The sequence below is a fragment of the Talpa europaea genome (assembly GCF_964194135.1).
Source record: "Talpa europaea genome assembly, chromosome: 9".
In the NCBI taxonomy this organism is placed as follows: domain Eukaryota; kingdom Metazoa; phylum Chordata; class Mammalia; order Eulipotyphla; family Talpidae; genus Talpa; species Talpa europaea.
In genome coordinates, this window is record NC_140076.1 from 42,718,109 (window position 1) to 42,862,287 (window position 144,179).

Below are 144,179 nucleotides of genomic sequence, written 5' to 3' on the forward strand. Positions count from 1 at the left end.
CAAGTTTGAAAACTGCTGTCTTAGAGTGAAGGCTCAAAAGGTGGTTGAAGTTGTCATTAGTCTGTACACCTAAAATTCTGATAGCCAGTATGCTGCTATTTTCCATCACAGTTATGTTCACATTCATTGTAAGACACCTGCTGCTGTTTGGCTTGCTTGGGGTGCAGGGGGGACGGCCCTCTGCAATTTCATCTATGAAATAGTAATTTCTTAGTACAGTAATTTTATTTTATACATTAGAACAGTCTTTTAAAGGCAATTAAAAAAGATATCACATCATTTGCATGCATACAAAAAGGGAAAATATAAATAAAATAAATTCATCAAGGAATTTTTTAAGCTTCTTAAAATTCAAGGACAGATTCTTGAATCTTTTCTTCATTCAGAGTCCTTTGTCCATATTTTACCACACAACATCATTCTTTGTTTCATCAAGAATTGGTGATGCAACATTTATTTATTATTTATTTTCAATAATTTATTTATTTATGCATACAAGAGCTGGGGTACAGGCCAGAGGTGTGGGGGGTGAGAGGACTCACCAGAAACAAAGTGGGGAACAGAACAGGCAGATTGACTGAAGTACACTGCTGAGCGGACCAGGGGGCAAGTCAGGAGAGGTCTGCTACACCATGTGTGTTTCTCCCTGGCCCGCCGGGGATCAAACTCTTGCTGCAGTGGCTGCAGTTAGTTTCATAGGTTATGTCTTAACCCCTTGCGCCACCAGGGAGGCCCTGATGCAACATTTAAAAGACAGCACTGATATAATTCAGAGGTGTGTTAGCACACACATCTTCAAGTGTGTGTTACCAACCACTCTTACCACCAATGTACTAATCACCATTCACATTTCATTAAGCCCCTTCCTCCCTTGTTCCCCACATTTCCCCTCCCCTTCTGCTAGCCTCATTTCTGCAGTCAGATGTCTAAGGTGTGTTTTGATTTAATTTTGCCTTTGTTTTGTTTCTTTATATTCCACGTGTGAATGAAAGCATCTGCTGTATTTCTTTCTCCTTCTGATTTATTTCTGCTCAACGTAATCCCATCCAGTTCCATCCATGTTGTCCCAAAAGGCAAAATTTCATTTTATTTTTTTATAGCTGAGTAGTATCCCATTGTGTATATATACCACTTCTTCTTTATCCACTCATTTATTGTTGGACATTTGCATTGTTTCAATAACTTGGCCATTGTAAATAGTCCTGATGCAACATTTGTTAAGAGAGTATTCCACTATCATGTCTGGGTTTTTCTCTCAGCTTCTGATAGTGATTATGCAACCTTGGATGTGTAGGTACAGACAATCAACTATCCCAGGACTGCTACCTGGCTGAAGGTGAGTGTAAGATGCATCGCTGTTTGAGACATTTTTAAATGTTAAAAACAAAGTAAAAGAATATGACTTAGATTCAAAGAAATATGGTGGTAATCTTGGAATATATCTGTATATTCATTTCCTCATTTAGATTTAGGGATACATCCTCTAGCTTGTTATTTATACAATTATCCAGGTTGTTCTTTATATAGCCATCCTTATCCATTCTTTTTATAACAATCTAGTTTCCTTAGTTTATGCCTTAGTTTTACTTGGATTCATATATCTTTTGCTCCAGTATCTTCTTACCGTAAATGGTAATTAAAATCACATTGTTAGTCTTATGAGTGGTAGCTGACCCTGTGGAAATAATGAATGTATTAGTCAGTGTTCTTTAGAGAAACAGAACCATTATCTGTAAATGAAAAGGAGGGCGATAGTGGGGATAGATAGATATTTATTTAAGGAATTTCTTCATGTGATTGGGGAGGCCGGAAAGTCCCAAATCTGAAGGGCAGGTTACAAGCTAGAGATATTGCAGCTTGAGTCTGAAGATAGTTTAAGGCAGTATTTCCTATTTTTTTGAAGGAATCTCAATCTGTTTTTTTCCTTAAGGTCTTCAACTGATTGGGTGAGGCCCATCCATCACTAGAGGTTCCACTGTGGAGAATGCAGATACTCGCCATGTGATAATACATCTTTATAATAACTCTTTACTGTGTGAAAAGGGAAGGTAGACAGCAAGAGGAGGACGATTAAAAATAAATTTACATGACTTAAGTATTGTATCTGTGGATATCATATTACTGTGTTAGCTTTAGGCACTGGTTCTGCTCTGCATTCCATTATTGTTTGTTTGAATGAAGGACAAAAATAGTTCTTTCCCTCTGCATTACTATAAAAGGGACTGTGGGCCCACATAGATACTGAATTTTTAAAGGTCTGCACAGACTTATGGGAAAGATCTTTTTTTTTTTTCAAAATGAGCTACACTTACTGAAATATAGTTAAATTTGATCGGTTTTCTTAATAGTTAGCCTATTTGATAAAGGCTATTAGTATTTTAATTTTTCCCATAGTTTGATCTTATAAATTCACATTGTTGCCAAATTTAATGCTCTAGAAACAAAATAGGCTTACTGTTCTTTCCTCCCTTAAGATGTTATGATTATATACTCAGCTGAACTCATGAAGGCATGCATGCAAGAACATTATGGGGATAGGCCTATGCATTTTTTTTCCATATGGATTGTCTAAGCTTGACTGTATGATTATCAACATGGCTTAATTTTACCAGGATTTAGTTTACTTTAGAGTTATTAAATTAAAAACTGCAACAAACTTATCTGACTTTTTGTATTTTAAATTCAAAAACCAAGATAGCTGTATCCCTGTGACATGGTAGCTCAGCACTTTAGGTCCGATGTTACTAGTTCAGTGTTTGAGATTTGAGAATATATAAATTAAAAGACATTTTTTTTAAAGCTGCTGCCTATAAGCCAATTGTCTCATGAAGGAAACTTGCTAGGAAACCTATTATTTCTCTTGAGTGATAACATTTCATGCAAGGATATTTTGAAGTAATTTTCTGTATTTAAACACAAAATTAAAAAAGGGACTGTTTGTATTGGTTAGGAACCCAGTTTAAGCAAAAAAATCAACCAGACAAACAAACGAAAAAAACAAACCAAAAACCCGGGGATTTTGTTTATTGCTGAAAAGTTCCAGAATCTGTTATCTCTTTCTCTTCCTGCCTCCCTCATGTTGACTTCATCCTCAGGGTCTGTTTAGGGTATGATGAAGATCAGCAGTGGTAGGTATGTCCTTCCAGAATCAAATCGTGCTTGAAAGAGAACATGTCTTCTTTAAGAGTCTGAAAACAAGCCCTGAGCCTGAGTATCTCTGACCTTATTTGGATACTGTGTTGGTCTCTGAGCCAATCCCATGGTCTAGCAATGAGATTCCACAATTGTTTTAGAGCCAGTTGCTTGCCCAGCTTTGGAGCTGGATTCTGTGTTAACCTCATCCAAAGCACATGGAATGAGAACAGGGGGAGTAACGCTTCACCAGAGGAAATGGAGATTACTGTTTACAGAAAATGGGTGAAAGGTAGGCTGTGGCAAAAACAATGTCCAAAGTTATTGTGCTGAGTGACTTTGCTTTTAGGCAGCTTTTCTTTTTTTAGAAAATAAAGCAGTAATTTCTATTGCAGTAGCATGTCCACTAGAAGGTACATTTAACTGCTGGTAACAGAAGCATACAATAACAGTGGCTTAACAAAACGAAATTTACTTTCTCTGGAGGTAGACAGTTCAAGACTAATGTAGTGTTTCTGTGACAAAACCACTGTTACTTTGAATTGTTGCAGCTCCTGCAGAATTCTGGATTGGAAAGAAGAACAACAAATAAATGAGTGTCCACCCATTGGCTACGTTTCTTTAAGATGTTTTACTGGAAAGTACTGCTCATCAACTTTAACTGCTGTTTCTACCTTATTGGTTAGAACCTGGTTACATGATCATATACACCTATAAGGAAGTTTAGGAAATGTAGTTAATTAGAAAGACACAATGCCATCCCTAATAATGACCAATAGGTGTTTTGTTAGTAAGGAAGAACTAGTGAGTGGCTTTTAGGTGGGTAGCTGGCAGTCTTTTGATGTGTGTTAAATCATTTTACTGATATGGATGACATAGGCTTATTTAATAATCTAATGAATTTTATACATTTAAGATTCAAAACTCATTTTAGAAATAGGTGGAAATATAAGTCAGAAAACTCATGTGTATCATAAAAATTTATTTTGTTTATCTCTTGGAGGTCTGCCTATATAATGATGCCCCCTTTACCAATATAAGGAACATAAGAGGAGTACCAGGTATTCAGTGGAAGTTCAAGTGTTAGCTTTTAGACATTTAAAACTATAAATGCATCAAGTGACATTTGGGTGATGCCATTTGCTGGCTAAGCAGCTGCATATTTTATTTTGATATATATTGTGTATTTTCTGGCTGAACAGTAGTGAACTGGATATTTCTCACTTTCCTCACTTACTCTGTTTCACCTGTGATCAAGGTTACTGAGCGCCAGGGAGAATTGAGTCTAAAGATCCATCAGTTCCAACTCCATAGCTCAGTACAAGAAAGCTATTTATCTAGTCAAGCATAGGTTAGGTTGAAGTCCCCTGTTTTAGATGGGTACATTTCTTTGCGGGGCCAAGAGAATGAGAGAAAGTAAATGGACTTACAAAAGTGACTATTCAATGCAGAAGTTAGCTAATAGCATCACATGCTATTCCTAGGGGTCAAGCAACACGTTTTGTTTTTTTTTTTTTTTTTGAGCATGACTTCAGGTTTAATTATAGAAATTAAAATTATTGTGAGGAAGCTGCTATTCTTTTTTTTTTAAATATTAAATTTTATTTTTATATTCCCCCATACAATTGCAAACGCCCCATTCTGACCCCAATCCTTCCCCTCCCGCCCCCCACCCCCCAAAAAGTGTCTCTGGTTCATAGTTTTTTTGTTGATTTTGATTTTCACTTTCTTATATTCATTTTCCTGGTCCCTTATTTAAATTTTCTAGATTCCTGCTATGAGTGAGACCATCCGGTATTTTTCTTTTTCTTTTTGGCTTATTTCGCTGAGCATGATCCCTTCCAGCGCCATCCATGTAACAACAGCAACATGTTTTTAAAGGCTTCTGGAGGGCCACCCTGGTGGCGCAAATGGTGGTCAGCACTATGAAGCTATCAGCAGCCACTAAAGCATGAGTTCAATCCCAGGCAGGGAGCTAACCCACATGGCGCAGCAGACCTCTCCTGTCTGGCCCACTGCTCCCCTCAGCAGTGTACTTCAGTCAGTCTGCCTGTTCTGTTCCCTACTCTGTCTCTGGTGAATCCTCCCACCCCCCGTACCTCTGGCCTACACCCTAGTTCTTGTATGCATGAATAAATAAATCTTAAAATTTATTTTAAAGGATCTGGAGAATTATATAGAACTACAAAATATGCATTTGAGGAGAAATGTACCCAAAGAGGCTTTTGGCTGTACTTAATGGCTACATTATGAAATCACCTTATCTTTTGTCATTTTAATAATGAAGTTATAGCTGTTACTTTGAATTTTATTGAGATCAACAGTCATTGAGTGAGCATTTAGCCTATTTCATGATCCTATGTACTGGAAATGTACCAATAAGGGAAAGAAACTTTCAAGGTATCCTGTGTTATCATTGCCTACTTGCCACTCCCTACTTTTTCATTTCAAATTCTAAAGAGGATATTTCATAAAGCTTAGGAAACATTTTGCATGGGTGCTGTAATTTAAACATTCACAAATTCTTAAGCAGATTATGGCAATTTGAAAAATAAATAAGCTGTGCATTATTGGGAGCTCCTGTTGATTAAGGTCAATATTGTTACTAGAATGAATAAATTGTTCTGTTTTTTTCTTACATGACCTCACGTAAGATACTTGGCTTTCAATCAAGTTTTTAGAAGTGGTTGATCACATGGTATTTTCAGGTCTAGAACACACCACAAATCTAGCTTTGGGGAATATACTCATTTGGAGAAAGGCAAACAAATGCTCCTATGTTTAGGGAGTCATTTCTCTAAAAACCCTTTTAAATTGTACACACAATGAGTGGTGCCAATGTATCCTTGTTCTGATGATTGTTTGTGTGATGTCATTTGTTTATCCATCAAGCAGCTGGGCACTTTGAAAATCTATTGTCCTTTCTTGGCAGAGAACATAGAAACAGGAGCAGTTATGTTTTAGAGGGTCCTATCTATGTTTAGATAAAAGATTTTTATTTATAAAATTGAGGTTTTTCCTTATTGCCAATCACTAATTCCATTGTCTTATTTCGGTTTTTTTCCACATGTATCCTTTTCTACAAATAAGAAACTGAAATCATCTTTCCCCTCAAAGCGGCTCTTCTTTTTTGTAGAGCTTCTTTGGGTAAATGGTGCCATCTTCTTCCCAGTTCTCCTAGGCCAGAAATCTACAAGTAATTGAGATTACTTTTCCCTTTTTGACCACCAAGTTCTGTTTGCTCCCGTAATAGCAATATTCTTTCTCCATCTCTCTGGTTTCTGTTATGAAGATTGTACCATCTTCTCCTGGACCTTTGGAATTTCCTCTTAAGACTCTCTGCCTCCTTACCTGTGCCTCTCCCTTCCAGTCCACAAAATAACCAGCAATGTAATCTATCAAAAAGAGATTTTACATTATGCTCAGTGAAATAAGTCAGAAGGAGAAGGACAGATACCAGGTAATTTCATTTATATGTGAGATATAAGGAAATAAAACAAGCCAATAAATAAACCAAATAAAACTAAACCAAACAAACCCTAGAAATCTAACTATAAAATTGAAGCTACCAAGGGGGGAAATGGATTTGGGAGCAAAAACGAGGAGGGGGCCCTGTGGAGTATGGTGGGAGATTATGGGCACTCTGATGGTGGGTGTGGTATGGTAACACATGTCTGAAGAGGTGTGAACCTGTATCACTGAATCATATATAGTGTTGTAAATCAATGTTACCTCAAAAAAAAAAAAAGATTTGGATTATATTCTTTTTCAAGTCCTTCAGTGACTTAGCATTACTTGTGAGTCAGAGTTAGACATAAATTTCCAACATTGTGACTTAGAACTCAATAGTTCCCAGAAGATATATAATGGTTCAAACAAAGGTTTTGTGGTTATATCATTTCTACATATTATTTCAGATGGCTAAGGAATGATAAATATACATCAGTCTTTATATTAAGGATTATATCTCTGGTGTGTGTAAGATTACAGGTACACACATGCTTTCGAACAGAGCTTGATATTGCATCTTCCCCCTTTTGCTCAGCAGGTATCAATCTTGGAATTTATCTTTCCTGGGTAGTTCTTTACACTTTTATTTCCCAATAGTATTTCCTAAGTGATATATTTGCATTAATCCCTAAGTTTGGAGTTTGTTATTGCAACAATATATAGCCTGCCCTAACTAATAAGGATTCTTTTTTGGGGATTTTAAACCTGAGAAGTCATACAATATGATAGCAAGTATAGATGTGGGATGGGGTATGCAAGTTGTTCAAAATTAGGATGCTGTGAGCCAAGAGCCAAAAAGGGGTGATCAAGAATGTGGGAAAGTCTAACAGCAATCCTGAGGATGCAGGGTGGAAGGAGAGGTTGGTATCTTTCTGTCCCTTCACCTTCCAAAGAAAAGTTGTCAGAGAAGTAATAAAACTAACTTTATGAAACTAGTTAACAGACATTGTGAAACATGTTTGTTCTGCTTATCAATGTGAAAATAGTAATCTAAAAATCTATTTAGAATACATACAAATAAATACGTAAGAAAACCAGGATTTAGGAAAAAGAACTATGTTGACAAGCTAAAGATTGTTTGGTACCACAGAAAGTATTGTTTCACCATTCCATAAGTTTACATCCACACATGTAAGCATAATGCACAATAATTTTATGAATGTCACATTTCCAATGAGGATGACCTGGATACAGTATTTAAAAATTGTATTCCCTTTCCTTCCTTTTTCCCTCCCACTCTGATCTAACCAGTTCTGTTTCACACACCCCTCCCCCATAGGCCTTAGCATTTTCTAAACATTTAATGTTCACTATTATTGTTTGTTATTCCTTCACTAGAATGCAGGCTCCACAAAGATGATTTTGATCTAGTTTGTTCACTGAAAACATGCTGTTGACTTACAGTACATTTGTAAAGTGGATATGGGGAGATACCTAGATACAGCTAGCTACCTAGGTGTTCCAAGAATAGAAATGAAATCTGATGCAATTTGGTGATTTCACCACCTTATTTATTTATTTATTTATTTAAAGATTTATTTATTTATGTATACAAGAGCTGGGCTACAGGCCAGAGGTGTTGGGGGGACAGTGAGAGGATTCACCAGAGACTGAGTGGGGAACAGAACAGGCAACTGACTGAAATACACTGCTGAGGGGAGCAGTGGGCCAGACAGGAGAGGTCTGCTTTGCTATGTGGGTTGCTCCCTGGCCTGCTGGGGATTGAACTCATGCTACAGAGGCTGCGATTGCTTTACAGTGCTGTGCTTAACCCCTTGCACCACCAGGGAGGCCCAGATTTCACCACCTTTTAAACTATTCCCTAGCTTTAAAAGTAGCTCTAAACAAACAGAATTAAACTTTCTTTCTTTCTTTTTTTTTTTTTTTAAAGATTTATTTTTATTCATTTATACAAGCACTGGGTACAGTCAGAAGCGCGGGAGGGTGAGAGAATTCACCAGAGCCAGAGCGGGGAACAGAACAGGCAACTGACTGAAATACACTGCTGAGGGGAGCAGTGGGCCAGACAGGAGAGGTCTGCTTTGCTATGTGGGTTGCTCCCTGGCCTGCTGGGGATTGAACTCATGCTACAGAGGCTGCGATTGCTTTACAGTGCTGTGCTTAACCCCTTGCACCACCAGGGAGGCCCAGATTTCACCACCTTTTAAACTATTCCCTAGCTTTAAAAGTAGCTCTAAACAAACAGAATTAAACTTTCTTTCTTTCTTTTTTTTTTTTTTTAAAGATTTATTTTTATTCATTTATACAAGCACTGGGTACAGTCAGAAGCGCGGGAGGGTGAGAGAATTCACCAGAGCCAGAGCGGGGAGCAGAGCAGGCAGACTGAAGTACACTGCTGAGGGGAGCAGTGTACACTGCTGAGTGCGTGCCATGTGGGACCCTCCTCCGGTGGCCGAGGAGCAGCCGGGGATTGAACCGGTGCTGCAGAGGCTGCGGGCAGCTTTGCAACCCAGCGCTCAACCGCTGCGCCACCGGGGAGGCCCACTTTCTTTCTTTTTTTAAAGGATTTATTTATTTATGCATACATGTGGGTCATCTCCCGGTCTTGGGATTGAACTCGCGCTGCAGTAGCTGCAGATTGCTTCATCGTGCTCACACTTAACAGCTTGCATCATCAGGGAGGCCCTGGCTTTAAGTATTTTGAATGTAACTGAAACATCCCTTCTGCTTTGGGAAAGTAGGTGACCATGCTCCCCTGAGTGGATATGGTCCTTCTCTCTTCTCATATCTCTTGTTTAGAATAAAGTGAAATAATTAGAATTGGGATGGTAGGATCAAGTCCTCAAGTTTGTTAAAGCACTTTTATTGTTATTCACCAAAGCATAAATGGAATTAGGTAAAACACACACACACACACATTGAGAGAAGAGAGAAATAAGTCTGAGGCCTTTTAATTCCTGTGTGAATTGGGGAAGAGATAAAAGGAAGTCGTTGTTTTGAACTGTATGCTAATCAAAGTCATTTGACTCATTATTTAAGTCAGAATTAACAAGTCTGTTTTCACACCCTGTAACAATGACTGACTTATTGTTAGCATACATTGAGAACACTGTTCTTAAACTTTTGTTGACTTTGTCACCTACTTTTAATGTAATAATTACTCTGGTACAATGAGAAAGTCTTTTTGTTTACTCCAGTAATCAGCTGTTGGACAAAGACCTGTAAACACAAATTGTTGCCTTCCTGGGGTATCAGAGAGTTTCCAGAAAGAAATCATATCAAGCTTCAGACTATTCCTTTTCTTTTATTCTGAGAAATGATCTAGTCTGTTTCTAGCCTAGAATAAGGGGCTGAGATCAGTTTATGGATGTTTACTGTTTATTCACTGTTTAGTTTGAAGTATTGTGAATTCTCAGACTACACCCATGTGTTACAGTACAGTAGAGTTGCAAAATTTATTTTACATCTATGTAGCATATTAGATTGATGATTGAAAATAGTGGATAAACTATAATCCACATAGAATTGGGTTCAAAGCTAAAGCTTTCTGTTTATAAGCTGTGTTACCTTTGATTTATTTCACTTTTTTAACCTTTGTTTCCGCATCTGGAAAATTGGGGAGGTATGTCAAAGTTCCAGATTTGTAAATGAGATGTGAAAGATTTTAAAATTCTGAATATAGTGAATATCCAGAGTTAGTCTGTAATAAAAAATAGTTTCCTAGTTTTTTTTTTTTTTTATAAATTTTATTGTTATATTCCCCATACAATTGCAGCCCCCCATTCTGACCCCAATCCCTCCCCTCCCGCCCCCGCCCCCCTAAAAGTGTCTCTGGTTCATAGTTTTTTGTTGATTTTGATTTTCACTTTCTTATAGTTATTCATTTTCCTGGTCCCTTATTTAAGTTTTCTAGATTCCTGCTATGAGTGAGACCATCCGGTATTTTTCTTTTTCGTTTTGGCTTATTTCGCTGAGCATGATCCCTTCCAGCGCCATCCATGTTGCAGCAAATTGCATGTGTTTATCTTTTTTGAATGCTGAGTAATATTCCATGGTATATATGTACCACATCTTCTTGATCCAGTCATCTATTTTTGGGCATTTGGGTTGTTTCCAAAGCTTAGCTATTGTAAACAGTGCTGCTATAAACATAGGGGTGCAGGTGTTCTTTGGAATTGATGTTTCTGTGTCCTTTGGGTAAATACCTAGGAGTGGAATTGCTGGATCATATGGAAGCTCTATGTTTAGTAGGTCCAGAAATCTCCACACAGCTTTCCACAGTGGTTGGACCAGTTTGCACTCCCACCAACAGTGCAGAAGAGTTCCTTTTTCTCCACACCCTCGCCAACATTTGTTGTTGCTAGTTTTTTTAATATGTGCCATTCTCACTGGTGTAAGATGGTATCTCATGGTAGTTTTGATTTGCATTTCCCTGATGACAAGTGATGTTGAACATTTTTTCATATGCCTGTTGGCCATTTGCATTTCCTCTTCAGAGAAGTTTCTTTTAAGCTCTTCTGCCCATTTTTTGACTGGATTATTTTCTTTGTTGTTGTTGAGTCTCATCAGCTCTTTGCAGATTTTTGTGATCAGTCCTTTATCATTAGTGTTGGGTGCAAAAATGTTCTCCCAGTTGGTGGGGTTTCTCTTTGTTTTTGTTATTGTCTCTTTTGCTGTGCAAAAGCTCTTTAATTTGATGTAGTCCCAGCTGTTTATCTTTGCCTTCACTATCACTGCTTTGGGTGATGTGTCTGTAAAGATGTCTTTGATGTGCAAATCACGTAGTGTTTCGCCTATATTTCCTTCTATATATTTTATGGTTTCAGGTCTTATGTCTAGTTCTTTAATCCATTTTGAGTTGATTTTTGTGTATGGTGTGAGGTGGTGGTCAAGCTTCATTCTTTTGCATGTAGCGACCCAGTTTTCCCAGCACCATTTATTGAACAAACTTTCTTTGCTCCAATGCATATTCTTTGCTCCTTTGTCAAAGATTAGTTGACCATAAATCTGTGGGTTTATTTCTGGATTTTCTATTCGATTCCATTGGTCTGTATGTCTGTTCTTGTTCCAATACCATGCAGTTTTGATTATTATGGCTTTGTAGTATAGTTTGAAGTCTGGGAGTCTGATGCCTCCATTCCCTTCTTTTTTTTTCAGGAGAGCTTTGGCTATTCGGGGTTTTTTGTGATTCCATATGAATTTCATCAATAATTGTTCTATTTCTTTGAAGAAAGACATTGAAATTTTGATTGGAATAGCATTGAATCTGTATATTGCTTTTGGAAGGATGGCCATTTTAATAATGTTTATTCTTCCAATCCATGAGCAGGGGATGTCTCTCCATTTCTTTGTGTCTTCTTCTATTTCTTTTAACAGTGTTTTATAGTTTTCTTTGTATAGGTCCTTTACCTCTTTTGTTAGATTTATTCCCAAATATTTGATTTTTTTTGTTTCAATAACAAAAGGGATGGTCTTTTTGATTTCTTCTTCTTCAGATTTATTGTTTGTGTATAGGAAGGCTACTGACTTTTGCGTGTTGATTTTGTATCCTGCCACTTTACTGAACTGATTGATGAGTTGAATTAGCTTTTCTGTGGAGTTTTTGGGGTTCTCTATGTATAATATCATATCGTCTGCAAATAGTGATAGTTTGACTTCTTCTTTTCCTATTTGGATTCCTTGGATGTCTTTCTCTTGTCTTATTGCCCTGGCTAGGACTTCCAGTATTATATTGAAAAGCAATGGTGAGAGTGGACATCCTTGTCTTGTTCCAGATCTTAATGGAATTGCTTTCAGCTTTTCACCATTGAGAATGATACTGGCTGTTGGCTTGTCATAGATGGCCTTTATGATGTTGAGGTATGTTCCTTGTATCCCAAGAATTTCAAGGGCTTTTATCATGAATGGGTGTTGCACTTTGTCGAAAGCTTTCTCAGCATCTATTGATATTATCATATGGTTTTTATATTTCTTTTTGTTGATGTGTTGGATAACGTTGATTGATTTTCGGATGTTAAACCATCCTTGTGCCCCTGGAATGAATCCAACTTGGTCGTGGTGAATTATCTTATGGATACATTGTTGGATTCTGATAGCTAAAATTTTATTGAGGATTTTTGCATCAGTGTTCATTAGGGAGATTGGCCTGTAGTTTTCCTTTTTTGTGTTGTCCTTGTTCGGTTTTGGTATTAGTGTAATGTTGGCTTCATAAAACATGTTTGGTATTGTCCCTTCCTTCTCAATTTTTTGGAAGAGTTTGTGAAGGATAGGCACTAATTCGTCTCTGAATGTTTGGTAGAATTCATTTGTAAATCCATCAGGTCCTGGGCTTTTGTTTTTGGGGAGGTTTTTGATTACCATTTCAATTTCGCTAATTGTAATTGGTCTGTTTAGGTGTTCTATTTCTTCTTTATCTAGCTTTGGGTGATTGTAGAGTTGTAGGAATTTGTCCATCTCCTCTAGATTGTTAAACTTGTTTCCATATAACTGTTCATAGTAGTTACTGATTATTCTTTTGATTTCTGCTGTGTCCGTTGTGATTTCTCCTCTTTCATTGATGATCCTGTTTATTTGTGCTTTCTCCCTTTTTTCCTTTGTGAGCCTGGCTAGGGGTTTGTCTATTTTATTGATTTTTTCAAAGAACCAGCTCTTGGTTTCATTGATCTTTTGGATTGTTTTTTTAGTTTCAATTTCATTTATTTCTGCTTTGGTTTTTATTATTTCTTTTCTTCTACTGGTTTTGGGGTTTTTTTGTTGTTCTTTTTCTAGATCTTTGAGCTTCGAGATTAGGTTGTTTCTTTGCGTTCTTTCTTGTTTCTTGATGTGAGCTTCTATTGCTATATATTTTCCTCTTATTACTGCTTTTGCTGCATCCCATACATTTAGGATATTGGTGTCCTCCTTGTCGTTCAATTCAAAAAACTTTTTAATTTCTTCTTTGATCTCCTCAGTAGTCCAATTGTCTTCCAGTAGTGTGGTTTTTAATCTCCATGAGGTAGGAAAGTTCCTTGCCTTCTTTTTATGGTTTATTTCTAGTTTGATGCCTTCATGGTCAGAAAAGAAGGTTGATATGATTTCAATCTTGGTGTATCTGTTGATGTTTGTCTTGTGCCCCAGTATGTGATCGATATTGGAGAATGATCCGTGTGCGCTTGAGAAAAATGTGTACTCCGTTTTTTTGGGGTTTAGTGTTCTATAGATGTCTGTTAAGCCCAATTGCTCTAGGTCTTTATTTAGAGCTTTGGTTTCTTTACTTATTTTTTGTCTTGTTGATCTATCCATTGTTGATAGTGGTGTGTTGAAGTCTCCCACTACGTATGTGTTTTCTCTGATGTCTGTTTTCAGAGAGGACAACAGTTGTCTGATATATTTTGGTGCTCCTTCGTTTGGTGAGTATATGTTAATGAGTGTTATTTCTTCTTGAAGTATTGTCCCCTTGATCATAATGTAGTGACCATTGGGGTCTCTTTTTATCTTTTTGAGTTTGAAATCTGTTTTATCTGATATAAGTATAGCTGTTCCTGCTTTCTTTTTTGGTCCATTTGCTTGTAGGATTGTTTTCCATCCTTTAACTTTGAGCCTATTTTTATCTTTTGTAGCTAAATGTGTTTCCTGGAGACAGCAAAAGGTTGGGTTTTGTTTCTTAATCCAGGCTGCAACTCTGTGTCTTTTTATTGAAGAGTTTAGTCCATTTACATTTAGAGTTAATATTGATATGTTAACATCTGTATTTGCCATTGTGTTTGTCTTTCCTTTGATTTTATTTATTTATTCTTTTAATAACTTTTTTTTTTTTTTTGGCCTTCTTTCATTGTTATTCGTCGCTCTGAGGTTCTGGCTTTAGGACTCCTTGTAGTATTTTTTGGAGTGGGGGTTTAGTTGCAATGAAATTCCGGAGTTTCTGTTTGTCTGGGAAGGTCCATATTCTTTCTTCAAAGAGGAAGGAGAGCTTTGCGGGATAGAGTATTCTTGGTTGGCATCTGTTTTCTTGGAGTCTGTTGACTATGTCCCTCTACTCTCTCCTTGCCCGTAGTGTTTCTTCGGAGAAGTCTGATGTCAGCCTGATTGGTTTTCCTTTGAATGTTATCTGTTTCTTCCCTCTTGCCAGCTTCATTATTTTTTCCTTGTCCTGGATTCTTGGGAGCTTTACTATTATGTGTCTTGCTGTATTTTTCCTTTCGTCGTGGAAGTTTGGTGTTCTTCTTGCTTCTTGTATATCAATTTTCAGCTCCTTCTTCACATTTGGGAAGTTCTCTTCAATTATCTCTTTGAATATTTTCTCTGTTCCTACATCTCTCTCCTCTCCTTCTGGTATTCCTATAACTCTTATATTTCCTTTCCTCATGGAGTCAGATAGTTCCCGAAGTCTTTCTTCGTTCTTTTTCCTTCGTACTTCTCTTTCCTTTTCTGTTTTGGTTCTTTTTATTTCTGTGTCTTCAAGATTACTTATTCGTTCTTCCATTTCATCTATTCTGCTTTCATTGCTTTTCCCAGAATTCTTTAGTTCTTCCATTAATTCTTTGATCTCCTGCATTTCTTTTACTTCCCTCTTTAGGGACTCAATTTCTTTCTTCTGACCATTGTTTTCCCTCTCTAGGGACTCAATTGCATTCTTCTGATCGTTGATTATTTTTCCCTTATCATTGTTTTCCTTTATGACTTCTGTCAGTTTTTTAATCACGGCAATTTTAAATTCTCTTTCTGGAAGGCTCAGAAATTCTTCCAAGTTATTGTCGTTGCAATCTGGGGGCTGGCTTTCTTTTTGTGGTGTGCTTTTTCTCTGGAGAGTTGCTAGGTTGCGTGTGGTTCTTCTCCTCCCTACTGTCTGTTTTCTAATTTGCCGTATGCGTTGGGACACTGTGTTGTTGGGACTGGCCGGCATCTTGGGTGGGCTTCTCTGTTCCCCTCTGGTTCTTCCAGGAGTCATCTGTCAGTTTCAAGCAGCCTTTACTGGAGAAAGGTCCCTGTTCTAAAATGCCGATGTGGGGACACACTCCCCTGTGCGCCTGGTCTGCCCCGGCGGTGGGTTCCTGCTCCCCTCTGGGCTTGGACTGCAGGCCAGAGGGGGTCTGGCGTGGGCGAACTTCCCCCGCTCACCTCTGGCTCCTGAGGAAGCCTTCTGCAGGTAGTCTTTACTGAAGAAATGTCCCTGTTCTAAAATGGTGATGTGGGACACACTCCCTGCACTTCTGGTCTCAGGCACACTCTTCTGCGCGCCTGGTCTTCCCCGGCTGTGGGTGCTCGCTCTCCCTGTGGGCTCAGACTACTTGTTCGGAAGGGGCCCGGTGTGGGCTAACTCCCCAGCTGGCCACTAGCTCCTTCAGTAGCCTGTGCTGGGGTCAAGTCGCTAGGTGGCGCCAGAGATCTCTCCTAGAGCCCTTGGGGAGCTGATTTTCCACCCCGTGGGACAGGGAGCAGAGCGGGGATGGTAGGGTACACCTCAACGGCTTTGGGGTGCTGTGTCTGCCTTGTGCCCCACCGTCGTGGGGAACCCACGCCCCTAATTTCGTGCCCCGGGTCTCAGTTCCAAAGCCCTCAGTTCCAGGATGCGGGCTGTAGCCCAGATCAGTGGCGCGGGAATGGCGCCTTTTGAATCCCGCTCCCCTGCCTGGGCGCCTTGTTCCTGCTCACTCAGGGAGGGCCTCCGCCGTCTCCCCGCAAGCCTAGGTCGCAGGCGCGGGGACCTGGGCAGCTGCAATCCGAGCGCCGCTTTCGCGCAAGCTTACCGGGCGGCCGGGGCTGTGTGCTGGTGCTGGTCTCCTCCTGGGGGGCGGGGCTCTCTTTAATGGCGCCTGGAGCTCACCTCCGCGGCGGATCCTGCAGGGTTCGCCTCAGCTCCCGTTCACGGGGTGTGGTGGCTGAAATAGTTCCTTTCCACTCACAGTCCCACTTGCTGCGTCCGTTTTTCTTGTTGGGCGTTTTGGTTTGTTGTTTTCCTCCTCTCTGCCGGTCGGAGAGTGCCGCCTCTGTGGGCGGGGGAGGGGAGCAGGGTTCTGTGCTTCCCTCCCTTCTGGTCCTCTTTTATGGCAACTTTCTTCTTTGGGCAGTTTGCTGGAGTCGTCCGTTTATCTTCCGTGTCCCAGTTCTCACTGGGACCTGCCGCTTTTCCTCCCTATTAACTTTTTTTAATGGGAGATCTTACTCGCAGCGTCTCCTCGCCGCCATGTTGCTCCGCCCCCTCCAGTTCCCTAGTTTTGATACTGAATTATTTTAGAAAATTATTCCAGTAAAAATGATACTTAAGAGTGGTGAACAGAACAGGTAGATCTGCTGAAATACACTGCTGAGGGGAACAGCGGGCGAGTCAGGAGAGGTCTGCTGCGCCATGTGGGTTGCTCACTGGCCCGCCGGGGGATTGAACTTGTGCTGCAGTGGCTGCAGAGAGCTTCATAGGTTGCATCTTAACCCCTTCTGCCACCAGGGAGGCCCAGGTTAAGTTTGATCCCTGAGTAGTATTCCAGTGTGTGTGTGTGTGTGTGTGCGTGTGTGTGTGTGTGTTTGTGTGTATGTATGTATGTATGTACACCACTTCTTCCTGACCCACATATCTGTTCTGGGGTACTTATGTTGTTTCCGTAGGTTAGTTATAGTAAACACTTTGTAAAGATAGATAAAATTTTTTGTCCCTTTGAGCTTCATTTGCTTATATGTAACATGGGAATAAAAGCTTTTACCTCATAGTTTTGTTGAAAGATTAAGTGGTATAAGAGGCCTACGATAGTGTTCACTAAATGCTAGTGAATATTGTTATTGTTATTATTTGTGTGTGGAAATTATTGATTGTATGTAAGTAGGTATGGTGCTTAAATGAGACCTCTTCCTTTAGACTCTGCACATTTTAGGACAGAGAACTATCACTTAGTGGTTGCATTAAGTTTAATAAAGTACCAACTATTTGTTGATTGAATATATGGTAGCTTTCCCTTTTATTTGACTCTTAAAAATATCAGTGGCTTATAGCAAAAACATTTCAGGGAATTTGTTTTCTAAATGCCTTTATTTTAAAATCCCTCCAGGTAACTTTTCATCCCATAACTCCGGTGTCTTGAAATCTGATGATTCCACCAAGATAATGTGATAGGAACACTCAGTGATTTGTGACAATATCCTCCTTAGACTAATGCTGGCCTTCCAGATTAGCTGAGAGCTTGGTACAGTAACACACACTGCTTGTTAACCTGCACAGGCAATAATGCCATCTCTGCCACAAGAGAGAGGTAAGCAGATTGACTTTCATGTTACAAAATATGGTTGTGTTATATATTATCATTGCTAGTTTTTTATTTTTTAAGAATTAAATAATAACTGGGGTTTCTTAAAGAATCAGGACTTAAAATTTTCCTTGTTGGGTGTGGGTGGGTTAGGGGGCTTTTGTATCCTCTGCTATGGAATTCTTGTTTCAATGATGTTTCGTTGGTTTGCATTTCTTTTAAAGTTATTCAGGGACCCTCTTCTCTGGATCTGGATTCAGAATTGTCTTACCAAAGCACTATGAAAAGGAAAGTAAGAAAGAAGAAAAAGAAAGGTACCATTACAGCAAATGTTGCCGGCACAAAGTTTGAAATTGGTAGGTCTCCTTAGAATCGTGACATTTTCATAATTGTTAGGAAAATTAGTTTGATGTTGAAAACAGAGAGGCAGAGAGCTAATTCCCTTTTATGTAATGGATTTTTGAATGCCTTCTATAGAATTTTCTTTTTTAGGAGGCATTTAACATGTTCATAATCAAATAGTACATCAGTGTAAATTAAAGACTTTAGTTATTAATGAGATAGAATTAATTATATATAATTTTGATTAACACTTGATTTTAAAATTGAGTATAAAATAATAATATTAAACACCAATGGTTGTAACTCTAATGTTTAAATATAATTGTACTTAGGAAAATTTACCAGTGTATTTCTCACTGGAGGCTAAAGTTATGCTTCATCTATAATATTCATTATCTTGGATGTAATTTTTAAAACAGAATCACATGTTAAAGGTAAAATGAAAATTGCAATATTTGAGATTTTTATTAAACAATGAGTAAAAACATTTCGGAATAGAGTAAAAACACTTTGGGATAGAGTAAAAATATTTCTTTTTTATGCTTTAAAAATTCTTCGATAACTAGCTGTTGCTTTTTTTTTTTCAAATGGAACTCTTTTTTTTTTTATGTGTAAGCAATATCTTTAGTATAGAGGCTAGCTAAGAAAAATTAATTGCTTTAAATTAAGCATCTTTGTCCAGCATTGCAAAACTTATCACAAATACCACAAGTATTCAAATATTTTTCCTCCGTTTTCAATAGTCTTATTAAAAAGTTGAAGAAAATCTTGTCAACCTCAACATTGTTAGTTATTCGTACCCTTATTAATCATTGGGTATCTCATTTCTATGTACAGTATTCACCTAATTCCCTCAGCAATCACTGGAATATTTCATGAGAACTGAGGCCCCCTTATACTCTATGCTAGCTAGTGTTCCTCAGGGTAAGTGACTTAAACTAGTTAGTATGGAAGGCGAGAAAATAGGATTGATTCAGGGTTTATTAGCAGCATATTTTCTAGAGCAAAAAAACAAGGTGAATTATGAGTGCTATTAATTTACCCCTGTACTTTTAAGGTTCTGGAGGGATTCATAGATAACCTTAATCTGAAGGAAAATGTTTAAGTGCAATTCCCTCTCACGTTCTCAGGACATTTTCTGAGGGCTGAAGTTGCATTAGCTGTGTTCATACTGATAGCATACTTATTTTCTGAGTTTAGCAAAATTCATGGCTGCAGCAGACTTGGTGCATGTAATGAAAACTGTTGGGAGAATATACAGAACTAAGTATAGGGGAAGGAAAGAGAAAGGGCCAGGAGAAAGTGCTACTGTGATTTTCTGTTATTTAACTGGTTAAATGTAACAACTTGCTTCTTGCAATTTAGTTACTGCCCCTTTAATAGTCTGAGTCATAAAATGAAAAGATTATTATGTTGGAGTAAGGACAACTGCCTCTTAGCTCTGTCATTGCCTGTTCTCTCCGTAGAATACTTTGCTACTAGTTTTAATATTAATCCTTTAATAACCGTTGACCTAATATTTTCAAATACATTACCTCATTTAATCTTCCAAATTACCCTGTGAAATAGTCTGTATTATTCCCTTGTTCCCTTTCCCCTTGCCTTTCCTCACACTAACATTGAATTTGGACTGGCTTATAGCTATATGAAAAGAAATAATGAAAAATACAGTAAGATACAGCATTGGTCTTGTGACTATGGTAAGATAATAGAATACATTTCATGAGATAGCTTTTGTAGTCAGAGATGGCCATGGAGTTGACTCAAAGCAAATATTGAAATATAATGAACTGTAGAATACGTAACTCCTGGTAGATAAAATCATTCTGGTTAGTCAAAGGAAATACAATCTTTTCTATTCCTGAGTCTTGAGCGAAATTTTTCTTATTGCTCATGGAGACATGTTCTGGAATAGTGAAATATAACCTCACAATATTCCTGTACTTAGTACATTATGAAATTTCACATTATTATTTCATGTTTCTTATGGAATAGTTGAAGAAACTAAAGTTCTGTGAAGATAACACCTCACTTAAGGTCTCACATGGCCAAAGTGGAACTTGAATCCGAGTCATTCAGTGGTCCAAAGTTCAGTGTTCTTTACTGTATCATGGTGTCCAAATAAAATATGGTTTGAATTTTTATTTATTTATTTTAAGATTTATTTTTATTTATTTATGCATTCAAGAACTGCGGTGTAGCGCAGAGGTGTGGGGGGGTTAGAGGATTCACCCGAGACAGAGTGGGGAGCAGAACAGGCAGACTGACTGAAATACACTGCTGAGGGGAGCAGCAGGTGAGTCAGGAGAGGTCTGCTGTGCCATGTGTGTTAGCTCCCTGGCCCAGGGGTCAAACTCATGTTGCAGTGGCTGGTGATAGCTTGATAGTGCTGAAACTTAACCCCTTGAGCCATCAGGGAGGCCTCCAGTTTGAAATTTTAAATGAGAAACATTGAGTTATTGTCTGTATCTGAAATTCAGTGAACTGTTTAATAGATTGTTATTTTTAAAACTGATATCCCCGAAAGCTCTATGGGTCAAGGTTAAACATGTAGGACTAATTTGTGAGGACTGTATTTTTGGTAATTTTCATCAAATTGAAACAAGAAAGGATACATAAGTATGCAAAGGGAAATGTGAGAACTATAGTTGGTTTGATCATCTCTATTTTACCACAGGGAAGTTTGATTTGATAGGAATTCAATATGGAGGCAATTATTTCACCTCTTCTTTATAAAGAGAGCTCCTAAAAGACTGACAATTAAAAGCACAGACTTCGGCTTTAGCTGTCAGCACTCTATTTGGAACTGCTATCATAAAGGGATTTCTTTTCTTTGTAATGGAAGATGGTAAACATATTCCAACTGATTTTTAAAATTTCAGCCCAAACAGAAAACTGATTAGCTTAGCTGCAAAGAAAACGAGAGTTTAATACCCAACATTGCATTTTTCTTTGGAGTTCAACTTTGTTCAACTTTGTTCAACTTTGATTAATTGTGATATCCAAATCAGAGAGGAACATATAGCTAGTTTGTAAAAAGCAAACTTTCCTCTGAGCATAATTCTTTTTCAATGTGATAAGAAGGTTGGGAGCAGACAGAGAGGCCAGTATCCAGTCTCTGCTTGTTTCATTATTTTATATCCCGAGTCAAAATAGCTGACTTGGTTTTAACTACTAAAAATATTTTGAACTAAGCAGACGGAAAGTATAGGATAGGTCTGATGATCGAGGACTATTTTTATCTTTCCTCTTTTGTACCTAGCTCAAGGTCATGAAGAGCCATAAAAGTACATTTTTCTGAGTAGAGGTGTTGTCTCAGCTATGTGAATCTTTTCAGTGTGCCATGAATAATTACTAAACTCTTTAGCAGTGTTGTGTACCTGTTAAATCTCAGAGGATTAAAACTAGTGATTTTGGGTGCAACCAGAATGCTGTTCTCAGTTACTATTATTGAGTCTCATTTATCCCTAGATAATATTTTTTTCCTGTTGGCAATTAGTCAGTCCCCCTGCCTCGTATTTTGGGATTCATGGAGATATCTTTTTATTTAGTTTTGTTGCAGATATTATCCATGGCTTTTTGGTTTTACTATCTTATTTTCTCTGTATTTATACCGGGTTTTGAGGAATTAAAAAAAAAAACTAACATCTCTACCACCTTCCAAGAATTACACTGTTCATTAAGTTTTCATTGCAGTTATCATATTCATTTTATAAGATACTAAAATAGTTTTCAGTCAACTTTTATGTTATTTTCATTTAATAAAATGTACCTATTTTATAGTTTAGTGAGTTCTGAAAAATGAATACACCTGTGTAACCACCTATGATACCATCAAGGAGAACATTTCTGACAGTCCAGAAAGTTCCCTTGTGCCCTTCCTAGTCGATCCTCCCCTCCAATGGCTCTAGGCAACCATTCATCTGCTGTTATTATAGATTTGCCTTTTCTGGACTATCATCATATGAAAGGACTCAAACAGTATGTACTTTCTGGTGTGTCTGAATTCTTTTACTTAATGCTTTTAAGGTTCACTCATATGTTGCCTATATCAGTAGTTTTTCATTTTTAATAATGAGTATACTCCTTTGTATGGATATGCCACCATTTATTTAATTATTCTTTTATTGGTGGTCAGTTTGTTTATTTTGAATGTTTGGCTATTATTAACTAAACTGCTATGCTACTGGTGGATACATGCGTTCTTTTCTGTTGAATGTTTACCTAGGACTGAAAATGCTGAGTCATAGAGTTGATGCATGTTTAGAAAAACTGTTTCACATAGTTTTCCAATGTGCTTGTGTGCATTGCAATTAGAAATTATCAGAGCTCAGATTGCTTCACATTCTTGTCAAAAGTAGATATTTTCAATATAAAAAAATAACCTTTTGTTGAGAGACAATTGTATTTTACTAATTTCGGAGGGAGTAAGCTGCTTATTTTCTTTGGAAAGTCACTTATGGGAATTTTTTGAGACCAAGGTAAAGAATATTCCTGCAGAAACTGTGTTTGTTTCTGCTAGACCTTTATGGGCTGTAGTAATCTTGGGACCATGTTAACTAAATCAAGTTTTTTCAATGCTAGTTTGTATACATTTAAGTTGAAGTTTGTGAAATGATCAACCGATGTTCAATTTTCCAGCAACTTGATTCTCCCCTGTACTCTATTCAGAGTCAAGACAAGCTTCCCTTCAGTCCTCTGGACTTGGGTAGGGTTTTCTAATTTTCCCTGATTTATGTTAGTAGCCCTTCAGAATCTAATTAAAGGTACTGAAAGAGAGTATTTATTTATTTATTTTTAAAGATTTATTTATGCATACAAGAACTGGGGTATAGGCCAGGGGTGAGGGTGGGTGGGTGAGAGGATTCACCAGAGACAGAGTGGAGAACAGAACAGGCAGTTCTACTGAAATACACTGTGGAGGGGAGCAGGAGGCGAGGCAGGAGAGTCTGCTGTGCCATGTGGGTAGCTCCCTGTTTGGGGCTCAAACTCATGCTGCAGTGGCTGCACATAGTTTCATAGGTTGCATCTTAACTGCTTGCGGTACCAGGGAGGCCCTGGAAATATCCTTTTGTATTCATATTTGATTGGTGCTATGACTAGGTTTTAAGTTCTTTTTAAAATTAATTTACCTCAAGATTTTAAAGTGCTGTTCTAGCATCCAGTTTTGTTAATGAGAAATCTGATGTTTTGAGGTTCCTTTAAAAAGAACATTTATTTTGTATTTAACAAAACTTACACTGTTTATATATATAAACAGTGGTGTTCACTGTTTCCAGACCCCTTTGTAATTATATTGGCCCCATGTGGACTAATTCTTGTCAATAGACTATGAGGGAAGATAATATGCATCAGCTTCAGTATGAGCTATTCAGGAGGCTCTGGCAACCACATGTTAAAATGCTTCACAACATGGAGGGAATCTAGATCACTGAGTTCCATATGAAGAGGCCTGGAGAGTTCCTTTCCACGTTCTACATGACTGAAACACAAACTTTTTTTTGCGTTTAAGCCACTGAAATTTAATCCTGTTTATAATCTTTTTTTTTTTAATAGAGGCATGTTTTATTTATTTGTTTGTTTGTTTGTTTGTTTATACATGCACTGGGTACAGTGAGAAGCGCGGGAGGGTGAGAGAATTCACCAGAGCCAGAGTGGGGAGCAGAGCAGGCAGAAGGACCGAAGTACACTGCTGAGGGGAGCAGCGGGTGGCAGGAGATGTCTGCGCGCCATGTGGGACCCTCCTCCAGTGGCCGGGGAGCAGCCGGAATGGAACCGGCGCCGCAGAGGCCGCGGGCAGCTTCGCAACCCAGCGCTCAACTGCTGCGCCACCGGGGAGGCCCCCTGTTTATAATCTTATAAGCACCATAACTCCCATTTAGAGGAAAGAGGCAAAAAAAAAAAATGTGTGGTAGCTTTTTTCAGGCTAAGTAGCACACCTAGGCTTTGAATACAGACATCCTGCGTCTTTAACCACTATGCTGGACTGGTTCTCACAAGAAGCATCATATTAAAGTATAAAATTCAAGGAATTCATTGCCATATATCTTATGCTACAGAGATTTTGGAAATTAAAGAAGGGTAGGGTAGGGGAGTGAGTCGGGGGCTCAGGCAGCCCTAGATAGCAACTCCAAGTATTAATCCTTTTTTCCTAACTCCATGGGATAAACTGGTCATTCCCAATGTGATAAAACCAAGGGAACTTGGACTTGGATCCATGGAGTTCAATTTTATTTTAATTAACTAATTAATTAATTTATATTTATTTAAGATTTATTTATTCATACAAGCACTGGGGTACAGTCAGAGGCACAGGAGGGTGTGAGAATTCACCAGAGACAGAGCGGGGTGCAGAACAGGCAGACTGACTAAAGACACTGTTGAGGGGAGCATGGGTGAGGAAGGAGAGGTCTGCCATGCCATATGGGTTTCTCCCTGGCCAGCTGGTAATCGAATCTGAGCTGCAGAGGCTGCGGACAGCTTCACAGTGTGGCCCACAACCTGCTGCGCCACCTGGGAGGCCCTACTTATTTTTTTTAAAGATTTATTTATGAATACAAGAACTGGGGTACAGGACAGAGATGTGGGGGGGTGAGAGGATTCACCAGAGATAGAGAGGGGAACAGAACGGTAAACTGACTGAAATACACTGCTAAGGGGAGCAGCAGGCGAGCCAGGAGAGGTCTGGTGCTGCAGAGGCTGCAGATTACTTCACAGTATGGTGCTCAACCCCTTGCGCCACCAGGGAGGCCCCTTGGAGTTCAATTTTAAACTCCAACTTTTCAAATTATCCTTCTTTGAAAAAATTCCAGCCCGTTTTAGTTGGAAGACACTCACACTCAGAAGTCAGGAAGCCTGAATTTTGCTTCCAGGTTCTACTGGCAAAAGGTTGTATGACTTAAGTAATTGCTTATGGTTTCTTAGGACCACAGTTGCTGCATCTGAAATTTAGGGGTCATGATTTCCATCTCATAGGTTGTGTGGACAGTTCAGATTAAACAGTGCATGTAATGATGCTTTGGGGAGCTGTAAAATGCTTTGCAAAGGTAAATTACTACTTTTATTAAACAATCACAATTAAAGAGCCAGGAGGACCCTCCAAGATCATAACCTCTATGACAGGAAAACTGAGGTCTCAGTGACTAGCCCAGGAGTATTAGGCATTATTGGAGCTAGAGATGTTACATAATTGTTGTTGTTGTTGTTGATAATAATAACAAAAACATTTAAGTGCAAGAAACAGGAATGAGGATCCCAGGTCTTTAGCTATGCAGGCATCACTTTTCTTATGAGTCTGATTTGAAAGTTTCCATTTCCTTTCGTAGTGTGTCCTGGATTGCAGGTCTGGGGCCAAAGCAACAGAGAGAACAGACAGTAGAGGGTAGTGGCTGAGAGACTTTGAGCCAGACATACCTAAGTTCAGATCTGATCCTGGGGCTGTTGATGGGTCTCCTTTTCTCATTTTGTTAGTGCCACTGGAGGTGCTCTCCACATTCTTGACCTTAACTCTGACCCTTAGATCTTCAGACATCTCATCCACCTTTTCTCTTAGGGTGAACAGGAATATGATTTTTGTTTCTTATGGGTCACCTGCATTTTCTTTCCAGAAGCACTTATAATTTTCTCTATTTCTGATAGTGAAAAATTATACAGTGTTTAGATAGATCATTGTTGTAACAAAAAATAAGGTTATGCTATGACTGATGGATATTTTGCAAATGAAATGCTGTGAGATAAAATTTACGTATATCAAAAATGTTTCCACAATGAATATATTTCAGAAGTAATTTAATTTTGGTGTAACTTAATCATTTATTTGCAGTTCGTTTAGTAATAGATGAAATGGGATTTATGAAAGCTCCAGATGAGGATGAAACAAGTAATCTTATATGGTGTGATTCTGCAGTTCAGCAGGAGAAAATCTCAGAGCTGCAAAATTACCAGGTGGGAAATTAACTATGGTCAATTATTGGTCATTAGAAAAATTATATATATTGCATTAGTTTTCTTTAATAAGATTCTAAATATGTTGACATATTAAATTTCAGTTCTAACGTTTATGTTTTGTTGCTATCTGCTTATTCTGACTCTGTGTGAAACCCAAATCCTTTCAAAATTAACTTTTAAGCTCTTTACATCTTTAAGGAAGAACTTTGCACTGTACTTAAAAGATATGTGATATGTATTTGAAAGCTTAGAGAGATCAGGATGTAGAAATACCTTGTCAGCTCTGTATAATCTGACTTTGTTCTTTTATTTTAGAATGAATTACAAAGATATTAAAAAATAGACAACAAACTGAAAAACCAAGGATTTTAGACAATTGACATTTTGTATAGTTCATCTGTTAGTGTAGAAGTAATGTAAAATTGACTGTATGGAACAAGTAAGTCAGTTTTCACCAGTATTTCTACATTGCCTATGTGCACAAATGTAGTATGCCTAGAATGCCAAAATAATTTGGACATTGAATTATCAGTAATTCAACATAGAAAATTATGACTTTAATATTGATGTAATATCATTTTCTTATTTCTTTAAAATTTTGTAATTCTATTCTGATTACCATAAATTTTTTTAATTCTACAAATTCATTGTAGGTCATTTAATTTGAAATATTTGCATTAATAATTGTCACTTTATTAAAACATGTAACTCAAAGGACAAGTGTAACTATTGTGGTATAAATTAATATGTTCATTAAATTAATGAGAATTTTCATGTTTACCTTTTTATTTTCCAGAGAATCAACCATTTTCCAGGAATGGGGGAGATCTGTAGGAAGGATTTCTTAGCAAGAAATATGACCAAGTAATCTTCATTTTCTTATAAAATAGAAGGCTTGTTTGAATATTTTGAGTATTATAGTGCTATCTTTCACAAGGATATATTGACATATTGATTTAAAATGCTATTTTAATGAAAGAAGTAGCATTTTAGAACTGCATGGGTTTTAAATGTTCCCTGGTTCTGTTCTTACACTTTGCAGAGACAATAACTGAGGGTTGGAGAAATGAATTATCTTCAACAAAGTTAAATAAATTGTTAATAGCAGGACAGGAGCATAATCCTCCAAAATTCAGGAGATTCTTCTAGACAGTCTAGATTATAGTGATCACTGCACCTTGCTATCTCTCTAGCAACATATTTTTTCTTCTTTTAAATGTCAAAGATTATCTGTACATGGCATTCAGTATATATGTTTTTTTTATTTTTGGTTACCTTGAACTAATTTTTTGCATTATATGCTGTGTATGTTTGTGTTCTCACTGGTTATTGAGTATCTACTTGTGCCAGGTATTGCAGCAGATATGTGTGTGCAGACAGACAGATGTATACATGCCCATCCAGGGGTGTACATGCACAATTTATTTATGTCTGAGACCAAAATTTAGAGTAGAATCTTTTTTTATGGGAAGAAATGTTAACAGCTAAACTCAGGTGTTAAGCCAAACGAATTATATGCAGTTTATGTTTGTGTTGATTCGCTTTTTTTAGTTTAAGAAAATTGAGTGATAAATTGAGAAAGATTTCTCAGAACATCTATAGGGGAAGGTTATTAATCTTGTCTGTGTAATTAAAGAAATACTTGTATGCATCCGTGTGAAAGTTTATGATTAGATAGCCATTCATTCAACAAATATTTTTTTCAAGTCTCCTGTATGCCCTAGAGACTGCTAATTTTGAACAGGACAAATAAGGCCTAGTCCCTGCCTAGAACTTATATTTTACTAAGAGAGGAAGACTGGTAGGCACAATATAATTTGATGGTGCCACATGGAAGGCAGTGTGTTGTGGTGACAAATACAGTGGGAAAGAATTTTTGGAGTACAGGAAACATTTCAGGAGAAGTTAAAATACAAGATGGATATTACAAAGTTTGTAGGAGTTGATTCTGAGAAGGAGACTAGGTATTGTAGGCAAGACAACAGTGGTAGAAATATATGGAGACTAACCAACATATGTTTGGGGAACTTTAAGCAGTTTATATAGGCTATTGGGAGACCCAATCTGAGATGATGCTGGAGAGAAATGTGAAGAATAGTACATGTAGATCATGTTATTATATTTTATTTAATAATTTAATTATTATTCTTAATCTTTTTTCTCAATAAACCTTTCTGTTTATCCTGAAAGAAATGAGTTATTTAATGGATTTAAACAGAGAAATATATGTTTTAGATAATCTTTTTTTTTTTTTTTTTAATAGAGGCATTTTTATTTATTTATTTATTTGTTTTGTTTATACATGCACTGGGTACAGTCAGAAGCGTGGGAGGGTGAAAGAATTCACCAGCGCCAGAGCGGGGTGCAGAGCAGGCAGAAGGACCGAAGTACACTGCTGAGGGGAGCAGCGGGCGGCAGGAGAGGTCTGCGCGCCATGTGGGACCCTTGCCCGGCAGCCGGGGATCGAACCGGCGCTGCAGAGGCTGCGGGCAGCTTCGCAACCCAGCGCTCAACCGCTGAGCCACCGGGGAGGTCCTGTTTTAGATAATCTTGGTGGCACTGAAGGTAATGGATTCAATAAAAGTAAGATTGGAGGGAGAAAACCCTGGAGGAGATAATTGTGAACATCTAGGTAAGGAGTAATAAGCATCTAATACAGCAAAAAAGAGATAGTGGAACCAGGAAAAGAACATAAATCTGAATGATATGAAGGACATAGAATTGGAAACTGTTGTGATATTAGAATTAAAGGGTAGAAAATTCTTTAAGATGATTCCTAGATTTATGACTTAAGATATTGTGTATGTGACATGATTTGTCATCAGAGGGATTCTTGGAGAACAGTGGGCTTCAGAGGAAAGGGAATTATCTTGTTAAGTTTTAGGCATGTGTTTCATTTAAGCCAGTTATTTTCATATAACACACATTTATTAAATATTTATTATATCTCAGGTATTATACTGGTTTCTGGGCACTTGAGTCATCAAAAGCAGATCTATGACTTCTAAAACTTTGATTTGCAACTTTGATAAGTGCTGTGAAGCAGAGGTACATAGTTCTGAATCAATGTGTATGTTAGTAGGACATCTGACTTAGGGAAGTATTAGTTTCTCTAAGGAAGTAACCTGAAAGCTAAAATATGAATGATAAGTTAGACATTTTCTTCTGAAGTTGGTAGACAGGGAGACTAGCATGGGCCAACGTCATGTGGCAGGAGCAAGAATGAATAGTCAAAATACTAAAATAAGACCAGTTGTAACTGGAGCTTAAAAAGATTGATGGCATATCAGGGAGTGATTAACTGAAGGGTGTTGTTCCTGAGTATGATGTTTATCCTAAATGCCATAGAAGAGAAGGGGTTGAAGTTGGTAATATGATCAGCTTTGCGTTTTCAAAAGATCATGTGGTGCTTGATAACAGAAGTCTTTATGGTTGGGAGATATGAGGTGGTTTAATGTAGACCATTTACAGGTTATTGCAAATAGACAACTTCTCATTCTATATATCCTTGAAATTTTCCGTAAGGAAAAAAATAATCTATTAGATGAAAGTTATGATCTAGTAATATAAAAATAATTAAGTAAATTCCATGTTTAATAGCGTTCAATAAATCCATGATAGGAAGAGGAAATATCCCACCAAATTCTTAAGTAAAATTACATGTATATTTTGAAGCTATACATTTTTTTAAATTCAATTTTATTATTTTTTAAAATTTTTTTTAATTGAGGCAACATTCATTTACAATACTGTGTATGATTTAGAGGTATAGGATCATTCCCTTCAGGTATATGTTACCACATCACACCCATATTTTAACATCAAATGGAATATGTAAATGGAATAAAGTATAAAAATAAAGTATAAAGCATAATATACTTTATAAAGTATATCTCTAATATATCTGTGCTAGGATTTTTTCCCCCTGAATACCTATCATATTCAGGAGTGCTATCATTCATAAATACTTGAATAGTTTTAAGCTATATTGTTCTGTTTAGAGGTCTATTTTTTTTTAAAGATTTATTTATTTATTTGTTTGTTTATACATACAAACACTGGGTACAGTCAGAAGCGCAGGAGGGTGAGAGCCAGAGCAGGGAGCAGAGCAGGCAGAAGGACCGAAGTACACTGCTGAGGGGAGCAGCAGGTGGCAGGAGAGGTCTGCCCACCATGCGGGACCCTCCTCTGGTGGCCGGGGAGCAGCCGGGGATCTAACCGGCGTCGCAGAGGCTGCGGGCAGCTTTGCAACCCAGTGCTTAACCGCTGCGCCACCTGGGAGGCCCTAGAGGTCTATTTTGATCTAATTTTATATCATTGTTAAAAGTATACACAGAGGTATTGGAAACAAAAGGGCTGTTTCACCTACTTTAGAAGTGTGTGTGTGTGTGTGTGTGTGTATGTGTTTCAAATCAATCAATGTTAGTCTATTTTATGTTGAGATTATTTAGTATGTTTTGATTATTTAGCATGAATTTGACAGAGTTGGTAGTTATTTCCGTCTCATTGTGGAAACTGGCTTTTTACAGTGTTCTATTGAAAATAGACTTGAAGTATGATAACTGTACTGAAACTTCAGTTATGAGACAAAATTACTTACTCCACAACTTAGTGTTGGAATGTAGGCCCTATCTCTTTACATACTATACCGTTATTTGCTTTAGTTTTTCCTAATCTCATTTGAGGACAATATCTGCTCATCTTTGAAAGATTTGTATATATTTATGAGACTTTTGGAGAAACAATCAGATTTTCTTTGATAGGTAGCATTTGAAAATACATTTTCTATTATATTTTTATTGGTAATCAGTTATACACAACATTTGGAGTTAGTCAAAGTAAACATCTTTACTTAGTATTATCTCTAAGTCATGTGTCAGATAGACATTCTGATTTGTAGCAAATATGAAAATACCAGAGCATACTTTGTAACAATGAAACTGCATGCATAGGCAACATAGTTCATATAAGCAAAACTTCTACTGACCCAGAGGCATCACAAGATTTTCTCAGAAAAGAGGTTACATTCCAAGAGACTCTGGAGTAAAAGTGTTAATGGCAGTTTCTCAGAGAAATCAGGTAGGCGCTCAGAGAGGTGAGAGAGATTTGTTGTACCAGTGGGCTCAGTGGTGTAGCTCCCAAAAAGTCTGAGCCCTAATTGCAGGAATGGTAAGATTTTATACAGTTTGTATGAGGAAGCTTGTTACCCCATCCATCATAGAATTTCTTTATTGTTCGGGAAGGGGGTCAGAGACAGCCATAGCTACTACTGTGGGCATGCACTACACTGCAGGAACTTTCTGCTCCAACGAGCAGCAGACTCCAACCAGCAGGCTGAGCAACTTCCTGCTTCATAAGGTCATCAAAATCTTGTCCCTATGGGTGACTCAGATGACTCAAAATCATCTTTAAAGAAGCAATATAAATGACATCTGCTTGTGAACCATTTACTGCTGCCCATCAGCATCATTGAGGTTGTTAATGACTCCACGTGTTATGTTACCTCATAAGCCTTTACTGTACTTACCACATTGTATTTAATTATTAGCCTATTTGTAAATGCCTTAACTCAGACACCATGTTAATTTATCTTAATGTCCCCAGTGCCTACTACATTTGAGTACGCACTCAAATAAATGTTTAATTTACTAATATATGAAGTAGTACGGAAGTCAGAAATTGTCAATTTTTTAAAACTGATGTATCTGCAATATTTAGCATAGTGCCTAGTACATAGTAGATGCTTAAAAGACTTTTGTTGACTGACTCAATAATTGTAGCAAGTGTCAGTAGCACATACAGAGAAAATTTACATAAGTTTGAATAGAAATTACTTTTCATATTATCTATGCTTTATAGAATGATCAAGTCCCGGCCTCTGGATTATACCTTTGTTCCCCGAACATGGATCTTCCCTGCTGAATACACACAATTCCAGAACTATGTGAAAGAACTGAAGAAAAAACGAAAGCAGAAAACTTTTATAGTAAAACCAGCTAATGGTGCAATGGGTCATGGGTAGGTATTTTTCAAGAGGGTATATAAATCTTTTTTTTTTTTAATATGAGGAAAGAATAAATGAGTATTTTCTCATTATTGAATACTAATATAAAAGTTGATAAAATTGGTTTCTGTTGCTTTCTTGAACTAATTATTTGAAACTAGCCTCTCACAGGCATCAATAATTAAACTAATAATCCAATGAACATGTTGTGAGACTATTAGGAGACAACAAAATAGAAATAAGCTTTCTTATTTTTTCTTAAACAAAAAGTTTGAACTCAACACTTTTAGAGTGTGCTTGGAGAGTAAAATCAATTAATTGGTAGACCCAAATTGACTTGGAGAAAGAAATGGGATGGGAGATAATACTCTTTTCATGGCTAGAAATCTTAAAGCAAAATACTCCTTTGCTTTAAAAATGTGTTTTTTCTTCATGTAACCATGGTAATTGGATTGAAAATGAGTAGAACACTTTTTAGAATAAATTGTGGAGAAGTAGACATGTTAACTGAGAATAATTATACAAATTAATTCTGTTTCCTTTTACTTTCTTATGTTAGTTTTCTGCAGTATACTTTTTCAAAGAAAATATAGCTGAGGCAGCTTTTAACAAAAATATGAGTCATTTTAACATGTTGTTTTAAAATACTGTGTGGATAAAGATATTTGGAAATGTAGCTACCAGGTGAATTATTGTTCAGATTTCCATTTAATTTGTAATTACATTTTAATCAAACATTTTTATTGGTGATTTAGCAATTTAAATTACATGTACAAGTAATTACATGTACAAGTTCATTCATTAGATGTTAGTTATCAAAAGAAAAGTTTTTTTGGATACAATTTTTTTCAATGTTAATTTTGAAAATTAGTGTAAAGTTATTTATATTTATGTATTTATATTTAATGTCAAAACATAAAGATCTGATAGACAGTAGTACAAAAAGTAGCTGAAAAAGCATAATGTGCTACTGAGCCGCCAAGGTTTATCCCATGATGTGCAGTAGCACATAGATAAAGGCTGCCTCCCCATCTATGGAGTCTATTTCCATGCTGCTCTTTTTTGTAGTTGGTACTTTGCATTTGTGAAAGACAAATTATATTTGTCTTATAATAAGATGGTAGTATGGCTATTCCATAGCTGCACAAATTCTGTTTTGATTACTATTTTCATGGAATATGTCACCCATCTGTTTACGTCTATGTGATTCTTTGAATATAAAATGAATCTCATATAGTTGGACCATGTTTTTTTAAATACATTTGCCAAATCCTGTTCTTTAACTTAGAGACTTAACTCATTTGTACTTAATGCTTTTTGCTTTTCATTTTCAATGTTTTACGTAATTTTAATTCCACAATTCCTCCATTTTCTGCCCTTTTGTGTGTTGAATAATTTTTTAATGTATTTAATTTCTTTTTTGTTTATTTTTGATTTTTTTAAATGGTTACCATGGGAATACAATTAGCATTTCAATTTATAGCAATCTAGTTTGCATTATTTATCAACTTAATAACAAAAAACTGCCTGCTCCTATATAATTCTTCGTCCTTGTATATTGTAATTATTGCAGATTTCATCTATATACATGTTGTGATCATCAACATAGATTTATAATTTTTGTTTTATGCAATTGTATTTTAAATAATACAGGAAAAATGAGGAGTACTAACCTAGATGACACTAATAGTGATTATATATTTATGAAGTCACCTTTACAGTTATTTATTTGTGTTATTTGAAAAGGCCTAGTGTCCTCTTATTTCAGTTTGAAGAATTATTTTTAGTATTTCTTCTAGACCAGCTATATTAGGAAGAAGCTCAGTTTGTGTATATCTGTGAATTTCTTCTTTAATTTTTAATAGTTTTGCCAGGTATAGAATTCATTGTTAATGGCTTTTTTTTTTTTTTTTTTTTTGGTCAGCCTTTTGAATATATCCTTTCACTACCTTTTGGCCTCTATTGTTTCTGTTGAGAAACCAGCTGTTTATCTTATTGAGGACCCCTTGGGCTTGATTAGTAGATTCAGTGTTGTTACTTTCAGAATTCTCTCTTTGTTTTGCTTTTGATAGTTCGACTACAATATGTCTCAATGGGGATCACTTTGAATTTATTCTACGCAGCTTTCATAACTTTTCTTGGAATGTAGACTAATGTTTTTCACCAAACTGGAAAATTTCTAGCCATTGATTCTTGAAATATTTATTCTGTTCCTTTTAGTCTCTCCTTTCCTTTTGGGACTCCCATTATGTATATACTGATATTCTTGATGGTATCCCACAGAACTCTTAAACTCAGTTTACTTTTCTTTCTTTCTCTCAGATTAGTTCATTGCACTTGATCTATCTTCTTATTTGCTGATTCTTTTTCTACATTCCTAAATCTTCCATTTAGATATGGTTTCCATTAGCTCTCTGAACAAATTAAAAATAGTTGATTTAAAAGGTCTATTCCTTAGACCCAATGTCTGGGTTTCCTCAGGGACAGTTTCTATTGATAATTTTCTGTGTATGGGTTATACTTTTTCTTTGCATAACATACAAGTTTTTGTTGAAAAACTGGACATTATAATATTTTGTCTCTGGAAACCAGATATTCCCCCTTCTATAGTTTTTGTTGCTGCTTCTTGTTGTCATTGTTTGTTGACCTTTCTGAAATCATTTTGTAAATTCTATATTGTTTATTGTGTGTGGCCATAGCATTTCTTGTTCTGTTAGCTCAGTAGTCAGCTGATACTTGGACAGAAATTTTCTTAAACTCTTGGAACAATAACAAAATTTCCTGTGCCTTACAGGAGATTTTATGTGTGCTTTAGCAGTCACAACATCTGTGTGTGTGTATGTGTGTGCTTTGGCAGGCAGGCAGGCAGGCAGGTTACAGTTCTGCCTTAATCTTCGTTTCTTGCATTTGCAGAACCTGATTGTTATCCAGCAGTAAGAACTTAGGGCCTTCTCAGATTTTTCCTTAGCATAGGCTTAGCCCTGGGCATGAGTTTAGCTCACAAATATATCAGAGCTCTTCAAAGCTCTTATTCCTCAAAGAGTCTCACTCCTCACTTTTTCTTTCCAGTCCTTTTAGTTATTATATTGGTTTCCTTGTTATTTTTTTGCCCTGGGCAGCAGTGACTAACCATTTGCATGTTTTAAAAAAATTGCCACCTAAGTAGCCACATAAGCACTGCGATAGTTTCTGTTTTTGCAAGATAAAAGTTATGTCCTTTCAGGTCTTTCAGGGAGCCACTAATCAGGTCAGAAAAAGCAACTGCAAGAATAAGGCCCATTCTGCTCTTTCCAGAACTGCTATGTTTACCTGCTGTTGTTCCAGACCACTGCTGAGCTGGGGGGCTTGGGGACAGGACCAGAGTATATTAAAATGCCACAAAGCTCTTTTATACTGAATCAGCTGAGGACTTTTATTTGTTTGCTTTGATTTTCTGATTAAGTACTGGTGGTTGCGAGCTTTTGGTTGGTTCCCAAAGTTCCAAAATAGTTGATTCTATCAATTTCATTTTGCTAATCATTGCTTTTATGGAGGGACACACTTTTGGAGTTCCTTACTCCTTCTTTTTTCCTCTTGAGTTTTATCTGTAACTGTAAATCTTGCTTCCATATCAAATTATTCTTTAATTCTTTCCTTTAAACTTAGGATTTCTTTGATAAGAAATGGTGACAAACTTCCATCTCAGGATCATTTGATTGTTCAAGAATATATTGAAAAGCCTTTCCTAATGGAAGGTTACAAATTTGATTTACGAATTTATATATTGGTAACATCGTGTGATCCACTAAAAATATTTCTCTACCATGATGGACTTGTGCGAATGGGAACTGAGAAGTATATTCCACCTAATGAGTCCAATTTGGTAAGTGACACCAGACAGAATCTATGATTTTATTAATTTGTTCAAAACCTACTTTTTAAAGCACCCATTATTTATATAAAGATTATATCACAGTCCCTCCTTTCAGGTTTTTATACAAGACTTGTATAAACAAGATTGCTTCTAGATAACTTTGTGAAAATTAGAAAGAAAAAAATGGTATCTGCTTTGGGAATGGTAATCAAGACATCACCTCTGGTGCTGTAAACACAAGACTGGATTTCAGAGCACACAACATGTACATGCAGTGTCCCTCTATGGAAGTGGATGTCAGAGTATATTTGTATGCGGTGGTTATGTATAGAAATGACCTATATAGAAATATAAGTCACAGATAACATGCCACTAAAAAGTTACCGGTCAAGTGCTGTGGAGTTGAGTGCAGGGATAGTTGTGTTTAGATCCTCGTGGAGGAGTCAGTATTTGAATATCTTCTTGCTATTTGTATTTCTCAGGTAAAGCTTAAACATCTAAAATGTGGGAGAAAGTATATGAAACAGGAAAAGCCAGTTAGAGGAAGTAGAGTTATTAATTTTTTCTGGAACAAAAGAGGAGTAGTAGTATAAAGATGTGAAATAAATACATAATTGACAGTTCCAGTGTATATTTTAAGTCTATCACATGGAGCTTTTTGTAGATATTTTTTCATTAAGATTTCCTTTGTATAATTGTGACATATTATGTCACATAATCAAGTGATTATGAAAGCCAAAACTGTAATTTTTAGTTCATGAAAGTGAAACTATTGTGAAAGTCATCAAGTATAATTTATAGTTTACGAAAGACAAACTAATTTATCATCCATACTTGAAATTTTAGTTAACCTTTAACCCTATTTTTGGATCTATTAATCATAGTGAAAATTATTTCCCATTTTGTCGAAATCCTACCTATATGTGCATAATTAACCTCATTAAAAGTTATATTTTCAGAATTAAATAATGACTAATCATAAATTTGCTATCTTCAATAACTGAAAATATTATAAACCTGGCAAAGGAAGAGTAAGGGAACTGTGAAAAGTTTTTGCAGGAAAGGAAGATAAAAGAAAGAATCATTTGGTGTGGATCTATTCAATCACCAAGTAATGTTTGAACTCTACTGCGTTCTAGGCATTGTGCTGGTTTTGGAAAAAACAGTGACCCAAGACAGATACAGTACTTGACCTGACAGAAGCAACAGTCTAGTGGGGAGGCAGAAAATAAAATAAGCAATTATAATACTCTATGGTAAGTGTGATGGAAACTGAGGGTGCTATGGCAGTGCATAGCAGGGGAATCTATCCCACTTGGAGATAAAGGTTAGAGAGAGGGAGTTTGTAAGGTGAAATCTGAATAATGAGGAGTTAGCCAGGTTGGGGATGGTGTGGATTGGGGTAGGGTGGAGCTTCAGACAGAAGAAGAGCCTGGAGGTATGAGGAGCAAGCTCTGTGTGGAACTGGCAGACAAGTTCAGCGCAGACTAGAAATGGGTGGGTGTTCAGAGGTGAGGATGGAGAATTTGAGAAGCCATGTCTTTCAGGGTTTTATAAATCAAGTCTAAAATTTAACCCAAGAAGGAGGGAAACATTGAAAAGTTTTAAATAAAGGAAAGAAGAAATGAGTTCTGTGTATTAAATAAGTCACCTTTTCTGTAGTGTGGACAATGTGAGATGGGAGTGACTATGGATGGGAACCACTGAGTAAGGGAGGCCAGTGGCTGTATTATATAGTCTGAGCACATGTGAGAGGAAGGATAACTTAATCTGATGTAATGGCATTAGGGCTGGACTAAGAGTAAGAAGATATATTTAAGATATGCTTAAGATAATCATGGATAACAATATCATCACAAACCAACAAGTTGGATTTGTAGAGTAAGAGCTAGGGAGAGAGATTAAATATAAAAGTCAAATTTTTTGGCACAGGCCTTTGAATGGATGGGGTGTTATTCACTATGATGGGGAATGCAGGAGCTATTAAAGGTTTTGCAGACAGCTGATGTGTTTGGTTTGACATGTCTGTGTGGCCTCTGAATCTGATACCATTGACATTTGGATATGCAGTATAGGTTGAATTCAGAGCTCTGAGCTACAGGCATAATTTGGGACTTGTCAGCTCATAGGTTATAATTAAAATAATTGGAGTGGGCAAGAAACTTATTTAGGTGAAAAAGTAATTTGATCTAGTATCTTAAGTTATGTGTATGTAATTTGCTTCAGTACATTTAAGCAATCACTTAGGCAATCACAAGGAGAGATTGGGAGTTTGGAAAGTGGTCTCTAGGTTTCACTTTGCCAACTGCTCTTGAATTACATAATCTCTTAAATTTTTTTCCTGTATAAGTATCAATGTTCCTCAAATCTCTAAAATTTCATGATCAAATTCCTAGAAAAATATATGAAAAAAAGTGAAACACAAAGTTTTATCTAAACTGAGACCACAATTATGTAAAAGGTAAGTTTAAGAAAACAAGGCTGGAATAAATAAACCAAAATGCTATAATTGGTTGTTTTGGATTACAGACTCTTGTGTTTTTTTTTCCTTCCTCCTGTTTCCAATTTTTTAAATAGCGAACAAGTATTTTGCAATTAACTCATTTTTACCTATAATAATTAAATGCTAATAAGCTTTAAGGAGAGCAAAAGAGAATTTTAGATATCAAAATGTTATAGACATTTTTTTTTTGCTACATATATTGGTTGACCAATTCTTCAAAAGTCTTGCAAATACTTTATATTGAGCCTATTTGCTGAAAATAGGGTGGAGAATGGATATATCCTTTTTATCCTTTGCAGGTTGCTTTATGTTTCATATCTGCCTTCACTTTTCCTTATGGCAAGCAGCCAACTGGCAGTGATCTGTTTAGAAGGGAATTTTTGTCAAGGTAGATGTGAAACTGTGGAATTTCCAATCCTACTTACAAAGTTAATTTTTTTTTTAAAGACAAAGTTCCATTTATTTACTTCTTCACTACCATAGCTAGTGTTTTTATTTCTATTATTATTTTAAGAAATTCTTGCCAGATGGAGAGTTCCTCAAATAATTATTTTCTAGTTTTTTTTTAACATTAAAAAGACTTGTATTTGGGAATCTAGAGGATGTTATACTTTGATTAATTTCTTTCTTCTTTAAATCAAGCAGTTAAAATTAGACAAGCATAAATTTCATGCACTTTCTTTTAAATATCACCTCATTTAAAGCTTTTTCTAAGTCTCATGAAGGTAGGGAGTATGTCTGTCTTGTTCGTATTTGTATCCCCAGTTCCCAGCGCAGAATTCTGCTGATAGTTGATACTCCTTAAATATTTAATGAGTAAAAAAATGAATTCTTGATTAGTGGTGGGCTCATGGATTATTAAAAAGCAAGTAACTAAAATGATCAATTCTATTACTTCAGAGATTTCAGTACTGTGAGACCTAAGTAACTGCAGTGAAAGTAAAATAGCATGTAAAGATACTTTGTTATTAGCAAAATAATAACCATGCACATAAAATATATGTTCATCGTGATGCATCAATGTAATTTCTAATAGAAAGATTCTGATGGTAGGCTATAGACCAGATGATTGTTTTTGCTAGATTGATATGGAGCCATAATTGACAACTATAAGAAGTTTTAAATTTCGGATTCTTCTTCAAGTTTATTTGGGGGAAGCAGTATCAACAAACATAAGAAAATAAAGAGACTTATGACCTAATAGGCCCAACGTGGAGCACTGAACCCGTGAGCCATTTGGACATCTGCACAGCGTGCCATGATGCGTCTGTCTGCTGACTCTCAAGCACTCTCTGTCTTGTATGGGAGTTTGTGTGGCTTCCCAGTCCATGTTGGAGAGGGCAAAGGTTATGTTTGGTAGTCCTGCCTCTTGATTTATGTTTCTTACTTGAGCTTTCACTTTTTATTTTTCTATGAAAAGACATGGAATGCTATCTCAGAAAATTCCTTTGCCAAAACAAACTGGGATGAAAAATGTAGATAATCAGAAACACTAAAAAACAATCAAACTAACAAAAATAAACTTAGAGCATTTTTCTTATTTAGAAATATGTAGTTTTAGATTTTCATTTATTTGCTTTCATTATTTTAGTCTTTTTTATGGTAAGTGTATTTTGAATAATAAATAATTCTGTAGATAACTGCATTCTCAGTCTTTTTAAGGGAAATGTACATTCTATTTTATTTGGAATCTAAATAATTTTGAAATTGCCGGTCTGTTATTTTAAACTTGAATATTGTCTTTTGTCTTTGGGTGCTTTCTTTTCTGTGAAACCTCATAGTTCAATAGTCATAGGTGGTAACAACTTTGGATCTCACTTGTTACAGACCCAGTTATACATGCATCTAACAAACTACTCTGTGAACAAGCACAACGAGCATTTTGAAAGGGATGAAACTGAAAACAAAGGCAGCAAACGTTCCATCAAATGGTTTACAGAATTTCTGCAAGCAAATGAGCATGATGTTGCTAAGTTTTGGAGTGATATTTCAGTAAGATTTTACTTTTCCACAATTATAATTGTCTTTCCGGAGATTAATTCAAAGGGTTGTCAAATATTTTAAACAGTTTACTTTAGATTGGGTAGGTTAGTAGTGTTTTCATGAAGGACATGGAACTTGTGATGGATTCATTCTGCTTGAAGTGGGATTCTAACTGCTTAGAAGTGGAGAGGGGTAATTCTAGGCGAAAGCTTATGTCAAGTCATAGTGGCATGAGAACAGTAATAAGTAGTCCAAGTTGACACATATGTTTTTTTTTTTGTGAAAAACTCATGAGGATTTAGAATTAAAAAAATATATTGAAGGGCCTCCCTGGTGACCTAGAGGTTAAGTTTCAGCGCTATCACTTCTATGGCCTGAATTCAATCCCAGCCAGGGAGCTAACCCACATGGTGCAGCAGACCTCTCCTGTCTTGCCTGCTGCTCCCCTCAGCAGTGTATTTCAGTAAATCTGCCAGTTCTGCACCCCACTCTATCTCTGGTGAATCTTCTCATGACCCGAACCTTTGGCCTCCACTCCAGTTCATCTATGCATAAATAAATAAATATTTAAAAAAGAATTGCATACTTATAAAGGTAGCTATTTAAGGTAAACCCAAGGATAATATAAAAAGAGAATAAGTAGGTGGAGTAGGCAATCTTGCAGTAAGTTTTTATCTTATTCTCATAGTTTGGAAATTTCATGAAATTGACTTAAGATTATTTTTCAGTGACCTCTGTTTTGGAGGTAATTTTCTAAATTGCTATTGTCCATTATGAAAACTAACATTCAGTACCTACTTACTATGCAGCAAAGGTGTGTGCTTATCAGGAATGAATAGGAAATTAATAGAAAATCTGGGCATGAAGATTAAAAAGAATCACTTATGAAATGCTTTCTGTATACTTTAGGTAAAAATCTTCAAATCCTATTGCAAACCAATCGATGTGTTGAAATTTCTCAAATATATTAGTGGAATTTGATTTCTCGTTCCTTATATCACTCCTAATTTTCACATATACCTGTGATCTTGCCTTTAAATGCTTCAAAGTGTGTTGTTTTTCTGTAGAAAAAACCCAAATTTGTAACTCAGGGTCTATTAATAATCACTTTTCCCCCCATATGTCTTGTTCACACACACATTTATTTGCCAAGATTTTACCTTTTCTCCTCCTACTCTTCAGTGCTTTCACTGTGAATTTGTTTTTTTGAAAATAATCTTGAGAACAATCCCTCAGAGCATCTATGATATTTATCCCCATTGTGATCTGGTTTGGATTCCTAGTAACAGCTCCATTTCTGTCTTTTTTTTTTTTTTTTGCTCTCTCCCATGTAATGAATATTGTTCCCATCAGGTAGAAAATGTTTTGTGCTTGATATTACATGGAAATGGAGTTTTGGAGAAATGATGGAATAACTATAACTATAGTAGTCATAAAGTTGCTAACAGTTATTGAAGATTTACTGTGTTCTAGGCACTGTGCTAAGAGTTTTACATAAAGCCTATTTTATTAATATATCGTAGGAAAACATTAAAGAGCAGATGCATGCCAAAAAAATAAATCTTTTGCAGCAGGTATTATTACTTTTGCCAGCTTAAGTTTGGGGGAAAATGTGACATGTAAGATGTAACCAGCACAACTGAGGTTGACATATCACTGAAGTAGCAAAGGCAGGAGTAAATCCAGAAAGTGTGATTTTAGAGCCAAGTTCTTAACTCTTCTGCTATGTTGCCTATACCTGTAGATGGGGTTAAAAAGACAATATATTTTAAGTGAAACCCAGTGAGACTTCTTTTCCAAAGCCTACAGATTATACTTGGGTAAACCAATTTAAAAAATTAGCATGTGTAATTTACCCTAGTAGTATTATGTGATGTATCGAATATTTACTAGCTGGTTCTTTAATTGACAGTACTCTCATCTCAGACAAACATACAAAATCATTACTGAGCAAGGAAACTCTCTTAGATCTTGACTCCTAACGCTTTCAGTCTTGGTCTGAGTAGAGGTTCTGAATGTTGTTTGTGAAATAGTTAACCTTCCTTGGCATTTTTTCTCCCTGCCTCCACTAGCCACTTCATGGTTTCTGAGAAGAGTCTATGATCCTATCCTTATAGAACAATTAGAAACCATGTTTATCAACTTCAACTTTACTTATCTGTTCACAAATGTTTTTGAGCAGCTACTAAATGCCAGTTGCTGTTTACAGGAATTAGGAGAGGGGTTGCATATAAAATAGACAAGGAGCATCCACCAAAGAAAGATCGGCTGGCTCTATGCTATGAGCATGATGCGGTGAGAATGGAGGCTGGGATGTAACCAGATGTGGGACTATTAAGAGAAGTGTGTCCAGGAGAGGGCCAGTTAGTACAGGGCCCAGAGAAAGAGAGTGTGGTTAGAGTGTATTGGGCAGAGGAAGTGCTGGATGAAATGAAGTTAGAGCAGCCGTGGGTCTGGCTGCCTTAGAGCTTTATGATCTTGGTCAGGACACCAGTTTGTAAGTCTAGGCCTTATTTCCAATATGTAAATGAGATACACACAGATAATGCATCTTCACATTTTTTAAAATAACTCATAATTCTCCTAGGAACTGGTGGTAAAGACTCTGATTGTAGCGGAACCTCATGTCCTGCACGCGTATCGAATGTGTAGACCTGGTCAGCCTCCAGGAAGTGAAAGTGTGTGCTTTGAAGTCCTGGGATTTGATATTTTGTTGGATAGAAAACTAAAGCCATGGCTTCTGGAGGTAAGATATTTCTTTAGGAAGAAAGAGAAGTTATCATTGGGCTTGTGTATTAAAACAGATGTTTTTTAAATGTGTGCTTCGCATGTTGTCTCATTGAGCTGAAAGAGGCTTGGATAGAGCATGTGGAAGGAAGAGAATAAATAGTCAGGGATCAAATCAGTCCTAAGAATGGATCAATGCATTTGATATTCTTTATTTTAATTATTTTTTTAAAAAAATTACATCATTGTTCATTTTTAAACAATGTTTGTTTCCTTCACCAATGCACCCGTGCACCATCACCTCAATCCCGTGCCCCTCCCTCCCTCCCTTTGATCTCTCTCCCACCTCCTTCCCTGCAGTATGTCTCTGATTTATAATTGTCCATTTTGCTTTGTTGTGTTTTGTACTGTTATTATTTTTTTACACTGATGTCTTATTTGGTTCCCCTATATTCCTGCTGTAAGTGAAACCATCCAATATTGTTCTTTTTCCTTCTGGCTTATTTCACTGAGCATAATTCCTTCTAGTTCCATCCACATTGCTGCAAATGTCATGAGTTTATCTTTTTTGATTGCTGAATAATATTCCATTGTGTATATATACCACATCTTCTTGATCCCCTGCTCATGGATTGGAAGAATTAACATTATTAAAATGACCCTCCTGGGGTCCTCCCTGGTGGCGCAAGGGGTTAAAATGCAACCTAAGAAGCTGTCTGCAGCCTCTGCCGCAAGAGTTCGATCCCTGGCTAGCCAGGGAGCAACCCACATGGTGCAGCAGACCTCTCCTGTCTCGCCCGCTGCTCCCAGCAGTGTGTTTCAGTCAGTCTGCCTGTTCTGTTCCCCACTCTGTCTCTGGTGAATCTTCTCACCCCCCATACCTTTAGCCTGTACCCCAGCTCTTGTATACATAAATAAATAAATCTTTAAAAAAAAGAAAAAAGAATCAAAAAAATTAAAATGGCCATCCTACCAAAAGCAATATACAGATTCAATGCTATTCCAATGAAAATCTCAGTGATTCTTCAAAGAAATAGAACAAATACTGATGAAAATCATATGGAACCACAAAAAGCCACGAATAGCCAAAGCCCTACTGATGAAAACAAAGGAGAGAAGAGGTATCACACTTCCAAACTTCAAGCTATACTACAAAGCCATAATAATTAAAAGAGTTTGGTATTGGAACAGAAACACGCATTTGATATTATTATCCCAATTAACTCTTGAATGTTTTTCTAGGCTAGGAGTTTTAACTGTATGTGTGGATCTCTTTTGCTAATTTGCCACTTACTTTCTCCACTACTTTCTCAGCTTAAGAATTCTGGATAGTCTTTCCTGTGCTTGGGTTTTAGGACCACAGCTTCCCTGTCTTCAGTGTGTCTCGCCTCCAAAATGTCCAAAAAGAGATTCCAATTGGGTTATTAGTCAGTAATACCTAACCCAGTGGCATGAATTCTCAGGTAGGACCACCTCATGTCCCCAGGGCTTCTGCTGCATAAATGTGTTTCCTGGGTTCTGTGAACCCCTCTAGAAAAGGAATTGAATCTCAGGATGGTGTCCTCTGGTTTACAACCAGCTGCTCGAAGCACACTTAATGTGTTTGGGAGTGGCACCTGAAGTCTCAGAAGAAAGTAGTGAGCATCTTCAGTCTGTAGCTGGTTGGTCAGAAGCCCAGGGGATCACCTGAGCTTGTGGTCAGCATATGAAGTAGAGGGCATTCTTGGGAAAGAGCCTTTAAGGTAGGAAGGACCACTGAGCAGGTTTTATATGATCCAGCAGACTGACCGGGTAAAGGAGGAATCGGAGTCTTCAGTGGTTTTGCAGGGTTTTTTGTTTTTTTTTTTTTTTTGGTGAGCACCTGGGTTTCCCAGGACTTTATTTGTGCAGAGCCAAGATGGAGAGGGCCTTGCAGGCCTTGCATCTAAAAGAAGGTGTTGGGCCTCTTGGTGGTGAAGCGTGGTTTGTGCTGGCCACGCAGAACCCGGTGGGGCAGTGGGAACTTGATCTTCGAGTTGTGGAACTGCTTGACTGCTGGCCGGCGGCATTTTCTTGCAGCTATCTCCTCCACCTTCATGATCTGGATGGAGTGGGCCTGGGCACGGTGTCGGGCACCCATATCTCGGTAGCACTGGGTGACCGCACCCGCGGTGATCAGGTCTAGGTACTCTCGGTACATATTGTGGGTGCCACTGCGGGAGTCATAGCGAAGCCAGATGCCAAAGTTCTTCACTCGCAGAGGGGATTTCTCGAACATCTGCCCACAGTAGACAATTTCTCCTGAAGACTTCTTCATCTTCTTCAACTGAGACACGAAGTACCAAAAGCACGACTTAGTGACAACGTGATTAGGCGCAAAGATCCTCATTCGGTAGAGGGGTGGTGTGTGGCATTTGGGGGTGGGCAGGCAGCGCCCCACCACCTTGTACTCTCGCAGTGTTCCCGAGGCCTTCATGGCGTCCTCGCCATGCTTGCCGCCACACATGGTTTTGCAGGTTTTTATGGGAATTACCAGGTATACGGCAGGCAGGGGTGCTGGGGGCTGGGAGGCTGGCAATACTCCCAGCCCCCAGCAAATCCTCACTCTGTCTGGGCTCTCTGGCGCTCTCTCTACTTCTCTCTCTCGGCTTCTGCTGCTTCTTTCTCGGCTTCTCTTTCGGCTTCTACTGGCGTCCCTGTGATGCCACCCTTAAAAAGCCCAGTCTTAGCCCAGGTGAATCCCATCTACCTATGCCCACACCCTACTCCAGGTGCCCGCCATCAGGCATGCATTCAGGATCACAGGGTTCCCTCATCTATCCTGATGGCGGGAGGGCAGAAAAGCCTGATACCTTTTACCTTACCCTACAGTGCCCTTCCTTAGTATGTAGAATCTGATGCTCTTTCTGCATAGATAGTGTCAGAACTGAGTTTAATTCTCAGACACCTTGCTATGAATTCTTGCTGGTGAAGGGGACGCCTCCACACAGGCTCATTGAGCTTGGTCTAGGAAGCCAGTGCAGGCCTTTTCATGTGACAGTTTCTTCTTTAGATTTACTATTTTATCTGCAATCAGTCTTTTCTGTTTTTAGCTCTGTAGGGTAAGGAAAAATGTCAGGCTTTTCTGCCCTCCCGCCATCGGGATAGATGATGGATCCTTGAGATCCTGAATGCATGCCTGATGGCGGGCACCTGGAATAGGGTGTGGGCAGATGTAGATAGGATTCACCTGGGCTGAGACTGCTTTTTAAGGGCGGTGTCACAGGAACGCCAGTAGAAGCCAAAAGAGAAGCCGAGAAGCAGAGAGAATACCAGAGAGCCCAGACAGAGTGAGGACTTGCTGGGGGCTGGGAGGACTGCCAGCCTCCCAGCCCCCAGCACCCCTGCCTGCTGTGTACCTGGTAAATCCCAATAAAAAGCCTGCAAAAAACCACTGAGGACTCTGACTCCTTCACCTGGTCTGCATGGGATCAGAAAACCTGCACTGTGGTCCTTCCTGCCCTTACAGTTGGCGTAATTGTACAATTGGCGTAAGTCAGCAGGATGATCCATGCAGACGGGTATTGGAGCCCTCCGAAGACCTGGAGGGACTAAGAGTAACAGACTGTGTTTGACTGTGATGACGCTGGAGGCGCCATGGTGCCTTAGAAGGTGGACACCGTCCGGGAACTGAGGGACCAGACCTCAGCTGGAGGAGGAGATGCCCGAGAGGACCAGCCAATGACTCCTGAGGCAGCAGAATCATCGGTGAAAAGAGGACTATGATTCGGAGCTTGTCAGTGCTGATGCAGGGAGAGGCCTGATGGACTAATGGAGTTGGCAGAGGAACTTGCAGGTTCATATGTTTTTGGGACCCTGGGGGTGGAACAGTTTCATTTGTAAACCCCAGGAGATGGGAATCTGGGGGTGGCCAGTAGGCCTTGATGGCCAGAAGCAGCCTGTGTATGCCCAGCAGCCAGGCAGAGGAGAAAAGCCAACTGAGAAGGCAAAATCTGGTGCTAAAGCTAAGTTTGGGAAGCCCTGAGTGGCTGTTAAGCAGCCTGAGTATGCTGAAGACCTGTGAGTCTCGTAAAATCACCTGTGGGTGATGCCCTGCTCGTTGTCGAGTGAGGGTGAGTTGCTGAGGAACCTGTCCTTGGGGGACCGGTGGGGAACGTGGCTTGAGGTGGAGCCCAAGCCGAATGTAGAGTTTGGATCCCCGACCCATGTGCTTGTGCAGTGGGTTGGCCTGAGTGCAGGGGTCTGTGAGTCGCATTGATGGCTATGAAGGCTGAATGTTGGAGCGACTGCAGACAGAAACCCTGAGGGTTGGCAATTACCCCCAACGGAATAGAATCGCCAATCCCAGAGCCAGTGCATCCTGGGGGTGGATGCTGTGTGTGGCTTGTAGCTGAGACTACAGCCAGAGAAGGCCAGGAAGCCTGACAGCTGGTGTGTTACAGTAGATACCGTGAGTGATACCCCTCCCTCGTATGAGCAGTGCCTTTGGCAGCAGATTTGGTGGCTCATCTGCTGGTACCAATAATTGTCTTTTGCACTAGGTTGGTGCCCTGCCTGGACTTATTTGTGTTCTGTTGTATTTTGTTATCTTGTGATGTATTTGCTTTTGTGGGCCATGGATGCATTGCTTATCTTTGCTAAGAAAATTGTATATATATGTAGATTATATGGCAGAAAACCCTGAGGGGGTGGACTACAGGGTAAGGAAAAATGTCAGGCTTTTCTGCCCTCCCGCCATCGGGATAGATGATGGATCCTTGTGGTCCTGAATGCATGCCTGAGGCGGGCACCTGGGGTAGGGTGTGGGCAGATGTAGATAGGATTCACCTGGGCTAAGACTGTGCTTTTTAAGGGCGGCGTCACGGGGACGCCAGTAGAAGCCGAAAGAGAAGCCCAGAAGCAGCAGAATGAACAGAAGAGAGAGAAGCAGAGAGACCACCAGAGAGCCCAGATAGAGTGAGGACTTGCTGGGGCTTGGGAGGCCTGCCAGCCTCCCGGCCCCTAGCACCCCTGCCTGCTGTGTACTTGGTAAATCCCAATAAAAAGCCTGGAAAAAACCACTGAGGACTCTGACTCCTCCTTTACCCTGTCTGCTGGATATCAGAAAACCTGCACTGTGCCCATTCCTGCCCTTACAAGCTCCTACTACTTGTTTTTTATCCTTGATGGCATGGGGAAGAGGTGAAGGCATATGCATGAGGTGGAAATGAAAGGATAGCAGGGAATAATGATTTTATAGATAGATATCTTAGTGTAAAGTATTTTTCTGACAAACTAGCTTGGTAAATCAGAGTTGGCTGAATGGTTGAGTTCTGTGTGTGTTTTTTCAAAGGTACGAAATACCCTTTCTTTATACTTCATTCTTTTCATCATTTTTATATCATTCAGAGCCCTTAATAAACTATTGTTTGCATTAGTATATTTTCATTTCCTATTCATTCTTTCATTTTCATATCCATCAAAACCATTGAAAAGCCTCCACAATAACTAACAGCCGTGGATAATGAACATTTATTATATTGAAACGGTTAAAAGAATCTCTTAGATTTTGCTTCTTTATGTTTCTTCCAGCTGAGACCTAGTGGTTCTAATCTACTTATTAAAAACATTTTGGCGCCATCAAGTGGAATAAGATAGAAATTGCTTCTGAGAATGTGATAGTTTTGAGTGAATTGTATTAATTGATAGTAATGATTGTACAGGCAAGATTGCAGAAATTTTCAAGCATAGAAAACATTTTTGGAAAAACATGGAAATTTGGTGGAGCATGGATATAACTGATAATGCTTTTAAGTGTCCTTGAATTAATTTCAGGAAGTCATTGTGCCAGGTGATGAAAATACAAAAATAAGACTGAATATTTGTTCTTGTCTAGTGGGGTTTCCAATATATGTCTGTAGCGTAAAGTCCCAAATGCATGCCTGATGGCGGGCACCTGGAGTAGGGTGTGGGCATATGTAGATGGGATTCACTTGGGCTAAGACTGGGCTTATACGGGCAGCGTCACGGAGACGCCAGCAGAAGCAGAGAACAAACAGAAAAGCAGAACCATGAGAGCAGCAGAGACCACCAGAGAACGCTGGAGAGCCCAGATAGAGTGAAGACAGGCTCCCGGCCCCCCAGCACCTCTGCCTGCTGTACCTGGTAAATCCCAATAAAAGCCTGCAAAAGCCACCGAGGACTCCAGGACTTTCTCCTCCTTTAACCCCTTCTACTCAGATCATAGAGAACCTGCTCTGGCCCTTCCTGCCTTTGCAATGTCTTATGATAATTATTATTAGGGACCAGGAAACTACCACAGACAACAGAATCATTACTCTTTCTGTGTACATGTGTGTATTTGAGAATTAAAAAAAAATCTTGCAGAAAGAGGAACAGTAAAGCTGTAACAGGTGGGATGGGGTTTGAGGGTAAGATATTGCAGTTAGGGGGCGGGGAAGGTACTGGGCAGAGGAAACAGACTAGGAGCTCAGAATCTAGTAAGGATACTTTGCTATGTGCATGAATTGATTGTGCTTGCTTTCATAATAAAACTATGATTTGGACAGTTACTAAATAGCATCTATTAATTCCAGTTGCTTTGTAGTTCTCATTTTTGCTTGCATTTACAAGTTGCTGAAATTTAAGACCGGCATCTGCTGGGTTTGTCTGTTTTAGAATTGGGGTAAGAGATAAGAACCAAAGAAGTCATCAGCACTACAGAGTATGTAGTTTTGGCTGGATAGAACTCTAATTTTCAGAGTTTCTTTTGTCAGCCATTTGTGGTTCTTCTAGTTTATATTTTTTAACATTTCTCAGAAAACTTACAAAAAATTCTGAGTTTTTACCTAAATTGAAAAACATTTTTACCTTTTCATGTATCAGTTTACCTTGTATGGGTAAATTTTTTCATAGACCAATTTCTTTCATAGACCAATTTCTTATAAAAAGAGAGACAGGTCTGAGATTGTGTTGCATCAAAATCTCATGCCCTCTTCGATTAGGGGTATATCCAGCAGAATTCCAAATTGCACATTTGGAACGGAACACTTAAAGTCTCTAAAGGTAGATAACATTTCAGTGAACCACCTAATCAGTTCTTGAGTGGTTTATTTTATAATTTTGCTACATGTAGTAGCAGAATTAGCATGAATTGTATCATAAAAATTTTAGCTATATTTGAATCAGTGTGGAATGGTTGAAACTTTTTTCCCACAAACTGTTTCGCATTACCCTTTCTTTGCACTTATAAGAGGAAATGCTTAGAGCTTTGAAGTAGCAGATTAATAAACTCCCTTTTTCAAATTTACCTGGAATAATTCAATGTTCTTGCACTTGCCAAGCTATTGCCTTCCCCTAAGACAACATCACAAGGATGGGCATATATCCATCACCTTTTAAACCAGAAATCAGCAAACAAAATACAGTATAGTAGTTCTCAATAAAAGGGGTTCCTTGCATCCATCAAAATGTTGGCATGAAAGATTTTCATAATACAATGTTAGAAAAACTTGGTTTAGAAAATAGTATGGTTCATATAGCAGGTACTCAATACAAAATGATTACGTATGCATAGGAAATTTCTGAAATACCCTTTATCAAGTTGTTAACAATATACTAGCAAGTGGGACTGATTATAGGTGATCTTTTTGCTTGTTTAGCTTCTATTCACTGTTTTTTCTGCAGTAATTTTGTGCCATGTTTCTAGTAAGATTTGTATTTCTGAATCATTTAAGTATGATGTGGTTTCTTTCAGCTGTCAGTTGTAAAGGACATGCTATCAGTTGTCTCTTGTGGTGATAGATTTGCACAAAACAGTACACTTTATGACTAGTAGCAGGCCTATTTTTTGAGATAATGTACAGGTTTAATTGGTGGACATGAAGCTAAGCTTGCAATTTTGAGTTTAATAGTGTTCTAACCTACTGAATTAACAATTTTCTTAAACAGCTGCTATTCCAGTTACATTGTCATAACAATAACATCAACCAAGGACAAAACCAAAAATTCCAGCTCTTGAAGTAGTAGCATATTGTATAATGAATTTCATGGTATATTCAGTTAACTTTTATTTTCAATGTTAATGGAATACAGAAAGTGATATTGGAAAATAGAACAACCATAAGTGTCTTATGTTATTCCCGTGAGTCCTATCCAGTTAAGGATTTTTATAGAAATTAGTCTGCAACTACACTTAGTGGTGTCTTTTGAGTAATATAAGTAATGTAGTCAGTGCCTTTGGAAATGAAAGTTGATGAATTATTGTTTGAGCCAGGTGGAAAGAAACTATTTTTTTTAGACCGTGATAGGCTAATTAATCCAGAAGATATAAAGTAACGAGAAAAAGGCACTGATGGTTTCCATATGCTAAATACATACATATAATTATTACTAGATTGGTAACAATATTTTTTTTTGTCATCTTATTATTACTGTTCTTTCACTTTTACCTAAACTTAGAAAATGCAGCACCTGGGATGAAGCTGTAGAGAGCAGAAAGAGGGCAAATAAATGTGCTCACTAAAGATTCTGAGCAAAGGCAGCGTGGCGGGCAGAGGGGAGGTGGCACTAACACTCAGTTCCTTGACTTTGGGTGATAGAAGTGGAGGTATGGCAGTGGTAATCTGGGCCATCTCCCATGTAAATATCCACTGGTTGGGGATTCTGTGCCAGATTACCAAAAGTGTACTGAATATTTATTGACCTTCTGACATTTAACTACTCTCATTATTTTATCTGTACATTTTAGATCAATCGAGCACCAAGCTTTGGAACTGATCAGAAAATAGACTATGATGTAAAAAGGGGAGTACTGCTAAATGCACTGAAGCTACTAAACATCAGGTAAAGTTTTTCCTCCATCTTCTGGAACTTTCTCTCCCTACTTGACATATCTCTCATTTGTACATGGGATTTTCTTGTCATGTTTTGTATTTTGTATTTTGAATGTCTTCATTTTATTCATTAAACCCATTTGGTTGTTAGCATTTGTAAAAAATATTTTTTCTATGTTCTTGCACACTGCTTTTTCCTTCTTTCCATGTAATACTCTGAACTTGCAGTAAGTGTGGTTAAATTATAGTGTGGCATACTTATTTATTGTAGAGTATGAGACTGAAGTGAAGAGTACCTTAGGAAATGCTCTAGATGATCTTTCTAGCCTTACAAGAAGAAACAAAAGCAAAGAGGTCCTTTTGGAAGTAAAAAAACAAAACCAAGTACTCAGACATAGATTTTCTACCTTTCTGTCCAGAGATCTCCTATCTTATAAGCTGAGTAAATAGAAAAGAAGAAGCATTTATAGGTGAGGATTAACTTTCCCACTGGAAATCAAAGATTAGAATTTGTTCTTTTTTGTATCATTAATAGTATTCCATTGTATGTACATGTACATTCTCTTTACCCGTTTATTTATGTTGCTTCTATGTCTTGGCTATTGTGAGTAATATTGTGGTCAACTTGGGAGTGCAGATATCTCATTGAGATTAAATCTTTTTTTTTTTTTTTTAATAAAGGATGGGAGAGTCTTATTTCAGCTCCCTATGAGCATATACTCTGAAGTGGGACTGCTGGGTCAATGGACTATTTTTAGCCTTAAAAAAAGGAAATCCTGCCATTTGTGACAACATGGCTGAAACTGGAGAACATTATGCTAAATGAAATAAGCCAGACACAGAAGAACAAATACTATATAATATCTCTTATATGAGGAATCTGAAGTAGTCAAACTCATTGAAGAAGAATGGTGATTGCTAGGGCTAGAGAAAGGGGTAATAGGGAGATAATATCAAAGAATACAAAGTTTCACTAACGCAAGATGAGTAAATCCTAGAGCTCTATTGTACTTCATAGTGCTTATGGTAACAAATCTGTATTATATACTTAAAAATTTGCTGAGGGGTAGATCTTATGTTGTGTTTTTATTATAAATAATAATAAAGAGTGAGAAAAATTTTGGAGGTTACAAATATGTTTGTGACATGCTGTGGAGGGTTTCATGGACATTTGCTTATCTCCCAGATCATTAAATTATACACATTAATATATTTATATCTTTGAATGCCAGTTATAGATCTCTTCATAAATGGTTTAAAAAATAAACACATGGCAATAGCAATAATAACAGTAACAATAAAAAGAAAGCATTGACACAGTGGGAAGTAAAGTTTGAAAGAAAGTTTGGTTGGTGTGGGTGGTAGACTACTTGCAGGTTACATGATCATAGATAGCGAATTTTTGAAATGTTTATTGTTTTAGAAAGCTTTTGGGTTACTCCAAAAGAAATTTATTAAAAGTTTTAACTGAACTACTTAATGCAGGTAGTGAGTTGTCTGCCATTATAAGTGTTCAGATAACGCTTAGGGTGTTGGATTGAAAAAGACCTTTGGTGTTGGATTGAAGCACAAGGATTTTATGATTTGTTTATTCTGATTGTCATTTTAAGACCGAGAAGAGTTGTGGGGTGCTTCTTAATGACTTGTTCTGATGTTTGCAAGCATTTAGCAGATGCCTGGTTGCAAAGTGGCTTTATATTGAAGGCATCATTTTTTAAAAAAAGGAGGTGGACATATATACTTGTTCAGAAATGTTCTCCAGTTCCCTTATTTTGCTTGACCAAAGAATGTTTTGATTAAATTCTACTGATACATTAATTATCCTAAAATAAATGAATAGAAACGGAAGAGATATCTAGAACTAGAATATAGTGAGAATTAAATAAAAGTTGGAATGATAGAAAAGGGTGGATAAGAACATCATTCAAATGTGACTAATTGTAGAAAGATAGGGAAGTGTTTTAAACAAAGCACAGCATGTTCATAGAACTAATGAGTTCATGTTACAGGAGTCTAGAGTGTGCAAGGCAAATGGTTAGAGAAATTCCTTGGATGGAATGACAGCGATGGTTAGGAAAGGATTCCATGAAGTGGTAAACAAGACTCAAGTCAGTGTATGGATACAGCTGTATGAATAATTGCTGATTAAAATGCTAAGTAATAGAGATTGTTTTCACTTTGGTTAAATTTTATTTTGGTCTGGGAGAGATGTACTAAACATTATTGGTGCTTGTTTATGCCATATTTATAGAAATCTAAACTGATTTCAGAATGGCAGAATTCCTACAGGGTGGAATTTGGCAGCTTTCCTCTAGAGAAAAATTCTTACGGTGATTTCCTGTGTTTTTGTCTTTGCTTCTATTTTTCTTCTTTTCATTTCTATTCCCCTTCCTCTCTCTTCTTTCCTTTTATATGAGATGCTATATGGAAATGGTCATTCTAGACAAAGTGAAATATAAAAAAATAAAAATTAAGAACTACCTAGGCATGGCACACCCCTTTTTCCTTAAACAGGAAATTCAGCCAAATTTAATATTCATCTTTGGAAAAATGTTACTCTCAAAAAAGTAATCACTAAAAATCACAATCTTTTAATATCGAATTAATCATAAAGTGCATTTATTTCTCCTCCAAAATAATTCAGCTTTTTTCCCTTTAATTCCTGTTTTCTTGGGTTCCACCCTCATGTTTCAAACTTTCTGATGGAAGAAGCATTCCATTTGTTTTAGCCCTTTAGGACTGTCTTAACAAAATACCACATATAATAGCTTATAAATAAAAGAAATTTATTCCTTACAGTTCTGGAGGCTGGAGGTCAGAGGTTAGGTACCAACTGGTAGAAGGAGAGTGCTTATCTGGGTCACAGACTTCTTTATCTTCACCCCTTGGAAGGGTTAGGGAGCTCTCTGGAGCCTTTTTTAGTAAGCACCAATCCCTTTCAAGAGAGTTCTGCCCTCATGATCTAATCACTATCCCTTGGCTCCACTTACCAATTCCATCACCATTTGGGGCTATGATTTCAGTATATGAATTTGGGGGGGGGCATGCTCAATACACTGTACCATCTTGACTGCCTAATTCTTCTTATTCTAAACCACTGTACATATTGCCAAGGAAATACACATATGATTCTGCCTTCTTTGAAATTTCGCCTCTTTCTTCATTGACTAAAGTTGAATTTGAGACTTAATAACCTAATATTAAAGCCCTTTTGACCAGCGGAATTCCCCGCATTCACCCACAGCTCCAACAAAACTGAATGACTTGCAGTTATCTGCCTGTGTTTGTTTCTTTTTTAAAAAATTATTCCTTCTAACCTATTTGTCACTCAGATCTCAATATTATCAGGAAAGAGATCAGTTTCCTAGTACTCCTATAAGTTCAAGTTGTGAGGGAAAAGAATATTTTTTATTTATTTTATTTTTTAAAGATTTATTTATGCATACAAGGACCGGAGTACAAGCCAGAGGTGTGGAGGGTGAGAGGATTCACCAGAGATAGAGTGGGGAACAGAACGGGCAGACCGACTGAAATACACTGCTGAGGGGAGCAGTGGGCAAGACAGGAGAGGTCTGCACCATGTGGATAGCTCCCTGGCCGGGGATCAAACTTGTGCTGCAGTGCTGCGGACAGCTTCATAGGTTGCGTCTTAACCCCTTGCGCCACCAGGGAGGCCAAGAACAATTTTTATTGTGAAGGGTCTTAGCCCCATCATCTCAATGCAATTGCCTGATGAACAGATGGGATCACACGTTACCTTAAGCATTTTTTTTTACCTCTCCACACTAGAAGTTGATCAAATGGCCTTATTGTACCTGTTCCTTTGGTTTGCACCTTCATCTTGATCTTACCAGGCTAATGACAATGGAAGGCATAGGAACTTAAGCTCACGCATACAAATCCTATCTTTTCCCAAGGCTGAGTGAAGAATAATCTTTGCTTTTCCTTTCCCCACCACCCATGCATTTGCCCTGCTCTTGCTAGATCCTTAAGGGAGGTATATATAACTGTGAAGCTCGAGGGAGTGTGAAGGAAAGACCTCAGGCTTCTCTTAATGTACCAGCTACATGAAGAGAGATAAGAGGCTTATAGGAAGGCACTCTCACAGTAGGTCTCTCCTATAAAATCAGACAGTTGTCACTAAATTTTCATGATTTTGCTAAAGTAAGAAAGACTGAAAATGCTTTCAAATGATGATTGTTAGGCTGGGATTTCAGTAACACTGATAATCTTAAAGAGTGGCTAGTATAAGTGGAATGCTTAAATATCAATGGAACTGGTTTAGGAAGGCAAAAAGGAGCTAATATTTGTTAAGAGTCTATTAGTGTTACCATAAGTTAATCTTTGTAAGAAGTCTAGGAGGAGGAGATGCTATTAACATTTAGCAATTAATTGACCTAAAATTGTAGAATTAGTAAATTATGTTGGAAAATGAAACTAGGCATGTCTTACTCTGAAAATTTATAGTTTCTGTTATATCTTTTTACCTTCAGAACATCTACATACTATGTGGAGACCTATATTTGATGAATGATTAAATGAATATTATATGTATGAATATATAAATTTAATAAACATTTATTCCTATCCCCACTGTGTCTCCTCTTCTGCTACTTCTCTCCACAGGTATAGGATCTGAGGTATTTGAATTCTAGAATGTAGCCTATGTTTTATGTTTTAGGACTAGTGATAAAAGGAAAAACTTGGCCAAACAAAAAGCTGAGGCCCAAAGGAGGCTTTATGGTCAACATTCAATAAAAAGGCTCTTACCAGGTTCCTCAGATTGGGAACAGCAGAGACACCAGTTGGAGAGGCGGAAAGAAGAGCTGGTATGAAAATTTAAAAAACATATCCACAATTTGAATTGCATAATTTATTTGTCAGGTTTTACTTGTGAAGTTTTTTCATTTTTAGAAAGAAAGACTGGCTCAAGTACGAAAGCAGGTCTCGAAAGAAGAACATGAAAATCGGCATATGGGGAATTATAGGTAATTTTCCATATTTTTAATAGATTGGAGAAATGAAGTGTCAACACAATTCTACATGTTTTTGAATTTTGTGGGCTTATTTTGGCTACTGTTTAATTTATTATGAGAAACTGCTTTTTGTTTACTCTTTCCAGATAGAAAACATAGACAGGAAGTTGATGATTCAGACTTATCCCAGCTGCTGGGGTGATGGAAGTCTTTTAAACTAGACATTATCCTGTGACTTTATTTGATTACAATTTGGTATTTTGAGAAAGTCATGTTTCAGATTTCTTAATATTCATTTTGCAGTTCAAAGTGGTTGCTGTGCTTTGTTTTAAACTCAAATGTATCAGGAGTCAGACAATTAATGAAAATGTGTGAAGGAGCTAGATATGAGATGATAGGGAGGGGTGTAGACTGTGCCAAACCAGAACTCTTCCACAGTATCACTTTTGATAGGATGAAAGGGGGTTCCCCAAAGCTCTTTGTGTTCTTGAAAAGACTACATCTCCTCCCAAATTTTGACCTTAACTCAACAGAATTAGGAAGATTTGAGGCCAGAGAGCTTCCTGCCCTCCTGGTAAGATATTTTCTCCTGGCCTTAACAATACCAAAGTAGTGATGAGGACTATTCCTCTCATTGTACTTCTACCCAATTCTTTTCTAGACAGGCAAATTCTAGCCCCTAAAAGAGATCATCAGGATTACTTACTTTATTCTTGTATACCTCAATAATCACAGTAAGTCCAAAAATTCCCAGTTATCTCCCATCACCTGAGCTCTCTCCCATAAAGCTCAATATTTCTCTAATATGCCCAATTGTAATTTTCCAGCCACCTCCCTCCAACCAAACCCTTATAGCATATACTTTCTGCAACTGCATTGTTTAATGAAATTCTATAGATAAACTTTACTTTTGTATGTGTAACAGATAAAAATTCATGAATTTATCATGGCTATACTTTAGCTTTATTTCTAGATTTCTAGCACTTAGTAAAATGTCTGACACAGAGAAAGTAAAGATTATTTATGTAATTGACCTTAACTCTTGTGCTATGATAGCTTCTTTTACACAAGCTGTTTTTCTGATTTTATTGTAGACGTATTTATCCTCCTGATGATAAAACACTACTTGAAAAGTATGAAAATTTGTTGGCTGTTGCTTTTCAGACCTTCCTTTCAGGAAGAGCAGCCTCATTCCAGCGAGAGCTAAATAATCCTTTGAAGAAGATGAAGGTAAATAAATCAGTATTTTTAAGGAGAAAGGAGTGATGCTAACAGTATGTTTTTAAAAACAACCTACCCAGTATCCCACATAAAAAAGCATTTTACTTTTAAAATGTACTTTCCTTCCATTTTAACAGTTGATAGCATTTCATAGTCAACTAAGTGATTCATAAATAAGTTGTTGTTTAACAGGGCAAAATATGCAGTAGGGAATGTCATTATCTTGTAATAAACATATTATAGAGATGTATATATATGTAACTGAACAAAAAGTCATTGAATTAATCTAGTGATAGCCTCATTATTAGCAGTGTAACAAACATACAGCATTTTCTTCTGCATAGACCTGGCATATTAGAGATAATTAAAGTACATGTGTGCACACATACACACATGTGATAATCTGTTTACCTTACTAAAAGGGCTATCAGTTATCTATTAATAATAATCTATAAAAATCATCCAATAATATATTATTATAGCATGATGGACCACTTAATTCTATTACCCACTAATCTGCCATCTTAACTGGGCTGAATTGTGCTGTTGTTCTGCTGGCCTTGCTTGAAATAAATCATACAGTTGTGTATATCTGAAAGCTTAACTGGAGCTGGAAATATAAGATAACTTTGTTACATTTCTGTTATCTTTGTTGTGATAGTCGGAACATTTGGAGAGCTGGATAGGTATGTCTTTCTCTCTGCATGGTCTTAGCAGGGTATTCACACCTCTTAATTTGGTAACTTGGATTTCCAAATGGAGGATTTCAGGAGGACAAGGCCATTATGCGAGTATAATCAAGCTTCTGCTTGAATCATGCTTGTTAATATCCTGCAGGACAGACAAGTTTATCTGACCTGTTAAAACTGTTGGTACTTATATTTCTGGGTTGCTACCTACAATGATAACTCCCAGTATCTTGTATTCCATGCTATGAGTGATTGAAAAAATACTAATAAGATCTATTATAGATCAACTTTGCTATGGTCTTTTCACTCAAATTCCACAGTCTGTATATTTCTTGTTACATTGTTTCTATATGAAACTGGTATAATGAAAGAAACAAAAGTTTTCTGTCTGAAGTTATAATGTTATATTGCAGTAATCAACATAGAAATGAACAAAATTGTGGTTTGGAAAATTAGAGTTAACTTTTGGAAATTTTAAATTGTCCAATAGGCTAATTTATTGAAGTATTGTACTCTAAGCTTTTAGTAGCATACTACAACACAGAGATACATTTGCTTATAATAATTAATACATAATAGATTTCAGTAATATATTATTTCTTTTGCTGATTTTAGGAAAAGTTTCTTCAAGAGATTTTGTTGTGATTTTTTATTTATTTGATCTGAGCTATCATTAAGTAATTTCAGGAATACTTGTACCCTGCTTTATGGCGATTGAACTTGGAAAAATTCAAGAGTCTGTTAGTGATCACAATTTTTATTAAATATTTTTATAAGGAGGAGGATATTTTGGATCTTCTGGAACAATGTGAAATTGACGATGAGAAGTTGATGGGAAAAACTTCCAAGTCTCGAGGACCTAAGGTGCAGTACCTCAAATTTCCTTAGTAGCAAAGTAGATGCTACTAATAAGCACAGCTGTTTTCCCTTTATATTTTGCCTAAGAATGACTGATACAACTTTCAAGGACTATATATCAAGAACTATATCTATCCAGTGTAGATGGAGTTGGGAAGATAATGTTACTTACACTCGGGCTTTGTTCATTTCCCTCATTATTGATACTTCCCCTAATTCAAGTGAAAACCCTGAGGATCAGGGGCCAAGAAGAACCTGGAACCTACTAAACTTATTTTATACTCAGTGTTAAGTTTTCTGCATATCTCTAGATACATATTTATTGGAGATATATGTAGCACTCTAGGAAGTGAGTCAGGACTCCAGAGGCCCTGTTTTTGGTATTCCAATGATATTGAAATTCTCTTACATAAAATAGGTTGTTTCTAGGACTAAATAGAATACTGTCATGCAGGCAAAAATGGACAGGTGTTTGCTTTACCTTCATCTGCTCTGTGACATCTATTGTTTTGATATATATTAGAGTCTTTGCTAGTAGGGTAGGAAGGAATTGACTTTGTAGTGTTGTGGAAACTTTTCATTCCGTTCTTTCTACTTTATAGTTCAGCAATAATAAGCTTTTTGTTATGTCCTTACACACATCATATTGTCATGTTTTTGGGCTTTTCCTATGTCTTAGGAATGCCTGAGTTAAAAACAATCATTCATTTGTTGTTTGATTGATCGGAATTCCCTTCTAATCCAGTTGAACCATTACTGCCTTTGTGAAATCTTCCCTCACTCTGCCAGTGAGACTCAGATCTTCCTTCCTCTTCTCCTGCTATACCACAAAGAACAGTTCTAAAGAGCTGTTGTGACAAATAATTGATGGCGTGTTTTCCTTAATTGGGCTCATAAATTCCTTCAGACTTAGAAACATATTTTTCTTCTTTTTATTTCTAGCACCTAACATATACGGCACCTGGCACTTAGTAGGTTCTCATAACCCATTAGTTAGATTTTTGAATGTGTCCAAAGGATGTCACTGGCTAGTGGAAGACAAATGGGTGAACACAAAATCAAGGATTATTATAGGTAGTTCTGTAATAAAGGGTGTAGAAAGTACTGCAGTAGCATAGAGAAGAAAATAATTGCTAGACTATATGATGTCTTATATAAAAGAAGCGCCATATGCACTGGGTCTCGAATGAGTAGTATCTGAACATTTAAGTGGGCTGGAAGGTTATGTGGGGTAGGAGGATCATTAAAGGCAAAGCCATGGAGGTGTGACACTGTGTAATTGTTGGAAAAACAATGAAGAATTTGGTATGACTCAAGTGGAAAGTTCTTGGAGAATAAAATGGTGCAAGAAGAACTGGTGAAAGATACATATCTAGTGGAGACTAGAGAGCTGGGATGTCAGCCATTTTTCTGAATTATGTGTTTTTTGTTGAAGAACTGTGGAAGCTGTTGACAATTCCTTTGGAACAAATAAGAGTATCTGTAAAAGTAAACAATTCCATGAGTGGAAACATTGGGAAGATCTATGCTTGGTATATTAATTGTTTCAATTCAGTAAAAGCAGATGTGAGTCAACCTAAGGGCAAATGCAGAGACCCTAACATAGCCCTTTGCTTGCTTATATCTTCCTTTACTTCATCAAATTAGGATTATTCAAATAAAAATCTAATTTCCCGAAGAACAGAATTCATGTTGAAAATCTTTTCACTTCCCTTATTGATTAGTTACTATAGTTATTAAAAATGCCAGCAATATTTCACAGTGCTTAAAAGCTGCATAATCAGTCTAAAGTAAAAGCATTTTATTCTTCATTCTACACAGTTGGCTTTTGAGTAAGCCAAACTTCAAAGTAACCTTTCCTGATAGCACATGGCAAACATTGATTTCTACTATCTTTATTGGCAGAAGAATGATTGAAGTTAATTAAGGTTAAATGAAACTTGTATGAGAAGAAATAAAAACTTTTTACATATTTGAGAATCTAATAATATTAACTGGCTTCACAAATAAAAAATATTAGCATTGTTCTTTTTTCTTCAGTTTGTTATTATTTACATGGGTATTTTATAATTTCTTATACCACTTACATATTTTTAAAATGACCCAATTTACATTAAAATTGGACATAAAACATAGTAAGATTTGTATCATAATTCAGTGGCAGTTTTGCAATTCCATTTTATAGTTAATGTACTGTTTAGTGTTTATACAGCTGTGATTTTTTTTTTAAAGATTTATTTATTTATGCATACAAGAACTGAGGTACAGGCCAGAGGTGTGGGGGGTGAGAGGATTCACCAGAGACACAATGGGGGGCAGATTGACTGGAATACACTGCTGCAGGGAGTAGCAGGCGAGTCAGGAGAGGTCTGCTGCACCATGTGGGTAGCTCCCTGGCCAGCCAGGGGATTGAACTTGTGCTGCAGTGGCTGCAGATAGCTTCATAGGTTGCGTCTTAACCCCTTGCGCCACCAGGGAGGCCCCAGCTATGATTTTTTATTATTTGAACATTGTCTTGGTCAAACAGTTCCAATGCATATATGACATATAGGTTCAGTTATCCATTTCTTGTTGTGATTTTTATAGGATTAAATATATTATCATGTAGTCAAGTTTCTTAAAGTTTAAAATGATTTATCTACATGAAGTAGGGTACTACTAGTCAGCCTGATTGTGTTACCACCTTCTGGGTATGCTAGACTTCAGAAGAGACAGCCTCTCTGTATAATTCATAACTGTCAAAATGTTTGATGATTGTGTTACTGGTAAATGTTTTTATGCATATCACTTTGAACATTGTTAGTGCTCAGTAACTATTAGATCTCAAAAGAAGAACATACTTTTAAACTCAGTGTGGCACCTCAGTGTACTACTTCCCTGCTTTGGTTATTTTTTAATCCTTTGCAAAGGCAGTACATTTAAGATCATGTTTTGGCTTAATATGTATTCCAGGCACTTCATAAAATGCTATTTCTCTTTATCTTTCATCCTACACTGTTACACAAGAGGATACACCTTATTTCAGTGAAATCTTATGGTAACCAAGGATTTTATTATGGTGTATGCTAACATCAAAACATTTTGTTTGATTTAACAGAGAAAAAGAAACTAGTATACAACTGCAGGGACTTTTCCCAGCAGGAATGAGAGGCATATGGTGTGTGTAATAAATAGTATCTTAGAATGACTAAGTTACAAAACTGTCTTGTTCTTGGCTGTGCAAGAACAAGTGAAGCCCTCCCACTTTCCCGTCTTTGTTCATTTAGTGGCATCATTAGAAGCAGATTGATTGGAATGTTTGGAGATAAGTGATTCTAATAGAGATATTGGAACACAATAGCTTGGCATTTTGAATCCTTACTGATTTACCCTCTACTTGGTGTACCTGTCCTCTAAAAACCTCATGCCATACTGATTTTTATACTATAGCACTAAAAAGAAAATGTTTTATAGGCAATGAAAAGTAGTGTTGTTCCAGTATGGCCAGAAGGTATATGTCAGAATTAGGAATTCTCTGAGAAAAGGCATGAGTTGTTTACAGGAAATTTGAAAATGGACAATTAACTAAAATGTTTTATTGTAAAAATGTACACAGTGAATTAGGCAAAGAATACCTTGCTTCTTTTTTTTTTTTTTAAAGATTTTTATTTATTTATTTGTTTGTTTGTTTTTTGTTTATACATGCACTGGGTACAGTCAGAAGTGCGGGAGGGTGAGAGAATTCACCAGAGCCAGAGCGGGGAGCAGAGCAGGCAGAAGGACCGAAGTACACTGCTGAGGGGAGCAGCGGGCGGCTGGAGAGGTCTGCGCGCCATGTGGGACCCTCCTCCGGTGGCCGGGGAGCAGCCGGGGATCGAACCGGCGCTGCAGAGGCTGCGGGCAGCTTCGCAACCCAGCACTCAACCACTGCGCCACTGGGGAGGCCCAATACCTTGCTTCTTAATGTGTATTATTATATTGTAAATATTGTTTTAAGATGTGGCCTTCCTTTATTGATAGTGGTTTATCTTATAGTGGTTTATCTGGTTACTTATTCTTTTTATCCCTTTTCTTCTCCTTATCTTTTCTCACTTTCATAAGGACATACAGTGCGCTTACAGGCATCTTTGAGTGACTGTTAATATGAATGAGAAAATGAAGGGACATCTTTGAGACTTGATGAGTGATGAGTAAACTGTAGAATGAAGAAAAACTGATTGTATTTCTGATTTTTATATTTTTATTGTAAAAGTTTTTCCTTTTGTTATTCTTTGTAGATATTTGTTCCTTTATGCCAATCATGAAGAAGCAACATTTTCTGCATCATGACTGAGCTATAGCATTTAAGGAAGACTATTTTGCAGGAACAGAAAAATTAGTGAATGTCATTGTAGACTAATAGCAGAACTGTAGCAATAGTACTTTGGGAGAGTTTTAGCTTTCAGTGAAAATCAGCAAGCATATATAGGAAATTGAATATTCTAACTGATATGTTAATAAGTCTTTAAAAAATTCTAACAAAATAACATTTCTTTCTACTTTAGCCTCTGTCTTCTATGCCTGAGAGTACTGAGGTAATGAGGAGGAAGTACTACAGCAGTGAGAGCAGTTACGACAGTCACAGCAGTTCTTCAGAATCAGATGAAAAAGAAGACTGCCAACATAAGAAGAGAGAAAAACAAGTTACATATAATCATAAACAGCCTAACCCCTACAAATTAATTCAACAATCCAGTAAGTTATTTTCTTCTAATTCGGTTGTTACGTGAAGGATTATGAAACTGAAATTACTGATCTCAATAAAAGACCTTGGGCTAAATGAACCCTTGTGTGTGAGCAGACCTGAATTCAACCCCTCCTTCCCTAACTCTACCAGGGCACATCCCACAGTCCCTTTCAGGACCTGCATATGGGAAACAAAAGTGAGGAATTAAGGATATCTGAGATCCATTCTTCCGTATTCACAGCTGTTGCTAAGTGCTAGATTTTTGCATGAATTTTATGGAATGTGTCACATGACTGACCTGTCCATTGCATTCTAATTTAAAACAATATACTCTTCTATTCCTGCTTTCCCTACCTCCCTTTTTACTCATTTAAAAAACAAAAAAACATTTGGACAATGAACTAAAATGTTTTATTATAAAAATGTCCACAGTGAATTAGACAGGCAAAGGATACCTTGCTTCTTAATGTGTATTATCTGAGTAGATAGACTTTCACACAATTGTGTGAGCCACACAATTGGGAAATAGTTCGCCATTTGTGAGCCATGCAGTTGTGAAATACTTCACCACCTGTTCCCCCCCCATCCCCCCGCCCCATTTTCATCATGAATAAGCACTGAAGTCAGGGGTTTTGGTGAACAGGAGGTATTTAGGAGAGTTACCAGCCGACTTTTCTGTATCCTTCCTTTCCTGCTTTCTTTTTTTCCTTATCACAGTTTTTCTGTTTTCCATTCATTCCTTCTTAGATTCCTGTGTTTCTTAAAGATGCCTTAGGTACTTTCAGTGGGTCTCTGTCTAACTGTGACTGTCTCTTTTGAAAGCTGACCTGGTCCCGCCTAGGTTTTATCAGTTTTTGACCCCTGTCCTGTTGCTTAGTGTTTGCCTCTAGTAGCAGCAGGTATTGTCAGAGCATAAGAGTAGGGTTGAGAAAAAAAAAAATGCTAAGATTCCTATGGCTCTAAGATTGTTCTCTGCTCTTAGACCACTAGATTAGTAAATTGAGATCAGATAGTATAATAAAAATGTGATACAGATTTAAAGTATGTTTTTAAGTGTGAATCCTGATTTTATAAGTAGGCTAACTCAATGACATGTCTTTTTTTTTTTTTATTAGTTACACAGTTTTTGTAGTCATTGGGAATTAGAACAAGGGTTTCACTTTGTTTTATATTCTCTCTTTAATCTTGCAGTAAGGAATATCATAACCACAATTCCCCTTGAGTTTTGTTGATAAAATATTGCTTGATGACTGGGGATAAAATCAAAATTATATGTAACATTTTCTGTTGTAGAGAATTTACTTAGGCGAGTCAAGCCTGTTATAGCTTTAATGAATATATTTTGGTTTGATATAAGATAGCCATATACAAAATTATATAAAATATATTTTTTAAATACTTTGCTTGGCAGATTATAACCATTTTTTACTAATCTACCCAAATATCATGGGCATGTCTAGCCTATTGAGTTATTTTCTCTGAATTTCCAGTGTATGTTGGAAAAAAATGGAAATCTGCAGAGAGTTAAAAGAAATTTTTCTTGGGCTTGTGTGATCAGGTTATGTATGTCTAAACCTTCACCTTAAACCCTCATAGAACAGGGATGAGGTATAGGTTTTTTCCCATGCTTTTGGGTATTTTCCTCAGTAGAAGTGTGGCCAGGGGTATGTTCCCCGCTCTAGAAACACTGTTCTTTAAAAAAAAAAAAAAAGTGTGATTTTTTTTTAGGTTCAAAAGGAAGTTGATATTTGGAACAAATGGAAGTGTTTTTTTAATAAAAACATCTTTTATAGCTTGAGTGAGTATCCTTTTTTTTTTGTATTCTCCAGAACCTAAATGAGGGCTCTTATCATCTATTCAAAATATACTTTAGAAATACATCCCTAAATATAAGGTTTATGTCCATTACCTTTATAAAGGTTTAAATTTTTTTCAACAGCTAATGAAGAGAAATATTTGGGTATTCAACCTGCCTTCATGTGAGTTTTATTAAATTATTTAATTAATGGAGATTGATATATTCCCCAAACAGAGAGAATATAGAACAGAGGGTAGATAGAATATGACTAAAACTGTATACATTTTGTTAACACTGTATGGTATTTATTTCCCTGTGTTAAGTATCAACATTTACCTGGAATAGTTGGTTCTCTTTTTAAAAAATTTTTTCAGTATCCTTTGGGGAAGAAATTCTATGGTTTTCCTTAGTTGTTTGGTCTTATAGCATCCCTTTAGATCCTGCCTTTTCTTTTTTTAACTTACTATTACTCTTATATATTTAATTATATATCTAAAATCCATTACTATAATCTTTATGTTCTTTTATTTATTTTTTCTTATGGACCCTAAATTCTGTAACTTATCCATTTTTCCTGACTATTCTCTAGATGCCTTTCCATCCCTCTGTATGAATCGATGTAAAATATTCTATCTCTTACCTATACACAAGATTCTAGTAAATGACTGGTCTAATCCAGGAATAGTGGATGGCATCATCAAGTAGGGAGTTCAGGATTTATACTTGAACTTGGTCACTTTCTTGTCATGTGACCTTGAGAGAGTTCTTTCTCTGAACTTCCAGGTGATGGATGGAGAGCCTACATTAGAGGATTAGAGGGTTTCTGTGAAGATTAAGATAAAATGAGCACCTAGCATGATGCCTGTCTTATGGAAGGTGCTTCATAAATGTTAGTTTTCTTTTCTTAAGATTCCTTTGTGTCATGTTTTGAGAATATTGCATTAAGTATTAATCACATGATAGTCATTACAAGATATGACATGGCTTCAGTACCAAGTTTAACTATTTAAACTGAAGAATTACTCCAAACTCATATTCTTATGATAATGCCTATGCTTTGACATTTATTGTTAAATACAACTGTTAGTTTATATAGACCCAAATAGAGTGGAAACTTCTTCTAATACTATATCTCTTCTCCATCATCATTAGGCGCCATAAAGCGTTCAGTCAGCTGTCCTCGGTCCATCACTGCTCAATCAACTCTCAGTGGGGACAGTCGCCCCTTTTCTGCTCAACAAATGATAGCAGCACCCCGGGCAACTTCAGGGTCTCGATCACATTCATTAAACCGTGCTTCCTCCTATCAGAAGTATCTGCCTCCCACGAATGACACCAGTTCTGACTCTCAACAAGTAAGTCATCTGTTACACTATTTGGCTATTTCAGGGTACACTCTAGTAAGGATTTAGGTGGCATAGGGGTCAGCTGGGTGGAAGAGAGATTGACCCTCAAATCCTTTCTATAATTCAACTTGTGGTCTTCTGAGTGGAGTTATAACTTAGTATAGCCTCTAAAAAGGCAGACACCACTATATTACAGATAAAGAATGGACACTGCAAAGAGCATTTTATTTTCTATTTCTGATGGAGTGGGCAAAGTTTACTTAAAATCACCTGAGTAAATATATTGTTTTGCAGTATATTATGTGGTACATCTGTAAATTTGGAGAAATTTGTTACATGAACTTTTCCTTCATGTGACTATTGATGAATAAGTTAGAAATTGATTTTTTTTTAAAGATTTATTTATTTATTTATTTATGCAAGCACTGGGTACAGTCAGAAGCATGGGAGAGTGAGAAAATTCACCAGAGCCGGAGCAGGGAGCAGAACAGGCAGACTGACGAAGTACACTGCTGAGGGGAGCAGCGGGCTGCAGGAGGGGTCTCTGCGCCATGTGGGACTCTCCGGTTGCCAGGGATCGAACCGGCACTGCAGAGGCTGTGGGCAGCTTCGCAACTCAGCGCTCAACCGCTGCGCCACTGGGGAGGCCCTAGAAATTGATTTTTAACAAATTCTTTTTAGAACACTTAAATATGATTGTTTATGATGTTTCTGTTTTTTCTTTTAATTGAGGTAACATTTGGTTTACAACATTATTTATGACTAGGAAGTTTAGGTTCACACCTTTTCAGATGTATGTTACACCACACCCACCGCTAAGGCAAATTATTATTTGCTTTAATTTATTTTAAGATTTATTTATTTATGCATAGAAGAGCTGGGGTATAGGCCAGAGGTGTGGGGGCTGAGAGGATTCACCAGAGACAGAGTGGGAACTGAACAGGCAGATTGACCAAAATACACTGCTGAGGGGAGCAGCGGTCGAGTCAGGAGAGGTCTGCTGCACCATGTGGGTTGCTCCCTGGCCAGTGTGGGGGCCGGGGATCGAACTTATGCTGCAAGGCTGTGAACAGCTTTATAGGTTGCGTCTTCACCCCTTGTGCCACCAGGGAGGCCCACTAAGGCAAATTAATACGTGATATTCCCTCCTTAGCATGAATCCCAGAGAGTGGATCTTAAGGAAGTCTGTGAATTTTGCGATTAGTCTACTTGTAGTTGTTCAAATACAAAGCTCAAAGTACCTTCAAACAGACAAGGGATTTATTTAACTAATTGATTTAATATGAATGTTTCCAAAGGGTAGAGCCTAGAAAATATTAGTGAATGAATTTTTCTTGGTAACAATGAATGATATACTTCAGTAAAAAAAAAATAGAAACCTCAAAAATGTTAATATCTTTTTCCTGTTCAATTCCATTATAAAACAAAGTCTAAAGACTTATAAATCATAATTAATATAAAATTTTTAAACAAACAATTGCCTAAAATATATGTAGCAAAAGAAACTGACCAGGAAGTCAGTTTTAAATAATCATATTTTTATTTTAGCACTTTGAGCTAAATAAAATACAACTTTGTGTAGGTGTGAAAGACACTGTTAGGAAATCAGCCATTTAATCCCAAGAATTTAATCCTGAAGATAAGTGTAAAAAATTATTTTCTTCCTTTTTCATTGTTCTTTTTTTTCCCCAATTAAATCTGCCTCATTTTTACCTAGAAATATCTTTCAGATTATAGTGGCACAATGAAATAAGACCCCCTCCAAATATCTGTATTCTTTCAAATTTAAGAGTGAGTCCTTGCAGCAACTGAGAACAAAAGAACAAGAAGCCGCTATGACAAGTCAGACCTTATTTGTTCTCAAGGACATGAGGATCCGGTTTCCAGGAAAATCCGAGCTAGAATCAGAACTCCTGATGGAAGAAGTGAGTATTTGATTTATATAAAATTCCAGGAGCTCATGCTCTTTATTCTTTAGGAAATATTAAAATTTATTGACTGATGCCATTTTTCTCGATAACATGGTAAACTTAACTGATACTCTTTTCAACCCGTTTTAGGCAATATAGGGGTTATTTAAATTAATATGATTCTTGAGCAATGAGATCACGTTCCTAATCAGCAATACAAATTTCTAGTGTATGGTCCTATTTTATGGCTACCACTGTTTCATCAGTGAGAATAATCTGTGTTACATAATTATTATTCCTAGTGAATATAGAAATAAAAATGCATCTATACAGATTAAGAAAGAAGGTGCATGGAATGAAATGTAATGAAAAAAGTAGAGCTCTGGGTATAAAATATTAAGAATATTTGAATGTGACACCTTGATTGATTTGGGTCAGATTTTTTGAAATGACTTTTGTTGTGTTTGTTTTTCTTGTTAAACACTCATTTGCACCATCCAGTGGAACTTTCTAAAATGTAGAGTTCTAAAATTCGTGTTAAAGTCAATTACTTCTAATTTAGAAAGAAGGTCTAATTATGAAAATATTTTTGGCAAAAGAACATTTCTTCATTCAAAATTCTATTTCTTCATTCAGCTACCCTTTTCAAATTGTCATTTTTAGATGATCCTTCATAATAAACTTTGTTTTTTGGTCTCCCACTTTTTTTTTTTTTTTTTTTTAATTTCCAGAGGAGAAGGCACCATCTGGTGGCCAATTGTAGAATAAAACCCACAGCCATGAATGGCCTTTTTCAGTTTTCAACATTCTTTAGACCAGTCAAAAGCAGCTGTGTAGGAAAAAAAAAATCAGACAATAATAAATTTTTTTTTCATTAAAAAAATCAATAGTTTCAGTTTATATTTTGTAATTGACACAGGTATAATCAAATATTGTGCATAGTGTTGTTATATAAATATATATATATTTTAAAGTGAAAACTATATTGTTTGTAAATTTGTTGCTTCAGGAGAAAAGGAAGAAAAATATACATGTTTAAAGCATGCTACATATTTTTTATTTACATGTTCACTTAATCAATCAAGTTCTAAGTAAAGCTAATAACTTCGTACTAGACATTTTATACCACCTTGTAAAATTAGGTAGAAAAAAGTTAATCAGAAAATAGAACCAATATTTGTGGTTAATGTGATTGTTTTCTGAAGAACATACACAAACTAATGAAATTAGCAAAACATAATCATCTTTGACATTAAATTGTTTAACTTTATATTCACTCCATACAGTAAATATTTGTTTGCTTTAGTATATACGACCACAGCATATATACGTATTCATTTTTAAAGATTTGTTTTATTTATTTTTGCATATAAAAACTGGGATGTAGGCCAGAGGTTCAGGGGGTGAGAGGATTCACCAGAGACAGAGTGGGGAGCAGAACAGGCAGATCTGAAATATACTGCTGAGGGAGCAGCAGGTGAGACAGGAGAGGTCCGCTGCGCCATGTGGGTTAGTTAGTTTCCTTGCCGGGGATCGAACCAATGCCCCAGTGGCTGGATAGCTTGATAGCTCTGAGACTTTAAGCCCTGCGCCACCAGGGAGGCCCTAGAACATACATTTTTTATTCAATATTCTGTTATCTGGTAATTGCAACTCACAATTAAAATGGAAAAATGGCTTGGACTTCTTCTCAAACTTAATAATATACCTGAAGACATTTGAATTTTCTTTATTGGTGATTGTTTGCTTGGTAAAACAAGGAGCAAATGCTTTGAATCTTGATTGGTTCTTTACCTTAAGTTAGGAAATCTTTGTGTGTGTCTTTTTTATGAAAGTATACAACATTTATGCAAGAAATATTTTAATGCTTTCATTTCACAAATGAATTAAATTGATTTCAATTCATTTGTTTATTTTTTATTTGTTACCTTTGAGGAAATATTTTTGAGGAAAATTCTCAGTTTCTTAATTTTTCTACCCCAAAACAGATGATTGATAACTGGAAGTTTCATAAAACAAAGGTAGCTTCATACTGGCTTATAAAATTGGACTCTGTAAAACAACGAAAAGTGAGTAATGTCTCCAAACAGGTTTGCCCTTTTCCAAATTCATGGTCAGGTTATGTTTGTTCACTTGTTCAACAAATTTCATTTGTTTACTTATGTCTTCAACAGATATTTTATTCTGTACCTACTATATGTGCATAATACACATATTTACTTGTACAACAGATATTTTTTTATGTACGTACTATGTGTCAGGTGCTATTCTAGGTTCTGAAGATAAAAAACATGAATTAAATCCCCATATTTTCATAGACATTATATTTTAAAAAATGCATTTTATAAGCTATATCATTTATATATTAAATTATATACAGCATTTTTATAACATTTATGTGTATTAAATTATTAAATTTTATATAACATAAATTATCTTAAGATTTATCTACTTTACAAAACAGTGAATCAAGATGAAAAACCCAGAAAGTAACATTTGTGCAGAAACCTAAATGAAGTATAATACTGTGCATGTATCTGCAGTGTGTCAAAGGGGAGTGCAGCTACAAAGACTCTGAGACAGTCTTGATGTGCCTCTAGGCATAGAAAGCACCATTTCATTTCCTTATTTATAGATCAATTATTTTGTGCTGGTCAATAGTGAGTGACATGGTGGTGAGAGATGAGCTTGGACGAGATAGGCCGTGCTCAGATCACAACTTTATAGGATGTGGAAAGACTGGGCTTTATTTTAACATGGGAAGCCCCTGGAATCTTGAGCATGAGAGTTACATAGATTGGTTTATTTTATTTTTATTCACTTCATTCATTCATTCATTCATTTTTGACTTCCTCCTACATGGACTCATTTATAACTTACAAGAATCATGAGAACTGCTTGTGCAGAATAGAACTGGTGGAAAGAGGATGTGGCAGAATAGAAGTAGACACTAGCCAGAAGGCTTTTAAAGTAATTGAGGCAAGACTATGGTTCCTTAGCTAGGGTGGCAGTTAAAATGCATCCAACAACCCAATAGAAGAGAGGAGTAACACAGGAAAGAGAGGTGATAGAAAATCCTAGAGTCACAAACTGGGAAGGAACATTTATTCTAATAAGAGGAGGAAAGGCAGAGTCTATGGCAGCGTGCTGGCAAGATAAGGTTTTCTTCTGATGGGGAGGGTCTTTGGACATTTGAGGAAGGAGTAAAATGTATTGACATCTGTCTTGGAGAGTGGGAGGAGGATGTGACCAGAAGCCTGAGCATGAACATCACACATTCATTTTTTTTTGTAGATATACTATTTTAATAGTGTTAGTAAAATTGTATTCCTTCAGTAGTGTAAGCTATCATTTTCTCTTTCTAGTATTTACTGCTAATAAATTAAAACTTGACACTGATCAAACAATGACTTTTATTTTTTTAAATTTTTTTATAGCTTTCATCTGCTTTTTCTTTTTCTTATTTTTTAATTTTATGTATTTTTAACATAATTTTTCTTTTTATTATTTTATGTATTTTTTACATCATTTTTCATTTTTTGCACAATATATGCATTTTCATCTTGGTTATAGTCCCCATACAATTCCCACCCCCCTTATTTTGACCCTACACCTTTTCCCTCCCCCCCCATAGTGTGTCTCTGGTTTATAGCTGCTTGTTGATTTTGATTTTTACTTTATTATAATTAGTCTTTTTCCTGGTCCCTTATTTAGGTTTTCTAAATTCCCGCTATGAGTGAGACCATCTGGTATTTTTCTTTTTCTTTCTAGCTTATTTTGCTGAGCGTGATCCCTTCCAGCTCCATCCATGTTGCTGCAAATTGCATGAGTTTATCTTTTTTGATTGCTGAGTAATATTCCAGTGTGTATATGTACCACATCTTCTTGATCCAGTTATCTATTTTTGGGCATTTGGGTTGTTTCCATAGAGTTTAGCTATTGTAAATAGTGCTGCTATAAACATAGGGGTGCAGGTGCCCTTTGGAATTGATGTTTCTGTGTCCTTTGGGTAAATACCTAGGAGTGGAATTGCTGGATCATATAGAAGCTCCATCTTTAGCAAGTTGAGGAATCTCCACACAGCTTTCCATAGTGATTGGACCAGTTTGCACTCCCACCAGCAGTGCAGGAGAGTTCCTTTTTCTCCACATCCTTATCAACATTTGTTGTTGCTAGTTTTTTTAATATGTGACATTCTTACCAGTGTAAGATGGTATCTCATTATAGTCTTGATTTGCATTTCCCTGATTACAAGTGATGTTGAATATTTTTTCATGTGCCTATTGGCCATTTGCATTTCCTCTTTGGAGAAGTTTCTTTTTAGCTCGTCTGCCCATTTTTTTTTTAAAGATTTATTTATTTATTTTACAAGCACTGGGTACAATCAGAAGTGTGGGAGGGTGAGAGAATTCACCGGAGCCAGAGCGGGGAGCAGAGCAGGCAGACTGATGAAGTACACTGCTGAGGGGAGCAGCGGGCGGCAGGAGAGGTCTGCACGCCTTGTGGACCCTCGCCTGGCGGCCGGGGATCAAACCGGTGCTGCAGAGGCTGCGGGCAGCTTCGCAACCCAGCGCTCAACCGCTGCGCCACCGGGGAGGCCCTGCCCATTTTTTTGACTGGATTATTTAATCTGTTTTTGTTGAGTCTTATCAGCTCTTTGTAGATTTTTGTGATAAGTCCTTTACATTAGTGTTGAGTGCAAAATTTTTTTCCAAATCTGTGGGGTGTCTCTGTTATGATTAATGTCTCTTTTGCTGTGCAGAAGCTCTTTAATTTGATGTAGTCCCAGCTGTTTATCTTTGCCTTCACTATAACTGCTTTGGGTGATATGTCTTTAAAGATGATACTGAGGTGTATATCATGTAGTGTTTCGCCTCTATTTCCTTCTATATATTTTATGGTTTCAGGTTTTATGTCTACTTCTTTAATCCATTTTGAGTTGGTTTTTGTGCATGGTGTGAGGTAGTAGTCAAGCTTCATTCTTTTGCATGTAGCAACCTAGTTTTCCCAGCACCATTTATTGAACAAACTTTCTTTGCTCCATTACATATTCTTTGTCCTTTTGTCACAGATTAGTTGACTATAAATCTGTGGGTTTATTTCTGGATATTCTGTTCGGTTCCATTGGCCCATGTGTCTGTTCTTGTTCCAGTACCATGCAGTTTTGATCATTATGGCTTTGTAGTATAGTTAGAAGTCTGAGCATGTGATACCGCCATTCCCTTCTTTTTTTTTTCCAGAAGAGCTTTGGCTCTTTGGGATTTTTGGTGGGTCCATATGCATTTCATCAATATTTGTTCTATTTCTTGAGGAATGTAAAACAATGACTTTTATTGTATTTTTCTTTAATTTTTATTTATTTATACAAGCACTGGGTACAGTCAGAAGTGTGGGAGGGTGAGAGGATTCACCAGAGCCAGAGCGGAGAGCAGAACAGGGAGACTGATGATGTACACTGCTGAGTGGAGCAGCGGGTGGCAGGAGAGGTCTGTGCACCATGTAGGACCCTCGCCCGGCGGCCGGGGATCGAAACAGCACTGCAGAGGCTGCGGGCAGCTTTGCAACTCAGTGCTCAACTGGTGCGCCACTGGGGAGGCCCCAGCAATGACTTTTAAATTACATACCTTCATCTGAGTAAACTGAACTCACTATTAGACATTAAGTCATTCAACAAACAATTACTTGGTGTTCTTCCATGTGCAAAATACTGAGCTGTTGTTGAGGAGGGTATACAGCAAAACTGGTAACAGAGGTAGATTGCAAAACATACTGTAAGCTGTGAATACATGCTCACCAAGTCACTGATGGTGGTCTTGATTTAAGGACCTTTTATTGGAGTGAGAATTCTGAAGCTCCCCAATTTCATGTACTTTTTGTAACCTCGATTATAGAGGAGACTGAATGAGCTGCTAATGAAAACAAAATATTCTAGATACAGATGGAATATTTGTAAGATATACATGATAAATGTAATGTTTCAGATGGGTGGAGTAAAGATACCCCCCCCCCCCAAAAAATATGATACTGAAATGATAGACTATTTAAGAAATTAAGTTGGGACCTTATCTCTCACCACATACAAAAGTAAATTCTAGAAAGATTACAGTTTTATATGCAGAACAGGAAAATATTACAAGCTTAAAAGAAAATATAGATGGCTATGTTTGTAATTATAGATTGTGGAATCAAAAGAGACCTAAAACCCAAGAAGTCTTAATGGGTAAGACTCACAGAATAGATTACTTAAAAAATAGGAAAACAGGCATAGATCAAGTTAAAAGGCAGAAGCAGTGAGAATGGGGGCAGAGGATATAAGAGGAAGGGAGACATTTCCAGTACGTAAAACACCAGTAACACCAGTAAACCAGCACCTCCTATAAATCCATCAGCAAAAGATAAATTGTGCTATAAATATTAGTAAATAAACTTGCAAAGTGTATTCAAAGACTATGAAAAGATGATTATGGATCTTCAAATAGCCCATTAACTTTGTAAATAGATATTTGACTTCTCTAATGAGGAAGATAAAGCAAGTAAAAACCATCACATTGGCAAAAATTAATAAGACTAATAATATCAATTGGTGGAAATAATAATGGATGAAAGGGCTTTTATTGTATTATTAGCAGACATTGGTGCAACTATTTGGAAAGGTGATTAGCAGTGTCTCTTTAAACTGTTAAGTGTTTATAACTGTTAAGTGTTTATAACCCTAAGATAGAATGCTGTCACTTCCAGCATCCTATCTTACAGAATAGTATGAATGTGTAAAAGATTGGTGTGCATGTGTATTCACTGCAGTGGCATTTGTGAAAGCAAAACATTTGATGAAATTTCAATAATGTTCATCAATAGATTGTTATATTAATTACAGTACATCCTTATTATTCAGTTGCATTATTCTGGAATCATAGATCTTACTCTGAGATGTAGCATAAGATTATGCCTCATGGCATATAAAACATACATTAGTAAAATTAGCCAAACTTTACTAATCATGAATGAGGGATACAAACAATAAGCTGTCACCAAATACATTGTGGTTGGGAGAGCATGGGCCCATTCAACACACACAGGCATTCTGGGTTGAGAGTGATAAGTGCCAGCTACGTGTGGCTCACACTGGCACAGAAGGAGCCTTCTAGATTTGGGTGACTTCTTTCATTTTACTCTCCTTTAATCACCCATGTAGTCTTCATGACTAACTTTCATCCTCTAGCCAGATGAAATAGAAATGCCAGGTTTATTTACTGTAAGTGTTGCCCCATAATGCTTTCTGCCATGATGGAAATGTTCCCTATCTGTGATGTCCTATACGGCACTGGAAATGCAGTTACTGTGATTGAGGAACCAAACTTTTAATTTAAATTTAAATCTAAGTATGTCTAGTGACTACTGCATTTGACATTGTGGAACTAGACAGACCAGGGGTAGCCTTCTAATTGCTTCTTTGTATTGTAGATAAGAACTTTCTTGGTTATCTTCCGGCTGAAAAATTCCATCAGAGGGTTTTCAAGAATGTCCAGTAAGGTCATCAACACTCATTGCTTTGGAAATCTCCAGGAACTCCTTCTGCCAACAAACTTTTTCCTTCCACATCCCATCCTATAAAGATATCAAGATAGTAAATTGAACATATAAGTTATACAATGATATGTATACAAGTTTTGTGTGTATACTGTTTTAAAAATATTTAGCATTAAAAAAACCTCTAAAACTAGTTACCAAGTAATAAAATTCATTTGTGCAAGGTAAACTTACTGTGCCAGAGAAAGGAAATTGATGAAATTTGGTGTCATTTTTCCTTTTGTTGTGTATTTCTATGTAGTTTTCAAGTTAAAATAATCTTTTTGAAAAATAGAATGACAGGGAGACATTGGAGTGTCTGTGAGGCCTCTCCTAATTTCTTTAGAACCAGATACTATCTTCTCTTATTCTGAATCCTAATGACACTATGTACTCAATTGTACTTACGATCTGCCTTGAGAGGTTTATATATTACATTATTTTTTTCCACCTCTCTAAAAGCTAGGTAGAGCATCATATTTTGTAGTCATCTATGGGAAGTTTTCTATCAACATTTGTTAAGTGATTCAAAATAGACTCTTTTATGAACTGTTAATAGCAAGCTAGCTTCTCTCTGTATCCTTTCTGTACTAGTGGTAAGTACATTTATTTGAACAGCAACAATAAATTATGACAATGCTGTTTGCGTTTTATCTGTGGTATGAGAAGTTCTGAAGTTTGTGATTTGGAAGAACCAATTTATTTCATGATTGAAGGTTGTTACACTCAATTTGGTTTAAAAATTTCGAATAAAAATGCTTCCTTAAAAAGAGATGCTTATAAATTTACTAGCAAGTATTCAGGCCAGTTTATCTACTCTAAGAATATTTATAGTGAGATGTCTTTGTATAAGCCTTTCCTCTAGTTCTCAGATGTGCAAGCACATCTTTGAGTTTATTATACACTATTATGTTAAGGGAATGGTTGCACTAATGTGAGGGGGCGTGATTTTTACTACAACTTATCCAGGTACCCTTCCTTTGATTATCCTCCCTGTGTTGTTTCTTCTGTTGTGGCATAAATCAAGGTATTGTACTCATAAACAGTAAGGTGTCCAGATTAATACAATATTTTCAAAACTCCCATAGTTTGTACTACCTAAGCAGTTACAGTCATTCTTTCATAAGGTAATTTAATACACAATTCTGCTTTGGGCAAAAGAATTCATAGCTTGAATTTTGAAAACAATAAGGGCTGCTCCTAAATTTAGAGCAGTGGTCTTGAAGTGACCTATTTTAACCCTTTGCACTCCGAACCATTTTACGATATTTTGATTTAATTTCTTGTGCCATTTCAAGATCAAACTTCAGGGAAACATGCATGTCTCAAAAAGTTGCGTTGAAATAACCTCAATTCCCCGTAATCACTAATAAATTGCAATGTCCCCTGAGAGGGGACATCCGAGTGATATGCTAGAATTCCGATGTCCCCTGAGAGGGGACAGCGGAGTGCATAGGGTTAATGGGGGGCCTGAAAGGTGATGGAGGAATGGTAGGCCTACAACATGATAAGCAGGGGAACCCCAGGATTTGCATATGTACAACTTAATTTATAGCAATTTTTCTTGCTTCTTGTTGACCATTTCTTTTTCTTTCATCAACCATTTTATTCTTTAAGCTTTCCTACCCAGGCTCTGATTTATTAGCTATACAGCACGAGGTGGGTGCTCCTAGGTAAAAAGCAAAGGGTAGCTCTCAGCAGCATTTTCTTCTGTGATGACATACAGCCCTTTACTACACAGGTAATTTAAGAGATTTGTCCATGAGTAATTACTTGAACAATAAGGAATTTTTTTTTTGGTAAAACTTTCCAGTTTTGTAAACTTATCCCTACCAAACAATGGATTCTTTAACCCATATTCACATAAAAAAGCATGACGAATATGCGCATCGTGAATACAAATTATCCTGCCAGCCAGCAATGGAGGTAATGAGCTCTAACATAAACAAAGGTTTTTTAATTGGGATTTTAAAAAACATCAGTTCACTTAATCAATAGCATTAGATTTAGTTAAGTGAAATACTTAAAATTCACCCCAGATGGGGGTACATTTTTTTTTTTATCTTTCTTACCTTGTTTATTCCAGATGAAATCAAAGGTAAAGGGGGATTAGAAAAGGACTGACTGAAATAATATTTTCTTGACAAAAAGAGAGCTAGTGTAATAAATTGAAAAGTGCATTGTGATATGTAAAAAAAAAATTGTATGTTTCAGCTAAATGAAAGTGGCAAAAATAGATAGTGGAAAGAGGTGCTGAACTTGCGACCATGTGAACCCAGATTCAGTCGTGCCTCTAGGAGTGATACCTTCTCAGAAGTTCTCTGAGATTTGTAATGGTTGGAGGGTTCTTGTGAGGAGGTGAGACATCATACAGGAAGGGGTTCTAGCCTGAGAAGGTTTAAAATACTAATTTTCTTTGTTTCCTATTAACAGTCCTCATACTAGGCTGTTTCTCTGATGCATTTTATTTTACTAAGAATTCTTCATACGTAGACTTATGTGGGATATGTAGAAATGAGGTAGAAAATGTCTGTTGGAGTGTTACATACTGACCATTGTACTGTTGCCTTATTAAGCTAGAAAGTGTGCAAGACAGCAAAAGAAACCTAGCTTGTAGATCAGCTGTGGAATGTTGAATTAGATAATATAGAAATTTCTCTGTTTTTAGAAGGCCAGTGATTTGACCAATTTATGACTAGATGTGGATTAATCAGATCTGTTCTTTTAGCTGTAATGATAGACAATAATCATTAGATGGCTTTGTCAGTTCAGTTCTCTGGGAAGAAGATATAAGACAGAATTAGAAGTGAAAGAGATTTATAAAAACAAATACCCCAAAGTTAAAGGGGAGCAGGAAGAGCCTTCAGATTGCAGTGCAGGTCTGAAATCTGTGAATAGAAAGGAGGAAGTTTGGGGAAGAAGAACCTTGGACTTTAGTGAAACTGAGAAAATCTTAGGCTGATGGGGAGCTTAGAAAAAGATTGCCTTGCAGAGGGGTTGCACTGAGTGGAAATAGCCCCTTTCTGGTGTCTCTTGACCTGGAGCTGTCTAGGGAGAACATGAGCCTGGCTTGACTGTTGCAGCCAACCTTGAATTGGGGGGCAGGGAGGAGTGTGCTGTCAGCTAGCAGCGCTCTTGGAAGCAGGTTGATTCAATAGCATGTCTCCATGCCACAAAAGCTGTGTGTGATGTGATTTAACTTGACAAACATCTTTTGGTTGCCAATTTTTTACAGCAACTATGCTAGGCACAATTGGAGATTTTGAAGTTGTGTGTCCTTAATTTACTTGCTCATTCAAATAGGCATTCAATAGATGTGGATTGAGGGACTACCACATCCAAAGCACTGTTCTAGGTGTGAAATGCACAATACTCTCGCTTAAGTCTCTTACTTCTATTGTAGACCATGGTTGAATTACATATCTCATTTTTTTTTTTTCTGCTCCAGCATCCAAGTTATTTGCTGGTTGCTCATTAGAATGTTGTAAAACTCTGATTAGAATGCCATACAAACAAATTCTTTCATATGTTTTCCCTTTTAGTGTTCCTGGAAATAAAAGGAAATTATTTGCCTTATTTCAAATTTTTCTTAATCAGTATAAAATTTAAAGGTCAAGGATGTGGGAATTAGATACTGAACAGAATTCTCACTAGGTGAAAATGGAAACAGTTAATCTTATTAAATGCCATGTGTGATAACTCCACACTTAGATAATTTAGCTTTGTGCCAAGAATGCAGTTGCTTTATATAGTTTGTAAAGAATATATGTGAAGTCTGAAAATATGGCAGTGTTGGTGGTTTGTGAAGCTTTGCTAAAAAGTTTATTCTGATGTGATATCCAGGCATAAACTAAGATTTGGGGATAAAGAGGGATAAGTAGTGATATTAAGAATGTACTCTATTTGCATTTATTATAGGATTTAAGAGATCCTTGTTTATCAAGTATTTCTTCTCTAAGCAAAAACTTTTTAAAAACACTGAGAACAGTTGCTTCTGCATGCATTTTGATGATACTGTTTTCCATCTTTTTTTCATTTGGACTAACATAGGTGCTGTACAGAGCTGTTCATTCTGCATCAGCAAAGATGCCTTTACCCTATAGCCATGGCTGCATGCATCATTAGTGCAGCATGTAGTGATTTTAATGTTATTTCTAAGCCTCCCTCACCTCTTGCCATTATTTTAATTTAGGGCCAACTGTTCAGCCATATGGAGCAGTTTGTCATTCAACATCTGTATGTTCTTACAAAATATGAATTTGTCTGTGTGCTTTATGCCTTCAAATGTGCTATATTTCATATGGAAAAGACAAATCTTTTCATTTTATTAATGTTTTCATTGACTGAGTCTCCCATTTATTTTTTCCCTTGGAGACCTTAATGTTGGATCAGGGTGCTTTTAAAAGTCACAATGTCAGGAAATGGCGACCAATATTCTACAGGGGAGCCCACTTGAGTTCACAGATAAACACAAAGGGCACCTTGCTGACCATTTGTTTTTGTGTTTCACAAATTATTCATTTTCTACCCACTTACTTCTAAGCCCAAAGCACCCAGAAATCCAAAATAGCATTACAGATAGAACTGGTGCTGTTACCTCTTCCCAGTCTGATTTCTTGCCTGCCTGCTCTCTGTCTTCTTAAAATTCTTCAGTCGGTCGTTTGCTAAAGGTGAAGTCATGTCTCTCCACCTTTATAGCCTGTGTAGCAAACCCGACTCTGCCCTGTGGACCTGAGGGAAGAGATGCCTGTGTAGCTGTTTGTACACAGTGACCCCATCCATCTCCCCAAGTTTTACTTGACTAGAGGCAAATCTGAATCTAAGAAGAGATAATTGGATTCTCTTCTAAGGTTTGCTATTAGTGCTGGTCAGATCAAATTGGGTGTTGAGACAGTGTTTCGTGGTGCATAAGGTGTAGGTCTAGCTATATAGCTGTAATTTATTAGCTGTGTAATCTTGGGTTAGTTACTTATCTGCTCTATGACTGAGTTTTCTGATCATAAAATGAAGTTCAAAATGTTTTCAAAACCAAAAAAAATCCATAATTAGGAATTTTTCCTAGTCAGGGAAATGTAACCTACCTGAATTCATGTGGTGACAGTGACCTGCTGGGAACTCGTGTTGTTTTTGTCTGTTGCTTTGAATGTTCACATGCTTTCCTGCCAAAATAGTAAAGGCTATGATTATGGAATCTAGCCTCAAGATTTTTGGAAAAGGATTGTGGGTCACCTGTATGTACTTTGTGTATTTGTTTTGAGGGTTAAATAAATTTTACTACCTGTGAAAGAGCTTTGAACAGTAGTGCCTAGTAAGCCCTCAGTAATTCTACCTTTGATATGTGCCTTTTCTGCATAGCTTCCTTTTTTTGTTTTTGTTTTTGTTTTTTTTTTTTAGCAAGGAACAGTGTCACTCAGGTAAGCACCTACTAGGAGCTAGTTCTGTTTTGAGCCTTGGTGACATGATAAATTTACCACCAAGATGCACATGATTCCTCCCTTTATGTAGGTAACAACAGTCTCTAGTAATTGGACAGAAAATTAAATAAAGTGAGACAAATATTATTAGGGGGACAAATGGATCTTAGGGAAGCTCATGCAATAGTTTGGTGACAGGTAAGGAAGGGTCTCCCTGAAGATCTTAAAGATAGAGTATGTAAGTCCACCAGGTGAACAGATACAGTTTCAGGCAGAGAGGAAGGAACTTAGTGGAAGGCTCAAAGGAGAGATGAGGGATTTGGATTCTTGCTCACTTGGTTTGTCCTCCTCCTGCCCTCCAAATTACAGGTCCCCCTAACCATTCCTCTCCTCAGGACTAGAGTCGGCTTCCCTGGGGAAGCTCCTTTAAAATTGAAGGCAAGTAGTATCACAGAAGAATATATTTTCCCAGTGGGATGCTCTGGAAAAAAGTAGCAAGTTTTTGGGTTGTCCAGACCATGCCATCTTTCCAATCTGGTATATTGCTCCTCTTGTAGAGATGCTTGATGGGGCTCAAGAGGTCTGAAGATTTATCCATTTCCCTGTTGGAGGGACGTTAGGAATGGAACAAAAACATTCCTCACCTCTAACTCACTGGCTGCTTGCTGAAATTTGCTGCTTTTAGTCATGTGTGGGCTTGGACATTAGACATCATGCTTTTAAATTCCCTCTACATTAAAAATAAAATGTATATAGAGCAATGACTAAGGGAGTCTCTAAGTACATAGAGCAGACAACAATACCTGTTTGGTGGTTCTTCTCTTTAGTTCTTATACATAGTACGTAGTTTACCAGGCAGTGCATTCAAGAAGAAAATTATAAATAAGCCATAATCTCAAATGCTTTATCACTTGAAAGTTGAATAATTATGTAATGATTGAATATGAAAATAAAGTCATATTAAAATTCCCAGTGTCATTAACATTTTTAAATTTCATTTATTATATAGAACTTTTATTTAATCTTGAGACCAATTTATGGATTATCTTGGCTTCTTTTAAATATTTCCTACATTATGATTTTTGGCTCATTATTACTAATACACAGAAAGTAGAAAAGAAAATTGAGAAATTATTAAAATTATTTACTGCCAATGTTGATTCTTGTATCACATCAGCCATGAGTACAGCTTTTTACTTTAAAAAAGAGTTTAAACTAGAAGCTTAAATGAAAGTTATAAAAAATAAAAGGTGTGAGTTAATGTCTGATATGCATATTATATCAGTAATATTGTGAATAATTCATACTAAAGTATTTTTTTAAATCCTTCTTTATAATTAAGCATTCATCATGTGTAGTAATGAGCTTTCCCAGGATAATTTTTTTTCACACGTTACTTTATTACAGATTGCATTCTCTTTCTCACTCTCTTCTTGAATCTACACACCTGTGACCTGCTGTAGGATTTGCTTTACTGTTCTCACTTCACAGCAAAAGAAACTGGATCAGAAAGGAAAGGAATGATACCACTTACTTAATTCATCGATAACTAGACATTCTCCCACAAATAAAATTTATTTTGACAGTTTCTTACTAAATTGATATTTATACAGGTGTTTATTCTAAATTTGTCTTGATTAGACATGACTAGCATCACTTCTTTAATTATAGCTTTTTTAAAAAAGGAACAGTATTTTTTTTAGCTGATCCCAGCCCTCTATTCATTTGTGACTATTTGGAGAAACCATATCCTCCACTCAGCCTTTATGCTTGAAAAATCTCTCTTCATTGCTCTTTTTCATACTCATCTTGGATAAATAAAGTTAAATATGAAAAATCTATCATGGTGAACTGAAGTTATAAAACCTGTATTTGTTGATATTTATAGAAAAGAGGTTCATTAGAAATACCTGTATTTTGTAAATATTAAATACTCATGAATTAGACAAAGTAGCTTTTTGGGGTTCACAAATTATTTAGAACCTGTAGGATTTCTGTTGCCTAGAATTAGTGCAATTATAGTCATATGTTTTATAGTAATCTAATTATTGGTCTGTAAAATGACAGGCTTTTCGTTAATTAATTTTTACTTATTATAGTACTCTAATTATAGGTTTGTAAAATGACTGGCTTTTCATTAATTAATTTGTACTTAATTTACTTAGTTAACATTTTAAAGATTATTATACCATTTGTGATCCCAACACCTAATGTAAAAGCTAGGACCTTTGCAATAATCAATTATCTAAACAAATGACTCCTCTCCATCCCTCTGGTTCCCCATATTTCACTTAGCCATTTTCTTGAATTCAGGGTTCACCAGTTCCTTGCCTTCTTTCTTTTTATATTCTTATTAAATCTATATGTATTTCTTATATGTCTTTTTAAAATTTACTTGCTCTTATTTCTAATTAAAAGGGTTACTTACTGAAATAATCTCTGTGAAGTATTTTTCTAATTCATTATATTACTAGATGCTCTGTGTTGTTATATTTCATTTATTTTAACTACTATATAATAGTATGTTATAACTCTTCCATTGGTGGGGAGTTAGGTTGTTAAAGCTATTTACAATTGTGAACAGCTGCTATGAACATTCTTGTACATGCCTCTTAGTTTTAGCTTATGAGAGAGTTTTTTTTTTTTAGAAATAAAGTCAGAGTCAAGGAGTATGTGAATTTTCAACTTTAGGAGATAATACTAAGTTCTTCCCCAGATTGACTGAACCAATTTTTACTCCCACCATCAATGTATAAGAGACCCTATAAGTACATCCCCCTCTCTCCAGCACTTGGTATTGTCACTTTCCATTTTGTAAATTAAATGAACATGAAATGATATCTTCTTATAGTCTTGTTTTATTCTTTGTTTTTTTGGCACATTTATTTCCTCTTGTGAAATATCTGTTCATGTATTTTTATCCATTTTTTCCTATTAAACTGTTGGTGTTCATAGTAACAGACTATCATAGAATACCATTATATATTCCTGATATTAAACATTTTATTAGATGTATATGTTTTGAGGTTGCTATTTTTAAACCTCCATTTATTGTTTTTTTTTAAAAGATTATTTATGCATATAAGAGCTGGGGTACAGGCCAGAGATGTGGGGGGTGAGTGGATTCACCAGAGACAGAGTAGGGAACAGAACAGGGAGACTGACCTGAAATACACTGCTGAGGGGAGCAGTGGGGGAGACAGGAGAGGTCTGCTGTGCCATGTGGGTTGCTCCCTGGCATGCCGGGGATCAAATTGGTACTGCAGAAGCTGTGGATTGCTTTATAGTGTTTAACCCCTTGTGCCACCAGGGAGGCCCTATTTATTAACTTCAAATTTAATGTAAAATCCAAATTTAGTCTCTTCTAATTTGAGTAGTCTGACTTACCAACTGTATCATGTACCAGAGTTTCATAGGTACATGAATTTATTTCTGAACTTTTTATTTTGTATTGTTGTTCAGTGAGTATGTGCCATTTCATCTTTGAATTATATGTATTCATCTTTGAATTGTAGACACACACCTAGATTTTTAAATATTCTGTTTTTTCCACTAGATTTTGGACATAGTAAAAACAAGTGTTCGTACAGTTCTTCCACGTATCTGGAAGGTACCTGATGTAGAGCAGTTATATTTATGTCGGATTTTCAACCGAATTTTCAATCACTTACTCTGGAATCATGGCCAAGGACTGTGGAACTGTTTCTGTGATTCAGGGTAAGTTTCAAGTCAACTTTTGTTATTGTCATTTTTAATATCAAATATCTATTTGTAGAGGTAGCCCAACAGAATAGTTGAATTTCTTTAGTGATCTCTTAAAATACGGATTTTTAACTAATAATTTTTAGTTAGTCAACTATAATTTATAGCAGTTAAGGTGATTTAGATGAGATTGATTAATGTGAGTACAACACCACCTAACTAATTTGAATTAGGTGGAGAGAAGATAGTTTGTGTTAGTGAAAAGTCTCAACTATGAGGTTCTTCTGCTGTGGCCTTAATATAGCAACCTTAAAAATTATGGCCATATTCCTGCTCTTTCTCTGGAATTCCAATCCTGCCAAAGTTCTTATGACTCATGGCCATTGTAGCCTCAAGATATCTAAAACCAAACTTCATACCTACCTTTTATTCTGAAATGACTTCCCATCTGATCTGAACTTTCCCTAATCCTGTTGTTATTCTCCCAGCCATACAGGATTTCAGATTAGAAGAATCTTTTTGGTAGAAGGACAGGGTGAAATTGATAGATTTCTAGGCATTTTTTTTCCTCCAATTTTTGTTTCCCTTATCTATCCTGTGAAGATCATTTCCTAAATTGTGTAGTGATTTCCATTATTCATGAAAGTCTAGACACAAGATTTCAGTGTGCTGATTTTTCATTTCTCTCGTTTTCTCTCTCACTGCTTTCCTACTTGAACTCTGTTCAAGAAACTCTGTTTTCTGTTCAGAAAACAAAACTCATTATTTTTCAAATATCTTAAGATCCTGTGTAAAAATTCTGACTACCCATTTCTCTCGTCAAATCTTTTTTCTTTTTTTTAAAGACTTATTTATTTTATTTATACAAGCACTGGGTACAGTCAGAAGGGCGGGAGGGTGAGAGAATTCACCAGAGCCAGAGCAAGGAACAGAACAGGCAGAAGGACCAAAGTACACTGCTGAGGGGAGCAGCGGGCAGCAGGAGAGGGCTGCGTGCCATGTGGGGACCCTCGCCCGGTGGCGGGGGATTGAACTGGCAACTGCTGCACCACGGGGGAGGCCCCTCTCGTCAAATCTTAACAGACTATTCTAGTCTGAAATGATCTCTGGATGTTCTCCATTTAAATATGCTAGTCATAGTATACAGAGTCATCTTTACAATTTGCAGACTTGTTCTCACCACTGTAATTTTCCTCAACTGCCATTCACCAAACAGGTAGGATTTCCAAGATACTCCAAATTGGGATGAAATCTGTGAATCATTTTGGCGATAAACTTTTTTTTTTAAGATTTATTTTATTTATACAAGAACCAGGGTATAGGCCAGATGCACGAGAGGGTAAGAGGATTCACTAGAGACAGAGTGGGGAACAGAACAGGCAGACTGACAAATACACTGCTGAGGGGAGCAGCGGGCAAGACAGGAAAGGTCTGCTGGCCATGCGGGTTGCTCCGAGGCCGGCAGGTATGGAACCGGCACTGCAGAGGCTGCGGACAGCTTCATAGCATTGCGCTCAACTGCCTGTGCCACCAGGGAGGCCCTTGGCGATAAGCTTTTTATAGAGACATCAGTGAAACATTTGAACTGCACTCTACACTGCTTAATTAGTTGGTGGCTCTCTGTAGAAGTTCCCCCAGTCTGAACTCAGAATATTTTTTCTCCATTTGATGACCCATTGGTTGGAGTGCTGTGTGTGAATCCTAGCCATTCTCCTGTATGGAAGGCTGTGAGATTATCTGATACTGAGTTGGTGCTGGTGGCTTTGTGTGCATAGGTAATCTCCATTTTCAGACTATAAAGATTTCCATAAAGTGGTTCTTCTTTGACTGTAGATTTCCTCTTCCCTGAACAATTTTGATGTATATTCTAACTTCATTCAGAATCCTTTCTTCTTGTTTCTGGTACAGTGCTCCCCCAATACTATCCCCAATGATAGTATACAACAAATGCTGAAGACTTACTAAGTGCCTGACATTATTTTATATATTGAATATTCTTACAACCACCACTATAATATTTTGAGAAAACCACTAGCATTATTTTCATTGTACAGATGAGGTAACTGAAGCATGAAGAGAATATATAACTTACCTAAACGTTTTTATATTGAGTGAGCCTTAAGTTAAACCCTGGGTCAGAGAGCACAAGCTGTTACCTCTGCTTTACTGACTCACCTCAAAGCAACATTGCCAGTGGTTGCCAAGCCCACATTACTGCTCATCCCATATCATTAGCCAAATCCCCAGCCCATTGTTTTTGGGCCAGTTGAGCAGGAGTAGTGTTAAGTCCAATAAAAACTCAACTTTTTTTCCATTTCTTGAAAAACTTAGTGGTGTTTAGATATGAGTTTAACACCAGAGTTTATGTTGCAGCTTTGCAAATGAATTTTGTAGGCATCCTCAATCTAATGAAGTCACATAGTATGTTTGAAGATAAGTTTGGATCCAAAATAGTTCTACCTCTTATCCAAAATAGTTCACCTCTTATCCTTTGAATTATGTCTAATTAATATATACTCTCTAAACCTTTGCTCTAATGAACCGGCAGGCAAGGTAAAAATCTACTCTTAGTTCGGTTCTAATGGAAAGATTTTAATGAAAGGTATAGCAGTCTTTTGTAGTGAGGTATAAATAAAATATTGGAAAAATATAATCCAAATAACTCTGGGTCACTTTGATTCTTGGCTCTGCCTTTCAAAACTTCAGTAATAAAACAAAATAAATTGTTCCTTGCCCACGTCAGAAACATCCATGAGAATGTAAATTTTTGTGGTAGTTTTCCCTAGAATTGGCCCAAGGGTTTCACTCTTCAGCAAATAGGAAATACCATCATCCAGGCTGCCACAGCCCTTGCTCAGTGACCCTTTTTATCACATGCAGTCTCCAGGGAGTGTTATGATATCTTGAGTTCTGAGTATGTTCTCTCCAGGGGTTGAGCTATTGGAGTTTTCATGAATAAAATTATCCACCATGTTTTACTGGGGACATAGGGGACTCAAAACTATGGGACTCAAACTGTGAGAGTTCAGGAAAGATGGCCAAAGGAAGTAATATTTCAGTTGAGACTTGTGGGAAAATGAATAGAAGGTTGCCATGTAAAGCAAAGAGGAGTTTGACAGGTAAAATGGGGGGTCATGTGGAGAAGGGATGTATTTTTTGGCAAAGCCCTTACTCCTCTCAATATGTAAACCACTGATATGTAAGAGAATCTGGTTTGAACCCTTTCTCAAAAGTATTTTCATGTGGAAGTTTGTTATGGAAGGACTGTCTTGAGGTAACATTGGTGTACAACATTGTGTATCATTTAGAGGTATAGGCTCACACCCTTCAGGTATATGTTGCCACATCACACCCATCTCCAAGGCACCCATAGCCCTCTACAATAGTATATTGTGCCCCCTCTATACTTTGCTCTCTATACTCCCTCTCCCTGACTGGTGGCCTCAAATCTATGACGAAACTTTCCATTCTCCAGTATATACTCTTCGCTCCTTTGTCATAGATTAACTGCCCATTTAAATCTGGGTTTATTTCTGGACTCTCAATTCTATTCCATTGGTTTGCGTCTGTTTTTGTTCCAGTATTACAGCTTTGTAGTGTAATTGGAAACTTGGGAGGGTGCTACCTTAAATCTTCCCCTTTTTTCTCAAGATTGCTTTGGCTGTTTGAGGTCTTTTCTAGTCCCCTATGAATTTCAGTAATGTTTGTTCTATTTCTTTGAAGAATGGCATTAAAACTTTGGTATGGATTGTACTGAATCTGTGTATTGCTTTGGGTAAGATGGCATTTTAGCGATGTTAATCCTTTAAATCGCCGAGCAAGGACTATCTTTCCATTTCTTTGTATTTTCATGTATTTCTTTTAACAATGTCTTATAGTCCTCATTGTACAGGTCCTTCACCTCTTTCATTAAGTTTGTTCCCTCCCATTTCCTTGGAATTTATATTTAGAAAGCAGGCAAATAACATCCTGGATTTTTTTTGATAAAAGGCACTGATATTTTAAATTATATATCCTTTCATCTTCATAAAATACTTTGTTAATAATAAAAATTAAGATACTGTGGTATTACAGAGTCATTTCACACCTACTCTGCTAATCCACTGGTAGGTAGGAGTATGGGATGTAATTCTAATATACTAAGTTTGGAGGATTGGTTTCCATTGTGCATAGGGGACATCAGTGGTCAAATGCCCATGAAACAAGTACTGTCATGTACTTTTTTCTTTATGAGGGATTTTGGTGTGCTGACACTTAAAGGTGGATTAATAGAGTAGATGTGGTCTTTGGCCAGCGATGATGAACATATATACCAAGAAATGGGTGAAGGACCTTGATTTGTATAATTCTTTTAGATATTTAGGGGGGGACTAAGATAATAATCTAAAGGTACTCATAGTGTAAGTCACATAAGTCACATTTTATTCAGATTGTTACCTCAAATTACGGTGTTACGGAAGAAACGTTTTTTTTCTTTCTTCTTATTCATTCTTTTCTTACCTCTATACTCCAAGTCAGGAAAAGAAAATTTACTATGATGTGAATGATCTGATAATGGACATAGTCAAATGGCTGCACAGGATCAAAAATATAATTATTCAAATTGAGAAGGGAGGATTTTATGTATTTAAATTTATGTGAAAATTTCTCTGGGCCTAGATAGATGAATTTCATTAACATTTGATTAAGACATTATAAAATATTCCCTAATTAAATGATAATTTCCATTGTTTTTCTTGATCTAATAACATGTTAGTTATATATTTTGATAAACATATATATCATCTAGTTTTTCTTACAGTTGATTAAAAATTAAATTTTATTTTTAGAGTTAATTTAAATACATTGCTGTTTTTCAGTGAAAGTGACTTACTCCTTTGTTAATTGTAAGTACAGTATTATATTTAGTTCTGAACATCTCAGAACATGGAAGTAAAGTTATTCCTTTCTGTCCATTTATTTTAATTTTATACCCTTTAATAAAGCCTGTCATTCACTTTAATCATTCTGTCTTTTTGAGACTGTGTTTCTCCTGAAAAAATAAACAGTAGTCTTTCAACTAAAAAATACCTTTCTGAGTTTCTAGAGCATTTTTTAAAATTCCAAAGATCTCAAATATCTACAGAAGATTGAAAATGGAGTCTTGAATTTCCCAATGGGAAGTACATTTCTTGAGAAAAATATTTTCCTTAATGTTTTTTTTTTCTTTCCGAAAATGTACTCTTTTCCTCTCTAAGGGTTAAGCAAATTGGTTTGTGTAAAATGAGACTTGAACCATTTACCAAATCTTGAACCAAACTTTCCCCTTGAGACTTAGTTTTATTTGTACTAAGGCAGTAAGTTTCTCTCTCTTCTCTCTCTCTCTCTCTCTCTCTCTCTCTGTCTCTCTCTTTCTCTCTCTCTCTCTCTTTCTCTCTCTCTCTCTCTTTCTCTCTCTCTCTCTCAGTTCTAGTGAGGTGTTTCTTGATTTGGACTATGACAGTTAACTTCAGAATTGTGTACTATGACACACACATAACTGAGGTTTATCAGCTCCACTCCTGGTCCTGGTTTGGAATAAGCTGTGTGTGCTAAAGGAGAGAGGGCACTACTACAATGTCAGTGGGCAGTACTTGTGATAACATTACTTCTAGGATATAGAATCTGTGGTCTAAGAATAACATGGACACATAATTACTTTTGAAAGTGTTTTCAAGGGGGTGATCCTAATCCAGGGATTAATGTAAATTTTTCTATGGCAGAGAGGTCACAAATTAAGGAATAACAGTTTTTAAATTCTTTTGTGGGATCATTGTTAATATATGTTGATACAGCTTTCTAGTGATCTACCTAAAAATTCCTAGGATACTTAACTTTTGAGAAATTAGTTCAGCATTTTATGAATACTTTAATATAGAGTAACATAATTTTTCAGGTGTTAAAAAACAATCCTGTTACTCACCCAGAGTTGGTGGCAGTGATGTCTTTAAAGACAAATAGCACACAAATAGTCTGTGTTGTGTTTTGATAGTATAAAGAATAACTTCTGAATTTGTATTTATTTTATACTTCTCAACCATCTCTAGTCCCTTTAAATATGTGAGACCATTTTTGCTTTTCCTTATTGGTTTGTTGCTAAGTAAGTGATATAACTAGTTGTCTTTTTTAACAGCCACGTGAGATCATGTCTGTTTCCATGCCAACAGATCCTCTTGGGAGAGTATTTTCAGTAAAAACCCAGAGTTGATGACTCCTTTGCAGCTTCAATGTTGCCAGCGCCTGGTGGAACTTTGTAAACAGTGCCTGCTAATGGTTTACAAATACACAACTGAAACAAGAGGATCTTTCTCAAGCATTGGCCTGGATTGGGGTAATTCCAGGTACTTATTTATATTCCCTAGTTTGAATCTTATGTAAAGTATTGCCACAATGCAGTTTGAAATTGCAATGGAAATTTATTTATATGGCTGGAGAAAAATCTGTAGACTGAAAATTCATACATGCTGTTACCTACATAATACTTCTAATTTGCATAATCTTTACCTTTAAAGGACCAAACGAGTAGAGCAATCACAAATCTGAAGGTAACAGAAATAACCCATGTGAAAATGAGATTATTCAGTTTAAATATTTTTGCTTTCATAGATAAGAACATCTAAGTGTAGTTATATATTTAACGTTTTTCTGAATAGGGATATTTCAGTATTTATCCTTCAGCTTAATATAGTTGAGAAGATGTTATTATTTAGTATGCCTCCACTACTCCATCACCAAATCTGTGGGAGGTGAATTTTATTAAGTTTAATTTAAAATTTGAAGTTTTATAAATGTTGACCAGCTAAAATAGGTAATTTTCCAAAACCATGAAGTGTAATATTGTTTTTAAGCTGCATGAATAAAAAGAACAAACAATAAACATATATTAGCATTTTCCAAGATAATCATAGTTCCTATTAAAATTAAAGATGAGCGTTACTTTCTTTTAGTATATGTAAGTTGTAATACTACTCATAAGAAGAAAGTAAACCATGACTTTGAAAAATGAAGTGATAGTCAAAAGATGATAGGGTTCAATTTACAGTTGAATTGACTGTGAGGAAAATGAATCCATGATAGCTTGGATTAGCTAGCAAATCATGTTTGTTAAAAAATGCATAGGGAGCATAATAGAGCTAACTTTCTATAAAAATAACATGACAGCAGAATGATTTGGAATTTTTTTATACAATGTATTGAGAGATGTATTTTTAATCTTTCTTTGTCTTGGATTCGGTTACTATATTGTTGTACCTTTAACCTATTTTAACTCTCCTGTGAACAGAAGTTGACCACAGAAATGGTAGGGGTAAAGTTATCCATTAATATTTAAAATAATAAATCTATGGCATTTTTCTGTATCAGCAACAAATAGCTTGAGCATGAAATTTTAGCCATTTTTATAGCATCAAAAAATAACTAATTCTATAGTAGAATAAAAGTAATAAATATGAGAAAATGTAAAATATTGGAAAGATATACTTTATTCATTGGAATTAATATCAATCTTTTTTTCTCAAATACAGCTATAAAATCAATATAATCCTATTACAAATCCCAACAAAAGTTTTTTTGAGGTGCAGTCTTTGACCAGTCTTTGACTTGTTTTGACATTTTACAGAAAAGAGAGGACTAAGAATAGATATGGCACTCTTGAAGTAGAACAATGTAATGTAGAATTTATTAACTACAATGTACTAAGAGTTATAATAAAGCTCAGTTAGTTTAAAACAATGTAATGTTACCAAAAGTAAAAGAGAAAGAGACATAAATGGAATCATTCAGAAAAATCACAAAAAGGCCCAGGCATACTTGACTTGTGATTAAAAAAGGTGGTATATTTGATTTATGTCAAAGAGGGGATACAGAGGTTTGTTTAAACAAAGGGTACTGTGACAATTAGGTTTCCAAATAATATGAAAAGAGAAGCTTGACTTTATCCATACCATATATAAAAATCATTTCCAATAAGTTGAGTATATAGATGTGAAAGGAAAAACTAAAATTTACAAAATAGAATATAGGAAAATATTTTCATGACTTTGAGGTATTCAAAGCTTGTAAAAATAGGACCAAACTGTGAAAATTATAAATAGAAAGATGAATTTCATATCTTAAAATTAAGAACATATGTTCATCAGAAGATCCAGATAAATGGTGAAAATGCAAGCCACAGAATGAAAGAAGGTATTTGCAACCTATTTAAGATATAAATGATTGTTGTATAGATTATATAAGAACCCCTAAAAATTTCTAAGGAAAACAAAACTGTAGAAAAATGGGGAAGATATTTAAGAATCCCTTCACAATTTTTTTTAAAACCAACAGATATTTGCAAAAGTGTTTAAGCTAATATTCAGGGAACCACAAAACCATAGAAATACAACATCCCCATTGATGCATACCAAAGGTTGATGTAAACTTATAGTAATTGGAGCTCTCCTGCTGATGATAGTGAAAATTGGTGCCTTTTAAAAATAATTTGGAATTGCATGCAAGTCTGTACTTTTCATAAGATAATCTACAACACTCCCAGTAAATTCTCAGAAATATGAGAAATACAGAAATGTGTGTACTTGTGAAGACCATTATTAGAATGATCATAGCAGCATTTTTTATTTGTAATAGCTAAAAATTGGAAATAATGCAAATGTCTATTTATGGAAGAAAGGGTAAAATATGTTTTAATATTTGTACATGGATTTATTATACAGCATTGTGAGTGAACAGATTGCACATACCATAGCAACATGGATGAGTCTTATGTAAAGTTGAACAAAAGAAGCAGTCATAAAGGAAGACATACTTCATCCCATTTATTTTAAAATAAAAACAGGCAAAATTATGGTGTTTATAGAATGTGTATTTGGATGAAAAACGAGGAAATAATTATGAAAATCAGGATAGTAGATAACTCTATGGAGAGGGAATGTGCTATAACACAGACTCTGGGGTGCTAGGAATGTTCGTATAAGTAAATGTTATTTAATCTGGGCAGTAGTTATTAACAAGTCATTATAATATTTATTAAAATGGACATTTTGTTTTATGTACTTTACAAATGTGTACTATACTATTAAAAAGTTTTTTACATTTAAAAAGTTAAACACTTGGTTCCATTTTGATGTTAGGTTAAGTGAACCATATCAGAAAAGGGATGGTCTTGCTAGTAAGGAGGATGTTCATAGCACATAAATGATAGTATTTCACCCATGTGCACTGTTTGACTCCACACTCCATGAACCAGGCATGACAAAAGCCACCAAACTCTTCACAGATGAGAAAACTGAGCTGAAAGAGGTTAAGCAGCTTATCCCAGTCCTCGTAGCTAGCATGTGGCAGAGCTAGGACTTGAAAGGAGGGCTTCACCATCCCCCAAATCAAAGTTAAAACCATAGGACAATGTATTGTATAACTACTACAGTAGTTATGACTACTATAGTTTTATAATACTACTACAATGTATTATATAACTATAACTATTATATATGACTATTATTAAAAATGCAAAATAGTGTCAGTGAGGATATTGAGACATTGAAACACATGCTGGAACATGAATAAACTTTGAAATGTGCTAAGTTAAAGAAGTGAGACACAAAGGAACAAACATAGTGTGATTCTACTTTGTATAAGGCAGCCACACATTCATAGAGCCAGAAAGTAGAATAGAGGTTACCAAGACTAGGAGGAGGAGGAAATGAGGATTTATCGTCTAATGGATAGAGTATCTATTGGGATGAAAAAGCTCTGGAGCTAGATAGTTGTGATGGTTACACAACCATTGTGAATGTATTTAATGCACTGAATCTTGCAGCTAAAAATGATAAAACTAGTATGTTTCATGTAATATGCATTTTAGAGATGAACTAGTAAATCATAATGAAAGTGATATTAAAAGGCTAATTGAAAAGATTGTTTTTGTAAAATCACATGTAAGGTGATGAAACATCTGCTTCATTTATATGTATGTAGTCAAAATAAAACAGGGCAGATACAGTGATGAGCTTTAGTTACCTGTGTTTGCCAAATTAAGATGCTTGCGTTCATTCTGGGAGGGGGTGGGATGGAGTTCAGGGGTCCTGGTCTTAGTTCAGGAGTATCTTAGAAGATGGGTATAATACCTGTTTTCAAGGTTAATTCCCTCTCAGTCTTTTTTTTTTTTTAAAATGATTTATTTATTATGCATACAAGAGCTGGGGTACAGGCCAGAGGTGTTTGTGTGGGGGTGTGTGTGTGAGAGGATTCACCAGAGATAGTGTGGGGAGCAGAACAGGCAGATTGACCGAATTACACTGCTGAGGGGAGCAGCAGGCAAGTCAGGAGAGGTCTGCTGTACCATATGGGTAGCTCCCTGTCCAGCTGGGAATCAAACTTGTGCCGCAGTGGTTGCAGACAGCTTCACAGGCTGTGGCTTAACCCTTGCGCCACCAGGGAGGCCCCCTCCCAGTCTTGAAATCCTCCATTGTCAATGTTTAGTCAGTACATGACAAACCAGGCAATTCTACAAGGAGGATTTAGGCAGTGCGTGTTTTATGTCTTTATAATGGATATGCGAAGATGTTCCCACCTAGTCTCAGAGATGAGGAGTGAGGATATGTGTGTAAAGTGAATATGAACCCTGAAGTATTCCTCCTACCTCCACCTTAGCTACAAGTTAGACCTTTAAACATACTCTTTAGACAAAGGCTATAAATCCACTTTCTAGAGATATTTTTCCTGCTAAAAAATCAAGTTTCCTTTATTTAACTTCATTGCAAAGAACATTTCAAAAAATAATCTTTGATGTCCAGCTAGTGTGAATTCTCCCAAAACATATTAATGGAGATATTAAAGCCAATAATCCATTGTGGTCCCTGTAATGCTTTAAAATGTTGCACACCACTTGCTTTAGGGAACCCAAGTGTTTCTTCCAATGTGATTTCATGTGCTTTTTTTTTGGGCACATAGTGAACCTCTTTTTCTTTTCTAGTCTCAAAAATCTACTTCTATTAACATTTAAGTTTTTGGATGTTTATTTTTTTTCTATCTTCATTGCTTCTGTTAGTTTTAAAATTGAGATTCAGATACAGAAATAAGATTATAGGTTAGCTGGTAGGAGCACTGATTCTGGAGTTAGACAGGTCCCATGAGTTTGGATCCCAGCTCTGTCACTTACTAGCAGCGTGACCATGGGCAAAGCAATTAATCCTTGTGTGTATCTGGAAAGGGTATAAAATGGAGCCTACAATAATTTCTACTATATAGAGTTGTTATGGAAACTAAATGAGTTAATATTTGTAAAGCAGCGATAATGGTGCTGGGTACATAGAAAATACTATTTAAATATTAAATAGTGTTAAATAAAATAGAGTTTAAGTTAACTGTAACCTAGAATTTGTGCTTTTATTTTTTTCATGTATGAAGTGGAGATCTTTAACTCAAAGATATGCTAATGTTACTGTAAAGTCAATAGTAATCTTTGCTTGGAAATTCTTCAAAAGAAAGTTGGTAGAAATTACTGCCTGCTGCGATACTATCAATGTTATCAGAATATGTTTTCAATAAAAGATAAAATAACTTTCAACTAATACAAAATAGTGAGTTTTGATCAAACACCTTTTTTTTTACACCCTTTTAAATAAGAAGGGTGGCCTTTTCATGGTAGAAATACCAGATTAAGCATGATTTCACTAGCTCTTGACATAGTAATTAATCCATACAAGCTACTCATGTGATGTTAATAAATTAGATAATCTGTGATGTGAGGAATCAATTGTTTCATTATTCAGCATCTATTGTGCAATTTTGATTTAATTTGGTTTGTTGTATATTAGTTTACTGCTCTATTAGCTTAATTATTAGAGCAATTATTTATAGTTTGTGGTATTATGTAATAGATTTAGAAGATATCAGATAATTCATGAAGAAATGATGTTTATGAATAGTACTCACTATTCCCCATTTTAATCTGAATATTGCATGTAGTTTGAGCATAATAAATTATAATATTCTATAAAATTCATTTAACACAGCTATATAATTTTTCATTAACTTAAAGTATAGCAGTTATCACTGCTAATATTGACTAGGTAACTAATTGTACTAACCTAGCCATCAATTTCTTCATACTTTTGTTGAAATACTCTAACCTCAGATGAAAAAATAAATAATTTGAGGCTGTGTTACTGTTTATTTCTTCAGGACAGCTGTAATTACAAATCTATTGCTACTTGTGCTCTTGGGAATCCCTTGTAGGTACCTTTGTCCTGACTTAATAACTAATCTTCATCATTTCTAGGACTTAAACTTTTAATACTGATGTTTATTTGCATTTATTCTTGTGGATTTCCTTGAGAAGTTCTTACTAGACATACACTGGGCTGATGGAAATCAAAGTTTCCCAAAGAAAAACAGATTATATGGTATATCTCTGATTGCAATCCTAATTCCCAAAGCTTGAAAACAAAACAAAAGAAACCCTTTTATTAGCAAATCTCACCTGAATTGACATGAAATATACAGTCTTTAATCCAATTTATTATTCATGTCCACACAATTCACTACAAAATATTAATGTTTGCTTTCAGGGTGCTACCTATAAATCTTGATGGGGATGTTATAATAATATATGGTAGATGCACTATGTTGTACTTCTAATATCTGGAAAATTCATTCTGAAATATATTTTCTGCAAGGGTTGATGCAACCTTTATTCGTGATTGTTTTTTGCTATTTAATCATAGGCAAGGTGCAGTAAAAGAATATAAAAATTATAACTTAAGAATGATAACTTTTTTTTTCAGATTATCTACAGTCATAGTGCATCAATGAAATTTTATCAAGTTATACTCAATGGCTTCATCCTCCTTGAACAAATAATTATTGTTAATTTGGCCAAACTCTCCTATTATATGTTTTAAAGAAATATTCAACTTGTTCCATGCATTATTTATAGAGATGATAAATTCCAAATTAATATGAGCCTCATAAACAGTTCCTAGAATTTGAGTGTATTAGCTCTTTATGGGGATTTCCTGGAATGCTAAGATCATATATCGTATCTATATTCAACTCTTTGGGTGAGGCTCTATGACCCTCTCCCCTTCTCCGTGCCTCAGTGTAGAACAATGGCTGCTCTTATGTGGATTGCATTGTCTATTACAATATCATTTCTTACATAAGATATATAAATTTTAACCATATAATCCTTTAATGGGAGCATAATTTGTTTGTAAAAGTCTAATTTTTTAACTCTAATTTTTAGGTATTGGCTATCAGGAAGTGCACACATCTTCATAAGAACACCATCCTACAACTTGAAATACAATTCACCCGGAATAACTCGTCCCAGTGTTTTGTTTACATCTCGATATGGCCAGTTGTGAAACAGAAGGGAAGATCACCATGGGTTATGCATAATAGCATTTCATTTCCCCCCAATTTAAACATGCAAAGAAAGCAATCATTAAGTGCTATTTTATGTATATATGGCATAAATGTGTGTGAAACTATATACACACATGCATTCAAATAACATATATATTTATTATAATATATGAATGAAAAATGAGCAGAAAACTGGATAGAGATTTAACCTTTCTGGACATGTAATAGACCATGTTAAAATTGTTTACACAAATAAGTGAATGTTTAGAATTTGCTAGGTTTACAAGTAATTCCTTCCTACTAGAAATGTTATTTTTGCTGCAGAGTATATAAAACAAAATTGATCTTAAAGATCCCATTACAGTGTTAAATTATTTTCTAGATAATGTCTTTTGAATTGAAAAGCATTCTTAGTATAATATCAATTCTCTTATACACAATAGCTATTTAAAATTAAAAAAAAGTTAGAAGCTTGGTGTTACTTGATAATAGGGTTAAATATAAAACAGGTTTATCATTACTATAGCACACTGTAATGTACTATAAAAATTCCAAGCTGATTTCTCCAACATTTTTATCCCTCTATGTGGAAATGTAGTTACCTGTGATAATGTACATTTCCTGTAGGGATCCAGTAAGATCATCTTATGATCTAAAATGGAAGACAATCCAGTGTGTTAAAAGTAAATGTAAACTACCTTTCACTCATTATTCATTGAGAGTCACATAAAGGAACAGAAAATGATGGTAATGACAAAGTCTTTTTATGTGATGTTTGTATCATGTACCACTCACTTTTATTTGGAAAGCATATCTCCAGTGGGTACATTTAGTCAGATACACTTTCTTCTGTTCTTCAAAAGTAGAAGAGCTGGCATTTCAAACTCATTTCTGTTTTACAGGATAATGAATCACACTTATTTTACAAGTCTCCAATGTTGTGACGAATTTTCTTTGCAAAGTCTAATACAGAGCTTCATATTATTGCACCATGGATAATTAAATTATTAAAAATGTAAGATTCTGATTACTAGATATTATTAGTCATCATTGTACCCTTGAGAATTAAAAAAAATCAAAATAGTATTTTAACTGAAGTTTTTTTCCTGTCCAAAGTTATTATGTATAAATTTCATAGCAGTTTACTTCCTTTTCTTACTTACTATTTCAAAACCAATGAGTGAGCTTTAAGTTTTCCATAAAAATGTTAAGACCACTATCATTGACATGGTAATCCTTAGAAATTGCAATGTTCACCTTTTAGAAGCTTATTTAAACTTGCCCTAGCAATTTTAATTTCTTATAGATGCCAAATGTTTGCACAATTCATGAATATTTTACTTCCTTTTACTATCCTTAAAGTTTTTTTCCAGTAAATCAAGAAATGGCCCCAAAACAGAAGGAAAACTGAGAAAGGCAAATTGGACTGGTTTAATTCACAAGCTGGATAATTGGCAACCCAAAGTTGTAAGTTAGATATATTTTGCATTTAAAGCATATTCTGAGGATATGTTAGGCTAAAATTGGTTCTTCCTTAAATTATTGCTAGCTACTTGACTCTTTATGACTGCTTAAATCTATATTCTAGTAGATACTTCTCCTTGCTGGATATAGCTCAGTGAGGAATTTGTTATTAGTTTTGTGGAAAGATGGTAAATATATCAGGAAGAAGGGAATTTCAGTGTACCTCAAAATGTTTGACTCCATTTTGTGAATTCTTAAATATGTTATAGATTCCATGGAATATATAAAACAAAACTTGGGAATTACCAAATCATTATAAAAGTGATCAACAGTTAGACCCCCTCATGGAGTTTTTTGGGTCATTTTTCTTATAAATTCATGCTTTGCGCATGAATGTGACTCAACTACAAGTGTCTAGTATGTATGTGACATCAGCTGGTTTGTTGGTTGCTTACTCGCTTTGACTTAAATCATAAATGATTACTTAATTTGATGGAGTGGGTGCTTTGTAACTTCTGTCCTCAGTTGTACAAGAGTGAAAAAAAATTTTTTTAAATAAAGATAAATGTCCAATATGGGGAGGAGCTATTCTTCCCCTAGGAGGAAAAAACCCACAAAATTTTGGGGGAAAAAAAAACCAGGAAAATTAAATGTATGAAACTTCTCAAGTAATTGGTAAACAGATTTCATTTAGAAATTTAGAATGCAACTTAAGTTTTACTTTTTTGAGCACTAGAATTTTATTGCCCACACTTTCCTGTTTATATTGATCTACTTAGATATGAGGAAGTTGTGTATAAAAGCCATGTGCTCACTGTTTATATGTATTAACCTGTTATGCTGTCTGTGGATGACGGTTACTATACTACTTATTTCCTAATGAGAAACTAAGAAAGAAGATAAAGTAATAAACCATGGAAGTCTGTAGAGGCCATAGAAATGTTTCAGAGCTATAAAACATTCCTTAGTATTATTTGCTGTAATTTTTTTTTATGTATTAGGTTAAAGCATATGAATATAAGTGATAGTATGGGTCTGACACACAACTCTATTCTAGGAGAGAAAACAACTTTATCTAAAAAGCTCCAGAAGCTGTTCAATCTGACCAGGAGTTTTAATAGGGAATTTGGTTTATTTACAATGAAGGCAATAGTTTCATTCTATTATTTAAAAAAAAAAATCCCTACTCATTCTGCAAATCTAAAATTAGAATGCTTTCCAGAGCTGCATATGATTTCCAGAGTTATGTAAACAGTCTTTTAATTTTAAATCATCATCTATGAATATAGTTTGAAATTAGGGTTAGTTTTCACTTTAATAATGCAACACTGACTGCAGGTTAGTTACCATCTCTGCTCAATGTAACCAGTTAAAGGGAAATGTGAGCCATACTATTTTTCTACTAGTAACAAATTTTATTTTACTATATTTCATTTGTTGTCTGTATTCAAAGTTAAAACTGGATCAAATATGGATATAACAACAGTGTCTCTGTGTAGAAGCTGAGTAATTGAATGTCACTGGTTATTTTTAAGCTGCAAAGATCTATACAGATTTTTTCATATGTTGAATTGAGATATAAATGCACAAAAACCTACTTCCTCCTCCCTAAAATTAAAATTAACCAAACTCAAGCAAAATATAAAAAACAAAACCACAAATAAACCCAACCTTCATTTCATCTAATGTTTATACACAGCTAGATGATAGTGGTTGTGAACATCAAGAAAAAAGAATAGCATTTGAATTCTTTTTCAGTATGAAAAGTGTGATTGTAGAATTTTGTTATTAATTTAAAATTTTAGTGTTTTAATATAAAGTAATCCAAATGCTTTTTTCTTAAGAATGCAAAGCCATTCCATTAGAAACATTCTCTTTAAAACTTAAACATACACAGTACCTGACCTTTTCAAAAGCTAACAAAAAATTGATAGCTGCATATTTCATTTTCTGTAAAGCATGTATTCATTCTTAAGTGAATATTCTTTAAAAACAATAGTAAATGTTTTGAGAAGGGTGACAAAATACCTTCCTTTTCTGTTCTGTAATGATAATTTACATTTTGAGTCTATTTTGCTTGGTTTTAAGCATTAAACAATAAAAAGTGTATATACAGTTAGTTGTGTTCCTGTGCCATGATGATTATTTTTTCCTTCAACTTGAGAAATTTAACTTTTTAAGAGTTAGTTATCTGAATATTTTGTGCTAATGTCATATATAAATAAATTTAAAAATTGGAACTATATTCATGATAAATTTCATTCCTTATATTGCTTTATCTGTTCTCTTCTTTTTTTTTAAATTTTATGTTCCTTTGAAGTTTTGACCTCTGAATGGACAGTCATGAAAAGAGAAATCCTGCCTTTTGAATACTGATTTTCCTTGCATTTTTTGGTGTTGTATTTTGCAACGGCAACAATAAAACTTAGAAAAATATATTATTGGATCAAGTTCAGTTTGTTTCCTGAGATTATTTTTTAAGAACCTGGTTGAAGTTTCTATGCCTAAAAAGCATCACTTGTCTGGATCCAAAGGAACCAAGATACATGGCTACAGATACCTGTCTTGTACCCCAAAACTGGCATATTAAACATTATGTACAATTTGAGATTACCGCCTCTTTTGTTTTGATGTTTTGCCTGTCATAAATGGGTCTGTGGGACACTGAAAGAAAACTATTTAGGTGACACATTCAGCACTAACTGGGCTGTATTATCTAAGAAGAGAGCTACATTAAGCATTCATTATATCCCCACCTACTAATTTGAATACTATTGGTAAAAATGATCAATATAGTAGTATTTTTTCAATTAATAAGATTTACCTTACAAAAGTAATCATGCTGATATTTCTTTCAGGGTTGATAATGACAGTTCTTGGTAGTGAGCTAATCAGTTCATACAATAATACTGTATATGCTACAACACTGAATATTAATTTGCTAAAGATTCTGGGTTTGAAGATAATCTTAAAAGGAAAATGTTTGCTAACATGAATCATGATTCAAATTATCCCCATGTGCTTTACTACCTGTATATAAATGCAAATGTTGTTGCAGAAAATATGCTTAAAATGTCAACACAATGTGCAATTAGTATTGCATTGTCATGCTTGAGCATGTGATGTCTGTATGGTGAAGCTATTTCACTTACATAGATATGTTGCTATAATAAAATGTAGAAAGCTCCTGTATGTCATTAAATGGTTATTTCTGTTTTACACACACACACAGTTTTTTGTAGTAGCAGAGACTCTCAAACTTTCAGGTGATGAGATATATTCATAGTAATTTTCTTCTGCGGTACAGGCAGCAATAGCACTGTGGGGATAACTTTACCTGCCATTAAAGTCAGGTTGAGTAAACAAAATTGGTGTCAGCTCCTCTCTCAGCTGAAGGCACACTGTTCTAAAATTTCTATATCTTTCTAGCTTCATGGATTATAACAGCAGTATTACTAATCTAATTAGAATAATGTCAGCATCTCAAGTGTGAAGCTCATTTTATTCAGGAACTTATCATTGTTAAAACTTAGCCTCAATAAGAGGCATATCTTAGTCTTACTGCCATTCATACCACCATTCTTTAAGGTGCTAATATATACAGAGATTAGAATATTTTTCCTTTAAAGAAAAGTACTTTTGATTAATATCCTATCATGTAGTTGGAATTTTAATGCATGTATACCTTATTTTTTGGAGTTGGCAACCAAATGGTATAAATGTTGACTTTGAAAAATGTATTTTAAAAATTACTTTTATAAAATTTAAGTACTCTATGAAAAATTTTAGGGTTGGATTTTTGATTTTTTTGAGATAAAGATTAAGCCAACAGGGGCCTCCCCAGTGGTGCAAAGGGTTAAGCACCGCACTATGAAGCAATCTGCAGCTTCTGCAGCATGAGTTCAATCCCTAGCTGGCCAAGGAGCAACCCTCATGGTGACGCAGACCTCTCCTGTCTCAGCTGCTGCTCCCCTCAGCAGTGTATTTCAGTCAGTCTGCCTGTTCTGTTCTCCACTCTGTCTCTGGTGAATCCTCTCACCCCCCACACCTCTGGACTGTACCCCAGTTCTTGTATGCATAAATAAATCTTTAAAAAAAAAGATTAAGCCAACATGGGTAGTTTATCTCCTTATTTTAACATGTAATTTGTAAGAATTGTATATAATAAATATATGCATTTATATACATATTACATTTATATAAATTACACATATTTATATATAATTTCAATCATTTAAATGGCTGAAAAATCTTAAAATTTATTTTCTCTTAACTTTTGAATAGTATTTTTTTTTTTAAGATTTATTTATTTATACAAGCACTGTGTACAGTCAGAGGCACGGGAGGGTGAGAGAAATCACCAGAGCCAGAGCGGAGAGCAGAGCAGGCAGAAGGACCGAAGTACACTGCTGAGGGGAGCAGCGGGCGGCAGGAGAGGTCTGCGCGCCATGAGAGACCTTCGCCCAGTGGCCAGGTATTGAACTGGCGCCGCAGAGGCTTAGCAACCCAGTGCTCAAAGGCTGCGCCACTGGGGAGGCCAAATAGTATTTGATATCTCCCTTCAGGCATAGTCCCCATAGTTCTCCCACCCCAACACCCATGAGCCATCACCATAGTCCCTTGTGCTCTTCCCTCCCCTGGTTTGACTCTTCTCCCTCCCTCTGCCCTCCTATAAGCCTCAGAACTATGGTTTGCCTTTCTGCCCATTTATTGCTTGTTTATTTCATTGCATTGTTTAAGCTCTTTGTAGATCTTCAATATCAGTCCCTTGTCAGATGTACAGTATGCAAATATTTTCTTCCTTTCTTAATGACTGAAAATCTTTATAAAACAAAATCTCCCTGAAATAATTAAAAGTGTCAGAAACCTTAATAGCATACCTTAGAGCAAAAATTTTGCTCTTTTGGAGAGAGTAAAATAATCTTTAATTTGGAATAATTTTAATGATTATTCATGTGTACATAGAATATGATCACAACACCCATCACCATGGTGAGGTAAATTTTGAAAACATGGGGTGTAAGAGTTGGAATGTGTTTCTTTTACTTTCAGGACCTTTCAGAGTCTTCAGTATCCAAAGCACATTGAGTCTCCAGCATGGGGCTACATCATGCGTAGGCCCTAAAAATTTTTTTTTATGGTCATGTCTCTTGCAGTGCATTCCCCAGATTTTGGAAAATAGCAAACTAAGTCAATTCATCCTCATAAAGTAATTAAGATATTTATGCAGTCCATTATTTATCAGATGTACTCTGGTGGTATAATTACAATCATGGAAAGTCTAATGTAAGAGTTTACTTGCACTTAACACTTGAGAATTTGGTCATTTCTAGAGGAGTATTTGAACCAAGCTTTCAATAGCGTTGGTTCACCAAGGAAGGATGGCTCTCAATAAATAACCTTAATGGTAGACATTTGCAACATATTGTGACATGCAAAGTAATGGAAAATGCTTAATAATGTGCTCTAAACATTTATGAAATGATATTACTGTGTCTAGCTGGTACAAGTTTGTCTGTTTTGACTATCTAATGTCACCCATCAGCAGAAGAGCTATATGACAATGTAGTTAGTAGCACTTCTCACCATCTCAAAGTGTGATGTATACACACGTAAAGGCCTGTTTTGTCTCCAAGAAATTTCCTTCAAAGCTGTAATTTATTAAATATTTGTTGTATTATCTGTAAGAGAAAAAATTTATTGAGCCAACTTTTTGTGTGTCTAAATTTTTCTTAATATGTTGGACACTTTGGATGCTTTAAAAAGTTTTGTTTTGCCCCTGTGAAATATTGTCAGCTTAATCTCAAAAAATAGAGTAAATATACTTACTGGCCAGTATATTTAGGGAGTTATATACTGACTAGTGACCTAAACTGCACTATATTATACCATTAACAAAAATACTGAAATTTTTACTTAAAAATGTTTTGTATGTCAATTATATCTCAAAAAAGTAATGTTTAACATGGTGTAGAAATGACACTATTTTTGTAATTTTAAATAAAGCAACTTAGAATATTTTATATAGTAACAGAAACATACAGTGAGATAAGTAAATTCCAAATCTTGTCTATGCACAAGTCTAAGTGAATATAAAATTTTTAAGTACTAAATTGATAATCTGTGACATAAACTTTCAAATATAATAAACCTTCAAATTTACATAAACCTATGTAAATTTAGTCAATCTCTCTTCTACTACAGATAAGCTGTTGCTTGTGGTAGAACAAGCTACCCTTTAAAAGGTCAAGATATCTAATAAAATTCATTTTTAAACATGCGATATGCTATTAGTAAACATGTTGATATATCTGCATGTTTATAATATATATATGACTTAGATGAAAAATATGACACAGTGTATGTGAGAAATCTGGTGTGTAAACCTTAGTACATTATAAGAAATACTATTTCAGGGATTACCTCATTTTCATTTAAATGATGAAAATGTGAATTCAGAAAATCACTTAGTCCTTAGGCTAAAAATAGGTAGATCATCAAAACTTAATATCATTTTAACTTAAATTGGTATTTTTCTTCAGTAAATGTTCTACATCATAATGTAAAAAGTACAAAGGATAACTAAAATTTGGCCCAGAAATGGAAGGGATTTTATTTTATTTTTAAAGATTTATTTATTCATGCATACAAGAGCTGGGGTTCAGGCTAGAGATGCAGGGGGTGAAAGGACTCATCAGAGACAGAGTAGGGAACAGAACAGGCAGACTGACTGAAACACACTGCTGAGGGGAGCAGTGGCGAGAGGGGGGAGGTCTGCTGCGCCAGGAACGGAATTCGTGCAGCAGAGGCTGCGATTGCTTCATAGTACGGTGCTTAACCCCTTGCACCACCAGGGAGGCCCCAGAAATGGAAGGGATTTTAAAAATAAGCAAATCATTCCATTATGTTTTTGACTTTTCACAAACTGAAACATTTTCCATAAATAAAGAATAAGCAGATACCTCAGAAATTATCTTGATTTTATAGTGTAGCTTTGGGGTTTTTTTTTTTAGCTAAATATTATACTTGCTTTTTGACTTTTTTCCTGACCCTTTATGTCTCTACATTGCAGTCACTTCTGCTTATGTCCCATGTGAAGCATTACCACATTATTCTCTCACTAAACGTGCTAAGGAAATCATTACATATGTGGATTGTTTCAACTCAAACATTAAGTTCTTACATTTGGAAAAAATGTATGGAAAGAGCAAAGACAGGTTCTACTTTTGCATTATTATTTACACTTTTGTGACTTTTCTTTTTTTATAGCTATTTGACCCAAAGTCATAATGTCCCAGTTCTCTGAACAACAGGTGATTACATGATTTCCACTTCTCAGTCTGTTAATGCATGTCCTGGAAAATCATGAGAGAAGCCCACTTGTAGACCCAAATTTTTAAAATACTGCTCTTGCTTCTTTCTATACATGCTTGAAATTCTCCCAGCTGTTTACAGATCTGACCTAGGTGCGTAATTAATAGGGTCTTACAGATTTCTAAAAGACTCCATAGTGCTGTGACATTTTGTCAGGTAATTAATTGCAAGACTTTGGAAAATAAGACAAAAATTCTTACAAAGATTGCAGTCTCTTCCTTAGCTAATAATCCCTCATCTACTTTATTGTTTGCTTTTCTTATGTAACAGAAAACACACCAGAATAGCAAGCCGAAGATGGGATTTTAAATCCTGGTTCTGCTTGGGAGGGTGAGGGTCTTCGTTTCCTAAAAATAAATACCAACTCTGTCTGCAGCAGACTTTTGTTGTGCGCAAAATAGGAAGCACTACTTTATGTGATCAAGTATGTAATTTCCTCTTTGTATATAAAAAATATCTAACTGATTATTAGAAGACTCTACATTGTGATTCTAAATCCGGGGAAGGGGAAGTCACTGCATTTCAGGTTCTGTAAAAATGAGACTAAGAACACTTGTTGCCAGGTGGCAATCATCTTCAGCCAGTCATTCAATAAAACCTTCAGTGTTTTCATAAAATTCAATTTCAAGCAAGATCAGCAAGTAAATTAAAGGTATTTACACAGCCTGGAATTTAGACAATGAAATAAAATCCCTAGATTTTATGGTATTCATGGACATTTCCAGGTTCTTCCATTACATTTTACATCCTGGCTATCAGGCTCATTCTTCTTGAGTATGTCAATTTTGGATGAGGGGAACATGTGATTTGTAAATTCCCAAGAAGTTTTAACCATCAAGAGCTCTAAAAGAATTTGAATAGAAGGGTGAATGGAGCAATCTATAAGGAAGAGTTCAATATTTGTTCTTAGGAAATGCTTAGTACAAACATAGAACTTCCATGCATATGCCTTTTCTGAAACAAGGACAGAGAAAAATGACAATAAATGAAAGCTACTCCAAGGTTTCATGATTGACGTTAGCATCATGAACAGTAGGCCTACTTCCTACCAAGCTTTGCTGAGTTGTGCTCTGGGGTATAAAGATTTCATTCAAGGTAGGGAGATAAGAAACAATCACTGCTAGATGATATCGGTGCAGACACGTTGCACAGAAGAGATGAGAGTTTGGTGAAACTATAGCAGAAATCATGAGCATCTTATGTGGGAGAGCTGGGAAAAGTGACACAAAATGAGTGGTTGAGTCTTAATATGTCATCAGGAGTTCATAGGTTAAAAACAAAACAAAACAAAAAAAACAGTCCCAGTAGAAGGAATAGCAGAGAGAGAGCTCAGTGTGATTCAACATGGGGTGTTAAGTGGATGGAGAGTGGTATGTTGGGGTCAAATCACAAAATCCTTAGCTGCCATGCTTAAGAGTTGGACTTTACCCTTTACACAGTGGAATAAAAAATAAAAAATTGAGCAGTGAGGAGATGGGCTGTATGTTTTCTGGAGTTGACCGTTTTGGTATGTGAAAGGAGAGGGAAAATATATTTGGGAGTGGTTAGTAGCAGGAAAGCAGTTGGGATGCAGTCACTGAAGGGCAGGAACCCCGGGAAAAAGGCCTGCATTTAGGTGGAGTGAAGAGAATCCAGATCAAAGACATTTCTGAGACAAACGCTTTTGACTTTTTGAATTATTTTGTATGAGGTATAAAAAAGTTAAGAAATGACAGAATTTTTTTATTGTGAAAAATTTTATTTAGTGTAAAAATAGAGTGTGCTTAATATAGAGGTTAAAGTTATTCCTTTCAAACTTGCTTTCCTTGGGTATGGCATGTAAATTCATTTTGGCCAACTCTTACTGAATATTGGCCATTAGGAACTATGCTAGATGCCAGAGAAACAAATTATTAATTAGATACCATCCTTAATTTCCACAATCTCAAATTCTACTAGTGCCAAAAGTCATCCAAATGCAATTGTAATGAAATGTAACAAGGATAAACAACAGGTTTATATAAGGTATATGGAAGGATTTCTATCAAATGTTCTGCTGCTGTTAGTGCCTCTGTATAATGTGAGAACCTGGCTGTACTTCCCAGATGAAAAGGGCCTTATGATATCAGGAATAATAAGTGATTTGCTAAATAGAAAGCAGCATTGATAGTTGAAAGAGGCAAAAATCAGCTCAAGATAAATTTTCTCTTCAGAGAAGACTTGATTTTCTACAGCATTATCTTTAATCTAAATGATGACTTGTGTTAACGATGCTAGGGAGCTAAGAGGCAGGACTTAGGAGCGACACAACCATGGTTTAAATCTTGTTTCTGCCACTTTCTAATGGCCTGACCTTGGGTAATTTCCTTAATAGCCTGCTTCTCATTTTCCTTATCTGTAAAATGGGGATAATAATGATAATACTGATAAAAGTCGTATGTTTCTGAAATCGTCTGAAATCGTCTGTAAAGTCTCATTTTCATTCCTATGATAGAGAATCTCCAAAAACACTGAATCAGAGGTTAGGTTTTTATTTTATTAAATGGATACCTTATTGATTTGGTGACTTTTTTAAAAAAGTAATTTTTATTATGTGATTTCACAATAGGTTTTGATAATATGTTATATTTAAAACTGATTCTCATATATCTTCAACTTAGTGACTTTTAACATTGAAAATTGCATTCCCATTGATTGTTCTTTGCAGTGTGATAATTTTTTTTCATATTACTGACGTGATAATCTTCCTGTCCTTTTGTCGGTAGTATTAGAAACACTCTTACATCACTAGATATTTTTATTGTTCTGAAGTTTTAATGACAACTCTTGCTGTTTTATTGATTATATCTTCCCTAACAACTTTTCACATAAATTATGCTTTTGTTCTTGGTTTTCATTATGAGGAAATGCATAAAAAATTAATTTAAAAGACTTTATTTCTGCCCTTGATGTCTAGGACTGTTTATCAATTGTTCAGCTGTGCTGCCACTACTAGTGACATTGTTGGAGCTATTTAATTGAACTATTGCTCAATTAATCTCTTTTTATTATTTATAAGTAATCGTTAATTAATATTATATTTTTTCAATAAAATATTCACCTTGAAGTATGAAAATCTTGAAGTGGATCCTGGGGACATAGACAGAATTGGAATAATAATCAATCAGACCTTCCCTTGATAATCCTCTCCACAATAAGCTGTACCTAGTGCAAACCCAGGCTACCAGACTGTGCATGATGAGTTCATTTCAGTGCCTTTGACATAAGTGAGTTGCAGAAGACTGTGATACTTTAGAAGTCAAGTTTTCATGTCGTGTAGATAAGAGGTCCTGCTCTAAGGTTTTAAAACGATAACAGTTGGGTTTTTTGATGCTATTTCTCTAAACTTATCAGCAAGTCTTACAAGTGAAAGGAAAACAGAAAATCCCAAGTCTGCCTTCAAAGGTGAGTGACCCCAATGAACTCGGCTTACGTAGCTTCATTTTTAAGTCTGTTAAATAAACTTTTTGCTTACATCTTTTGTATCTTTTTTCACGCAATTGAATATCTACTTTATCTATTCTCATATTTAAAATACAAAACCTTCTTTCACATTGATTGAGTGTGGAATTTAATGGACCCTAAAAAATTTCCCAAAGAATTCTCAGCTCTATTTGACTTCTATAGAGAACTGGTTTAAAGTATGACTGGAGGGCCTCCTTGGTGGCACAGGGGTTAAAGATACAGTACTATCAAGCTATTGGCAGTCACTGCAGCACAAGTTCAATCCTCAGCCAGGGAGCTACCCACATGGCGCAGCAGACCTCTCCTGCCTCACTTGCTGCTCCCCTCAGCAGTGTATTTCAGTAGATCTGCCTGTTCTACTCCCCACTCTGAAACCTCTCACGCCCCTACCCCTACACCTCTGGCCTACACACCCAATTCTTGTATACATAAATAAATAAAAATAAATCTTAAAAAATGATTGGAGTGTTTCTTTGAAAAGACTCTTGACTTGCAGAAAAGGAAATGAAATGGTAATTGTGAAAAATTTCAATATTGACAATAAAATGCTAAATATTGTTGGATTTACAAGTAGATTAAACAGAGGGGAAAAGATATTACTACTGCTTTAAGATACTACACTATATAGTAGTATTTTCCCTTACACTTTCTTTTAGTATGTAATGATTAAAGAGAAGCCCTTTATTCAGAGTTTATAGTCCTTGCAATTAGGAAATTTTATTTATTATTATTGATCAAAAGGAAAGGCATTTAGTGTGCTCTTTGGCATTTCTAGTGGTGTGCTGGTACATGCTTACAACCAGTTGCTAGAATGTATGTGTGTGTGTGTGTGTGTGCGCACATGCACATCCAAAGTAAAACCAAAAAACTGGATTTTTAGTGTTTGGCAATTTCTGCAGTGTAAATACTCCTAGCATGACAGATTTCGACTATCAAAATTAAGTCACTGAACATGGGTCATTATGTAAGTAGTCAGTTCTTGTAAGCTACCAGTTGGCTCCCACAAACCATGGGTTTTGATTTTAAAATTTGTAATCACACAAGATTTTTTTTTTAAATATTTGAACTTCTATTACTTATGTCTTCCCAGCAAATTTTCTTTTCAAATGAACTGCAATTTGTTTCTACAAATATGTAAAAGAATAGAACCCTGGGGGGCCTCCCCAGTGGCACAGTGGGTTGAATGCAGTGCTGTGACGCTGTCTGCAGCCTCTGAAGTGCTGGTTCCATTCCCGGCTGGCCAGGGAGATACCCATATGGCACGGAAGACCTCTCTTCTCTTGCCCGCTGCTCCTCTCAGCAGTGTTTTTGGTCTTGTGCCTATTCTGCTTTGTGCTCTGTCTCTGGTGGGTTGTCTTACCCTACCGAATCTCTGGCCTGTACCCCAGTTCTTGTATAGATAAATAAATCTTAAAAAAAAAAGAATAGAACTCTTGGAGGGACTCAATACTATTTTCACCTTCCTTCAGTGAATTGGGTTTTCAAAGCTAAACTTCTCATGTAGTTTCTACCCTGTAGTTATTTTCACTGGTACTTTATTACAAAACAAAATTTCCTGGAAAAGCATAAATGAAAACAGTTGAGTGTGTGCTCCAACAGGCTTTTAATTCATGTCAATTTAGAAACTCACAGTTATTTAAAGTAGTTCTAGCTGGTCTTAGGTTAGCTGTTATCAATAGCACTTTAATTCGTGCAAGCAGCACTGAAAATGCTGTATCAAAACAGACTGTTTCTCTTAAAAAGGAAACCTTTCAAAAATTTTTAAAAAATCAGTGGCAATCAATTGGAACAGTACTACTTTTTCACCAAGAGAGAGCAACATAAGCACACTTTACAAAAATACATGTAAGTGGCCATTTTACATCGTAAGTGGTAGCACAATGTCCAAGCTTTTCTTAAGAATCTATTACTTACCTGCCTCTGATGGTGCTGATTGAGGTGCGGCAATTAGTTAGGATTATAGCAGTTGATGATGAATTCCTTAGAGATCATATTTTTGAGTTGGTATTTTTATGCACAATGTGATTCTTTACTACGACTTTATTCTTTATTACGACTTTCTGCGTATTGACATTGTTTTTCCTGTCAAGATACATTTCCTATATCTGGAATAATAAGATTAAGAAAAACCTTGAGAGTTTTAAATGTGTGAGTGGTGGATTTTAAATGTCTGTGTTGTTTTCACATAATTAAGGTGCACAATATTCAAATTTAAGAAAACAATTTTGTCTAGAAATTTAGGAAGATTTCAGTACTATTAAATATAATGCAATTCTGAATAGAAACAACTGACACTTGACCAAAAAATGAAAGTGGGAATGTTTTGCCAGGAAATGTTGCATTCTCAAATAATTAATTATGATTAACTTTAATTAGAAGTTTTGCTGGAGTTTTGGCTTAAAGTCTTGACTTAGTTATTTTAGGGACATTTGCCTCTTAAGGTTTCCATATTTTAGTAAAACCTATCTTTTAGCTTACAGTAACTAAATATTAAACTTATATTGCTTCCATATAACAGCAGGAGTACCTGCAAAACATATCACTTAAAACTCGATAAGGCCAAATCTTAAAAATGCCAGTGAAAGATGATTTATTATACTTATTAAAGTCATGTTTTATGGATCTTTCGATACTTGTCAACCTGTGGGGGGGGCATTTAGCAGGGTGATGGAAGAAAAAGAAAGGTCATACCTACAAATAAATGCGTTGGTTCTGTGCTTCTAGCAAAGTTATTTTCATGTGATTTTAAGTTCAGGAAAATTCAGAGAAAAATCAAATACATCTAAAGCATTTATTTTTAAAAGATTTATTGTAGAAGTCTTTATAGGAAGAAGTTTGTGGATTAAACATTTCTGTGTCAATATTTGCATGGTTTCTGTAGCTTGCGGTTAGGAATGTTGTCAAGTTTGTGTCAGAAATGTTAATGCCACGTGGAGGTGTTGCCTGTGTCACTGTGCCCTTGAGGTCCAGTATACTCTTGTCCCTTCATATCTGGTTTTGAAAAAGCAGTAATTACACCTAAGCATCTATACTTGACATAGTTAATGGAGAAAATAAAAAATTTCATGTATTCAGCGAACCACCTATTTTTTAAAGCATTTCTATACATTATTTATATTTAACCCTATAGCTGCACAATTTCAATTTTAAAATTGTAAATTAGGAATGATTACACATATTTAAAAATATTTCACTTCAGGATTTCTTTTCACATGCACACAATTACACAGACACATACATGTGCACATGTGTGCACACACAAGCAATTGCCTTAAAGAATTTTAAATATAAAATGAATGAAAGCTTAACTTACAGACTTGAAAGAACAATCAGTCGGTCCATTAAGCAGGACTTAACTGAGTGCATACTCTGTTCCGGGTTCTTCTATAAGCGCTATAGATCTGTCACTGGAAGAACATTCAACTGAAGTTCAAGGTTGTTAGGAGGAAATATTATGGTGTTTTTAAGAAACAGATAGATGAGTCAGGGAGGGGGCACAGAGTAGGGAATCAGAGGAAGGACTTTCAAGGCCATGCTCTGGAATTTGTATTTTAACTTCAGTGGAAAGCAACTGGGAGGTTTTGAGTATGTTTCAAGGTTTAAAGGAGCTATGTACTGCCATACAGTTTACTTGTATGTGGAAAATAGATTGTAGGGTGGCAAGAGTGAATATAAGAAGGTTAGTTGGGGGGGGGGGGCTCCCTGATGGTGCAAGGGGTTAAGTTACAGAAGGATGAAGCTATCAGCAGCCACTACAAGTTCAATCCCCAGCCAGGTTGCTGACCCACATGGCACAGCAGACCTCTCCACTTTTGCCCGCTGCTCCTCTCAGCAGTGTATTTCAGTAGATCTGCCTGTTCTGCTCCCGACTCTGTCTCTGGTGAATCCTCTAACCCCACCCTCACCTTTGCCCCCCCTCTCCCAGCTCTTGTATGCATAAAGAAATACATAAAATAATCTTTAAAATGAAAAGAAGTTCTGTTGGGAGGTTACTAATGCTGTTCAAGTAAAAGATGAAGGTTGCTTTGATTTAGGTGGAAGATTGGCAACAAGGACTACTGGAGAGATTTAGGGTATATTTAAGAGGTAGAGTAGATAGGACTTGCTGGTGTTGGGAGTTAGTAAAAAAGGATGATGAAGGGTTCTTTTTATATTTTTTGATTTCAGCATCTGAGTTTATTATAATGCATTTGTTGATATGGGGAGTAACAGATTCATGAGGTACTGGGGAATACAGATTCAATTTGGGTATGTTAAATTTGATACCCACTGGAAGTTTTGGGAAGACAGTTGTACATAAAGACATCTACTACTATCATCTCCATTTTCAAATGAGGGATGTAAGGCACAAACAGGTCAAACAACTAACTCAAGACCACCTTAGTTCAGTCAGTGAAACTGGGACTAGAAGCCAGGAAACCTTGCTCCAAAGGTGACACTGAATCACTCCTGTCACTCAGAGTTAGAGATACTGAAAACCATGGTGGTGAATTGAGCTCACTTTGGAAGCGAAGATAGGTAGGGAGTAAAAAGAGGTTCAGCCATGCCAGGTCCCCCTGCATTCAGGTGGTGAGGGGAAACGAGAAGATAGAACTGCAAGAGAGAAGCCACTAAGATCCCAGGAAAGCCTGGAGTATGGAAAAACCAAGAGGAGAAACTGTTTCAAGGAGGTGGAAGTTGTATAGACTTTGAGTAAAATGAGAAGAGAGAAGGGTTTGTGATCGCAGGGTTTGTGACCACAACTGCAGTTTCAGTGGAGCAGTGGCTAAAGGAAGAGTTTAAATTAGGTCGTACTTAGTATAGGAAGCGCAAGTGCTGACGGAATCGAGGGCATCTCACACTGCTACACATGTGCGATATGGACACTGAATTACATTCAGTTCTGAGAAGGCAGTGTGGCCAGCGTACACTCTGGGTTCCCAACGCAGAGTGCCAGCCACGATGTGATCATGCGCCCCAGGACCCAGTGCTTTGGATTCAGATAGACCAGAGGATTAACTCTAAATCTAGTACTAGTTCTGTCATCTCAGACCTCGAACATGACCTCTCTGAGTCTCTCTTTGCTTAACCATAACATTTGCTTCATACAATTCTTGGAAGAAGCCCTTGCATTTCCTTTTGTAAAGTGTAATCCCCTTTACCTGAAATGTAAAGGGAATGTGTCATAATTTCCTCCTGCTCCAACTTTCCCCATTAATAACTATCTCAGTCCTTTTGTTTAAGGCTTAGATATATTTCTGAAGTTGCATTAAAACTTTTTTTGTGACATCCACATTTTTTCTCCTATGAAATTATGTGCTAATTCAAGAAAGGTTCCTGTCTTTTTGTTATGGATCTCTAAACACCTATCAGATTGTGTGGCATAGAGTATGTATTCCAAAATTTTTGACTGAATTGAATTACTTTATCTTCCTGTGTGAGTTGAGCCTGAAGTCAGTAAGGACTCTTGTGGGGATAAAGAGAGGGCAGGGAAGGTTCGAGCTGCGCAAATGCTCTAGGTAGCAATGCAAGTGGTGCAATCAATTTTCAGTTTAAACTCCAAGCGCAGACATGTGACAAAAGAGCTTTAAAACTTCTCCCATCATCCAACATTGAAGGCAGCTGTCAGAACAAAGGATCGAAGGTCCCTGCAGAGAGAACTCAGACTTGTTGTACAGTGTTAGAGAGTCGGAGAATTGCAGCAATCTACAGCTGTGGCCGCAAGTTCATAAAGTAGATTGGAGGGAGGTAAAGTTTCCAGGAGAAACCAGTTGATAATATATTCACTGAGTCCTTTGAGCTAAACTGAAGCTAAGGCTTAATAATAAAGCATTCCAAAAGAAAGAGGAATAATCTGACTGATTTTAGAATATTGGAAATTCGTAAAATAGGGCGCAATTAATATACTTGTAAAATTTGATTTGATTTTGTACCGGGGAATTTATTATATAGGGCATGGAATAAAGTAGTGATTAAACCAAGTTTGTTCAGATGTTGTTGCTTTCTAGGTATCTCAGATTTTCTCTTCTTGCGCATAATCTGTCCATTTCCTGATTTCTTTTAAGGGAACTTCTTATTGCTCTCAAATTAAATCACTTTATCATGGCCCACATACTATGAACAGAAAAGAAACCGGGTCAAGTCTAATGAGAATCATGGAGTTAGACTTTTGCTATCAGACAATGAATAGAAATGAGAAATGAATGTAATCATTCCTCTATTATTTATGGGTCTTTATTATTATCATTGTATTTCATGGGAAGCTATTTATGATAAAAATCTAAGCCCATCTCTTTATATCTATGAAACCTCAAAGTTGTCAACTCAGAAGACAGCTAACTTGTTTTTTTGGTCAAATTCTACTGACGTGTAAAGAGAGGAAATCACACAAGGGCCACAAAAATAATGAAGAAACACATTAAGTATAAAAATGAATGTTTAAGATCAGGGAGCTCCAAAATCTAACAAATTTAATAAATATAAAATAAAATATGCTTTTGTTTCACTCACTAAGGAAAAGAGAAGGGAGCTGAGCAAGGTTGAGGTGGAGGGAGGGAGGGAGGGAATCTGAAAAAGAGATAGACTTGACGTTTACATAGAGAGCCACAGAGAGAGGGAGGAAGAATAGGCCTTCCTCTCAAACACAGCTACATAAATATGAATGCAAAGTTTAACATGCACACCCCATCTTTTGAGATAAATTGAATAGAAAAAAGAAGAAAATACCATATAAATATACTAAATCAAAGAGATTATGAACTCCTTAAAGGCAAGTCTTGTTTCTCATTTATCTTTGGGCCTACAGCTCCTAGCACACCAAAGTAGGATCTTAGTAAATGTTTGTTAAAATATTCAAAAAACCCACAATTTTTATTGAGTAATATCTTGTCTTGTAGCTTACAAAGATACTTTGAAACTATGGGCATGAATAGAATATATAAACTATAGTCCCTCCGCCAAGTACGGTAAGAAACTGAATGTTGAAGGTTTTCTACCTCTGCTTTAATTAACCTAGTGATGTGGAAAACAATGGAGAGCTAAGTTGGGATTGTTGAGGTCACCACTGATAGGTTCGGAAATGGTCAATATAAATACATTTCAGAAGAGCTTCTGAAAAAAATACTTAAAAATTTTTTTTCCCTTTATTTTTGCGTAGAAGTTCTGGGGTGTAGACCAGAGGTACTGGGGTGGTTGGAGGATTCACCAGAGACAGAGTGGGGAGGGTGATAGTGCTTAACCTTAACCCCTAGGCCACCAGGGTGGCCCCACTGAAAAATAATTTCTAAGGGTGAAATACTTGCTTGTGAGTGTATCTAAAGAAATGTGGACCATACTATGACAATTTCCATTCTTGTTATCCTGCTCTTTTTGATTTTTTAAAGCATAAAATTTTACTTTTCAAAATTACATAAAATTTACATGTATTCTGATTTTCACTGTGGGTAATGATCCTGCTTTGGGGCAGATTTGAACCCCACACTTTTATACATATTTCCTGATTTTCAAATATTGGCAATTAATTAAAAGCTTTTTAAAAACTTATTTTTTATTTATTGAAGTAACATTGGTATGCAAAACTGTATGTGATTAAGAGGCAAAGATCTTGTTAACTTGCTTTTAATGTAGGGTAAATGACTGTCAGGCTTTTCTGCTCTCCCGCCATTAAGATTGACAATGGATCCTTGTGGTCCTGAATGTGTGCCTGATGGTGGGTGCCTGGAGTGGGCTGTGGGCATATATAGGTGGTTACACCTGGGCTGAGACTGGACTTATAAGGGCGGCATCACGGAATGGAATACGGAACGACCAGAAGGAGAACAAGCGAGAAAGCAGGAGAGAACCAATAGAAGAGAGAGAAATGAGCAGAGAGAAGGAGAGAAGAGCAAGAATGCTAGGGAGCCCAGGAAGAGTGAAGATTTGCTGGGGGCTGGGAGGCCTGGCAGCCTCCTGGTTCCCCCAGCACTCCTGCCTGCCCTGTACCTGGTAAAACCAATAAAAAGCAACAGAGGGCCCCAGAACTCTCCTCCTTTACCCTGTCTTCTTGGATCATAGAGATCCTGCTCTGTGCCTTCCTGTCACTACAGAGACCAAGGGAGAAATTGATTTGAAACCCAACTACCAGGAAAGTTCATTTTCCCACATTTTCCCACATGATCAGGCAGAGAAATGGGTTACAATAATTGGTGTAAATAACTTGTACTAAGTAGGTACATACTTATCTCGCCTAATCCTTCCAAAATTGCCAGATTTTAATTTTGTAATGCTATTCTCCTAGGTGAGCCTTGGGTCATTGTTTTAAGGTTTAGACCATATACTAAGAGAATCAATATATAGCTGTGGTGGGTTTTTTTTGTTTTTTGTTTTTTGTTTATGTCCGTAAAGGATGACTCAATTGGGGTGGAACACAGACTTGGTCACCAGGTGATAAGTAGATAGCAGTGCACAGTAAGCTCCCCCCAGGGGGTAATGGAAAGTTGTGCTGATATAAATTCTCAGCACAGATGATGTGCCAGTGGGGCATAGATGCTCTTAGAATGGACATGAACTATGGGATGGTTCTTTCTGTCTCTATGGGACTGGTAACATAGTGCAAAGGCAAAGCATTTTGTGGGTGCACCCTGATTTTCCCCTATGCTCAGACCTCCATCCCAGGCATCCCTGACTTACCAATCTAGTCACATTCACCTTCATTCTTTTTTCCCTCTACCAACCACCTAGTCTTTTTTTTAAAGATTTATTTATTTACACAAGCACTGGGTACAGTCAGAAGGGCGGGAGGGTGAGAGAATTCACCAGCAACAGAGCGGGGAACAGAACAGGCAGAAGGACCGAAGTACACTGCTGAGGGGAGCAGTGGGCAGCAGAAGAGGTCTGAGCGCCATGTGGGACCCTCGCAGGCGGCCGGGGATCGAACCAGCGCTACAGAGGCTGTGGGCAGCTTCACAGCCCAGCGCTCAACCGCTGCACCACCAGGGGAGGCCCGAACCACCTAGTCGTTACCTCCCCTGGAGTGCAGTAACCTGGCTCTCTTTTGGGCTTTATAATTAGAGTGTATAACATAAACTTCATGTCTTGAATTTTTTCAGCACTTTGCCATTTTATTCCTTGTCCCTTTACTCAAACCATGCTTTTGGAATTAAAAGAAAATCTTTTTTCTTGCAAGGAAAAGCTTTTGTTTCCACATATTTATCTCTTCTGTCAGTTTCACAAATCTATTTAAAATTTTAAAACTGGATATTGCTGTTTGTTTCTTTTCTCTTCTCATTGCTGTTATAACCAGACTGAGCTCAGAGACAAAGAAGTCTATTTATTATTGAGTGATGGTTCATGAAGCTTTTGTGGGGCTTATCAAGTAGCCTGTGGGGGAGGAGAGGCAGCATTTTATGTTCCCGTTTTTTTTGGTGTCACGTGTGTATGCACTTTCCATGGAGCAAGTACTCAAAGTAAGACTAACTACTTAGATGGGACCCTCTTAGGGGTGTGTGTGTGTGAATCAGAGAGATTAGATGGAGAGTTGTTCTGTAACCAAACCAGGCTGGGAAGGTTCACTGTCGGTTCAGGCAGCTTAAAAGGAGAACCTTGAAGCCCTTGGCATCACCCCCACAGGTTTTCTAATAGACGCAGGGGGAAAAAGCCAGCAGGGAGACAGCAACTTGGGCCCCCCTGTGAATCTCTATATGCTCTTTCCTCTGAGCTTCCTCTGGCAGACGTCTCTCGTCCTCTCATAGCTGTTCTCTGCTGCTCTTTGCTGCCCTCGCCATTCTCCACTGCTGTCATTTTCTGTGTGAGACCACCCTTATACATGTTATCTGTGTATATATCTCCAGGCTCAGGTGTGCACACTTAGGCACTCCCAGACCATACCCCAGGTGTCCAACAACTGGCATGGTACCCTGAGCCCATGCTGCTAGCACCTCCTGCATTCAAGGCCGCAGGTGATAGCCACAGAGGCCAGCAGTGTAAAAGCTTGAGCATCTTCATTTACCCCACGAGAATGTCCATCTACAACAGCAAAATAGGGCGCTCTTGTAACAGGTTTGGCTAAAGCTAAAAGAATGTTACAGGTGGTGGCCCCTGGAGGGGGTTACTGATAAGAATATGTAGCCCCAGGGAAAATGCTAAAAAGTATCACATTTTGGGGTGTGGGGCTGCTGACAAAAGATATAAGTGACTGCAGAAGGGGGCGGATTTATTCATTCTTTGGGATTTAAGGTTTTTTTTATTTTTAGCATTTGATGTCAGCAAATTCTGGCCCCCACTGTGCCGATATTCCAGGAGGCTGTTGTGGGCCACGAAGGTGGAGGCCTCCTGCAGCCAACCTCGGAGAGGAAAAGTTTTGAGGCCTTGCAGTTTATCAAGTGACTGAAACTGTTCCGGATTTGCTGTGATTACAGCCTGGCAGGGAAGGCGAAGATGTGGAGCCGGGTGCCTCCCTGAGCTGTGTGAGTGGGGCGTATGTCAGGTCATTGGGCTGCTGTAGCTGCTGTTTTGAGTGTCGCTTGTCTGGTGCTGTGCTGGGATGTCCCGGCAGCTCCAGGAGCTCTCCTGTTGGGTCTTCTGTTGTCTTCGTGAGTCGTGAACCTGGCCTAGAATCTGGCTGCCGTGCTCCAGGTCAGCAGAGGCAGGAAGACACCATCTTAGACACCTTGGCCTGTTGTTTGGGAGAGGAGCTCTGTGTTCTCAGTGGTGGAAGGACGCCATTTTCAGCTGCCTCTACTTAAGATTGAAAAACACTGGGCACTGCTTCAGGTGAGGTAAACACACATTTTTGGCCTCAGTACCTCTTTGTTTTTCCCTGGTTTGTTAAATAAACCCCATTGTTGTTGTTCCCTGAGCCTAAGTAGTGTGACTGTGCGCACAGGTAAAGAACTCAGACAGTGACCGGCACAGTATTTGGGCACTGTCTTAGGCCAGTTTTAGTGCCCATGGGTGCCCTGTTTCACTCTGGAGTACCCACATGTGGACCCTGCCTAAAAAAGCTCATGTGAACACAGGGATGACATGTCATAGTCAGGAACAGCCAATACAGAACCATAAACAACATCACCTGAATGTGGAAATACTTGTTCCTCTCTCTAGATACTCCTCTGTCTACTCGGACTTTAGAAAGTCCAGAAGTGGGTGGTGGAGGAGGTGGAGGGAGAGAGAAGGAACAGACAATGCCCAGCTTCCCCATTACAGAAGACTGGCATCAGCTTGGGTCTGAGCCCATATTGGTGGAAGGGAGAGGCTTTGAATGAGCTGAGAGATTAAAGTTTCAAATTTAACAGAACCTGTTACTACCTGGAAGTGAGTCATAATTACTGAAATGAGACTGATTTTTTTTTCTGGTTGTTGAAAATGACTGGAAAGTTATAGGAGCTGTCTGAAATGTCATTAAGGTAAGGGAAAGAGGAATCTGACATGTTGAAAGGCAGTGGTAGGAGGAAAATACAGCTGCTTCCTTTTTGTGCTCATTATGTTCAGCCCTTTTGATAAACTGGTTACACATGTATTGATTCTTATGCAGTCATACAGTGAGTAATGGCAGCCCACGCCATATCTCAATAGCATGAGAGCTGAAAGATGGCCAGAGTTGGAAATGTTCAGATTGCTTAGCCCACAGGGAGGGACGAGAGAACTGATCTGTATGTACAATGCAGCTTTGCTATGTAGGGTAAATGGATTAATCAGGCTTTTTATGCCACTAGCCTCTGTGGCTATCACCTGTGGCCTTGATCTTGCTGTTGCAGGAGGCACTTGGGAGTATGGGGGTGGGCACGCGGGCCTGATGGTGGATACCTGGAGTGTGGTGTGGGCATGAGTGAGTGTGCACACCTGAGCCTAGCGCCCAGCGATATAAGGGTGGTGCCACTCAGAGAAGGGAGGGCAGCTATGAGAGGACAAGCTGCTTGACTACTGAGAGGTGAGACCATGAGAGAACACCAGAGAGAGCCCAGAGAAAGGGTAAAAGATTTGCAGGGAGCTGGTGAGCTTTCCAGCCTCCTGGCCCACCCTGCGTGCTCTGTACCTGGTTGCCCCACAATAGCCTGGAACCCAGAACTCTATTTCTCCTCATCCTTTTCAAGCCCCCAGAATCTATCCACATTTTCCTACTTTTTTCTCATGTTATGTTTTATGATTTTTGTTTTGCAAGATCATCCTAACCATCACCTAGACTTGACCTTGTCTTTGATACAAGTCTTACCTTTACCATTCATGTTGAATAGTAACAGCTCACAAAACACCCTGCTTTAAAAATACATTGCTTCTTATATAAACCAATTATTACCTTATTAACAACCACTGGAGAACTCAATATTACTGATTAGCACCCAGTTAGAAAAGTGCTTCTCGTTCTCAAAGTTTATAAAGTGATGGACCTGTAATCGTTGTAATGCAAAGTGATGAGGGTGAAGGTGGATGATGTTTAAGGTCTGGAAACCTGGTGGAGGGAGTAGCTAACTGCTTAGCAGAATGGCCACTCAATGGGAAATATAATTGACCTGGTCCTTACGATGAAAGAAACTAAAAGCCAGGGGAAGAAATGAACAAGCAGAAACTATCAAGCAGAAGACCATTTGCAAATGCAAGGAGACAATGAGAACTGCAAGTAATCCCAAACAGTTGAAGATAGAGTCAGGTGGGAAATGACAAGAGATGGAGTTAAAGGAGAGGTTTTTAACATTTGTGATTATTTCTCTAGAAAAGATTCTCAAAAACAAAATGCTAAATATCATTTGCATTTTTGCTGGGAGAAAAGGGGAACACAAGTTGTTCCATAAAGGTTAAATGGGCTTTAGGAAGTGTGTGTGTGTGTGTGCGCACAAGCACTTGAAGCAGCTAAAGCATGATAGGTTAAGCTGGCTTCCTACTACTTAGCATAACATGTCCTTTGATTAATAGGCAATATGGAGCTATCAACAATTTTGAAGTAAGGCATTACACATCTCAGGAGTAATGAGAAAAGCTGTTGCGTTCTTCCAGGTGAGAGGTATTGAGGACGTGAAGTAGGGTAGTGGGAGTGACTATGAAGAGACAAATTGAATGAAGAAGATTGAAAGTAGTCAGTGGCTCCCAATCTGACTGAGAATAGGAATCACTTATGGATGATTATAGCTTTATACATTCAAAGACTAGACCCCAGTGCACCTCATTCAGAATCTCCTGAGTTGTATGAGCAACCAAATTTTCAAGCCATGGCACTAATCTGTCTGCCTTTGGCTTCTCTCCTAATTTCTTTTACATGTGGCTATGATCCAGCCACCCAACCCTTTAGTAATTATCAACTACTATCAGCTGCCATTGTGGGCCCCCTACTACCTTTTCTGCCCCTGTGCCTTCACATATCCCACTATTTTCTCCGGATATGTTCCATTCCTTGCTTCTCTGCCCATTCCCTACACATCCCTGGATAACCACCTCATTGAAATCTGTCGTAAAGTTTTCCCATATCCCTTTTCCAGCCTCACCTGGCTCTGCTGTGCTGCCCTGCTCACCCCTCTCCCCACCTGTGAATGAGATGATAATCCAGAGATGGATTTTTCTTTAACTCCTGAACAATTTACCTATAAATAATGTATTTACCTTGCAATATAGGTACATGTGACTATATCTTACCTCTTCCATTGGTCTGTGTATTTCATTGGAAAGGGATTGTGTCTAGCGTGTAGTAGGTGCCATTTAGATAGTAAGTGAATATTTGCAGTAATTTTTGCCAGCTCATAAAATAAGAATACTATAAAATTATTTTTCCTTCTTAATGGGAAACACAACTTTACAAGATACAAAACAGATTGTAATGATTCCATTTTGATCAGTATATTTGCACAACTTTGGACAACTGAGAAATGTGTTTTATGACACTCAGGTCTATATATATCAATTCCTTTATTTTAAATAGAGATTAATTCCCTTTCAATGGAAAGCTGTAATCCTTTAATAGTAAACTCACAAAAATGACTCCCATAATGCTGTTCTAAGAAGGAAAGGAACTCTCAGAAGAGATGTTATCAGGCAACTGCACCTTATTATTGTGATGTGTTAGAACTCTCCAGAGAGCTCATATTAGCTAGTTTTGCTATTTTCTAATGGACATCTTTATTTTTACCCTGTATATTTAGTTGCTTGCTTAGGGTTTACTGGAATGCTAAGTAATTTCTAGCAAATTACAAGCAATATGGATGAATGGACATGTAGTATTTCATTTTTGCCTCATTATGCTTTAGATTTGCGATCTCCAGTTTTGTAAAAGAGAGCTGAGATATCAGTCTATCTTTACGTGTGCTCATGCTTGAGTGCATCCTGCTTCTCCTCCCATATAGAACCATGTCAATCATGGTGCACAAGTCTTGTTAAGATACATCCTGTGTCTACAGAAAATAACCTGTAAGTACTTGTTATGGAATAATTCTAAGATTGCAGAAAATGCAAGAGTTGGTCTTGGTTTAAAGAATAAAAGCAAATAACAAAACCCCTTTGGTATACTTTTATAGTGGATAATACGAGGTATTCTTTTATTTTTTTTTATTCCCTTCATAGCTTGTGCTTCTCTCTGGGTGACAGGGACTTTTTTGGCATCAGTTTCCTGTACCTCAGTTTCTTCATTTATAAATGATTTTGGAGTTGACAGCATTTCATGGGGAACAACTAATGTAAAAGCTTTGAAAGTGCTTTGCTCTGTAAATGCTTAATGATAATAATATACAGTAGGGCATCTTTCCTTGAAAACAGCAGGAGTGTTTCCTTACATAATGACCTGACAGATGGGTTATGGTATCTAATCCCCTTAAACCCCCAAAGCTCTTTGATAGTGGATGTTGTAAAAGGCCAGATTAGAGCACATGCTGCTCTTTTATTGAGCCCTTTCTTTCAGTATCTATGCCATATTCAATTGCTTCCTTCTTTAAGTAAGTTACATGTTAACCTACTACCTGCAGGAACAATTAGGAGCAAAAATAGAGACTAAAGGACAGTGCACTCCAGCAGGAAAAATTAGTTAATGCTTGTTGTCCCCAATATTAAAAATCCACTTTGGCCTTTACATGTGGCTTTTATTGAAGGTTCCCGCCCTCCTAATTCCTGACTATTAATCTCAAGCTGTGGGTATTTGTCAATGTTGAGCACAGGCTGTGTGTGTGCGTGTGTGTGTGTGCATGCATGTGTGTGTGTGTGTGTGTGTGTGTGTAAAATAGTCCTGTAATAGTCCTGTGTGTGGTGAGAAAGGAGCTTAGTGATATTAATTCTAAACCACTGAAGCTTACAGAAATCGCAGGCAGTTTAGGATATTTGTAGTATTTATGTAAGAGTAGGAGCTTTCAATCAGTTCAAAATGAGGAAAGAATGATTAGCAGATACCCTATTGTAACCTTAATTCCGCTCTTAAGTATTTTCATGTTTCTCTTATATTACCCTTTTGAGAAGTTATTAAAATTTTCATTTTCTAAAACTTTTGTGGCAATCCCATATCCCAAGTTCATCATCCTTTTTTACTTACAAAGTTTTCTTTATTTGCATACTGGAAGAAGTGTAAATTGTGAAATGACCCATTTTATGGAATTCGTGAATTGCAAAAAATAAAGGATGGGATTAGATTTTTAGTAGTGAACTTAATGTGGTATAGACAGATGTTGACTTATAATCAAGTACACTTAAAAACCTGTACAATATTATAAACCAGTGTTATTTCAATAAAGAAAAAGGGAAAAAAAGAAGGAAAAGCCACAAGTAGGGTTTTCTGGTTCTTTTTATTCTTTGTTGATAACCGAGTATATGGCAGCAATGCAGTAAACTTTATAAGTGCAGTATCTCCTTTAATTTGGGGATGTTTAAAGAAACAAGGCTTGTTGTCCAAATATTTTTATTTTTATATTTAAAAAATTACTGAAGTAACATTGTGTTATGACATTGTATATGTCTCAGGTGTGCATATCGTAAATCATCTATATACAATATACAAATTTATACAATGTATAAATCATCTATATACAATACATTAAGTTCACCACTACAAGTCCAATTCTGTCCTTTTGCCTGCTTGACTTCTTTACCAGATTTACTCATCTCTTCCCTCCTTCCCTTCTGGTAACCACTAATTTATCAAAGATCTTTCTGAAGATCCCCTCCACTTACATACAAGGTCCATCCCAGCTCTCCTTCTCAAGAATGTCACTTTTACATTTGTGTCCTCATTTCTTGCATCTTCTTATGGTTCCTGTTTTCTGAATCACAGTAGAAAAATGCTAGAATATCACCTGACCCTATGAAAACAACATGCCTTGACCCCACATGCTATTCATGGTCCATTATTCAATGTGTTGCTGCTAAGTTAGAGAATTATAATTGCTTTCTTTTTTTTTTTTTAAACTACCTTGCATCTAATTCCACCTGTGGTTGATTCTTCTCCACTTTTGCCTTGGATGGAGAATACCTAGAAATCTTTCCTTTTCTGCATTATAAGGCTACTCAATTTCTGGTGTTTATTTCATTTGTGGTTCTTTTTCTCATCTCTGTTTTGATTGGTTTATAATACTAAGATTTTGTTAGTTTACTGATTTAGTTGTCTGCATGAGAGCGATGGTCTATTGCAAGATTCTGTATCTAAATAGAAGTGGAATCATCCTTAAGATAGTTTTAACATCTGAGGGATGTAGAATGATAGCCCCCCTTACTAATTATTTTTTGCATTGTCTTGACTTTTTTCCCAGTCAATTAGAAGTTTATCAAATATTCTTATTTTTCTCAAGTAACCAGTTTTTAAAAAATTGTGTACATTCTTTGCTGTTTTTTTCCCCATTGATTTCTGCTTTGATATTTATTTTTTCCTTCCTTCTACTTACCTTGATTTTTACCTGCACTTCTTTCACTAGCTTCTTAAGGTAGAGATGTAGAACTATAGTAACACTTTTTTCCCCCTTTCTAATATATGTAAATAAACCTGTATTTTCTCCCCTAAGCACAGCATTTGTTACCTCACAAATTCTGATATGCTATATATTCATTGTAACTCAGTGTAATATTTAAAAAAAATCTGTTTTAGTTAAGTTGAAACAGCAATTTATTCCAGTCCATAGGTTATTTAGAAAAATGTTACTTATTTAAAAATATTTTGGTATTTTTAAGGATTCCATTCTGTTATTGATTTCTGATTTACTTTTCTTGTATTCAGACAACATATTCTATAAAACTTTACTGTAATTAACAATTTAAAAAAATTGTCAATTATGCCATCTTTGTTATTCTAATAGTCTAATAGTCTTTAGCCTGACGGATACAATTGTGTAGTTTTTCCATCAATTGCTGAGAAAGGGTTGTCAAAAGAACCTACTGTGATTGTGGATTTATCTGTTTATCCTTTTAGTTTGGTCAATTTTGATTCAAGCATTTTGAAGTTCATTGAGATTATTGTGTCATATAATATACATAAAGAACATAATTAACAGAAGGAAAAGGCAGCCAATGGAATGGGTTAAGGTATTTGCAAATCACATACAGGAAGGGATTGATATTAGAATATAGAAAGAACTACAATTCAACAATAAAAAGCAAACAACCCATTTAAAAAATGGAGAAAGGAATTAAACATTTCTCCAAATACAATATACAGAAGGCCAAAACACACATAAAAAGATACTCAACATTACTAATGAGAAAAATATAAATCAAAATTTTGTAAATCACAATGAAATACTATACATCTCTTAGGTATGTCATTATCACACTTACATGTGTACTCATGCATGTACATATGTGCACACACACACAAACACACACACCCAGAAATGGTATTGGTGAGGATGTGGAAAAAATGTGGTGGGAATCATAGCGGTATTATTTATAATAACCAAAAGGTGGAAACAGTCCAAATGCCCATTGATAGATGCACTGATAAAATGTGCTGTAGCTCTACAAGGGGATATTTTTCAAGAAAGAATGAAATTCGGACACATGCTACAACATGAAAGAAACTTGAGGACATTTTGCCCAGTGAAATAAACCAGACTCAAAAGATCAAATGTTCTATGATTCCACTTATATGAGACAACTAAAGTAGTCAACTTTATAGAGACAGAAAATATCAATAGAATGGGGGTTACCAGAGTGCAGAGCAGGGGAACATGGGAAGTTATTTTTTAATGGGTATAGAATTTTAGTTTGGGAAGATGAAAGAGTTCTGGAGATGAATGGTGGTTATGGTTGCACAAAAATATGAATGCATTTAATGCTACTGAGCCGTACATCAGAAAGTGGTTAAATGGTAAGTTTCATGTTATATATATATATATTTTACCACAATAAAAAATATTGCTATGTCTTTCTGATGAATTTACTGTTTTAATGTTATAAATTGTCCCTTTTTTTATCTGGCAATCAATCTTGTCTTGAATATTTTGTCTGATTAATGAATTAATGTAGACATAACTAGGTTTCTTATGGTTAGGGATTTTATGATGTATCTTTTGCCTTCCTACTACTTTCCATCTTTCTGAATCTATATATTTAAAGATTCTTATAGGCAGCCGTTTCTTGCATATAGCATATAATTGAGTCTTACTTTTTTAATCAGACTGGCATTCTCTAATTTTTAATTGGCTTAGACCATATGTATTTAATGTAATTATTGATATGGTTGGTTTACATCTTCCACTTTTTTTGCCATTTGTCTCCTATTTGTCCCATCTGTCTACTTCTATTTTTTTCCTGTACTCGCTTTCTATTTTTTAGCATTTTATTTCACCTGCTATCCCACAGTGCTCACTCTTCTTGATCTACTTACTGAACAAGCCTAACATTAAGCCCACCTAAAGTCTGCTTATTAAACTCTGTCCTCAGATATCCATAAAATACACTCCCTCACTTCTCTGCTCAATTGTGACCCGAAGAGGCCTTTTTCATTCATCAAACTTATTAATTATCCCTCTTACCCTGTCTTAGTTTCATTATAGCAGTTGTCACCAGCTGACATTATATTTGTACTTGTTTGCTAATTTTCTTTCTTCTCTGACTAGAATGTAGGCTCCAAAACCAGACCTTTGTCCTTTGTTGTATTCCTGAATATATTATCAACTCTTAGAATAAAATCTGGCAATAGATAGCTCCCAGAAATATTTTTGGAATAAATGAATAAAACGGACATGTGCAAAAGATTTAAATGACATTTAATCATAGTAATTAAAAGAGGGTGGGCTAGACCTATAATAATAGTGTGATCCAGATTAAAACAAAATATACTGAGATTTAATTTAATTGCTAAGGACTGAAAGAACTACTTAATTGTTTTTGCCCCTATGTTAGCTACCAGGTAATCTTCAAACTAAATATGAGAGAACTGAAATTATAGAGGGAAAGTAGAACCAAAGACAAAAGATTTCAGGAAAACCTGAATGTTAGTTTTCTAGAACAGATAACCTGTACTCTAAATGTCTTTATAACCATAGGTCATGCTAGGAAACCAACACTGGAATGAAGAAAACTAAATGAAATATGTAAGAACTTACAGAAGACCTACCTTATCTATGGGGGAGCCATAAAGACATCCATGATCCCTTACTATGAGTTGACAGAAAATTCTAATCTAACAAGCATTATGTGGGTGCTTAGAGACAACTTGTGGTGGCAGAGCAGGGCATGAGAAAGTCATATTGCTGTATAATTAGTAACACAAATATCAGAAACAGGATCCAGTCTTTTGTGAATAATTGAGTACCCCAAGCTTAGAGGTTAATTAGTGACAAGTCTCAGTTCCAGTTAAAAAATTGGATATGCGGGTAGTCAGATATATACTAGCACATAGTCCAACACATATGGTCAGTGTTAGACTAAGGGCCTAGAGACCAGAGCTCCTTTAGATATTTAGGACACAAAATTTAATAAAGGATCACAGAATATGAAAGGTACAGACATAATTCACTGATTGAGAGGGAAAGGACTTTGCTATTACCACCTCAGGGACTATTCAAGATGATTCTTCCTCTAATGAGATATTGTTTCTGGCATAACTGGGACAGAGAACTTTTAAAGAAACTATGCTGAAAACAGAGGACTAGAAAGAGATAAATGCTGTTTTGATTTTTGAAAAATGAGAAAAAAGTAAGTTCACAGAGACATGTTCATTCATTCCCCAACCAACCAAGCAGCCAACATTTATTGAGTGCCTACTAGATGATGGACACTGTGCAGAGCTCTCAGGACATGAGAAAATTATGGTTGTTTGTTCTCATAGAACTTTTAATATATTAACTCCAAAATTAAACTCTAGAAATTGATGTCAGTTCTGAGAAAAATTATAGGATAATCATTGAATGGATGGGTGAATTGACTAAAAATAAGTCATGTTGCCAAAGCTATTTTACTAGAAGATCTTGGCTATGCATTATTTTACATCACCTATTGCCAGCTATATCATGATAAGCTTGAACTGAGAAGACACAAAGGTTACATGGAAGTAAAATTAGGAAGTGAGGTCATTAATAGTCATAATAAGTAGACCAACTATGTCTAAATAGTCTTGATGAATTAATATTAGTCAGGCAGCAAGTTTATAATATTTCTGTCTTCAAACCTATTCTGTTTGGCATTTTGTTAATAGTTTGCTTGAAAATAAGAAAAAATGTGATTTTTAAATTTGCTGATGAGAATATAAAATATTTGATAGTGATCCCAAGAGCTGAAATGGAAGACCTATCCTCCACATCTCATTGGCCTGTATCACAAGTTTCATGTCTTATATTATCCAGTCAGAAAAGCCTTCACTTGTAGGTAGATTCTTTTTTTTTTTTTATATAGAGGCATGTTATTTATTTATTTATTTGTTTGTTTGTACATGCACTGGGTACAGTCAGAAGTGCGGGAGGGTGAGAGAATTCACCAGAGCCAGAGCAGGGAGCAGAGCAGGCAGAAGGACCGAAGTACACTGCTGAGGGGAGCAGTGGGCGGCAGGAGAGGTCTGCGCGCCATGTGGGACCCTCCTCTGGTGGCCGGGGAGCAGCCGGGGATCGAACTGGCACCGCAGAGGCCGCGGGCAGCTTCGCAACCCAGTGCTCAACCGCTGCACCACCGGGGAGGCCCTAGGTAGATTCTTGCTCCTAATCCTAAGATTCTCCCTCATAGAAATTCTGTAACCTCTTTGATTTGGAGGACAAAATTACTAGTACAAAGATAATGACAAACTAAAGGGAGATGAAGACTCCAAGAAGAGCAGTTTTTACCTGAGGTAACTGTACATTAATACCTGTGGATCTGAATCAGAATTAAACTAGGGGCCTTGCTGGTGGCATAGGGATTAAGTCTCAATGCTATCATGCTACCACTGCTGTGGCCTGAGTTCGATGCCCAAACAGGGAGCATATGGCCACATATGGCTCAGCAGACCTCTCCTACCTCACCCACTCCTCCCCTCAGCAGTGTATTTCTTTTATTTTCCCTCAATTTTTAAAATGAATTATATATATTTTTTACATCATTTTTCATTTTTGTGTAATATGTATGCTTTTGCCTCTCAGGTATAGTCTCTGTGAAGTTCCAATCACCAGTTTACCCATGCACCATCACCATAGTCCCTTGTGCTCCTCCCACCCCTATTTTGATCCCTCTCCCTCCTTCTCCCCTGAAGAATGTCTCTGATATATAGTTGCCTGTTAATTTTGATTTTTAATTTATTATATTATATTACTTTTTTTTCCTGATCCCTTATTTGGTTCCTCAACATTCCTCCTATAAATGAAACCACTTGGTATTTTTCTTTTTCTTTCTGTCTTATTTCACTGAGCTTAATTCCTTCCAGTTCCATCTGTGTTGCTGCGAATGGCATGAGTTTATCTTTTTTGATTGCTAAGTAATATTCCATTGTGTATATGTACCACATCTTCTGGATCCAGTCATCTATTTTTGGGCATTTGGGTTGTTTCCATAGCTTAGCTATTGTAAATAATGCTGCTATAATCATAGGGGTGCAGGTATCCTTTTGAATTACTATTTTTGTGTCCTTTGGATAGATACATAGGAGAGGAATTTCAGCAGTGTGTTTCAGTAGATCTGCCTGTTCTGCTCCCCACTCTGTCTCTGGTGAATCCTCTTACCCCAGGCACCGCTGTCCTACATCCCAGTTTATGTGTAAATAAACCTTTAAAAAACTTTTAGAAAAAACAACTTTCAGAAAACAATATTAAACTACAAAATTACAAATTTAGGGGATAATACAAAATTAGGGGAAGGGGACTGAGGTAAAGGACTGATGTGGTGTGGGGACAACTTCTGTCAAAAAATTACTTAGAGATCTTAGTGGATCATGTGAAATATGATTACCCATAAGCTAATATCTTCTTCATTTGCAAAAAAATGGAATTATAGTCTGAGCTAACCAGAGATCACTTGAAAGGTGTAAAAGTAATAGAATCAAATTGATTCTACTAGAGATTTCATTAGAGAAGGGCAACCTGGAAGGTAAAGAGACTCAAAATCTTGACAAGATCAGAAAAGCTGGGAATAACTGGAGGGAATGGTCATTAGTCATTTTGGTCCTAAGAAATAAAGCTTTTGCCAATCGGTAGAAATCTATAGTTTATTGCATTTTGAGTCAACATAAGGAAGAATTTTCTAAAAAGAGTGATCTGAAGGTACAATAGAATGCATCAGAGAGGCCTGGAGAGGATGAATAAATACAGAGACCCCTAAGACACCCTCCAGATTCCTTTCAGCTTCAGCAGCAAGCAATTAAATTATTTTTAAGATTCTTAGGTGATTTTGATATGAAATCAAGTTTGTAAATTAATGGGTGAAACAATCTTTTCAAACATAATGGGTAATAGAGTATCAGTAATAAGGGTTAAACTAGATGACCAATAAAACCTCTTCACTCAAAAACTCATAGTCGTTTTTTCTTTGTGAATTCATGATGGTTTAGGCTCTGGCCCTCACTGTTGCAGGCTTAAAAACTTAAATTTGTCTTTGTCTCAAATGTAACCAGCCTTGAGCCTCTTGAGTCACATTAAAAAAACTCAAGGGAATGTGTGGTAGTTATTTTCATTTTGGCCATCAAGCATTCTTCTGCTTTCCTATCAGCACTATTTTTCATTCTGTAGGGCTGGAGAGAGGAAATTACTTCTCTCATCCCATATATTCTTGGTGATACTGTGAATTCTGGTATCCTCTACTGCAGTAGATGCTCCTACCACATATCCTACCTCTCATTATTATGAAAAGGAGCAGTTATGTGACTAAGATTGGCTAGTCACATATTCTTTTCTGGGATTAAATTTTGAGTATATAACACAAAGGCTGGAGAGATGCATGGGAGCCACTCATGCTCTCTGCTGTTCCTGTGCAGATTTGTTCCAGACCCAAGACCACCATAGTGTTTCTGACTTCTACAACTGCTTTGATTTCTTCCTGTCCCCCAAACTGGACTTCTTAGTTTTTAATTATTTGTACATTGAATAAAATCTCATCTGATCAATTGGTCAGCATTTGCTTTTACTGCTTTCATCCAAAGAGTCCTAAGTGATACAAGACTGATAAATAAATCTTGAAAATTTAGTTGGCTAATTTACAAAATACTGGACACTTGATGACAAGGTAAAGCCTCTTCCTATAGGAAAACTCCATACAAATATGGATATTAGCATAGAGTCAGAACAAAGAAATTTATAGGTGATTTCAGATCTTTAGTTATGTGGCCTATGGTTGCAGTACTAGCCTCAATATGGAGAGACTTGTCAAAATTACTATGTGTGTATTGGTCTGGCAGGGCATCCTATCTTTTTAACATTTTATGAGTACCACCTATGCATTCCTTCTGCAACTCTTCTTTTTCTTTGCTTTGAAATGATAGCTCCACTTTGGGTGTGATAATTCTTTCAATTAGGTAACAGGCAATTCCTATATCATATTGGCCTCATGTCCTAAGTAAATTTAGTGTTTGATTCTCTGCTTTGATAAGAGAAACTTTATTTCCATCTTTAAGAATCCTTGGTTCTCCTTTTTTATTTTATGCCTGTACCTGAACTTCTCAGATCACCTAAACCCAGGGATTTTGTCTCATTCTGGCATGAATGTGAACTATTTCAGCATCAGTGACTACCACATAAACCTCAAAGCCATAGCCCATAGAGGAAGATAGTAAAAGAAAGACAGGTCTTTCTCTGAGTGCATCCAATTGGCATTCGATTTGTAATGGAAGTAAACTCAAGAAGAAAAAAACTTTCAGCTGGAAGAAAATATTTATAAAAGATGCAACTGATAAAATCTGTTATCTAAAATGTACAAAGAAGTTAAAACTCAACAATTAGAAAACAAGCAACTTGATTAAAAAATGGGCCAAATGTCTTAACAAACACCTATTCAGAGACGTTATATAGATTACAAATAAGCATTTAAAAGGATACTTCACATCTTATATCAGTAGGGAAATGCAAATTAAGACAACAGTGAAATACCATGGCATACCTACTGGAATGATCAAAATATGGAACACTAACAGCACCAGGTGCTGACGAGGAAGTAGCACAACAAGAAATCTCATTCATTGCTGGTGGGAATGCAAAAATGGCACAGCCACTTTGGAATAGTTTGGCTGCTAATGACAAAACTAAACAGGCTCTTTGATCCAGCAGTTGCTCTCTGGTATTCACCCAAAGAGGTTGAAAACTTATGTCTACACAAGTTTTTGTGGATATTTGTAGCAGATTTATTCATAGTTACCAGAACTTGAAAACAAGCAAAATGTCCTTCAATGGGTGAATGGCTAAATAAATGATGATAAATGATGGTATTCCAGACAATGGACTATTATTGAGCACCAAAAAGAAAAGTGCTCTCAAGTCATGAAAAGACATGGAGGAAACTTGAATGCATATTATTAAGCAAAGGAAGCCGATATAAAAAAAAAAAAAAAACCTACTTGCTATATGATTTCAGCAATGTGACATTCGGGGAAAAGCAAAGCATGGAGATAGTGAAAAAGATCCGTGGTTGCCAGGGTTGAGAAAGGGGATGAATAGGTCGGAGGATAGAAGACATTTGGTGCAGTGAAAATATGCTGTCCAACCTACGGGATGTATATCACCAAGAGTGAAGCCTTGGGCTTCCCTGATGGCGCAAGGGATTAAGTCTCAGCACTTCCCTGATGAAGCTATCCACAGCCACTGCAACACGAGTTCGATTCCTTGCCAGGGAGCTAACCCACATGGCACAGCAGACCTCTCCTTTCTCGCCCACTGCTCCCCTCAGCAGTGTATTGCAGTAGATCCCTCTGTTCTGCCTCCTACTCTGTCTCTGGTGAATCCTCTCGCCCCCCACACCTATGGCCTACACCCCTATGGATTGTACGCAGAACTAAATAAATCTTTTTTTTTTTTAAGTGAAGCATTAATGTAAACTATGGAGTTTGGATGATTATGAAGTGTCAATATAGGTTCATCAGTAGTAAATATGAACCCCTCTCATGAGTGATTTTGGTAATGGGAATACTTACACATGTGTAGGCGCAGGGACTTGTAGGGAATCTCCGATTCCTCTCCTGAATTTTGCTGTCAACATAAAACTTCTTTAAAAATATGAAAAAAATAGTTAAAAGTTTGCTACTCTATAATAAGCTTATCAAGTCTATGTGCCATTATTCAGGGAAAGCCCTATCAAGAATGTTAAAATTCACCAGTAGTTAGAATGAAGTGTTGAACTGGACATGATGCCATGAATAAATGGAATTACAATTCCACTAGGGTCAAACTGGGTCAGATTGATTTTTTTTTGCTTTTGCAGGGTATCTGTCCGGAATGTCAGATATGCTAGATCTAGTTTCACTAATGACTTTTCCTCATTACCTAATTGGCCTGTAATTAGCCTGCTGTTTATTAGAGGATGTATAATATGAGATTGACTCAATCTGTGAATGTTTATATATGAACTATCATACTTAGTGACTTTGGATCCTCCTCACTTAACTAGATAACAGATTCTTAATTTACCAAATCAATCAGAGTTGGAATATGAAGAAGCAATTTAAAAACGATTAGTCTTTTATAGAGAGAGGATCCAGCCATTTGTTTAGGTCAATATCCAAATTGCATCTACTTGAGATGCTAAAACTATGAATTTTAGTTTTTAGCCCTAGAAAATATTCATGCATGTAAATAAATGGATAATGGTTTAATAAGATCAGAGATTCACTATAAAGAGGAAAAAGAGAAGATATTGGTGACAGTATGTCAAGAAGTCAAACAGCAAAGTTCAATTTATGAGAGGAGTGAGGCAGACTATCGTGTCTTTGCCCATTATTAGTTGTGTGATCCTTTGAGCAAGCTGCTTAACTTTTATAAGCTTCATTTTCATGGAGGATTGAATAGATATGGAATGGGGATAAAACATAATGTTGCTATTATACATTTAAAGTATTTTTACTGAAGTAGAACTGGTTTCTAACATGAAATTTTCAGGGGTACAGCATTATAATTTGACATCTGTATGATTTGACAAGTGATATGATCCCCACCAAAAGTGTAATTTCCCTGCACAACTATAAAATTGACCCCTTTACCTGATTTGCCCACTTACCATTCCTTCTCCCCTTTGGTGATCATTTTGTTCTCATCTAAGAGTTTGTTTTTGTTTTTCTTTGTTTGTTCAATTGATAATATATTTTGTACAAGTAGGATGGCAGTGACATTGATTTAAGGAGATTGTTGTTTGAGTAGTAGCATTTTTACAGTCCCATATGACATCCCTCTACTAAGGTAGCAACTGAATGTAATTAGATGCTGAACTGAACTGTTTCTAAACCTCATGTTGTAGCTATATGCCCCCCAAATGAGAGCAGTAGGCCTCTTTTTTAAAAAAGTCTCCTGAAATCTTTGCAAGACTTACTTAAGGTGATCAAAGTAGCCTTCCTAGTATCCCATATGTTCATAAAAAGGCAGTTCAGAAGAATAGTGGTCAGTTTAGTGGTCAGTATATTCTTGGAGTACCTACCTCCCCTAAACACCAATTCAAGTGAGGGGAGATCTAAGAAAGTCTTTTCAGTTTGTAGGGGTCACTTATATATTAGAGACTAGCTTCTTCCCTCCAAGTGAACATCTATGTATGAAATGGACCTCCTGATTTGAATAAAGGAAAAAGGAGTTGTTGCGAGATGGCTGAAAGTTAGGGAATAAAGTACTGCCTATAGCCACACTGCTGTCTGGCCTACTCGGATTCTATGTGTTTCTTTTGGACCTTTCAAAATCAGTAAGTGCTATCTGGGCTTGAGTTATCCAGCCATCATCCTGACCATGGGCTGGATAAAGGTACAGCAGTGTCAGGGAGTCTGTGGGGAGTCATGCCAGAGACAGATAGGAGAGAAGGTTGGAAGAAGTCATATAAGAGCATCTCTCTACAGAAAATATATAGCAGGAACTAAACCTTATAGTGTTCAGATTGTGCAGTATACACCTGTATTTGCTCTCTATGGGATTCTTCTATGCAATCACGACAGGATTACTGAAAAACAACCTCTGGCTTAGCACCCACTAGTGAAATCACTGGAACCCTAGTTCCCCCAAATCCTATCAATGGAAGAAAAATCCTGGCCCCTTATCAAGTTCTTTACCTTGTTTCTGCTCTGGCATTCTCAGCAAAGACCACCATGCCCCCAGTGTCTATGCTCTATTATTACCTTTATTTCCAAGTAGCTTTGTTCCTTTTCCTTTCCTTGCTTCCCTCCCATCCCCCATATCTAAACATTTATCTTTCTTTGTTAGAGCAGAAGAAACTGCATTTTTTTATTATTGATTTTTTTATTTTTTACATCATTGTTTATTTTTAAACAGTATTTGCTTCCCCCCACCCCCTCAGGTGTAGTCCCCATAGAATTTCCTTCCCCAAAGCACCTGTGCACCATCACCTCAGTCCCCTGTGCTCCTCCCTCCATCCCTCTCACCCCCTCCTCCTCCTCCCCTGCAGTATGTCTCTTATTTATAATTGTCTTTTTTGTTTTGTTGTGTTTTGTACTGTTATTATTTTTTTACACTGATGTCTTTTTTGGTTCCCCTATATTCCTGCTATAAGTGAAACCATCTGATATTTTTCTTTTTCCTTCTGGCTTATTTCACTGAGCATAATTCCTTCTAGCTCCATCCATGTTGCTGCAAATGGCATGAGTTTATTTTGATTGCAGACTAATATTCCATTGTGTATATGTACCACATCTTCTTGATCCAGTCATCTATATTTGGACATTAGGGTTGTTTCCCTATCTTCCCTATTGTAAATAGTACTGCAATAAACAGAGGGGTACTGGTGTTTTTTAAATCAATGTTTTTGTGTCCTTTGGGTAGATTCCTAGGAGTGGAATTGCTGGGTCATCTGGTAGCTCCATTTTTAGTAGACTGAGGAAACTCCAGACAGCTTTCCATAGTGGTTGGACCAGTTTGCACTCCCACCAGCAACGTAGGAGAGTTCCTTTTTCACCACATCCTCACCAACATTTGTTGTTGCTTGTTTTTTTAATATGTGCCATTCTTACTTGTGTCAGGTGGTATCTCAATGTGGTTTTCATTTGCATTTCCCTGATGATAAGGGATGTTGAACATTTTTTCATATGCCTGTTGACCATTTGCATTTCCTTTTTGGAGAAATGTCTTTTAAGTTCTTCTGCCCATTTCTTGACTGGATTGTTTACTTTGTTTTTGTTGAATCATATGAGTTCTTTGTAAATTTTTGTGATCAGTCCCTTATCAGTTGTATGGAGTGCAAAAATTTTTTCCCAGTCAGTGGGATGTCTCTTTGTTTTGGTTAATGTCTCTTTTGCCATGCAGAAGCTTTTCAGTTTGATGTAATCCCAGCTGTTTATCTTTTCCTTGACTTTCTTTGCTTTGGGTGATGAGTCTTTAAAGATATTACTGAGATGTATGTCTTACAGTCTTTTATCTATATTTTCTTCTATATGTTTTATGACTTCAGATCTTATGTCCAGTTCTTTTATCCATTTTGAGTTGATTTTTGTGCATGGTGAGAGGTAGTGGTCTAGTTTCATTTTTTTGCATGTGGTGGTCCAGTTTTCCCAGCACCATTTATTGACCAAATGGTCCATGTTCCATTACATGTTCTTTTTGCTCCTTTGTTAAAGATTAGTTGTCCATGTAAGTGTGGCTTTATTTCTGAGCTCTCTCTTTGGTTCCATTGGTCTGTGTGTCTGTTTTTGTTTCAATAACAGTATTTTCTTTGACAAACAGTATTTCTTTGAGAAACAGTATTTTTTTTTTTTTTTGACAAAGCTCTCCCAGGGGAACAAAGTAAATGTTTTTCCAAATTATAGCACAAGTCTTCTGTAATGTCAGTGTGTGATAATCAAGACAGAGTAGCAGTCTTTCAAATGTTCTAAAAGCTAATGTTAAGATGGTGGTTTTGGTCATTTGTCATTTGGTAACTGGTCCATCTGAGTTAGTTCTGTTAACAGTGTTAGTTTCATCTACATTATCTCCATCATTACTATCCAAGGTCTCTTCTGAAGCTACTTTCACCCAGTCCTGCATTTTCTGTTGTACCAGTGGGCCAAAGATCTTGGTCACCAGCTCCCTCATCTGGGCTACATAGGACATCAGGCCCCGGGAAGGATCTGGTTGCCTGGTGCCTCATAGGCACCCATAGCTACTCATCTTGTCTGACATACTCACCGAACAGCTCCATGGTGACCCCAGAGGCTCCATAGCCTGCCCTGCTTTGTTTCTTTTACATTGTTGGTGGCTTGACTCATCCATATGATTCAATGTTTATTACAAGCAAGTTCCTTTTGAATATAATGCCACCAAACTCAAAGCGATTCATCAACTATTGGTGCCCCTCATCTTCCCAGGCCCCATGTCTCTGGGTCAGATGTTGGACTTCTGCCTTCTCTTCCCAGGTGTCTTGCTTCCTCCATCAGACCATGAGAATCATCCCCTTCATTGTGCCAGTGTGTGCCCCATGCCCTTCTTGGGTCTGAGGGAAGCCTCCTTCCTGCAAGTGAGGTTCTGTGGCAGTCTGGGTATTTTTAAGGCTTTCCTTGATTCTTTGGATCCTGTTGAAATAAAACCTGACTGGCCTTCCTTGCCAGCTGCTGGGACAAGCATTATCCTTTCAATTTTGAAGTATATATTCAATTTCAATCTTGGTTTTGGTATCTCCTCACAGAGCAAATAATTCTTGCTGGGGATACTAATGCAGAAAAAGAGCTGAAGGAAAGAGGGTGTGTTTATAGCATTCCAAAAATATCCTTTCAGTTTATTTTCTCTGATGAACTATATCTCATAATCCAGCATTACCATGTTGACAAATCTCAAGGCTTTGCTTTCTAAGTGCTTTCAGACATGCTGACAGCTATAGGTGCTTGCTAACAACCATACATGTTATTTTATAATAATAATGAATAGTTATAGAGTTTAATAAAAGGGAGAAGGTCCTTTCCCTTCTCCCAAGGAAAAAATTTTGACAAGAATAGGGGAATAGGGCTCTTAACAGGATTTGTTTCCAAGCTGTTACTTGGGAGACTTCAATAAATCCTCTTAAGTGCCCCACTTTTTGAGCTCCCAGTGCATTTTAGTTTAAAAATGTTATTTCCTTGAAGTGGGTAAATAAGAGTGTAAGGAAAGACCCTCCTACTTGCTGGGGGTGATGAAGTCTTCTCGCATAGATTCATGAAATTTAATGGAAAATGCTTTTACAATAATTGTACTGAAAAAGCTGTCTCCAAGTCTTGGCTTTAAAAAAAAAATGCCAAAAAAAAAATAATGCCAGTATTTTCAGGATTCAATCATTTTGAGATCAAAGTCCACATTATGGGTCAGATTAATTTGGGCAGATATTTCAGTGTTTAACAATCAAAGATACTCTCAACTGTAAACTTCAGTTTCCTGTCACAGAAACCCCATGAGTACATCTGTCAACAGTGGAATAGTTAGATTAATTGGGCCTTACGATGGCATCTGACCCTAGAGGACCTCATTACCCCAGGTAGGTCTGGCTTGTCCTTTGGAAGACCTCCAGGCATGGAGTTTCTATAACCTCCTTCCACTATTTTCATCATCTAAATGTACTACGGTTTTGAGGGCTTGCTTTCCTCATTTAATTTTTATCCCTGGTAGTGAAGGAACAGCTGGTTCATATCTGTATAAAATTCCTTTATTCATGGTAATCTTATCCCTCCTTTACTTTGATTAAAAAATGAAATCCTAATTTCTTTATTTAAAATACTCTTTAATGAATTAAAAACATGAAATCCCAGTTCCTTTTAAATTCAGTTAAATCTGCTACTTAGGGAAAGCAGAGGGAACACATTATTTTGAGAAATGTCATTCGCCACTAAATAAAGTTTCAAGTCTCTTTGTAATGAACATTTGTGAAACAGAGCAGTTTTATTCTCAGAGGACTGTCTTCATGGAAACTTAGGTAGGTAGATGTGAACCATGTGGTGGTTTTCAGGAAGTTGATTTTCCCAGGGTGGTCTCAGAGATCTTAGATAATAGAGATCCACATAGTCATTCCCAGGTGCTCAGACTTCCCAAACAATACACCAAGTATGACCATTGTAATTCTGCGTGGTCATGGGCTTTGAACTGGCCAATTCCAGCGTGTGAGAATTAATTCCAATAACAGTGAAGAACTGAAAAATCAATTAGAATAATAAAATCATGTCTAACATTCCCAAATGTTCACAAATTTTAATAATTTTGTAGTTGCTTCATGTATAGTTGAAGTTTTTAAAAGTCAAATTTTGGTTTGCAATAACTAGATGTTCACAGCTGCGCAAGCTGGCTTTCCTCATCTTTCTCAATTTGTGACCATTCAATGAGAAGAATGTTATTTCATATCTATAGACATTTTAATAAAAGCCTTCAGCATTTGAGCCCTTTTCTTCAAATGTTTAACAGATGACAGTGCATCATTCTTGATTCTTAAAGAGACAACTTGCTTCAAGCAGCATGAAAAACACAAACTTAATGTAAAACAGTCATGTATATTACTCAGCCAGAGGCTGAAGTTGAAAAAAAAAATTGTAACCATTTTAATGGTAGACTTTTGTCCTTTTACAGAAATTTCCTATTTTAACAATGCAGTGAAAGAAGTAATGTAACTTATTGAGTGCTTCTGAAGTGTTGATCATAGTACTAAGTTCTTTATGATATTTCCCAACCTTAAGAGATAGTTATTACCTTCCTATATATTGCTTTATTAAATAACTGAACTTCACAAGGACAAGTGACCTGTCTAAGGTCACTCATGTGATAACAGGGTAAGCTATGATTTGAACCCAAACTATCTGACTCCAAAGGCATGCGTTTAAGTCATCTGATGGCACTTCATTTTCCACTAGAGAAACATCAGTTATTCACTCTTTGAGGTCTTAAAAATCTCAAAGGTTTTT

At 36.6% G+C, this 144,179-nt stretch overlaps 2 protein-coding genes across 2 annotated transcripts; one reads left to right on the forward strand and one right to left on the reverse strand.

Moving 5' to 3' along the window:
- Positions 1–17,794: 17,794 nt before the first annotated feature.
- TTLL7 (tubulin tyrosine ligase like 7) lies at positions 17,795–99,531 on the forward strand (the record flags this gene model as incomplete). The annotated part of the gene is made up of 20 exons (XM_084244301.1): positions 17,795–17,819; positions 18,038–18,169; positions 25,978–26,099; positions 26,899–26,966; positions 31,962–32,120; positions 35,752–35,968; positions 40,290–40,454; positions 43,033–43,191; positions 51,880–51,974; positions 56,646–56,793; positions 56,879–56,952; positions 58,035–58,170; positions 59,628–59,714; positions 64,232–64,421; positions 67,364–67,566; positions 69,348–69,482; positions 71,456–71,536; positions 86,004–86,164; positions 92,335–92,508; positions 99,411–99,531. 20 exons carry the CDS (start codon positions 17,795–17,797, stop codon positions 99,529–99,531), a joined length of 2,652 nt encoding a protein of 883 aa, XP_084100427.1.
- LOC311176498 (large ribosomal subunit protein eL20-like) lies at positions 44,888–45,627 on the reverse strand (the record flags this gene model as incomplete). Its single annotated transcript, XM_084242064.1, has 1 exon — positions 44,888–45,627. One exon carries the CDS (start codon positions 45,625–45,627, stop codon positions 45,097–45,099), a length of 531 nt encoding a protein of 176 aa, XP_084098190.1. The 3' UTR covers positions 44,888–45,096.
- Positions 99,532–144,179: the final 44,648 nt, after the last annotated feature.